Here is a 144,179-nt window from a genome sequence, read left to right on the forward strand (position 1 = left end):
TGCTCCTTCGTCTTGAGGAAATCGGGTCAATATGAAGATAATTTGATGTTGAAGACGACATTGCTCATCCATGTTGAAGAGATCTAGTCGTTTTCAGGTCAATTGTTTGCTGAAGATGATGTTGTTCCTTCTTGTTGAGGAAAATGGGTTAATCTAGAGATAATTTAGAGTCAACACAGTTCCTTCGCGTTGAGGAAGTCTAATTATCTGAGGATGAACTGCTCCTTCGTGTTGAGGAGATCAGGTTAATCTGGAGATAATTTGATGTTGAAGACGACATTGTTCATCCATGTTGAAGAGATCTGGTCATTTTCAGGTAAATTTTTTGATGGAGATGACGTTGTTCCTTCTTTTTGAGGAAATCGGGTCAATCTTGAGATAATTTGGAGACAACACGGTTCCTTCGTATTGAGGAAGTATGATTGTCTGAGGATGACACTGCTCCTTTGTGTTGAGTAGATCGGGTCAAAACTAACTATAACTGATTATCTTAAAAAAATCAAATACCATGCATGTCACATGCAATATGTCCTAAATATGATCTAATGTGAATGTAATGTATGAATGTTTAATGTAAGTTGGTGCATAAGGTTTCTAATCGTGAAATTTAGTTGGCTTCCAATGGTCTACACTTGATTAAAATCATCAAGGTTTTCAATTGCCCTTGTCTGGGATTCTAAATATGACCGTATTACCAACCCCCTTGATTGACGAAAGGTTAAATTTTCTTTGAAATTGACTGAGTAAGGTTATATCTGGTACAAACTCTAATTTAGGATCTCTTTTGATCTTTCTTGGGAAGGTGAACCCAAAATAAGATGGCTCTTTTGACTGATATCTTTTACTTGCTTAAACTGCTCTTATGATGCTCCGATTGAATAGAGTTATTCTGCTCATACAGGTTTCCTGGTGGACACTTATTTTGAAATTCTCGTACCCTCGAACCCTTCTCCGAGTAAGGCATAATAATCCTTTTTTATATGATACCATTATTAATCAAAATTTTATATGTATGATGCTTATGAAAAGAAGGTAACAAAAATCATCCAATTGATTTCATTAATGAATGGTAAAAAGGTACAATTTTTGGATGAATATTTGTTTTTATGAAGGAAAGGCAAACATTACAAAAAGACAAAGTCTATGTGCACCTGATATCAAGTACATGAGTTCTTCTATCATTTTATCTCAAGTCTCTCCTAAAAGTTGACACGTGTTTAGAGGATTCAAATCGTACTAAGGATGTTTCAGTATGATAACCTCTCCCTTAATTGTCAAAGTCACGAGCCTAATCCAAAATATTCGAGAAGTATTTTATGGATTTTCAACTCGAATCCTCTTTTTGTTTCAAGATGCACATTTTTTTGGTTTTCATCTTGACCCCCTTTTTCTTTTTTATTTTTGTCTTTCTTTTACTTTTTCTTTTTTCGTTTTCTTTTTCTTTTTGTTTCATTTTCTTCTTTTTCTTTTCATTTTCTTCTCTTTAGTTGTAGTATCTCATGATTGAATTAGAATTTATGGGATTAGGCAACTCATCTCCATCTATTTCAGTCAAAATCAAGGCTCCTCCCGAAAATTCATTTTTTACAACAAAAGGGTCTTCTCAATTCGGCATTCATTTCCCTCAGAAGTCTTTTTTCATGGGTAAGATCTTTTTCATCACCAGATCTCCTTCATGAAATTCTCGGGGTCTAATATTCTTGTCGTGAGCTCGTATCATCCTCTTCTGATACATTTCTCCATGACAGATAACTCTCAATCTTTTCTCCTCGATTAAATTCAACGGATCAAATCTGTTCTGAACCCACTCAGCCTCTTCTAATTTCAGCTCCATCGTTACTCTTAGAGAAGGGATTTCCACTTCAACTGGTAAAACTGCATCCATCATCTCAGCAATATCTGATCACTTCCCTTTTTGTACAAAACATCTCCATCAAGAACATACCCCATAGTCAATCTTCTTAGGGTTCGTTTGTCATTTTCATTAGCTTCAGCAGGGTAAGTTCAATATTTTACATATTGAAGAATATCATAATACCAAGGGAAGCCATCCTCCTCATCCTCTTCCTCAATATTACAATAGTGTGTCGATATTTCTCTTATACTCATTCGGATGGGCATCATTTGAGCCTGGTCATTGACGTTGAACATTGTAGCCAGTGTGGATAAGGCATCTTCCATCTAGTTTTCTTCTCTCATGAGATAACTAAAAGTAATCTCCTCAAATCTTTTTATCAGATCCATGCCTAGATTCTTGTACTCTACCAATATGGAATCTCTAGTCATTCATTCTCCGTGAAGTTAGTAGCTAACTAAGGTCGAATCTCCAAACACTTCTAGGATTTTGATTTTGCGCTTGATTGCAGCTCGGATCCTTATGATACAAGCTTCATACTCGGCCATGTTGATTGTATATTCAAAAGTGAGGCGACTGTTGAAAGGATAATGTTCTCCTTCAGGTGAAACTAACACTACCCCAATTTCATGCCCTACAGTATTTAACGCACCATCGAAATTCATATTCTATATTTCTTATTTTAGAGCTTCCACTATTTCTACTGTATATATGGCCATCAAGTCCTCATTTGGAAATTCGAATTTTATTGGTTCATAGTCTTCCAATGCCCTATTTACCAAAAAATCTACAATGGCACGACATTTCACAGCTTTCTGGCTCACATATATCAGGTCAAATTCTGATAATAGCATTTTCCATCTTGCAATCCTCCCATTCAAGATTGATGATTCCATCATGTACTTCAAAGGGTCTAACTTGATATTAACCACGTGGTGTGGTATAATAAATATTGCCTCAGTTTTTTCATAGTCCAAACCAAGACACAACATAAGTTTTAGATGTGAGAATATCGGGTCTCACAGTTAGTGAATTTTTTACTTAAATAGTAAATGTCTCATTCTTTCTTTCTATGTTCATCATGATGTGCTAGAGCACATCCCATTGAATTTCTAAAAATGGTCAAGTACAGAATTAATGGTCTGTCAGGAACTGGCGGCACTAGGACAGAGCATTGGAGAGATAATGTTTGATTTTGTCAAAGCCTTCTTGGTAATTATTGTCCCAAGTTTTTGGATTCTGTTTCTTCAACAAATAGAAGATTGGATCACATTTCTCCGTTAGCTGAGAGATGAACCTGGCAATATAATTTAATCTCCCCAAGAATCCCTACACTTCTTTTTGTGTTTTAAGGGTGGTAATTCCAAGATTGCATTGACTTTATCGGGATCTATTACTATCCCTTTCTCACTGACTACGAATCTGAGCAACTTCCATGAAGTGGCCCCAAAAGTGCACTTGGTTAGATTAAGTTTCAACTGATATTTCCTTAATCTCAAAAATAACTTCTTCAGAACTTGAACATGTTCTTCTTCAGTTTGTGATTTGGCAATCATATCATCCAGATACACTTCTATCTCTTTATGCATCATATCATGGAATAAGGTAACCAGAGCTCATTGATACGTTGCCCCTCTATTCTTTAGCCCAAAAGGCATCACTTTATAGCAAAATGTGCCCCATATGGTCACAAACGTCATTTTTTCCATGTCATTCGGATTCATTTTAATTTGGTTGTATCATGAGAAGCCATCCATAAATGAGACGAGAACGTGCCCCGCAATATTATAACCAATGTATCAATGTGAGGGAGTGGGAAATTGTCTTCAGGACTTGCACGATTAAGGTCTCGGTAGTCAACACACATTCAGACATTTCCATATTTCTTTGGAACCGTCACAATATTTGCTACCCACTCGGAGTATTTGGATACCTGCAGGAATCCAGCATCAAACTATTTTTTCACCTCATCTTTTATTTTCAACAATATATATGGTCTCATCCTCCGAAGTTACTGTTGAATTGACTTGCATTCTTGCTATATTGGTAGCCTGTATACCACAATATCAATATCCAACCTGGCATGTCTTGATACGACCAAGTGAACACATCTTTGAATACGTGCAGGAGATGTATAAGATCCTGTCTTGCTTTTTCTGAGAGTTAGGTACCAATCTTGACCTCTTTCTTATCATCATATGTCCTCAAATTTACTATCTCATTCTTCTCCTGATGGGGCAAAATCTGCTTATTTTCCTGCTCAATCAATCTGACAATTTCAAGATTTAACTCGCATTCCACATTATCCTAATAACCCTAAGATTCCTCTAGACACATGTCATTTTCAAAATCAACCTTTGGTTCAGAAACGTCGTTATTTGTGCAGTTGATATCTGGAGACCTGTAAAGGGATATGAATAGGTTTGGGCTAGAGACAAGGATATTTATTTTTATCAAAGGATAGTGGCTACAATAAAGAATGAAATAAATGTTTTCCATGGAAAGAATGAAGGAAAATGCATCATTTCATTAAAATAAGGATTAATAATAGTACGCCCTTACAAAGGATCCCTATTACTTTCGGGCCAAAGTAACAAGGTTGTTATCATGCATTACTCTAATATTTGTTTGAAAAATATAGGGAGCTCCTCAACGGTATAATTATTTAGGACGTATCTCGGAGGGCATGGACTAATAGATACCAAAGAGCATTCCCCACTTGTGTCATCCGTCACAGCATTGATATCGATATCCTCTATATGGGTCTCAATTTCTTTAGCTTTTTCCTTAATCCCTAGAAGATCCAACGTATTCATCACAAAACCCCCAGATGTGAATGTCTGAGTGATGGTTGGTATGACGATAGGTTCCTAGACGATATCCTGACCATGTTCCCTGACCTTCCTTCTATCCCTGAGCTTTTGGGCATCTTTAAGCCTATCTTGATAGGTAGGTTTGTATCCTATCCCAAAGCAGTTTCTCTTGAGTATGAGGCATAATCCTTCAATGATTCCATGTAGTGTCTTCCCCAATCTTTTTCCAACTATAGCTCCTCAGGATAAAGTCTCCTTCAGTTGCATCTTAGTGTTCTTTGAGAGTTGGGGGATGGCAATTTCTTTTCTTCAGGACGAAGGTGGTGTTGACAAACTCTAGGGACTGGAAAGATGAATCGGGTGCGTCCTCATTTACCTCTACATATGGCATATCAGTGGTAATATAGGCTATGATTTTCTCTTCAGTTTTGATGGTTGTCAAAGTCTCTTCAGTGATAAATCTGAGTTTCTGGTGTAATGAAGAGGGAACCGCTCTGGCCATATGTATCCATGGTCTTCCAAGTAGGCAGTTATAACTTGGGTGAATGTCTATGACCATGAAATCTACCTCAAATGTTACAGGACCTACTCGAAGAGGGATTATGATCTTTCCCATGATGCTCCTCTCCGTGCCATCAAATGCTCGGACAATATTGCCACAAACTTTCATGTGTGAAGTATCTACAGGAAGTCGATTCAATGTTGTTCAGGGCATGACATTCAAGGGTAATCCATTGTCTATTAAGACTCCAGATACTATAACCCCCTTACAGTGAACAGTTATATGCAGTGTCTTGCATCTACCATTGCCATCCTTGGGTATCTCATCATCATAAAAATAAATAAAATTGTATGCATTGATATTGCACACCAATCTATCTAAGTGTTCACTAGTATTGCCTTGGTTATGAAGGTTTTATTCAATACATTCATCAACGTATTTGGGTGTACCTATCAATGCAGAAGAAGAGATAGTATCAAAATACTTGCAGGGGTTCTATGGAGTTGTTCCACAACATTATACTCACTGTGCTTCAAGAATTTTAAAAACTCTTGAGCCTCCTCGATCTTGACAGGTTCATTCATCTTATCTTCATCCTCAATGATTACAATATCTCTAGGCTTTTCTGTTTGGCCAGGAGCATAACACCTACCTTTTTAGTGAAACCTCCAACCTCATCAACTTCACATTCCTTGTACTCAGGAGTGGTGATTTGACATGTGTAACTCCATGTAACACTTCTGTTGTCTTTATAGGCAAATGGTATTGGTGTATTTATCACTACTTTCTGTACCGCCTTCCCCTTGTTCACCTCGTATCTTGGCTTGGATATAACCAGAATCGACTTTTTCATATTTGCATTAATCTTTTCTGAATTGTCCTCGAAGGCATAAACATCTCTTTAATTCTTTGTTGGTTTTTCTTCAAAGAATTACAGTTCCTTCTCGTCCATTAATTTCTGGATTATATTATTGAATTCGTGGCAATCTTGGATCTAATGTCCACCTCATGGTGGTATTCGTAGTAGTTTTACAATTTTTGACCAACTGATCATTTCACTGGACTCAAGAGTCCTCTCGCAATCATTTATTCATGCACCCATCTTAGTGGTGTTTTTACTTCTTCAAATTTTTTTTTGACCCTTCGACCTTCGTCGATAGCATTAACTCCCTGATTTTGATGATTTGGGAGTGGGTTCGCAGTAACTTATGGTGCTTCTGAGTCATTAAAGGACACGACCTTTCTCTTGATCAAGTGTTTGACCACCATTTTGAAGGCAATGCATTTTTCGATTGTGTGTCTCCGGATATTGGCATGATATTCACAGGTTTCGTTCTCGTTATACAACTTAGGAAAAGGTGGTTCAAGCGGATCCACATACCTCAGTGACACCATATGTGATTTGAATAATCCTTGGAAAAATTCATTTTATGTCATCGGGATAGATGTAAAAGTCATTCTTTTGTATTGTTCTTGTAGTACCCCAAATATTAGGTCAATAACTAAATTAAAAAGAATTAAAAATTGGAGATTTATTTAAATATTGGTAAAAGATGAGAAAATGATTTGGAATAGTGTTTTGAACTAAATTGTAGCCATAGATGAATTAAGAGGTCATTTTGGTCCTTTAAGGGGAAAATGATTTTTTATTCATTTTCTAGAAAGTGTTAAAGAAAGGGGAAAAGGGAAAATAGGTTACCAAAAAGGGTTATCCTCTTCTTCTTCTTCCATTCCCGTGGAAAAACTCTCCTCCAGGCTAAAAGTGAGTTTTCAATTTACTGGTTTATTCCTTCGTTTTGGTGTAGCTTTTGAAGCATTAAGTATAATAAAAGTTTAAGGAATGATTAAATGGGATCAAAACTAAGTTATGGATGAGATATTAGAGATTTAAGAGAATGGGTTTTAAGTTATATGTTAAAATAGGAGTGTTTATGGATGTTTAGTGGTAGATTTGACTTGTCAAAGTATTAGATGAGATAAAGAACATATTAGAAAAAGGGGTTTGATTCTTAGAATTGAATGTTCTTGAATGATTTTAGATGTTCTAAGAGGCTAAATGAAGGAATGTTAGTATGGATAATTAAGAAAGAGTTTAATAGCATTTTATGGGGTAAATATAATGAGAATTAACCACATTGGGATGAAAATCGAGCTGAAAACTACAAATTTTGGACGAGAGTATCGGTATTGCAAAGAACAGTACCGATACTATAGGCTAAAATGAGATAAATTAGAAGAGTGGTACCGATACTGATTCAATCAGTATCGATACCGAAGAGACAGTATCGATACCATGATAAGGGGTATTGATACCAAGAAACATCGAATCTAATTTTGGTATCGATATTGGTAGGGGGTATCGGTACCATAGAAGGGTAGTATCGATACCATGGTAAGGGTATCGATACCAGGCAACATTGAACCTATTTTTGGTATCGATAACCGAAGGGGATATCAGTACCATAGTATAGAAGTATCGGTACTAGGGTAGTAGTATCGATACTATGGAGCCAGAAATGTCAAAATAGGCTGATATTAGTATAGAAAGTTAATGATATGTTCTTTTGAGTATTTTTTAAGTATAATGGATAGGAAATATTCTAACATTGGGTATGGTATATATTTTTATGGATATTTGAGTAGATCGGAGCCAAGCTCCCGAAACAAGCAAAACTAAGGGCAAAGGCAATGTACCAGAGTAATCAGCCTTACCTTTTGGATACATAACAAGGATAGTCAGGTGAGTGCATTTAATTATGTACGTATATACTATAATAGTCATAATGGTATGATTCATTGATGTATGTATGGTGATTACCAAATGGCACTAAGTGTGCTAAAACGATAAGGAAATCATACTAAGTGTATGAATTTCCAGATAGGGCACTTCGTGTGCTAAAATGATAAGGATATCATACTAAGTGTATGAATTTCCAGATAGGGCACTTCGTGTGCTAAAACGATAAGGAAATCATACTAAGTGTATGAATTTCCAGATAGGGTACTTCGTGTGCTAAAACGATAAGGAAATCATACTAAGTGTATGAATTTCCAGATAGGGCACTTCGTGTGCTAAAACGATAAGGAAATCATACTAAGTGTATGAATTTCTAGATAGGGCACTTCGTGTGCTAAAATGATAAGGAAATCATACTAAGTGTATGAATTTCCAGATAGCCATTTCGTGTGCTAAAAAGATAAGGAACTCATACTAAGTGTATGAATTTCCAGATATGGCACTTCGTGCGCTAAAATGATAAGGAAAACATACTAAGTGTATGAATTTCCAGATAGGACACTTTGTGTGCTAAAATGATAAGGAAATTCATAATAAGTGTATGAATATCCGGATAGGGCACTTCGTGTGCTAAAACGATAAAGAAATCATACTAAGTGTATGAATTTCCATATAGGGCGTTTTGTATGCTAAAATGTTAAGAAATCATACCAAGTGTATGAATTCCATATAGGGCGTTTCGTACGCTAAAATATTATGAAATCATACCAAGTGTATGAATTTCCTTATAGGGCATTTTCTACGCTAAAACGTTAGGAAATCATACTAAGCGTATGAATTTCTGTAGGGGTACTATGGTGCAAACTGAGAAATTCATACTAAGTGTATGAATTTCCGTATGGGAAATATATGTGAAATTGTCAGAAGTTCATAATGAAAAGGTGAATTGTCATAATTGTAGTGGATGGGTAATCCATTTAAATTAGAGAAAAATTGTGGTAGTATTGTACTGACATTATGGGTATAAATTATAGAATGTATAATGATTAAAAGGGTTACTTGATATTATGAATGATTATTATAGTAGAAATTGTTCTAAAATAAAAGATTAATAGGCCTAACTGTGCATATGACAGAAAGGTGTCATTTATGTCAGTTAGATGAAAGACTAAGTGTCTTTGAGTCCTAACTGTGCAATTGGCATAAAGGTGTCAATTATGCCAGTTAGATGAACGGTTAAACACTGTTGAGTAAGAGAATAAAGGAAATTTTAATGTATTGTGATATCAATGGATGTTATAAAGGAAAACGTAAACATAACATAAAAGGCATGAAATAATGCCATAAATGAAATGTATAATAGTGTATAAAAGGCATGAAATGATGTCATAATGGAAATGGTATAATGGTTTATTATAAGCATAAAATGATGCTATCAATGAAAATAAAGGTTTAGGACTAAATAGATAAATGGAAAAGAAAAATATAGAGGAAGATGGGTATGCTAGGCATACTAAAATACTTAAGATAATTGTGAATGAAATACATTTAAATGAGGAGGATCATAGAATCCTTAAGGAATATATGGTTTAGTACAAATTAAATAAAAAGGACATACTTATGTATACACAAAGGTTACTCTATAATATTATGGCTTGCTAAGTAAATACTTAACGTGTGTTGTTTCCACGCGTAGGTAAAACCAAAGATGAATTAAGTAAGGAGTGTAGCAGTAGCAACGGGTATCATCAGTTAAGGTTGACTCTCATCAGTAACGGTAGGACAATCTTATTCAATTTAAGAACTTACATGGCATGTAATTAAACTATGATAAACATTTTGTAATGTAATTAAGTGAATATTTTAGTATGTTGCTTTTAAAAATATCCTATTTTGTGGTTAATCAAATTGAAACAAATTTTTTTACGGGTTTTCAAATAACAAACATTATTTTAAAGTTATGTGACATCTATATCTCGTATACGTAAGGGTATACGGGAGATGGGTGTTACAGTTCTAGCGCTTGGTTGTTCCTTGAGGTGCAGGATTTCCAGCTTTCGATTTATTTATTGAGAAGTTCACATTGTTTACCTCTCATTCCTTCTTTTTCACGAAGGGCTTCTTCATTGAGTTTTGGCCACCAACAATTTGGTTTTCTTCAATGTCCTCTCGATCATTTCCCTACACATAACTATATCAGAGAAACTTTTTGTAGCTACGCCTTTTTTATGATCAATATAAGGGGATTTTAGCGTGTCAAAGAACATGGTTATTAACTCTCTTTCGACTAATGGGGAGTGGGCTTGGGCAACAATATCCTTCCAGCGTTACGCATATTGACAGAAGCTCTCGTTGTTCCTCATCTCTATGTTTTGGAGAGTAACCCTATCAGACATCATGTCGATGACATATTGATATTGCTCTTTAAAGGCATTTGCTAAATCTTTCCAATATCCTATTTTAGCTTGGGTTAGCTGGTTGTACCACCTTATGGCAGATCCTGTCAGCTGAAAGCAATGTATCAGGAGTATGTCATCTCTAACGAAGTCAGTGATCCTTCTACATAACATTGTTAAGTGTGTAATGAGACATGTATTTCCTTCATACTTCTCAAACTCAGGCACCTTAAACTTAGGTGATAAAACCAAGTCAGGTACCAAACTTAGCTTTATCGCATCTATCCCATCTTGGGGGCCTTGTCTCCCCATCTCTTTGAAGAAGTCTTTGCACCAATCTTTCAGATGCTCAGGCACTTCATTCTTCATTTTCTCGATTTCATCAAAATTTGGTACAATGTACTTGTTCGGATTTTTCTGATGGTTTATGACAGCTATTTGTGCTTTAGCAGCAAATGTACCGGTGGGATACCTAGCGAACTTTTCAGGTGAGATGACCAATCTAGGACCCGACTATAATGGTGCATATTCAGAAGTCTCGGCTACTGTAGTTTCTTGCTCTTTCCCTACCATGCCGCTCAACCCAGAGAATTTAGCCACGATGTCATTTACCATATTGAATTGTGATTGCATTATGCAATCAATAGCGGATCTCTATGAATGCTCCATCTTGGTCTTCCATTCATGTTGCATCTTTAATAGCCTCTCTTGAAGTTCCTTTTGCATTTTCTCGAGTTTATTATCATTTTTGTTGTCTTACTTCTGGTATTATGTGGATGTGTGGCTTTGGACTGGTTTTTATTAGTTTACAGGGTATCTTTCTTCAAAATAAATGTTCATAAATTAATATCCTTATTATTATAGTTGTTTTCTATGCACATGAGATGTTTTGGAAATTAATATGCAAATGCAAAAATGCAATGATGAAAAATGCAGAATGCAAATGCAAAAGGTACCGATTTCCAAAAGTAACCATTCTTAGAAAAAGTTCCATTCTTCCAAAAGAGTTTTCATCATTACAAGAGAAATCAATCTACAAATACGGTTTGGCCCTTTTATTTAGCTCCATGATCTCAGTCACGATCCCATCAACTTTCTCCATTTACTCAGAGGATAAACTAATACTAAGTAGAATGACCTCAGCCCTGCTGGCTAGCTCTTGTGTGTAGTGGGCCACCTCGCTCATTTGTGTTACTACTTCGCCTATCATACGCTCATGTTCCTCATCCAACATCTGGTGGTGTTCATATATATCCTTCCATCCAGTATTGATACGAGTGATTTTTCTTTCAAGGTTGGTGATGTGTATTCGATTGCGCTGAAGCTCACTCTCTAGTCCTCTGACTTGCTCTCATAAAGATTTATTCTCCTCACGAGAAAGCCTTAAGTTCATCGACCCGAGTGGTACTTGTACTTGAAGTAAGGACTATTCGAGATGTGTGACATGATCTTTGATCTCACTATTCATAGCTCGAGACTGATTCAACTCTTCTTTAAAACAGGTCTATAAATTTTCCATTTCCTTGGTTAATTGTTCCACTCGCCTATTCTTTGTTCAGAATCTTTACATCCAATACCCAATTTCGACCTGCTTTCTTTCGAGAATTTGATTCCACCATTTCCTCACAGCCCATCTTTCATCTTTCTTTTGCTCTCTTGCTTCCTCTAGTTCTTGAATCCTCTAGTCTTTGGCCTTGAGTTCTTCCAGTATACTATTCATTTAAGTTTCCAAACCATGGACTCGATGCTTTTCTGCTTCCAACTACTTCAAGCTAGTTTCATTCTCAACTTTCCATTTCTCAGCTGTATGACTTTCAATCTTAAGCTACTTAGTTGCTTCTCTTTTCTCAGCTTCATATTTGTCCCATAATTTCTTCTCAGTTTCAATCCTTTTAAGTTGGTGTTTGTTCTCAGCCTCCAGAATTTGAACACGTTGCTTCTTGATTACCAACTCTCTAGCCCATTGTTGTGATGTCTTGCCAGATCCAGACACTTTCTTTGCCTTTTGTAGGTTACGATAATCCCTTCTCAGGTTAGCCAGCTCAAGATCAACTTTCTCTTTACTTTTTTCTCAATAATTCACATTGTTTGGAGTGGAAACCCATATCGATATCTAACATGAAGTTCTCTTGTTTGACCTCTTCCACTACCTTGTCCTATTTTTTCTTTTCAGCTTCAAATTCAGTAGTGAGAATCTCTACTTGTGAGGGAACCACCTTGATATGCTCTTCCCAAGGGATAACTTCTCCTTGATATAGAAAAAGGACATTTTCATTCTTTCTTGCAAATCTCCAATCCTCATAGTCTGGTGTGTACATAACATCCCCGACTACAGCTCTTGTTCGAAAGGTTCTTTTCCATTGAAGAGATAAATCACGTTCTCTCTTCTTGTAATCGTCTCCATGTTATGTAATTTCATATTTACTCGAGCCGCTCGTAACTGGGACAAATTGGCGCATTCTATACTGTCTGAGAATAATTAACGGGGCATAGCTGACTCCTCCCCATAATCCCAGCAACGGGACATAGTTGAGATCTCCACATCTAAATAAAATATTGGTATATCCTAGCAAGGAACACACCAAGCGATGTCTCGATCCTGTAGATTACTGAAATCTAATATCCATCTTCTCTTTGGCAACCCCTCTGGCCACTCCTTGCTAAGAAATTCTTTCAAAGGCGAGTACATGGTGGAGAAGCGGTTATAAGACACTTTCTCTTCCTTCTAGAAATGACTATGAATCCAGACAGTGAGTAGTTGAGCGCAGCCTATAAATCAACCCCCTTCCAATCTATGACAATTATTTAAGGATCAGAAGGTCTCTGCCAAGACAACGGTGTCGGATTTATACCTCTCTCTAATCTATCAAAGAAATATGTAACATAAGCCTCCACGTGGAACAAGGTCTTTGGGAATATCACTAGACCATATATAGCCAGAGTAAAGTTGTATAATCTTTTATCTTTATTTATGTGCTAGAGTATCAACTTCTTGAGACAATGCCACGGAAAACATTCGCTTTCTCCCTTTCGTTGGATGTGCTCTACTATCTAATTTTCACCTCTACTAGTAATCTTCACAAGTTTACTTTTGAAGGATTGGACTTTCGGAGGTCTGGAATAAATTATATCCACCTGGAGGCTCTCAAAGTTGAATGAGTTGTATACTCTTCTATTGTTGGTATCAAATATTGTCTATTGAATGTGAAGCAACTGTAAATAGGATTCCAGAATCGGACTAGAGCTTTAAGCAACAGTTCATTTATCTTTACATAGAGGAGGTGGGCTATGTCACATATTTCTTCTGGAATTTTTCCTTAGTAGTTTCTCTCTATCTCTCCCAAATCTCTATCAGCTATTGTAGATCGTTATGCTTGAAATTGACATTGATATGTGTGGACATCTGCAATACATAATCTCCAAGCAAACTTTCTCCTTTTACTTTTTATGTTTCTTCAGGCCAAACTCGGACAGCTGGATTAGGTTCTTCATTGTTATGAAAACTCTTTTCCATGTTAATGATCGCTCTTCTACTCTGATGATTACTTGGTTAATCAACACATTTATTTTATTTATGATGATCATGCAATGTCAAACAATAAACAATCAAACATAGAAAATGTGTCAGTATAAAAGAATTCAAATATCAAGCAAATATTATTGACAGATAATTGCATCATCCTCCCACATGCTTTTCTACCCTTATTAGGTTAAATCCTACCCAAAACACGTTTTCTGCCCCCATGCTTTGTTCGAAAGTAAAACCTAACCACATGCTTTTCTAGTTCACATGCTTTATTTGGAAAATAAAATAATACGAGTAAAGAAAGAAAGTTTAGTGTCGTTTATCCTTTGTGTACACTTATTCGGATACCTAACAACTGACAGAGTTTTGGCTTGAATTTTATTGGGGTGGGTTACTAAAGCTCGTTATATGTGGTATTGGGTTCTAAGAAAAAGGTACTCGAATTGTCCATGTTGGTGCCCCTATAGGATGCCAAACCCTCAATCCTGGCCCATTACAAGCTCGTGCGGATCGAGTTCAATTCAAGAGGATACATTCCCTTATGTCCATGCGGAGAAACAATTTATCTCGAGTACACATAAGGTTTATGAACACCAAAGGTTACTTGCTAAAACCCATACGAAGAAACAAATTATCTCACGTAGGCTAAGCTTTCACCTCAACTTAAAAGGGACAAAGCTCGTAAGTGAGCTTATGGTATGTAAATGCACGTGTTGTGTGTGAGGAGAAACTCACAAACCTTTAAAACATGACCAAAAAACAACTCTTTCACAAGTTCCAAAAATTTGTTCAAATCTGAAAGCCAATAAAGTCAAAATCAATTAGTTGAAAGTAGAATAATGCATGATATGTTAAAACTAAAAATAAACAAAATGATCGTAAACTAAATACAATTTAAGTTTGTAATCCCCAAGAATAAAAACAATGTATAATCGTTTATGGCCTGACTCTCTAGGTCCTCAGTGGAGTCGCCAAGCTGTCATAACAACTCTCTCAAGGACACGTTAGGCTTTAAAAAATTAATTTGGGGAAGGCGATGAAATATAATTTTGAAAACAATTTGATTTTGGAGTCGCCACCAGCCTTTAAGTTAGGTAGGTTGGAAACCTTAAACATCATTTTAATGAGTTTAGAAAAATCATTAAAAGACGAAAAATGGTATGTGTTTTACCAAAAATTCATTTTTAAGAGTTCAAGAGTCGATTACGTGTGGGGAAGGGCGAGCACCCCCACAACGCCCAAATTTTGGTACCTAAACGATTATATGATGTTTAAATATTGGGAATTACAAACTCGAAAATATATTTAAATTACGATCCTTTTATTTATTTGAATTTATTAAAAGATGTCAATTTTCAAAAAAAACTAAAACAATGATGCTTTTGCCAATAAGGAAATAAAAATTTGACAACAAATGATAAATGTTGTGGGTACAAAAAATTAAATAGCCCAAAAATATTTTATAGAATAAGGCTACTTATTTAATCAAAAAAATTATAATTACTTTTACAAGAGAAAAATACATCATTTTGTACGAACAATCCTTGAAAATGCACTTCTTTTATAGTTAGGAGACTTTTTCATGGATTCCCTTCACAAAATGGTGTTCCTTTAATTTTATGGATGATATAGTTTAAAAAAGTATAATATTATATTAAATTATAGAAATGTTCAGATAAAGAATGCCCTTTTGTGTGAATAATCCTCGGGAATGCACTTTCTTCTTAGTTAGGAGACTTTACCATAGATTCCCCTCACAAAAAGACATTACTTCACATTTTCCACATATCAAAGATAAAATAAAATGAAATGAAATAAAAATAAAAATAAAATGAGGTGAAAAATAATCAAATATAAAACAAAAGAAGACTATCAAATATATAAAGAAAAACTTTTGTGTGAAAAATCTTCAAAAAGACACTTTCCCTTAAAGTTGGGAGATGTTTTCGTAGATTTCCCTCACAATAAAATTTCTTATTTACATATATAGAGGAAAATGATGATTTATATAGAAGTAATGTATAAAAATGCTCATAAATAAGGGATCAACATACAAGCTTTCTAAACCAACCACCAAGATTAAAAATACCATCCAAATAAGAGGGTAAATAAATAAGGCACTAAAATAAAATGAAGTATAAGTTAAGATGCCTAAATGCAAATACTGAAAATTAAGTGCTAGAAATGAAATGACTGAAATAAAATGTAGGAAAATTAAAGGGTAAAAAAATAAAGTACTAGAATTTAAAATGCTAGAAAATAAATAAAAATATATAAAAACAGAGATAAATTGCATAAATTTGAAAGTTAAAGGGTTGTTTTTAACCGTTTAACCCAAACCATAAATAATGCAAATCGTTCCCCGGGTTAGGTCACGCAAGGCCGTTGAATATTCGAATGTTAGAAAGTTAGTGGGTTAGTTTGTGCAATAAAAGAAGAGTTAGTAAATTAATAATAACAATAAAAATAAAAATTAGTATGTTAGTTTGAACAAATAAAATAAAAGGTTAGAATGTTAGTTCGAACGATAAAATAAAATAAATGTTAGAATGCTAGTAGGTTAGTGACTAAAAGAAAAGAAAAGAAAGTAAAAGGCATAAATCAATATAAATAAAACATGAAATATAACATGTTAGTGACCAAATTGGAAATAACAAAAATAAAGTGCCTAAAAAAAATAAAATAAAACGCATAGATTCAGTGACCAGAATGTAAAAACGTGACAATATTAGGGGGACTAAAACATGATTAGATGCGAAGATTTGGTGGTTGTTTTGTAAAAACATGGCAAAGGTTAGACGACTTCAACGTGATTTTACCATTTTTAGGCTTATATATACTATCTTTTTGGTAATTTTGGGTAAACATCCAACCCTAGCCCACTCAAAAATATTATCTTCTCCTCTTTTCTCTCTCACACTCTTGCCGGCCGAAACTCCAAGGCCCCAAAATATTCACCGACCACCGTAGATCGGTGGTCAAACCCTTACCGACAAAACCCCTCTTCTTCTACCTAAGCCCTAAACCAAAGCCTAAAAAAACCCAATAAACAATCCACCCCTCTTAAACCATACGACCGAGAACCCAAATCCCTCCATACGCCGCCGTAGATCGGCGACTCTTCGATTCTCGGCCACACCAACGGTGGCCGACCACACCCAAAACCAACTCAACTTTCTCCCCTTCCCAACTCCAAATAAGCCTAAAGACCAAAGAAAAGACCCTCTATGTGACTTAAAACACCTAAAGGCGGCGGCTTTGCCCTACTAAACGGAGGTAAAAGTTATTTCTTTGATTCTTTTTTTTATTATTTCATTTCGAAAAGTTGAGTAAAGAGGTGTAAAAAAGAAAATACCTTGCTGCTGTTGTGGATTTTTTTGAATCTGATATTTTTTTTGATGTTCTATTGATATATTCGAATGCTTCAAGGTGGTCTTTACACTGTTTTGATGGGTTTTTTATAACTCATTTGTTTACACGAAAATAGAAAGGAAGATAACTCTTTTCCTTACTTTTTGTGGCATGGCCGAGAGAGGAAAGAAGAGATTTGGGCAATCGGGTGCATGCATGAGGCTCGATTAGGTGATCGACGCGAATCTCATCGGGCGGTGACATCAGGCGACAGATGCACGTGGATTGGACTCGACAGATCCGACAGCTGGGATCTTCTAGAGGCGGCGGCTAACTCTAGGGTTTAGAAACCTAACTTTTTTTTCTTTTATCACGTGGGCCTCTGCCCATTGGGCCTTGAGTTTATTTTTGGGTCACTTATAGCCCGGGCAAATTATAGGGTCTACAAATGTCATATTCAAAAAATCTACAAAAGCATCTATCATAACAATCAAGCTCAAAGATACGGTAGAAAATTTTCAACTAATAAAAATCATGTGAAGGATCAACTCTTAATTACATAATGTATAATTAAACATACTTTCATGGGTCATTGATTTAGGAAATAAATGTTGTTTTTTCTTTTACAATGGGTTGATCAACTAATTGTGGTTGACATGAAGTCTTAAAAATTAAATTTTCATTTATGAATTAATAAGAACATTTCATTGCGTTGTGCAATATTAAATCTTACACATATTTTATCACCTAGTAACTTCTCATCCTAATCTCATACTATCACTTTACCTTGACCCTTTTATTTCATTGACTTGTGAATACTTTCTTAAAATAATTACGATAATAAAATATTATATTAATATGAATTAAATAAAATAATAATATTTTGATTAATTATATTTTAAAGTAAAAAGTTGAGAAAAATACTCTAACTTATATTTTTGTTGTTAAATACTTTACATAAAATGAAAATTTAAATTTTGATGATCAGAAATAAATCATATTAACCAGTTTATTTTTCTTCAATTAAACACTATAAAATAAAGGATTTTTTCCATTAAATGTTTTATGATAAGCAAACATACGCTAATATTTATAATAAAATACTGAGATTCCGGCCAAATCCATTGCTTAACATTGTAGGGGATAATTTTTTTTTTGGATAAATTTTATATTCAGTATTTAAACTATTAGTTTTGATTTATGTTAGTTTTTAAATTTTTAATTTTTTTAAAATTATACTTAAAATTTAATTTTTATTTTATTTTAGTACTCATTTAAAATTTAAAGTTAAATTTTTAAAATAATTAAAATTTTAAATATTAAAAAAAATTAAAACTGATAATTTATATATGCGTGTTAAATTTGTAACCCTTTGATTTTTTGGTGTGTCTGGGCCAAACACCAACACATTTAAAACCCTATTAATGTCTCTTTTTCTCTTATCCTCAAATCTTGAAACTCTCAAAAAGAACCCCGCATCGACAAATTCTCTTACGTAAACCAATAAGCAAATTACACGTAAATTTTAATTTAGTTATTAGAGTAACCTAAAAAAATTAAATAAATACTACAATCTTGTTTGATTGTAAACCAATCAATCCTTGGTTCTGTTATATATTCTCCTTTTCCACTCCCAGAAATCCTGTGTTCTTTTTCATCCGATCTATCTTGGTAAATTCACTTCAATCTATCTCTCCAAAATTTTAATCTATTTTGAAACACGTATTTGCCAATAACATGTTTTATTTTATTTTTTATTTACCATTTTCGATGAATTTTCTAGTCCATATTTTTTGTTTTATCCATATATGATATATTTATCCTGATGTACTTTCTTTTCTATAAGAAACGTGCTGTGTTTGACTATGTTAAAAGTTCTCTGTTTTTGTTTTGCGTGTTATTTCTGATTTAGGGTTTTAGCGCTACTCTTTTGAGGTTGGATTTGTAGTTTTGTTTGGTTATTTTATCTCAGTGAATCGGTTTGTTTTATAAAATATAGGAGGGGTTGTTGTTGATTTTTTTTAATGGCTCGATTGATTCTTCCGTGCAAAAGATCGTGTTTGGCAAGAACCAGCCTTTTGGGTTTGATCTCTTCTGCTCCTGTGATTATCCACTACTCATTTATCTTTTATGAATCTCTCTTTTTTTGGCTTTTATCGGTTTTGAGTTGTTTGTCATTGAAAGTCCGGTTTTGAATTCACTGAAAAGATTACATTGTATGATTCTGAAATGACACTGGATTGTTAGGAAAGACTTTTTTATTTTATGTTGTGGGATTCATTGACATATCAATTATCATTCACCCATATAAATTGTAGGGTTTTTTTTTCTCTTTTTGCTTACCAGAATTCAGTTTATTTTCTTGAATACGTATAAATGAATATCACTTGTACACAGTGCATAGTTTGAGTTTTGAAGGGTGATTAAGAAATGTCAAGTTTAGTAGGATGGAGTGTTTTGAGTGTTCATCTGTTGTTCGCTTTACTGCTTCAGGTTAAAAGGAGTGTTTGTTCAGTGAAGAATATCTCTTGGTGTAGGCATTTCTCTGCTCTAGAGGTTTGTGCATTTTGTTAGTTCTAATATAATGTTCTGGGTCCTTTTTTTGGAATAATGACTTTGTTTCAATCTTGCTATTACTCATTTATGGATTAAATTTTGTTGTTGTATGCATTTTTTAGGTGACCCCTAGAAGGAAGTACTTGTTTCCACATTCTTCACCTTATGTAAGTTGCCATGCTTTGCACCTAACTATTTTTTCTCTATTCCATTGACACATTCTTACATGTAGGGCTGTAAACTAACCGTGTTGAGCTCGAGTATTGCTGAGCTTGACTTGACTCGAAAAGTTTAAAACTGAGCTTGATTCGAACTTGAAATAAACAAATTGAAGCTCGGCTCAACTTAAATGCTTGTGAGCTTAAAATTTTTAAGCTTTGACTCGAAATCAAAAAATGAAGCTCGACTCGAGCTCGAAAAAACTTGAAAACATTCTTAGGCTTAGCTAGATTGAAGCTCAAGCATGAACATGAACCTTAAATCAGTGAAAGTTTTATTTTGTATCTTCTAAAACCAACAACATATAAATGTTAATATTATTAATAATTTAATTTAAAAATTAAAAGTTCAATATATTATTTTTTCGAGTCGGGTATCAAGTAACTCGCTTTGGCTCGTTAGGAACTCGAATCGAGCTCGAGTCAAGTCCATTCTGTTTGAGTATTGATCCAGCTTTGATCGAATTAATCTCGAGTAGCTCACGATCTGTCTTGTCTCATTTACAATCCTAAATACAGTAATACATGAATTCAGTTATCTTAGGCCTGCAGTTAACGTGGTATAGTCAGAAATTTTCATGGATGTTGCTGTCATCAAATATGACATTGTCTACTATGGTTACTTTTTTTTTCTTGGCTAAATAGTTTCAGAGGGAAAGGGAATCCAGCAGGAGGCTGCTTTGTTCAGTTGCAACAGAATCTTCACCCAAGCAAGTTAAAGAATCTGAAATGGATGCTCCTAAAGAAATCTTTCTGAAGGACTACAAGTCTCCTGCCTACTACTTTGATACGGTATATATTACAACTAATTATATTAAACTATGCTTTATCTTGGATTTTGAACTTTTTTATATGGATTTATGAAAAATTGCTTTCAGGTGGATTTGAAATTTTCATTGGGTGAAGAGAAAACTATTGTCACTTCCAAAATAACTGTTTTCCCCAGTGTTGAAGGTATTTGAACTGTTATTATTTTTTTAATACTTGAAAATTGTCATTATTAGATCATATCTTTGTTTTTGGCACTATTGATAAGAAATATGGTTCTCCTTGAGAATGCTGTGCCTGACTAAGTTTTATGTTGAAAAACACTTTTTATGATTATTCTCTATATTATACTAATCTATTTCGAATAACAGGTTCTTCTTCTCCATTGGTTCTGGATGGGGAAGATCTAAAACTTATTTCAATTAAGGTTGATGGCAAGGAGGGGGATTATCATTTAGACTCACGACATTTGACACTTCCATCACCACCACAAGGCAAATTTACTTTGCAAATTGATACTGAGATACAACCTCAGAAGAACACATCATTGGAGGTGAGGCATTATTATTATTTTGGTTGATATGTACGGTAATTTTACCCTATTAACCATGCTATACAATTTTCTCACTCAAGGGGCTTTACAAATCATCTGGAAATTTCTGTACACAATGTGAAGCAGAGGGTTTCAGAAAAATTACATTTTATCAGGTGAGATGTTGAAACATGTTTTGAATTTTATTATTTTCATTTTGTTGCATGAATCCATTTCACTCCCGATTGGCATGTTTACTTTGTGAACAGGACCGTCCTGATATAATGGCGAAATACACATGCCGTATTGAAGCTGATAAGTCATTGTATCCAGTATTATTATCCAATGGAAATCTCATAGAGCAAGGAGACCTTGAGGCAAGCTTCACATTTTATGGTAGTCTCCTTTGTTTAATGGGACTGTTGTTCATTGTTATTTTTCTGGATACATTGCAGGGTGGCAAGCATTATGCTGTATGGGAGGATCCCTTTAAGAAGCCATGTTATTTGTTTGCTTTGGTAGCTGGCCAATTAGAGAGCAGAGATGACATATTTGTTACTTGCTCTGGCCGAAAAGTGTCACTAAGGATATGGACCCCAGCACAAGATGTACCCAAGACTGCACATGCCATGTATTCTTTGAAAGCAGCTATGAAATGGGATGAAGATGTCATTCATTATATCCTTATGTTGCTTTTACGGTATCAAGATTAATTTATCTCTTTATTTAAAATCTTATTCTCTTATAGGTTTTTGGTCTTGAGTATGACCTCGATCTCTTCAATATTGTTGCTGTTCCTGATTTCATGTAAGATTCATTCTTGTTCTTTGCTTCTTTTTGTAGCTATATGCTCATATCTATCAATACTGATATGCTTTGTTCTTTTTTTATGTAGGGGAGCCATGGAAAACAAGAGTCTGAATGTATGTCTTCTAGCTTATCTGGTCAAAATTTGCAAAATATTTATGTTATTTTTATTCAAATATGTTTCTATTGCACGTTGTAGATTTTCAATTCAAAGGTTGTTTTGGCTTCTCCGGAAACTGCTTCAGATGCTGATTATGCTGCAATTTTGGGTGTTATTGGTCACGAGGTTCGTTGTGGATATAAAGTTTGAAAATGCCTTTTTACACATTTTATATATGGATCTGATTGTGACATGTCATAACGATATTATTCCTTGCTTTCATGCAGTATTTTCACAATTGGACTGGCAACAGGTTGGTTAGTTTCCCATTTTGGCTCGTTCTTTGTTGAAGCATTGCATCCTCTGATATTTTTGCTCCTGTTTTATGATTGACTTGTGGAGTTTTGATTTGTCATATACGTGCTATTGGTCATAAGAATGATGTGTAGATCTGTATATATCAATGATGTTTAAGCAGACTAGACCGCCAGTTGAACTGGGAACGGGTAGGTCAAGTGGTTCAATATTTATATAAAACCTCAAAAATATAAAGAACCAGTGAGAAACAGATAAAAACTGGAAATTGTTTAAACTTCAAAAAAAAAATCAAGAATGTTTTACAACTTTTCATCATTATTTTCTCTCTTCTAGCAAATCAGAACGAAAAAAAGATTTGTAGAAATAGTAACATCCAAATAGTAGAATAACAATTTGAGGAAATAGTAACAAAACCAAACGGTGACAGAACAAAATTGAGGAAATAATTTGTGAGTGCTCAAAAACAGAAGGAAATGATCCAAGAAAGGGAAAAGGAAAGTGACTCGTGGGTGTATTGTTGGTTTGAATGAACTTACATGTATAGGAAAAGTAGTACTAGTCTTCGAATTTAGAAGTTGGGAAAGAAAATGAAAGAAAACAAAGAACATTGAAAGAGTTATGATGGAAGACTGAAACTTTTCTATGTTTTTGAACTGAAAAGCTTGGTAAAGATGAAAAAATGTAACATAAGTTGAAATGTGGCAGAGTGACATGCCGAGACTGGTTTCAGCTTAGCTTGAAAGAGGGTCTCACATTTTTCCGTGATCAGGTATGACTCTTCAGTTGCCGAGGGTGATAATGTAGGCTCATTGCGACATAATTTGGTTTATGATTGTCAGTAATCATGGGTTGTTGGTAGGAATTTTCATCTGACATGGGAAGCCGTACAGTGAAGAGAATTACCAACGTTTCAAAACTTAGGAATTATCAATTCCCACAGGTTGTTAATGTTTCTTGCCTGACTAGATTGTGGCCTCACATCCAGTTATATGAGCAATAATGTTGCAACTACTGTGAAAACCTACATATATGTACTTCAATATGTGACCTACTTGAGTGCTGATTTTCCTTGACTGCCAATTGTTCAGGATGCTGGCCCCATGGCTCATCCAGTTAGGCCGCATTCTTATATTAAGGTATCAAAGTGTCTCCCTTGTTTATTGGCCTTCTCTTTTAAGTTTTCACATTCTTGTTAGCTCTCATAAGTTTTTGCTTCTAATTTATGTTAACTTTTGTTTCCTTGTTCCTTTGACAGATGGACAACTTCTACTCAGGCAAGCTCTTGTTATATTTAGTAGAATTTTTAATGTGTGCATGGATCCGTTTCCTCTTTACATTTAAATTTGATTTACTTTCTTAATGTTAATGTCTGTTTCTGTTGCTTGATCTCTACTGTGTATAAATTTGTTCTGGGGTTATCAACAACTACAGTGACGGTGAGGCCTAGCAACTTGCATCTGCATCTCTTTTCCTTTTTGTTTTACTGTTTTTATTTGACAAGGCATCTAATTTTTCCTAGTTTTTTTCTTGGTTCTTTTGTTTTTTTTTCACAGGTTTATGAAAAGGTTTGAATATCTTAACCAGATTCTCTCTTGTTTACAACTGTGTTTGCGGGCATGAGCTATATTGATGCATCAATGAATTTTCCTTATGATTCAACTTGCTAGGGAGCCGAAGTTGTCAGGATGTACAAAACACTCCTAGGAACTCAAGGGTTCCGAAAGGTAAACTTTTAAGCATGTTTATGAGTCTGAATTTTAAGTGTGTAAACATGTAAAGTTTCTTGTCGTGGACATATTTGTTGATGTGATTTGTTCATGTTCAGGGCATGGATCTTTACTTTAAAAGACATGATGGACAAGCAGTAACGTGTGAAGACTTTTTTGCCGCCATGCGAGATGCAAATGGTGCAGATTTTGCCAACTTCTTGCTCTGGTAAGAATCAGTCATCTCTCTCTCTCTCTAAAAGATACTGTGTCTGTTTGGTAGTTTTGATGGTTATGCTTTTGAAACACTCAGGTATTCACAAGCTGGGACTCCTGTAGTAAAATTTTCTTCATCCTACAATGCTGAGGCTCGTACTTTTTCTTTGAAGTTTAGGTATACAAACTTGGATTTTGTTGCAACTATGAGTATTGATTTTGGCCCAAAGAATTTGCTACTGACGTTTATGCTTGTTGTGGAATTTTCACAGCCAGGAGGTTCCCCCAACGCCTGGGCAACCTGTTAAAGAACCCATGTTCATTCCTCTGGATGTCGGTCTACTGGACTCAAGTGGAAAGGACATGCCTTTATCCTCTGTGTATCATGATGGGACATTGCAGTCTGTTGCAGGCGACAATCAGCCGGTCTTTAATACCGTTCTTCGTATAACTAAGGTCATTTGAAATTATCTCCTTCTCTCCATCTGTTGTTGTAAATGAGACGAGTCGAGGCTGAGCTAGACTGAACTTGAAAAGTTCAAAGTAGAACCCAAAATTGTCAAGCTCGAATCGAACCCAACATAAAAAATTGAAGCTCAACACGAGCTCGAAAAATCTGGAAACATTCTCAGACTTAGCTCTGTTCAAGCTCAAACCCGAACCTAAGTGCATGAAAACCTTGTTAATATTGTTAATAATTTAATTTAAAAAATTAAAATTTTAACATATTTTTTTTCAAGTTGCTCAAAAGCTTTTTAAGTTGGGTATCAAGTAGCTAACTATGGCTTGTAAAGAACTCAAGTCGAGTTCGAGCTCGAGCTGAGTCCATTGAAATCGAATATTTACCGAGCTTTGACCGATTCAAACTCAAATAGCTTGTGATCTGTCTCGTCTCGTTTACATCCCTATCCCCACCTTATATTGCTAAGAACCAGTGATCTTTTAGCTGTCTAAACTTCTTTTGGAAAGCAGAAGAATATGAGACTAGAATCAAACGATTTCTAAGTTGCCATATTGACACATAGGCGGTTACCGATTAGTAGCATGTCTGTTGCATATCTTTATTTATTTATGTTTCTGTTTTATGTTCTTTTGCTGTTGCTTAGCAGAAAGAAGAAGAATTTGTGTTTTGTGATATATTTGAACGGCCAATTCCATCACTACTGCGAGGTTATAGTGCACCTGTCCGTCTTGAATCTGATCTCTCTGACAGTGACTTATTTTTCCTTCTTGCACATGATTCGGACGAGTTCAATCGGTTTGTCTTTCTCGAACCATGTGTGCTTTAATCTAACAATGGAGGAACATATTAGATTTGTTCATTTGATATTCTTTTTTATTTAGCTGGGAAGCTGGACAGTTGTTGGCAAGGAAGCTCATGCTCAGCTTAGTTTCTGATTTTCAAAAAAACAAGTCGCTGACGCTGAATCCCAAATTTGTGCAAGGTCTCAAAAGCATACTTTGCGACAAAGGATTGGATAAGGTATGATGACAGTTCCCTTGCAAGAAAATATGAGATCATTATGTTATATTGGCCTTTCGTGTTTGAATGGAGATTGGATGTCTTGCAGTATGTAGAAACCAATGTACAGCTTATCTTTAACTGCCTTTTGTTATCAGGAATTCATTGCTAAAGCAATAACTCTCCCTGGTGAAGGGGAGATTATGGATATGATGGAAGTTGCTGATCCCGATGCTGTTCATGCCGTTCGAACCTTTATTAGGAAGGAACTTGCCTCACAATTGAAACCAGAGTTTCTAAGCACAGTATGCCATATGCATTCGACTTATACAAACAAATACTTATTACTTTTAGACTAGTGCTTGATTTGCAGTTGCACATGGACTTGATTTTCTTACCCTTTTGACACTTTTAACAGTTTCAGAACAATAGAAGCTCGGAAGAGTATACATTTAACCATCCTAATATGGCTCGACGTGCTCTCAAGAATACTGCTATTGGTTTGTATTCGATTTAATGTATATTAGCATAATTTTTGTCGAAATCCTTCAGTTGTTTTACATTTTTGTACTCGCAGCGTATCTTATATCTCTTGAAGATCCAGAGATAACAGAGCTTGCACTTCGTGAGTATAATACCGCAACAAATATGACAGACCAATTTGCAGCTTTGGCAGCCATTGCCCAGAATCCTGGTAAAACTCGAGACGATGTTTTGGCAGACTTCTATAGCAAGTGGCAGCATGATTACCTCGTAAATTTCCTACTCGACTTCCCTTTGTCCAGTGGAATGTAGTTTGAACTTTTCTCACGTTGGATAATTTCATTTTTAGCCTTTTGTAGGTTGTAAACAAATGGTTTGCCCTTCAAGCAATGTCTGACATTCCTGGCAATGTTGAGAATGTTCGCAATCTCTTGAATCATCCAGCATTGACCTGCGTAATCAAAACAAGGTGATTGATAACATAAACATAGAAGATGACTTTTCTCTTCAACTTAAATTCAAGCACTTCAATGAATGTGGTTTTTGTTCTTAATATTAGGTATACTCGCTCATTGGAGGATTTCGTGGATCTCCTGTGAATTTCCATGCCAAGGATGGGTCTGGTTACAAGTTTTTGGGTGAAATAGTTTTACAACTGGACAAAATAAATCCTCAGGTTCGTTAACATTCCGACTCTTGCCTCCTTTTGTGCTTTACGTTGAAAAACGAAAGATTATATTTCGTGGCGGCATACATGGTTTCTTCTGCTGTTTCTTTGGTAACACCATTTACCGTCCGTTCTGTTGTAGGTGGCCTCAGGCACGGTGTCAGCCTTCTCAAGATGGAAGCGTTTCGATGAAAACAGGCAAAAGCTAGCGAAGGTAAGTGAGCTCATAGCTGTCATGTCCATATAATTGTGTATACAGTTGCAAGCGAAGTTGTGATTGACCGTGAAAATTCGTTCTCTAAGGTGATAGTGGAAATGCAGGGGTGAAGGATATTAAAATTGATTTATATACATGGTTGCTGTGGTGTGGGATTATAATGCTGAAAATCGTGAATGGTAATTGTTTTTGCAGCAACAACTGGAGATGATCATGTCTGCCAATGGATTATCAGAGAACGTATTCGAGATTGCCTCTAAGAGCTTAGCTTAGCTTAGCTGTTTCAAATGGATCAAATAACTCTTGCCGTTGAGTTATAGACAAACAAAATAAATTAATAAAGTGGTTTTAATGCTCTTAATTATTGGTATAGTCACCGAGTGCTATGCCAGGAGTTGTTTTCTTATTCAGTGTGTTCGGAACAGATGAAATAGGAACTGCCATATGTATTTTATATTGAATAATGTTGGACTTGGATTAAAGTGTTACTTGCTTTTGTTGCATCAACTTTGAATTCTAACCTAATCTTTATCTGATTAAAATTGATTTTATCCAACAAGATTTGATCATTAGGAAGATGAATGTGCTCAATTCAAACCTCCAACTATTCAAAATGGAATTAGTTTGGAAAAGTAATTTGAGATGTCTCAATTTATCTGCCCGAATTTGACATTAGAATAAATTTTGTGGTAAAATACACTAGATATCAATAAACTTTAAGCGCCGATTCATTTATACCACCAAAATTTTTATTTTGACAAATTTATCATTAACGTTTATTTTTATGTTCAATTATGTTATTATGTCATTATTGATTTAATGGTAGATGCTTGTCTTGACGTTGTTGCCTCACAAAATAAAATGGTTTTGGTGCGGTTATTTTAGTGCTCAAAACAATCAAAATGATGTCGTGGAAATAGAACTTAAAGCTTAACCATTAATCTAACTTAATTTTTCGTTTAATTTTTTTAAAATTTCTAAAAATTTAAAATTTCAATTAAAATTAATTCTAAAATTTTAAATAACCTAATGAATAAACCAAAAAAATTTAATTATATTTTTCTTTACTCCCATCTTCATCTGCATACCCAAACAGAAAGTTGGAAGATAAGTCTAAAAGGGTAAGGGAGGAAAAAGACAGAGTGGACCTCTCAAAGAGAGTTGTAAGTGCAAGAACAATGACTCGACCTACTTGGCACACGATACCATCCAGTCACTATCCTTGCTACCGCTAGCCATTTGATAATCATCCAGTGGTTGATATAATTTGGTTTAATGATGCCTAAAAGGAAGTCTCACCTCAACAATATTTCGTAGACAGAACAATCGAGATGATAACAATAACGCCCTAAATTCTGGGTTAGGAATTTCGAGAATTGAGAGGGCCCTAGGTAAACCCATTAGCCTTATACGGAGACTTGGACTAAGTGAGCTTTGATGTGGGCTTGGTTTGGGCCCATTGAATGATAAAAAGGGGTATTTTTAAGTGATCAAGTTAGGAGGATCAAAGGGAATTTACCCACAAACTTTCCCAAAGGTTGAATCCTTTTAATGATGTCAGCTGGGGGGAAGGGGGGAGGGGATCTTGATATCTCATTTTTCCCAACCATTTTGTCATCTTCACCTATGCAAACTCCCTTGTTCCCTAGCATCTCTAATGCAAGGTGAGAGCTTTATTCCATTCTAGACCTTACTCAACAACCTTAGCATCTCTCTTCTTCCAGATCTCATTCAAGCTCCCTTTTGTAGGTTTTGGTCGTTGTGGCCATGGAGAAGAGTTTAGTTGGGGTTTTTAAGAAACCTTAGCTATTCAGTTCATTTCTGATGGATTTTAGGCCTATGAGGTCTTCTTAACTTCATTCTTAACCTTGAAATCAAGCTAGTAACTCAAGTGTTTGATTCTTGTCTAGTGAAAGAAGTTGGAAAAAGCTCCAAGAATAAAGGGAAGGAAAAGTTGACTCTTGGTCGAGCTTTGAGCATTTCCAGCAGCTTAATAGTCCATGTAACACACTTGTAACTCAACTCTACCATATGTATATCATTAGGTGTGTTTGGTAGCTTGCATGAGATATGAAACATAAAAGAACATTCATGATAGATTTCACTATTTATTGTTTGTCAGCATGTTTATGGGGAACTATTATGACCCCTCTTAACATACATAAAACTTTAATAATGTTTGGGAACGTTCATAGGGCTTTTAGGTGGAATGAGGAATCATTTTGTGCCCAAATAGGGTATTTCTAGGTTTGAGTATCAGTATTGGAAGAACAATAAAGATACCGTTCGTCAGATAGCCTAAAAACAAAGAGATTTTAGACTAGTAGTATCAATACGTGTTCATCGGGTATCGATACTGTATGTAGAGTATCGATACACAGGGGTGAAGTATCGATACCATGTATAGATCACAGATTCCAATAGTCATTTTTGATATCGATACTCATGGGAGTATCGATACTAAGGGAAGAGTATCGATGCCCTCAATAGGGGTATCGATATTGAGATATTTTTCAAAACATTGAAGCTAATTTTTGTACTGATACTTCAAATATTAATGATACCCTAGTTCAAAAGTATCGATACTCAGGGGACAATATTGATATCGAAGGAATCAATATCAGTACCAGCGTACAATTTTGGATAAAGAATCCAAATGGTTAAGGGGTTAGACTTGAGGGGTCCAATAACACCAAAATGTCATCAAATAAAACTACAAGTGAGAACAATAATAAAGTAGTACAACTAGGAACAATAACAACTAGGATAACATAAAACCATCCTTTTTTTGTGAGTTATCTAATCCAACTTACAAAATTTGTTTTGAACATAATTTGTTATCCTCTTTTCTAACCTATTATCAGTCAACAATTCATATCTTATAGTACCCAATTCGAAATCAGTATTCGTTTGTTTTAAACAAAACTAGAATAATATATGAATCCAACAATTTAAAAATTATCTTCTAATAATTTCTATAGAATTTATGGTGATTTTTCAAAGTTACTGTCAAGATCATAGAATCTAGACATATTTCATTATTTTGCATCTTTAGCTTATTCACTAATTCTATTAACTTCTAAATACAAAATGAACATATATGCATGGATCAAAAAATCACATAACATTCAGGAGTCACTTCTTACCATAGTAAGTCCGTCACTGACTCATCGTAAGCCAATGTTTCCACATAAATACAAACTAAATATGCAGTCACCTGATATACTTAGCTTTCAAACCTTTCTTGCAATTCAAATTTCAATTTCACTCTTGAACTTTTTCCTTAGCTTTAAGCTTGCTTTGATTTCCATTTCGAATCACAATCTATACGAATATCATTTACAAAACATATATATTTCAAAGAAAATGTCAGTATCATACTAACATAGACGCACATTAGCATAAAAATTTATAAAAATTCTTTCGATACTTATTTGATACTAATTTCACCTCATACGATCAATGTCATCCTTAACATTTCATAATTCAACTTTAATCCCCTCAATATTCAATTCAAAAAATAATTCACATAACCATTTCCAATTTCATAATTTGATCATGAAAATGAATTCTTTTAGAATTCATCCTAAGATTTCCATATAATTCAAAATGGCCCCTTGCCATTTTAACTTCAAATTCAAGCTTCTAATAACATATTCAAGCATTCCAACAATTTATTTAAACACTACACATCAATTTCTAATCAATTTTCATTTCAAATCCATAATTTCTACACTTTACAATTTGGTCCTCTAACCTTTAAAAACTTCCAAATTGGTCCAAACAACATTATAAAGCTTGTAGAATCATCCATTCATTATTTCCAACCCTTGTATATTTTTTCCGTAATTTTTTCTCTATTTTCCCCTTTATGGTTGAATATGAAGAGTCCATTTTTGTATGATCTCCAACTTGATTCAAGCATGAATTCAACTTTTAAACATCATTTCCAAGAAATTACAATCATTCCCATATCAAATTCAATTCAACTTTCACTCGAGATTGGGTTGTGTAGCAGGGTGGAAGTTGGGGCCGGTGGTGCTGTTTTATCACATATCCAGTTTGCGGATGATCTACTTATTTTTTTCCGAAGCAAAAGAGTCGTCAATTTTAAATTTTAATCGTGCTCTAAAATTTTTTGAAGTGGCAGCCGAGTTGAAATTAAATCTGAAAAAGACTCAGCTTTTTGGGATAAACGTGGAAGAGAGCAATGTGAAGTGTTGGGCAGATAAGATCTATTGTGGTTGGGCAAATAAGATCTATTGTGGTTGGGCAAATCTTCCTTCGACCTATTTGGGACTTCCGCTAGGACAGAAGAAAAACTCAAAGTCTATTTGGCAGCCTGTTTTGGATAAAGTTAGGAATCGCCTTCAAAGTTGGAAAGGTAATATTCTCTCTTTTGGAGGTAGATTAACTTTAATCAAATTTGTTTTGGTGATTTTATCGGTGTACTGCATGTCCAATTTTCCTATTCCTATTTCCATTGCTAAATCTATTAACAAATGCATCTCTAACTTTTTGTGGAATACTAAGTCGGAGTGGAGTATTCACTGGATAAAGTGGGAAAACGTCTGTGGGCCAAAGTCGCATGGGGGATTGGGTATTTTCGATGTTAAAACTAGGAACCATGCACTGGTGAATAAATGGATTTGGAGATTTAGTGAGGAAGTTGACAACTTATGGAGGAAAATTATCGTAGTAAAGTATAATTACGATAATGCTTCGATTATTCCAAAAGCATTATCCAATAGAAACTTGTCTTGGGTGTGGCGTGGCATTGTCAATCCGGTTATTTCTTATGAAGTGGACCTTCTTTCTGACTTAAAGTGTGCCATTGGTAATGGTTCAAAGATTGAATTTTGGACGGATCGATGGACTGATATGAATTCACTTAAAGATTTATTTCCAAGAATTTTTGCTATTGCAACTAGAAAATTTGGCAAGATCAATGATTTTGGGAGGTGGGATCATGGTGTATGGGAATGGTTGATTGAGCTGAGAAGATCCCTCTTTGATTGGGAAAAGCCTATATAGTATGACTTTTTAGTTGTTTTGCGTAAAGCTGTGAGTGCTTTTTCGGGAAAGGATAGGTTGAAGTGGAGTGGTGCGCTTGATGGCATGTATTCACCGAAAGATTACTGTTTTAAGCTGGCTTTTTGTGGAAAGTCGAAAGACCCTATATGGAGATTGGTTTGGTTTAAATTCGCCCTACCTAAAGTTGCAACTTTTGTGTGGAAAGCGGTTCATCAAAGAATTCCAGTAATTATAGAGGTGCAAAAAAGATGAGTTAGGAGTTTAGAACAACCCGACTGTGTATTTTGTAAATGCGAACCGGAATCTATTAATCATGCATTATGTCATTGTGTAGTTGTCTGGCAAGTATGGCAACGATGGTGTAGGGTGTGGAAAGTGAACTTGGTGATCCCAAAGAATGTAAAACAATTTCTACAGGTTTGGTTCGCGTAAAGAATTAGGAAATGTTCTCGGTCATTATGGCATCTTGGATTCTTTGGCCTGATTTGGGTTATATGGTTATGTAGAAATAAATCTCAGTTTAACGGTGTCTCGTTCTCAGTGGATCAGATTTTTACTAAAGTTTTATTTCAGGTAGGGGTTTGGGCGAATATTTTTTGGCCTACCTTGATTCCTTATGTGCAAGATTTTGTTCGTAGCCCAAAGTTTATTGCCCTTGTTTGAAGGTTTCTGTTGTTTCGTTGTGCGTTGCTTTCTTTATATTTTTCTTAGTATAGAATATCTGTTGTTATTATTTTGTTTCGCCTGCTCTACCGTTGTAGTGTGGTTGCTGGATTTTTTCTTTGGATCAGGTTATAGAAATTAGTTATGGTACACACTTTGGTTTGTAACGTCCTATTTTATCAGATTATATTCAGGTTCCACCTCAAGGTACACTATTTTTCCTCCGACTAGGTATAGGGAGGTTTTTTAATGAGGTCCTTGGGGTGGTTTACTTTGTAATCTCTTAATACAAGGTACCCTTCTTCAAAAAAAAAATTAATTCAACTTCAACTTTATACAAAAACCCTAACATGGCCAAATTATGCAAACACCATTTTTAATGGTTTTCAATCAACTTTCAAGTATGGAAATGATTCAACAACATCAACTACATTATAATTCAACCTTTGAACATCAAAACCTAACATCCCCTTCATCAATCCAATTCAAGAACTTAGGGTTTCAAGCATAGAAAACAAGAACAAATAGTATAAAATGATAGAGAATTTCATGTAGAATAATTTTTGTTTTTCATGCTTTTATTCAAAATCCTAATAAATTTGCTTGAAAATTAAAAAGAAACATTTTCCCCCTTACCTATGGAGGTCACGAAAATGGTGGAGAAGATGAACCAAATTCTTGATTTTTCTATTCTTTAATTATAAGCCATTTGTCATCTTCAAGGCTAAAATGAATGAAAAATGCATTTTAATGTCAAATGACCATTTTACCCGTATGATCATTTGTTTCTCATCTTTCCACATGTCAGGATAACTCATCCAATGGTAAAAAATGAACCAACTTATTAGTAGATACCAACTTTGCCTTGAAGTTTCCTGAAATTACAATTTTACCATTTTTTCATCCAACAATCCTAATTTAACATGGAAAATAAACTTAAATCCAATGGTATATGTTAAATCCTACTAATTTAAGACATGGAAATGACATTATTAACCTTACTTTATCATCCTTCAAAATATATTGAATATTTGATTCGATCCGAATATCCTAATTTTCCTCGAACTTTATCGATTTATAGACATTAGTACAAGCTTCGGGTAAAAAATCTACGTAAAACGAAAATGTCATTCTTGGGGGTAAACTATTCATTTATGGGATAAAATTTCTTTTTGAGAAAATTATCATTTTGGTCCCTAAACTTTTCCCAAGTTTACACTTTGGACACTAGACTTTCAATTTATTCATTTTGTCACTAGCCAAATTTTGGAGTATTACAATTCTCCCCTTAAGAAAATTCATCCTTGAATATTTAACACGTACCTGATTCAAAAGATGAGGATATTGCTTTTTCATGTCGTATTCTCTTTCCCAAGTAGCTTTATCAACTTTATGACTTCGTAAAGAATTTTTAACAAGTGGAATTGTCTTATAATTCCTTATTTCTTTGACTTCGTGTGCTAAAATCTTTACCGATTCTTCCTTTTATGTCAAATCCGATTAAATATCAATCTCCTCCGGTGTAATAACATGTGAAGGATTTGATTGATACCTTCGAAGCATTAACACATAAAATGCATTATGAATCTTATCCATTTCTAGAGGTAGCGCTAACTGATAAGCTACTAGACTAACTCTTATCACGATCTCATATGGTCCAATAAATCTAGGACTTAGTTTCCCTTTTCATCCAAATCGCAAGACCTTTTTCCAAGGTGATACTTTAACAAATGTTTTTATCATCGACCTGATATTCAAGCTCTTTTCTTTTTAAGTATGAATAAGATTTATGATCGACTGCAATCTTAATATTATCTTGTATAATCTTCACTTTGTCTTCAACTTCCTTGATTAGATCAGGAATTACGCTATCCTGATCTTTAAGCTCGTACCAATTCAGAGAAGTACGACATTTTCTTCCATATAAGGCTTCATAAAGAGCCATCTTGATACTCGCTTGATAACTATTGTTATAAGCAAACTCTGCTAAAGACAAATATTTTCCCATGATCCTTTGAATTCAATTACACATGCCTTAGCATATCTTCCAGAATCTGAATAGTTCACTCTGATTGCCCATCGTCTGAGGATGAAAGTAGTGTTGAAATTAAGTTGAATACCTAAGGCCTTATGCAAAGATTTTCAAAATCTCGAAGTGAACCTTGGATCTCTATCTAACACTATCAAGACAGGCACTCCATATAGTCAAACAATCTTTTTAATGTAAAACTAAGCATACTTATTCATAAAAATAATTAGTTTAAATGAATGGTACATTCTTTAGAGTTTCCATTCAACAATAGCTTGTACTTCCTTAAGATCCACTTTAATCCTTTCAACTACAACTACATGGTCAATAAAAGTAACTTCAAACAACCATAATTCACACTTTGACAGTTTAGCACATAACTTTTTTTCGAAGAGTTTGAAGAGCAATGTAAAGATGTGCATCATGTTCTTCCTTTTTCACTTAGTTTGTCAATACCCTTTCTTTCGACCAAAATAGCTATCGTATCCCTCATCTTGTACATTTGTTTCTTCAATTCTTCAATTTTATTCTGCTTAATATTGATGCTAGCTCTTTCTGGTGTGTTTGGCACTTGACCTTTAAATAAATTACTTTTCATCTTTCTTGGAACTTCTCTGGAATACCGCCTCATAATTGTGTCTTGGTCTATTTGATAGCGAAACTCCTTTCAATTTATGGAAAATTTTCAATTAGATAGCCAACTGTGGATCGATACCTTCATCCCACGAAGATGTAAATGTAAATGCAAATACAAAAGAAAAAGGTATTAATTCCAAAAGTGGTCACTATAGAAAAACTTTCATTAGAACACAAGATTTCAATATACCAAATAGTCAGTTTTAACAAATAAGAATAAATTTGACTACCCGGTTGAGAAACCTTTGTATTTTATGAAAACCTTCTAATTTGGTCAAACACTCATGAATTAACGATTTTTATGTTGCGGTGACGTGATATAAGGAAAAGCAAAAATAAAGCAAAAATAAACAAGTTAGTATAAGTAAAAAAACTCATAAAATAAAAATAGGTAAAATCTACCCCATATACTATCTACCTAAACATGTTTTAAATAGATCATACCCTTGAATTCTATTCGAGTAAGTATGAGAGTTAATAAAGTATTTGATATGAAGATTTTCGGCAATAAATGCAATCTAAATGCCTATAATACCGATACTATAACCTAAGTGTCGGTACAACCTGCATTAAATACAAAAATATAGTCGTTGGGGAATGGTAATATCGATATCCCATCAGGTGATATCGATACTACAGGCATAAGTAGTTTATGTACTCCAAGGAGTATCAATACCATTTTTGTTTATTGGAGAGTTTTCAAAAACATAAGAAAAATACTGACTCTCTAGTGGGAAGTAGTAGTACTATTATTATAAGTAGTATCAATATTACTTGATAATTTTAAGCACTTAGCATAGATACTGATCGATACTATATGAACAATATCGATGTTGTTCTTATATTATCGATACTACCATGTTTAAAAATCATTTTTGACTCGATTCAAGTTCAAAATCTTTAGAAAAATTTGTTCTAAAAATATTTCCAGTATATGACAATTCTCTCAAGTATATAAAGAGAGACAAAGTTTTCGAGTTTATAAAAAGTTAATATATTTGAAAATTATTGCATATAATCTTAAAAATTATTAAATTTATTAAACACTTTTGGTAGTTCAAACTATCAAAGCACGTTAAACAAGATACATGAAGAATTCATGGAATATAATCTAAGAAAATCTATTGCACAAATTTGATTTCAAGATTTCAAACTATCACAATCTCAAACGGGATGATTTTTCCTTCGACATATACATGAATTATTACGATACTAGCTCTTGTGAGAATTTGGTACAACTTTTTTTAGATTTAATTCAGTCACTTACCTCTATGAAAAATCAATTGAAGATTATCGTATTAAAATTCATGGGTAGTCATTTGTCAGGGCTGAGAAGATATCACTTATTAAAATAATAAAAACGATATATCTGATCGTTCCAGATTTAAAACATATATAAATATATTTGATGGAATTAACGGTCGAAATGATAAGATCGCATTAGAATGTCATATTCAAAAAATCTACAAAAGCATCTATCATAACGATCAAGCTCAAAGATACGGTCGAAAATTTTCAAATAATAAAAATCATGTGAAGGATCAACTCTTAATCACATAATGTCTAATTAAACATACTATTGATTTAGGAAATAAGTGTTGTTTTTTTCCTTTACAATGGCTTGATCAACTAATTGTGGTTGACATGAAGTTTTAAAAATCAAATTTTCATTTATGAATTGATAAGAACATTTCATTGTCGTTGTGCAATATTAAATCTTACACATATTTTATCACTTAGTAACTCTATCCTAATCTCATACTATCACTTTACCTTGACCCTTTTATTTCATTGACTCGTGAATACTTTCTTAAAATAATACGATAATAAAATATTGTATTAATATTAATTAAACGAAATAATATTATTTTGATTATTTATATTTTGAAATAAAAAGTTGAGAAAATACTCTAACTTATATTTTTGTTGTTAAATGCTTTACATAAAATGAAAATTAAATTTTGATGATCAGAAAAATAAATCATATTAACTAGTTTATTTTTCTTTAATTAAACACTATAAAATAAAGGATTTTTTCATTAAATGTTTTATGATAAACAAACATACGCTAATATTTATAATAAAATGATGAGATTGCGGCCAAATCCATTGCTTAACATTGTGGGGGATAACTTTTGATTTTGGGTAAATTATACCTTTAGTATTTAAACTATTAATTTTAATTTATGTTAGTTTTTAAATTTTTAATTTTTTTAAAATTATATCTAAAATTTAGTTTTTATTTTATTTTATTTTAATACCTTTTAAAAATTTAAAGTTAATTTTTAAAATAATTAAAAGTTTAGATATTAAAAAATAAAAACCGATAATTTATGTATCGTGTTAAATTTTAAACCATTGATTTTTTTTGTTGTGTTTGGGCCAAACACCACACATTTAAAACCTATTAATGTCTCTCTTATCCTCAATCTTGAAACTCTAAAAAGAACCCACAGCGACAAATTCTATTACGTAAACCAATAAGAAAATTACACGTAAATTTTAATTAGTTATTTGAGTGACCAAAACAAATTAAATAAATACTACAATCTTGTTTGATTGTAAACCAATCAATCCTTGGTTCTGTTATATATTCTCCTTTTCCACTCCCAGAAATCCTGTGTTCTTTTTCATCCGATCTATCTTGGTAAATTCACTTCAATCTATCTCTCCAAAATTTTAATCTATTTTGAAGCACGTATTTGCCAATACATGTTTATTTTATTTTTATTTACCATTTCCATGAATTTTCAGGTCCATATTTTTGTTTTATCCATATATGAATATTTATCCTGATGTACTTTCTTTTCTATAAGAACCTGCTGTGTGACTATGTTAAAAGTTCTCTGTTTTTGTTTTGCGTGTTATTTCTTTAAAATTATATCTAAAATTTAATTTTTATTTTATTTTATTTTAATACCTTTTAAAAATTTAAAGTTAATTTTTAAAATAATTAAAAGTTTAGATATTAAAAAAATAAAAACCGATAATTTATGTATCGTGTTAAATTTTTAAACCATTGATTTTTTTTGTTGTGTTTGGGCCAAACACCAACACATTTAAAACCCTATTAATGTCTCTCTTATCCTCAAATCTTGAAACTCTAAAAAAGAACCCCACAGCGACAAATTCTATTACGTAAACCAATAAGAAAATTACACGTAAATTTTAATTTAGTTATTTGAGTGACCAAAACAAATTAAATAAATACTACAATCTTGTTTGATTGTAAACCAATCAATCCTTGGTTCTGTTATATATTCTCCTTTTCCACTCCCAGAAATCCTGTGTTCTTTTTCATCCGATCTATCTTGGTAAATTCACTTCAATCTATCTCTCCAAAATTTTAATCTATTTTGAAGCACGTATTTGCCAATAACATGTTTTATTTTATTTTTTATTTACCATTTCCATGAATTTTCAGGTCCATATTTTTTGTTTTATCCATATATGATATATTTATCCTGATGTACTTTCTTTTCTATAAGAACCCTGCTGTGTGTGACTATGTTAAAAGTTCTCTGTTTTTGTTTTGCGTGTTATTTCTGATTTAGGGTTTTAGCGCCACTCTTTTGAGGTTGGATTTGTAGTTTTGTTTGGCTATTTTATCTCAGTGAATTGGTTTGTTTTATAAAATATAGGAGGGGTTGTTGATTTTTTTTAATGGCTCGATTGATTCTTCCGTGCAAAAGTTCGTGTTTGGCAAGAACCAGCCTTTTGGGTTTGATCTCTTCTGCTCCTGTGATTATCCACTACTCATTTATCTTTTATGAATCTCTCTTTTTTTTTTTTGGCTTTTATCGGTTTTGAGTTGTTTGTCATTGGAAGTCCGGTTTTGAATTCACTGAAAAGATTACATTGTATGATTCTGAAATGACACTGGATTGTTAGGAAAGACTTTTTTATTTTATGTTGTGGGATTCATTGACATATCAATTATAATTCACCCATATAAATTGTACGTTTTTGTTCTCTTTTCGCTTACCAGAATTCAGTTTATTTTCTTGAATACGTATAAATGAATATCACTTGTACACATAGTTTGAGTTTTGAAGGGTGATTAAGAAATGCCAAGTTTAGTAGGATGGAGTGTTTTGAGTGTTCATCTGTTGTTTGCTTTACTGCTTCAGGTTAAAAGGAGTGTTTGTTCGGTGAAGAATATCTCTTGGTATAGGCATTTCTCTGCTCTAGAGGTTAGTGCATTTTGTTAGTTCTAATATAATGTTCTGGGTCCTTTTTTTTGGAATAATGACTTTGTTTTAATCTTGCTATTACTCATTTATGGATTAATTTTTGTTGTTGTATCTTGTATGCATTTTTTAGGCGACCCCTAGAAGGAAGTACTTGTTTCCACATTCTTTACCTTATGTAAGTTGCCATGCTTTGCACCTAACTATTTTTTCTCTATTCCATCGACACATTCGTACACGTAGGGCTGTAAACTAACTGAGTTGAGCTCGAGTAATGCTGAGCTTGACTTGACTCGAAAAGTTTAAAACTGAGCTTGATTTGAACTTGAAATAAACAAATTGAAGTTCAGCTCAACTTAAATGCTTGCGAGCTTAAAATTTTCAAGCTTCGACTCAAATCGAAAAATGAAGCTCAACTCGAGTTCGAAAAAACTTGAAAACATTCTTAGGCTTAGCTAGATTGAAGATCAAGCATGAACTTGAACCTTAAATCAGTGAAAGTTTTATACTGTATCTTCTAAAACCATCAACATATAAATGTTAATATTATTAATAATTTAATTTAAAAATTAAAAGTTCAATATATTATTTTTTCGAGTCGAGTATCAAGTAGCTCGCTTTGGCTTGTTAAGAACTCGAATTGAGCTCTAGTCAAGTCCATTCTGTTTGATGGGGATATGCGAAAAAAGCATGTTTGATAGTATTCCAGTCGGTGGAGGAGAAGGATGCAGCGGTGGAAGTTAAGTGGGAGGCCCTATCCTTTTGGTTTGAATGGTTGGAGCCTGTGATGGAGGAGAAGTGTGTTCCATTACCTTATTGTGCAGTATCCATGATCGGTGTTCCATTAAATTGTTGGTCAGTTTCATTCTTTACCAGTTTGGCGTCGAGATGGGGCAAAAGTGAAGATTCAGGAGCAAACGGCACAAAGAGTAGATTGCAGGGTGGCTAAGATGTTGTTAAGGGTTGAGAGTCCTGTTTGACATTCCTCCCCAAGTAACCATTAATACTTATGGAAGGTCTTTTATTATTAAGATTAAGGTGGAAAGTAGCGATGACTTCTTTCCTCAGCTTGATGATGGGGATGAGGAAGACGGTTCTGGAGGAGGAACAGTGGATCCTTGGGAGGAGTCCTCGTCGGAAGGAAGCAAAGGGGATGATCGAGGAGGTCTGCAAGGGCAGTTGAATATCCAGCCGATGTCAGAATCTCTGAATAGGGCTGTGGAGTGGGTTCGAGGTACTTCACAGGGGAGTGGTTCACTTAACAATGGAAATTTGAAAAATAAGGTTGAAGGCAATGAGAGTTTTAATGTTGACATTGGGAGTGAGGGGACAGAACTAGGGGAAGGTTACAGTAATCAGAAAATGTCAGGGGTTTTTTCTAAAGGGAGAAAAAGAGTGTCTAGCTTAGCAGAAGACACCTCGGGGCAAGATAAAGTTGTCCAAGATGATGGGCTGATTTCCATCAAGGGTGGGTTACAGGTGTTTGGGCCTGAGCAGGAAAGTCCAATATCAAATACAAATGGGACTAAGACTGCAGTTTCTAAAAAGGACACACAGGAAGAATTTGGTATACAGATTGGGTATGTTTCTTTGACTCAACGACGTCCTTCTGGGAGAAGTGCGTCGGTTAGTAAAGCAGATAGAGGTTTTTATAACAAGGTTTATGCTAGGAGGTGGGATGTTAAAAGTTGTGGTGGTAAGGATGCTGATTATGATTCTGAAAATGAGAAACAGGGGGTGGCAGAAGCATTGGAATGTTGGAATGTCTCGAAATTGTTGGGGGTCAAATTTAAAGGAGAAAAAGATTTTGTGTCCAAAGTTGCTTCTATGGTGAAAGATAGAGATGATTAAGAGGAGGTGGTAGGATTATGGGATTATGGTAATAAGTGAAGTAAGATGGTAGAGTGGTCTATTATGTGTTGGAATGTTGGGGGTTTGGGTAGGAAGGTCAAAGCCCGAGCTATTAGGAGATTTGTGGAGGAGAAAATACCTATATTTTTATTTCTTCAAGAATCAAAACTGGAAAAGGTCAGTTCTTTGTTAGTAAGGAAAATAGGAGGCAAAATTCTTACTGGTTCGGTGGTTGTGCCTACTGTAGGTTCTGCTGGTGGTGGCTTAATAACTCTGTGGAATCAGAAGGTTTTTGTGGTTAAGGAAGAGATTATCCATAGTAGATTTGTGGCAATAAAGGGATGGATGGATGGTGGACCAGATATTTGCTGTTTTATAAATGTTTATGGTCCAAGTGTGGAGGCTGATAAGGAGATGTTTTTTAGGGAACTAACTTCCTTTCTGGATTAGGTGGAATGTCCAGTTTGCTTAGGTGGAGACTTTAATGCCATTTTGACTCAGGAAGAGAAACGGGGAGGTGTTGTGAATTCTGTATCAATGAGTCTTTTTCGAGATTTTGTTTCTAGAGCAAATTTGATTGATTTGCCTTTAGTCGAAGGACAGTTTACGTGGTGTAATAATAGGGAAACGACCACTTTTGAGAGGTTGGATCAGTTTTTGGTTGATCAGAAATATTTTTCTTATTTTCCGAAGATGAGTCAAATTTTGCAACCAAGGTCCGTTTCTGATAATAATATTATTGTGTTGGAGAATAAGGAATGTAATTGGGGTCCAAAGCCGTTTCGTTTGTTTAATTATATGTTGGAGGAGGAAGGTTTTAGTGAGATGGTGAAGAAGGAGCTGCTCAAATTCGGTACAAAGGAGGAGGCATTGTCCATTTCCAAAATTCTTAACCGGGTGAAGGACGAGGCAAAGAAATGGTCTAATAAGGGTTATCTTCAGCTACCAGGACAAATCAGATTGCTGGAGAGAAAGCTATTCAGGAAATGGAAATGGATTTGCAACAAGGGATTTCCAGGGGGTCAATGAAAGCTATTGTGGAAGCAAAGAGAGAATTATGGGAGCTACAAAAGAAGGAAGAATCGATTTGGCTGCAAAAGTCTAGGTTGAAATGGAGTTTGGAGGGTGATAAGAATACTAGGTATTTTCATCACAGTGCAGCAATTAGAGGGAGGATAAATTGCATTAAATTCCTCAAAGTTGATAATGAAGTCATAGAAGATCCAAGATTAATTAAAGTCGAAGTGGTGAAGTTCTTCAAGGGGCTGTTTAGTTAAAAAAATACACTGGGGGTAGAGGAATTAAATCTGGAATTTCTTAAACTTTCAGAAGGTCAGTGTTCATCATTGGAGAAGCCATTTACTGAAGAGGAAGTTTGGGAAGTGATTGTTCATGCGGATAGTAATAAAGCTCCGGGTTCGGATGGATTGAATTTAGGGTTTTTTAAGAAGTTCTGGAATTTCTTGAAGGAAGATGTGATGCTGTTTTGTAAGGACTTTTTTGAGGGAAAGGAGTGGGAGTCGAAGGTGAATTATTCCTTCATTTCCCTTATTCCTAAGAGAGCAAATCCGGAGGGGTTGGAAGATTTTAGGCCAATTAGCCTAGTGGGGGGATTATATAAAGTTCTTTCTAAGGTTTTAGCGAGAAGATTGAGTTTGTGTATTAATGATATTATTAGTCCGTCTCAATTCGTTTTCATTCCGGGGTAGAAACATATTGGACTGTTCGTTTATTGCAAATGAAAGTATCGACTATTGGAGAAAGAAAGGGTTGAAGGGAGTTGTCTTCAAGGTGGATTTTAAGAGAGCATACGATTCGGTTGATTGGTCAATTTTGTTGCAAGTAATGAGCAAAATGGGGTTTGGTGACAAGTGGAGGTCTTGAATGTTTCAATGTATGTCAACAACCACGATTTCGATTTTGGTTAATGGGTCACCTACGGAGAAATTTAAAATAGCTAGGGGACTAAGACATGGATGTTCGCTTTCGCCTTTGCTGTTCAATTTGGCTGCGGAGTTGTTGCATTTGTTGTTGACTAAAGCAGTAGAAATGGGACTGTTTTCGGGTTTTGATTTAGGAGTTCAAGACAGGGCATTCAAGTTATCACATCTACAATTCACGGATGATCTTATAATCTTCAGTAAGGATTCCACCCGTGATTTAAGGAATGTTAGGAGAGTGCTACTAATTTATGAGCTTTTGGTGGGGTTGAAGTTAAATTTAGTTAAAAGTATGATTTATGGTATTAATGTTGAGGATGGAGAGTTGGCTACTTGGGCAAATGATATTGGCTGCTCGGTGGGTTATCTTCCATCAGATTATTTAGGCTTACCTTTGGGGCACAGGAGGAACTCGGCTTCTATGTGGGAGCCAATAGTGGCGAGATTTAATGCGAAATTGAGTGGGTGGATGGCTAATTCCTTGTCGTTAGCAGGAAGGGTGGTGTTGGTTAAATCGGTACTCTGCTCTCTCCCCGTCTATTTTCTGTCCATTTTCAGAATTCTAGCTTCTGTGTTACTAAAACTTAATTCTATCATGGCTGCATTTCTGTGGGGGGGTTCGGCAGATAAGAAAAAAATCCATTGGGTTAACTGGAAGTTGGTTACTAAATCAAAAAAATTGGGGGGTTTAGGGATCCCAAACTTATCACTGTTGAACAGAGCTTTGCTAGGGAAATGGGTATGGAAGTTTGCATCAGAAAAGAGGTCTTGGCGGAAGAGAGTGGTGTGTGGTTTTTATAATCTGGACTCAAATTCCATTATGATGGGGAATTCCTGGACAGGTCGTGCATCGTGGATTTGGAAAGGTGTGGTTAAAAACTTCTTCAACAATGATGGTTTTGGGGATTGTGTTAGACGAAATATGCGTTTGAAGACAGGGAATGGGGTTGTTGTGGAGTTTTGGAATGACGTTTGGTTGGGGGAAGTTCTTTTGAAAGTTCTGTTCCCTAGACTTTTTGTTCTTTCTAACAACAAAGAGGGCAAAGCGATGGAGTTTGGGGAGAATAATGACTCGGGGTGGGTGTGGGACATCCAATTGAGAAGAAATTTGGCTGAATGGGAATTTGAGCAATGGTTACAGTTGATTGCTGAATAATATCTCCTATTTACTGATGTAGATGATTGTTGGATTTGGTTAGGGAATGGAGAGGGCTGCTATACAGCGAAATCTTATATCAATACCTTCATTGATCAAGACGAATCTGGGCAGAATCAGCAAAATTGGGATAAGCATATTTGGGTAGGGATTGCACCTCCAAGGGTGGAAACTTTTGTTTGGCAAGTAGCACATCAGAGATTACCGGTTAAAGAGGAATTAGTGAAGAGAGGAGTGACAGAGATTATTAATCATCTATGTGTATTGTGTGGTAGTGAAGTGGAATCAGTTTCACATTTATTTCTTCATTGTAAGATAGTGTGGGGCATGTGGTCAACATTTTTGAACATGTGGAATGTGTCTTTGGTAATTCCAAAGCATATCACTGATTTTTTTCATTTTGTGGGATGATTTAATGCCTAATTCTTCGATCTGGAAGTTCATTCCAAGGGCAGTGATGTGGTCAGTGTGGAAATGTAGAAATGAAATTATCTTTCAGAATGGAAAGCTGGATTGGTCAGACTGTCTTTCATCATTCGATTTAGAGTAGCTTCCTGGTTTGTTGCAAGGTTCGAAGATGTGGTTATTCCTTTAGATTCACTAGTAGGTGATCTAAAACTTGCCGATTCGAGGGAAAAGAAACGACAGGACTGCTCTCAATCTTCTTGCTGGGTTCCTCCCCCGGATGGGTTCTTAAAGCTAAATGTTGATGGAGCGATGGTTTCGGGTTGGGATAAAGGTGGTATTGGAGGTTTGGTTCGGGATACTAAAGGTGTGTTACTTCAGTGGTTCTCTGAACCAGTAGGGGGAGGTCCTCCTATCATGGCAGAGTTGTTGGTGGATCAAGAATCCGGGCTTATGCCCCCCTTTGTTTTTATCCTTGGTGAACGATATAGTTGAGCTGTTGGCAAGAAAGGATATTATTATAAAGCATATTTTGAGAGCGGCAAACTGGGAAGCTGATAAACTAGCTAAAGAGGATAGGGTGATTCTTGGTTTATATTGGTTATGTTGTTTTGAAGGAAATGTTATATTCTGTGTTGTAAGGTTTTGGAGTTAAGTCTTATGTTCTTCATTTGGAGGTTTTGGAGTCTGTTAGGCTCTACCTATGTATTATTGTTTTTATGAATAAAATTTTCTAGGCACTCTTTTCCTTCTTCCTTAATCCTTCATGTTACTCACATAACATGGAGGATTAGAAGGGGTTTTTTAATGAGGCCACTATTCTATAAAAAAAAAGTCCATTCTGTTTGAGTATTGATCGAGCTTTGATCGAATTAATCTCGAGTAGCTCACGATCTGTCTTGTCTCATTTACAATCCTAAATACAATAATACATGCATTCAGTTATCTTTTGCTTTCATGGATGTTGCTGTCATCAAATATGACATTGTCTTATATGGTTACTTTTTGTTTTCTTGGCTAAATAGTTTCAGAGGGAAAGGGAATCCAGCAGGAGGCTGCTTTGTTCAGTTGCAACAGAATCTTCACCCAAGCAAGTTAAAGAATCTGAAATGGATGCTCCTAAAGAAATCTTTCTGAAGGACTACAAGTCTCCTGCCTACTACTTTGATACGGTATATATTACAACTAATTATATTAAACTATGCTTTAGCTTGGATTTTGAACTTTTTTATATGGATTTATGAAAAATTGCTTTCAGGTGGATTTGAAATTTTCATTGGGTGAAGAGAAAACAATTGTCGCTTCCAAAATAACTGTTTTCCCCAGTGTTGAAGGTATTTGAACTGTTATTCTTTTTTTAATACTTGAAAATTGTCATTATTAGACCATATCTTTGTTTTTTGGCACTATTGAGAAGAAATATTGTTCTCCTTGAGAATGCAGTGCTCTACTAAGTTTTATGTTGAAAAATACTTTTTGTGATTATTCTCTATATTATACTAATCTATTTTGAAGATCAGGTTCTTCTTCTCCATTGGTTCTGGATGGGGAAGATCTAAAACTAATTTCAATCAAGGTTGATGGAAAGGAACTGAAGGTATATTGTTTATTGTACATTTCTCAAAGTAGGCTTGGTACCGTACTTCCTGAAGTGAGATTGAAGATATGATGTTTTAATTTACTTTCTTTTAACCATTGAAAGGAGGGGGATTATCATTTAGACTCACGACATTTGACACTTCCATCACCACCACAAGGCAAATTTACTTTGCAAATTGATACTGAGATACAACCTCAGAAGAACACATCATTGGAGGTGAGGCATTATTATTATTTTGGTTGATATGTACGGTAATTTTACCCTAATAACCATGCTATACAATTTTCTCACTCAAGGGGCTTTACAAATCATCTGGAAATTTCTGTACACAATGTGAAGCAGAGGGTTTCAGAAAAATTACATTTTATCAGGTGAGATGTTGAAACATGTTTTGAATTTTATTATTTTCATTTTGTTGCATGAATCCATTTCACTCCCGATTGGCATGTTTACTTTGTGAACAGGACCGTCCTGATATAATGGCAAAATACACATGCCGTATTGAAGCTGATAAGTCATTGTATCCAGTATTATTATCCAATGGAAATCTCATAGAGCAAGGAGACCTTGAGGCAAGCTTCACGTCTTATGGTAGTCTCCTTTGTTTAATGGGACTGTTGTTCATTGTTATTTTTCTGGATACATTGCAGGGTGGCAAGCATTATGCTGTATGGGAGGATCCCTTTAAGAAGCCATGTTATTTGTTTGCCTTGGTAGCTGGCCAATTAGAGAGCAGAGATGACATATTTGTTACTCGCTCTGGCCGAAAAGTGTCACTAAGGATATGGACCCCAGCACAAGATGTACCCAAGACTGCACATGCCATGCATTCTTTGAAAGCAGCTATGAAATGGGATGAAGATGTCAGTCATTATGTCCTTATGTTGCTTTTACGGTATCAAGATTAATTTATCTCTTTATTTAAAATCTTATTCTCTTATAGGTTTTTGGTCTTGAGTATGACCTCGATCTCTTCAATATTGTTGCTGTTCCTGATTTCAACATGTAAGATTCATTCTTGTTCTTTGCTTCTTTTGTAGCTATATGCTCATATCTATCAATACCGATATGCTTTGTTCTTTTTTTATGTAGGGGAGCCATGGAAAACAAGAGTCTGAATGTATGTCTTCTAGTTTATCTGGTCAAAATTTGCAAAATATTTCTGTTATTTTTATCCAAATATGTTTCTATTGCACGTTGTAGATTTTCAATTCAAAGCTTGTTTTGGCTTCTCCGGAAACTGCTTCAGATGCTGATTATGCTGCAATTTTGGGTGTTATTGGTCATGAGGTTCGTTGTGGATATAAAGTTTGAAAATGCCTTTTTACACATTTTATATATGGATCTGATTGTGACATGTCATAACGATATTATTCCTTGCTTTCATGCAGTATTTTCACAATTGGACTGGCAACAGGTTGGTTAGTTTCCCATTTTGGCTCATTCTTTGTTATAGCATTGCATCCTTTGATATTTTTGCTCCTGTTTTATGATTGACTTGTGGAGTTTTGATTTGTCATATACGTGCTATTGGTCATAAGAATGATGTGTAGATCTGTATATATCAATGATGTTTAAGCAGACTAGTCCGCCAGTTGAACTGGGAACGGGTAGGTCAAGTGGTTCAATATCTTATATAAAACCACAAAAATATAAAGAACCAGTTAGAAACAGATAAAAACTGGAAATTGGTTAAACTTCAAAAAAAAAAAAAAATCAAGAATGTTTTACAACTTTTCATCATTATTTTCTCTCTTCTAGCAAATCAGAACGAAAAAAAGATTTGAGGAAATAGTAACATCCAAATAGTAGAATAACAATTTGAGGAAATAGTAACAAAACCAAACGGTGACAGAACAAAATTGAGGAAATAATTTGTGAGTGCTCAAAAACAGAAGGAAATGATCCAAGAAAGGGAAAAGGAAAGTGACTCGTGGGTGTATTGTTGGTTTGAATGAACTTACATGTATAGGAAAAGTAGTACTAGTCTTCGAATTTAGAAGTTGGGAAAGAAAATGAAAGAAATCAAAGAACATTGAAAGAGTTATGATGGAAGACTGAAACTTTTCTATGTTTTTGAACTGAAAAGCTTGGTAAAGATGAAAAAATGTAACATAAGTTGAAATGTTGCAGAGTGACTTGCCGAGACTGGTTTCAGCTTAGCTTGAAAGAGGGTCTCACAGTTTTCCGTGATCAGGTACGACTCTTCAGTTGCCGTGGGTGCTAATGTAGGCTCATTGCGACATAATTTGGTTTATGATTGTCAGTAATCATGGGTTGTTGGTAGGAATTTTCATCTGACATGGGAAGCCGTACAGTGAAGAGAATTGCCGACGTTTCAAAACTTCGGAATTATCAATTCCCACAGGTTGTTAATGTTTCTTGCCCGACTAGATTGTGGCCTCACATCCAGTTATATGAGCAATGTGAAAACCTACAAATATGTACTTCAATATGTGACCTACTTGAGTGCTGACTTTCCTTGACTGCCAATTGTTCAGGATGCTGGCCCCATGGCTCATCCAGTTAGGCCGCATTCTTATATTAAGGTATCAAAGTGTCTCCCTTGTTTATTGGCCTTCTCTTTTAAGTTTTCACATTCTTGTTAGCTCATAAGTTTTTGCTTCTAATTTATGTTAACTTTTGTTTCCTTGTTCCCTTTGACAGATGGACAACTTCTACACAGGCAAGTTCTTGTTATATTTATTAGAATGTTTAATGGGTGCATGGATCCGTTTCCTCTTTACATTTAAATTTGATTTACTTTCTTAATGTTAATGTCTGTTTCTGATGCATGATCCCTACTGTGTATGAAAATGTCCTGGGGTATTCAACAACTACAGTGACGGTGAGGCCTAGCAACTTGCATTTGCATCTCTTTTCCTTTTTGTTTTACTGTTTTTATTTGACAAAGCATCTAATTTTTCCTAGTTTTTTTTCTTGGTTCTTTTGTTTTTTTTCCACAGGTTTATGAAAAGGTTTGAATATCTTAACCAGATTCTCTCTTGTTTACAACTGTGTTTGCGGGCATGAGCTATATATTGATGCATCAATGAATTTTCCTTATGATTCAACTTGCTAGGGAGCCGAAGTTGTCAGGATGTACAAAACACTCCTAGGAACTCAAGGGTTCCGAAAGGTAAACTTTTAAGCATGTTTATGAGTCTGAATTTTAAGTGTGTAAACATGTAAAGTTGCTTGTCGTGGACATATTTGTTGATGTGATTTGTTCATGTTCAGGGCATGGATCTTTACTTTAAAAGACATGATGGACAAGCAGTAACGTGTGAAGACTTTTTTGCCGCCATGCGAGATGCAAATGGTGCAAATTTTGCCAACTTTTTGCTCTGGTAAGAATCAGTCATCTCTTTCTCTCTCTCTAAAAGATACTGTGTCTGTTTGGTAGTTTTGATGGTTGTGCTTTTGAAACACTCAGGTATTCACAAGCTGGGACTCCTGTAGTAAAAGTTTCTTCATCCTACAATGCTGAGGCTCGTACTTTTTCTTTGAAGTTTAGGTATACAAACTTGGATTTTGTTGCAACTATGAGTATTGATTTTGGCCCAAAGATTTTGCTACTGACGTTTATGCTTTTTTGTGGCATTTTCACAGTCAGGAGGTTCCCCCAACGCCTGGGCAACCTGTTAAAGAACCCATGTTCATTCCTCTGGATGTCGGTCTATTGGACTCAAGTGGAAAGGACATGCCTTTATCCTCTGTGTATCATGATGGGACATTGCAGTCTGTTGCAGGCGACAATCAGCCGGTCTTTAATACCGTTCTTCGTATAACTAAGGTCATTTGAAATTATCTCCTTCTCTCCATCTGTTGTTATAAATGAGACGAGTCGAGGCTGAGCTAGACTGAACTTGAAAAGTTCAAAGTAGAACCCAAAATTGTCAAGCTCGAATCGAACCCAACATAAAAAATTGAAGCTCGATACGAGCTCGAAAAATCTGGAAACATTCTCAGACTTAGCTCTGTTCAAGCTCAAACCCGAACCTAAGTGCATGAAAACCTTGTTAATATTGTTAATAATTTAATTTAAAAAATTAAAATTTTAACATATTATTTTTTTTCAAGTTGCTCAAGAGCTTTTTAAGTTGGGTATCAAGTAGCTAACTATGGCTTGTAAAGAACTCAAGTCGAGTTCGAGCTGAGTCCATTGAAATCGAATATTTACCGAGCTTTGACCGATTCAAACTCAAATTAGCTTGTGATCTGTCTCGTTTACATCCCTATCCCCACCTTTTATTGCTAAGAACCAGTGATCTTTTGGCTGTCTAAACTTCTTTTGGAAAGCAGAAGAATATGAGACTAGAATCAAACGATTTCTAAGTTGCCATATTGACACATAGGCAGTTACCGATTAGTAACATTGTCTGTTGCATATCTTTATTTATTTATGTTTCTGGTTTTTTGTTCTTTTGCTGTTGCTTAGCAGAAAGAAGAAGAATTTGTGTTTTGTGATATATTTGAACGGCCAATTCCATCACTACTGCGAGGTTATAGTGCACCTGTCCGTCTTGAATCTGATCTCTCTGACAGTGACTTGTTTTTCCTTCTTGCACATGATTCGGACGAGTTCAATCGGTTTGTCTTTCTCGAACCATGTATGCTTTAATCTAACAATGGAGGAACATATTAGATTTGTTCGTTTGATGGTCTTTTTTATTTAGCTGGGAAGCTGGACAGTTGTTGGCAAGGAAGCTCATGCTCAGCTTAGTCTCTGATTTTCAAAAAAACAAGTCGCTGACGCTGAATCCCAAATTTGTGCAAGGTCTCAAAAGCATACTTTGCGACACAGGATTGGATAAGGTATGATGACAGTTCCTTGCAAGAAAATATGAGATCATACTGTTTATATTGGCCTTTCGTGTTTGAATGGAGATTGGATGTCGTGCAGTATGTAGAAACCAATGTACAGCTTATCTTTAACTGCCTTTTGTTATCAGGAATTCATTGCTAAAGCAATAACTCTCCCTGGTGAAGGGGAGATTATGGATATGATGGAAGTTGCTGACCCCGATGCTGTTCATGCCGTTAGAACCTTTATTAGGAAGGAACTTGCCTCACAATTGAAACCAGAGTTTCTAAGCACAGTATGCCATATGCATTCGACTTATACAAACAAATACTTATTACTTTTAGACTAGTGCTTGATTTGCAGTTGCACATGGACTTGATTTTCTTACCCTTTTGACACTTTTAACAGTTTCAGAACAATAGAAGCTCGGAAGAGTATACTTTAACCATCCTAATATGGCTCGACTGCTCTCAAGAATACTGCTATTGGTTTGTATTCGATTTAATGTATATTAGCATAATTTTTGTCGAAATCCTTCAGTTGTTTTACATTTTTGTACTTGCAGCGTATCTTGCATCTCTTGAAGATCCAGAGATAACAGAGCTTGTACTTCGTGAGTATACCGCACAATATGACAGACCAATTTGCAGCTTTGGCAGCCATTGCCCAGAATCCTGGTAAAACTCGAGACGATGTTTTGGCAGACTTCTATAGCAAGTGGCAGCATTACCTCGTAAATTTCCTACTTGACTTCCCTTTGCCTACTGGAATGTAGTTTGAACTTTTCTCACATTGGATAATTTTATTTTTACCCTTTTGTAGGTTGTAAACAATGGTTGCCCTTCAAGCAATGTCTGACATTCCTGGCAATGTAGAGAATGTTCGCAATCTCTTGAATCATCCAGCATTCGACCTGCGTAATCCAAACAAGGTGGTTGATAACATAAACATAGAAGATAACTTTTTCTCTTCAACTTAAATTCAAGCACTTCAATGAATGTGGTTTTTTGTTTTTAATATTAGGTATACTCGCTCATTGGAGGATTTCGTGGATCTCCTGTGAATTTCCATGCCAAGGATGGGTCTGGTTACAAGTTTTTGGGTTGAAATAGTTTTACACACTGACAAAATAAATCCTCAGGTTCGTTAACATTCGACTCTTGCCTCCTTTTGTGCTTACGTTGAAAAAGGAAGTATACATTTAACCATCCTAATATGGCTCGACGTGCTCTCAAGAATACTGCTATTGGTTTGTATTCGATTTAATGTATATTAGCATAATTTTTGTCGAAATCCTTCAGTTGTTTTACATTTTTGTACTTGCAGCGTATCTTGCATCTCTTGAAGATCCAGAGATAACAGAGCTTGTACTTCGTGAGTATAATACCGCAACAAATATGACAGACCAATTTGCAGCTTTGGCAGCCATTGCCCAGAATCCTGGTAAAACTCGAGACGATGTTTTGGCAGACTTCTATAGCAAGTGGCAGCATGATTACCTCGTAAATTTCCTACTTGACTTCCCTTTGCCTACTGGAATGTAGTTTGAACTTTTCTCACATTGGATAATTTTATTTTTACCCTTTTGTAGGTTGTAAACAAATGGTTTGCCCTTCAAGCAATGTCTGACATTCCTGGCAATGTAGAGAATGTTCGCAATCTCTTGAATCATCCAGCATTCGACCTGCGTAATCCAAACAAGGTGGTTGATAACATAAACATAGAAGATAACTTTTTCTCTTCAACTTAAATTCAAGCACTTCAATGAATGTGGTTTTTGTTTTTAATATTAGGTATACTCGCTCATTGGAGGATTTCGTGGATCTCCTGTGAATTTCCATGCCAAGGATGGGTCTGGTTACAAGTTTTTGGGTGAAATAGTTTTACAACTGGACAAAATAAATCCTCAGGTTCGTTAACATTCGACTCTTGCCTCCTTTTGTGCTTTACGTTGAAAAACGAAAGACTCAATTTCGTGGTGGCATACATGGTTTCTTCTGCTGTTTGGTAACACCATTTACCGTCCGTTCTGTTGTAGGTGGCCTCGCGCATGGTGTCAGCCTTTCTCAAGATGGAAGCGTTTCGATGAAAACAGGCAAAAGCTAGCGAAGGTAAGTGAGCTCATAGCTGTCATGTCCATATAATTGTGTATACAGTTGCATGCGAAGTTGTGATCAACCGTGAAAATTCGTTCTGTTAGGTGATAATGGAAATGCAGGGGGTGAAGGATATTAAAATTGATTTATATACATGGTTGTGGTGGTGTGGGATTATAATGCTGAAAATCGTGAATGGTAATTGTTTTTGCAGCAACAATTGGAGATGATCATGTCTGCCAATGGATTATCAGAGAACGTATTCGAGATTGCCTCTAAGAGCTTAGCTTAGCTTATCTGTTTCAAATGGATCAAATAACTCTTGCCGTTGAGCTATAGACAAACAAAATAAATTAATAAAGTGGTTTTAATGCTCTTAATTATTGGTATAGTCACCGAGTGCTATGCCAGGAGTTGTTTTCTTATTCAGTGTGTTCGGAACAGATGAAATAGGAACTTCCATATGTATTTTATATTGAATAATGTTGGACTTGGATTAAAGTGTTACTTGCTTTTGTTGCATCAACTTTGAATTCTAACCTAATCTTTATCTGATTAAAATTGATTTTATACAACAAGATTTTATCATTAGGAAGATGAATGTACTCAATTCAAACCTCCAACTATTCAAAATGGAAATAGTTTGGAAAAGTAATTTGAGATGTCTCAAAATTTATCTGCCCGAATTTGACATTAGAATAAATTGTGGTAAAATACATTGGAAACCAATAAACTTTATGCGCCGATTCATTTATACCACCAAAAATTTCATTTTGGCAAATTTATAATTAGCATTTATTTTTATGTTCAACTATGTCATTAATGAATTAATGGTAGACGAGCGTATTGACATTGTTGCCTCACAAAACGAAATTGTTTTGGTGCGGTTATTTTAATGCTAAAAAAGCTTAAAAAGACGTCGTGAAAATAGAACTTAAAGCTCAAAATGAAATTGTTTTGGTGCGATATTAACCATTAACCTAACTTAATTTTTTGTTTAATTTTTATAAAATTTCTAAAAATTTAAAATTTCAATTAAAATTAATTCTAAAATTTTAAATAACCTAAGGACTAAACCAAAATTTTTTAATTATATTTCTTTATTCCCATCATCTTCATCTGCAGATCCAAACAGAAAGTTGGCAGACAAGACTAGAAGGGTGAGGGAGGAAAAAGACAGAGAGTGGACCTATCAAAGAGAGTTGTAAGTGCAAGAACAATGACTCGACCTAGTTGGCACACAACACCATCCAATCACTATCCTTGCTACTGCTAGCCATTTGATAATCATCCAGTGGTTGATATATTTTGGTTTAATGATGCCTAAAAGGAAGTCTCAGTTCAACAATTCTTCGTAGACAGAACAACTAAGATGATAACAGTAACGCCCTAAATTCTGGTTTAGGAGTTTCGGGACCTGAGAGGGCCTTGGGTAAACCCATTAGCCTTGTACGGAGACTTGGAATAAGTGAGCTTTGATGTGGGCTTGGTTTGGGCCCATTGAATGGTAAAAAGGGGTATTTTTAAGTGATCAAGTTAGGAGGATCAAGGGGGCAATTTACCCACAAACTTTCCCAAAGTCTGAATCCTTTTAATGATGTCAGCCGGGGGGAAGGGGGGAGGGGATCTTGATATCTCATTTTTCCCAACCATTTTGTCATATTCACCTATTCAAACTCTCTTGTTCCTTATCATCTCTAATGCAAGGTGAGGGCTTTATTCCATTCTAGACCTTACCTAACAACCTTAGCATCTATTTTCTTCGCATCTCATTCAAGCTCCCTTTTGTAGGTTTTGTTCGTGGTGGCCATGGAGAAGAGTTTAGTTAGGGGGTTTTAAGAAACCTTAGCTATTCAGTTCGTTTCTGATGGATTGCATCCCTAAGAGGTGTTCTTAACTCATTTTTAACCTTGAAATCAAGCTAGTAACTCAAGTGTTTGATTATTGTCTAGTGAAAGAAGTTGGAGAAAGCTCCAAGAACAAACAGAAGGAAAAGTTGACTCTTGGCTGAGCTTTGAGCATTTCCAGTAGCTTAATAGTCCATGTAACACACTTGTTACTCAACTCTACCATATGTATACCACTAGGTGTGTTTGGTAGCTTGCATGAGATATGAAACATAAAAGCACATTCATGATAGATTTTACTATTTTCTATTTGTCAGCATGTTTATGGGGACCTATTATGACCCCTCTTAACATACATAAAACTTTAATAATGTTTGGGAACGTCCATAGGGCTTTTGGGCGGAATGAGGAATGATTTCGTGCCCAAATAGGGGATTTCTAGGTTTGAGTATCAGTATTAGAAGAACAATATTGATATTGTTCGTCAGATAGCCTAAAAAAAGAGAGCTTTTAGACTAATAATAGCAATACGTGTTCATCGGGTATCGATATTGTAGGTAGAGTATCGATACTCAGGGATGAAGTATCGATACCAAGTATAGATCAGAGATTCAAATATCCATTTTTGATATCGATACTCATTGGAGTATTAATACCCTCAATAGGGGTATCGATATTGAGATATTTTTCAAAACATCGAATCTAATTTTGGTGATACTTAGGATATTATCAATACCCTAGTTCAGAAGTATTGATACTCGGTCTAGGGGTATCGATATTGAGATATTTTTCAAAACATCGAATCTAATTTTGGTATTGATACTTAGGATATTATCAATACCCTAGTTCAGAAGTATTGATACTCGGTCCAAGAGTATCAATACTACCCTTCCTTCCCAGTTTACAACAACAATTTTAGTATCGATACCAAAGGGTGGGTATGGATACTCAGGGGTCAGTATTGATATCGAAGGAATCAGTATCAGTACCAGCGTATAATTTTGGTTAAAGAATCCAAATGGTTAAGGGGTTAGACTCGAGGGGCCCAATAACACCAAAATGGCATCAAATAAAACTACAAGTGAGAACAATAATAAAGTAGTACAACTAGAAACAATAAAAACTAGGATAACATAAAACTATCCTTTTTGGCACACATGAAACAACTAGGACACCTGAGTTACTTTAATAGAGGATGATAGTCTTGTTGTAGAAAAGTTTGGATATATCTGAGTCAGTACTAAGACACTTTAGTTGCCAGCTGGGGGCACAAATGCCCCATGACTATATGGAGTATGTTGGTTGAGTGCACATTTCCAATCCAGGTACGAATCTTACCCCACATACCCAAGGGTATCTTAGGTAGGCTAGAAGGGTGTGCACTCCGAGATGCAGAACCCTCAGCCACATCATGATGCCTACCTCAACATTCTATGTCAGTATCCTTATGTATCCATACCTATGCTACTAGCATGCTCATGTAGTGAATGCATGTAGTACAATACAACTATTTGTGTGGCACTGAGCTCGTAAGCTCAACGTTCAGAATGTTTTTCCGTGCGTAGGTTCTTAGTAGATCGTTCGTGGAGCATTATCGCCATCAAATATTCCAGATCAGCCGAGGCTTTAGAGTACATCTTGATTTTTATTTTAGAGGGCATGTACTATTTGTAGACCTTTTTATTCAGTCATAAATCTATTTTGTTTTAAACCTTATGATTTTATTAGGATGTATTTTTGGAGTCCTCGTATTTGTGAACTCGAATATTATTATGCTTTTATTTTGTAACTTCATTGAATGGTTTTATATGATGATTTTCAAATGTTTTTAAAGAAAATGTTTGGGTTAGCCACTTTAGTGGTTCCATGTGACACATTAATCCTTTGATCATCGGGTCGGACTGGATTACGACATTATAATAACCACTAAAGAAAAGAAATTATTGGGTGAGTTTTAGCAATGAATAAAATGAAACTAATATTTTAATGTCATCGAAGCTTCGAATGCATCAGATTGAGAAATATAAAGCCAAATGCAAGAATGAAACTTGAGGTGAATGAGTACCTGGAACAACATCTAACATGAAGGACATGGGAAATTGTAACAGCTGAAGGCTAGAAAGTGTAAGATCCTTAACCCGTAGATGTACTCAATTACGAGTTAAAAATGTCACACTAACTTGTAAAAACTTACTAAACAAAAATCGAGTAAAAGTTTAAACCTTTTTGAAACTTAATCATAATTTTCCTTTTCTCATATAATTTATTAATTATTTAATATAAAATTTAATATTATGACCTTAAAATTAGATTCTATTTCAGATAGTAAGTTGGCAGTTTAATAATATATAATGTTTTTTATTTAATACAGCCTGACTTATGAAATAAGTCGATCAGAGCAAAAAATATATATTTAATGTACATGCCAACTAGATAAGCCAAAAGAGGTAAATACCATATGATACTGGAATAGGTGCGATTCGCAAAAAGTGATGCTCGCTATGCTCCTTACTCCACTGACTGATCTTTTCCTTTTCCTACACATGAAATATTTATATGCTAAGTAACAACTTAGTGAGGCATTATTTATAAAAATAAAATAAAATCATATCGATACTTATGAAGAAATAAATAAATATTTCTTACAGAAAATGCCTTATAAAAATATAAGAACATATAACAGATCGAATAATTCTTTCTTTCATCAGAAACCTAAAAATATCATTTTAGAACACCCATATCCATATTCACAAATAAATAAAAACATTCAACAATCAGTTATTCCTGCATATTTCATATCATTTAACAAATAGCCCAATATACACAACTAATAATACTTCCCTTAATAAAATATTTCATGAAAAAAGGATAAATGTTGGAAAATATTAAAACTCCCCCTTTTTCATTAAGAAATTGAATTTTTCAAACCTATACTTCTCCCCCTTTTTTTATATAAAAAATAATTCCAATTTAATAGTTCAAAACAACAATGGAGAGTAAGCAATAATTTTAGCATAGAATCATTTGAAAAATCAAAACTCCCCCAATAAAAGCATTCCAAGAAAACTTTTGACACAAAAGTTTAACACTTAAAAAAATATTGAATTTCAATGAGATAGGAAAGAAAACACATTATTAGTACATGAAATTCAATAAATCCAAGTCAAACATACCTTATGCAATATCAACAAATAAGACTTTATAACTCCTAAGCATAAAGTATTCTCAAGTGTTATGCATTTAACATAGACATCAATTGTTAGAGATATCATAGGTAATGAAGAACACATGCACAAACATTTAAAACAAATTAAGGTGAAAAAAATAAATAAAAATTTAAACACAATTTGACAAAAAACAAACATTATGATGAACTTGAATTTTATAAAAATCAATTTAAAAATGAATGTTCATCATAACATATTTTCAACATACATGAGATAGAAAATAACAAGTTATCATCCATGTTCAATACTCATGCATGCATAAAAAAATAAATAGACAACCAATTTACAAAATCATTTACCTTTATCACCATTGCTCCAACACACATACAAGAGACATTTTTTGGATTTTGGTACCCAAATTGCTTTGGGTCTTAGAATGTTAGTGCCAGTGTCTTTAGTTCCTAAAGGAACCCATACTTGTCTAATTTTAAAAGAATTTCTTTTATTTATAGGACAAATATGTACATTGTGACCATGAAAATGGCAATGTGAGCATTTTGCCATTTTTAACATAGATGAATTGTTTTTAGAAATGCTTTCTTTTTCTTTAGTTAAGCATTCAAGCTTAACTTTCAATTCAAGTTTTTATTTTTCTTTTTCTAAATTTTCAATTTTTTTTTAAAGATCAAAATCATTTTTAAATTTTGGTTTTCAAAATCCATCTTAGCTTTCAAGAGAAAATCATTTTCAGCTTTGAATTTTGAAATCAATTTCTTATATTTAGAATTTATGGTCTCAAATTCCAAATATAATTCATCATAGGAAACTTGTAACTCATTAAAAGAATAAGAATTTCATTCATTAGAGTTAGAAGTTACCATTGAATCTTCTTCGATGACCATGAGGCATAGGTTGGTTACTTTATCTTCATCATTGGAGACATCTTCATCACTCCAAAACACCATAAATGCCTTGTTCTTACTTGATCCATTCTTCTTTAGGAGGGGATAATCATACTTGACATGCCTCATTATTTGACAGTCGAAGCACATCGGGGGACACTTATTTTTGCTTGATTCATGCTTCACTTCCTTAGAAGTCATGAATATCTTAAATCTCTTTTAAAGAGCTTGTCCATCTCTTATTCTTCATCTTCATATTCATGTTCATCTTCATCCACCTCTTCACTTGAGTCTTTATTACTCTTATTAGTGGATTTGAAGGCAATGCCTACCTCCTTCTTCTTCTTCTTGTTTTTCTTTTCTTCATATTCCTATTCTAAGTATTCTTCATTCTTTACCATCAACTCATGAGTGATAAGAGAGCTAATTAGTTTATCAAGAGTGAGAGACTTTATGTTCTTAGTTTCAATGATCGTCGTCTTATTCGCTTAACAAGACTTTGGAAGAGAATAAATCACCTTCCTCACAAGCTTCTCATTAGGGATAACTTCTCTAAATCCCTTGAGATCATTGACAATCACAGAAAATCTATCCCTCATAGCTTTGATGTCTTCATTCGGGTTTATCTTGAAATTTTCATAGCTATTATTGAGGAGACTAATTTTGGTTTCCCTCACTTTATTGGTTCCTTCATGAGTGACTTGGAGCTTGTCCCATATCTCTTTGACATTTGAACAAGGAGGAGACTCTTCCATATTCATTTTGGCCTAATTGATCGGTTGTAAATGTATATGTTAAGGAAAGCAAATATGTGCAAGTATACATAATCGATTCAAGTAATATAGGGTAAGTGAGTATCGTCTCCACAGGGATTGGATTGAAAATATATTTTCACCACAACTAGAACTAGTGTCACAAACTAATTCCTACTAAGTGTCAGCTTAAGAACTAATATTAATAAAACGAAGAAGTGATTTAATGATTGCATAAAAGTTTGGTGGAGGGAAAATAAGTAGAATAAAGTAAGACAAGTGTTGGTTTAAATATAATGCATACAACCTCACATATTCAAACGTGTCACAGAGTACTTATGCTAAACTTTTGTCTTGATAACAATTATTCTAAGTCTAGAATGAATTACTATGACCTACTAAAGCTTCCCGACAGGATTACTAGGTATTCTTAGACGGTTGCTATGGCAATACTCCTCAGTGTTAACTACAACCCTTGGTTTGTCAAACTGTTATTGTAGCAATACATCTCAGCGTGAACTATAGGCGTTGTTTATCCTACTCTAGTGTCTACCCCTTTTAGTCGTTTGAAACTCGCTCCTTATCTATAAGGAAAACAAGTTAGAACTTCACCATCCTGGATTCATTCTATTGCTCACGAGGATCTATCTTAATTCTCCTGAATCTAAGAATCACTATCTAGACAAAAGTCTATCTCTCGATGCTCTTACATTGCCAAGACATGTTTTACCAAAACCCAGACGATCTCTCGATGCTCTTACAACGTAAGGTAAAATATTTAAACGATGAGTAAAACAGTCATAAGCAAAACATAATTCATCATTCATAAAACATAAAAATATTGTTCAGGCAAAACAAAGTTTAACACCAAGTAAGAAAGTCATGATGCTATCAAAGATCATCCAAGATTCAACGTTTAATACAACCCCAAATAGATAAAGAGTTAAACAAAGGAAGAACGACTCCCAAAACCGGGAGCTCTGTCGCGATAATTCTGATCAACACCACGCCTGCCTTAGTGATCAGCCTCTTTCGAGACCTGATCACCGCTCTGCTAAAGTCTGGTTATGGAGGACACCAAGGAAGGTTGGTTGGTTGATGGTGGGAAAGCACTGTAGTTGCTCGCTCACGCCTTGGATAAAGATCTTCTTTCTTCTTCTTTGCCTCCTCTCTTTGGCGGCTACGGATGGTTATTTATAAGGAAAGATCTCATAGGGCTTTGCATGCTTTTGGAGTTTCCTTAAATAACTATTATTTAATGCCTAGACTTAAAAAAGAAAGGAGGCTGTCAGAATAATTAAGGCTTGCTTGTACGTGAAGTAGGTCATCTAGCTGGCGTGTGACATAGGGTTTCATCACATTTACTTCAGACTTCTTCAGATAAACCTTGCCTTGGCGAGATAAATCTGCTCCTCACGTTCTCATCTGTTCCGTTGGCCTTTCGAAATTTATGTTGTCATAACTAAAATGTTCTTCCTCTGTAAGTTTCCTGCACAAACACAATCCAAACAACCCTTTCTCCTCAGTAGAATCAGTCAAACCAAATAAATCTTGCATAAGCAAAACTTATCCACCACAAGCTAATATAACCTATATGCAACTAAATGCAACTAAAATACTGTGCATACTTTGTTTAGACGAGAAATAACTTAAGTGAAAAGACTGAAAATTGAGTCTTTTTACGGAGTTATCACACCCCCAAACTTAAGCTATTGCTTATCCTCAAGCAATGTAGAATAGCTAGAAGAAAATCAAAATTGTCATGGCAAAGCAGTGTTAAGAAAATCATATGGTTTGAGATTTCAGCCCTCAGCAAAAATGTTTGGCCTCAACATGTTCGACAGTCATATCAGTCAAGTCCCTTCCCTAGTCAGGATTCTTTACTATTGTGTGTGCATGATTGTAACTGGTCTATGCATAAAGGTAATTAGAATACTTAAAGTAAGCACTTCTGGTTTTTCAAGGCATCAAGTTATTTGTCAGGCTTAGTTTATACTTCTAGTTATTTATCAACTTTTATTTTTTTATTTTTTTTAAAGGGGAGTCAGCTCATCACACCTACCATTCCACACTCTAGGTGAAAGGGAGCATACCTTCCACCCCCAAGCTAGTCAGGCAGAGTCATCCTGTGACTACTTTCATTCACTCATATGCTTGGCTACACTTAATTTCTTATGGAGTTTTTTTGTTTATGCCTTTGCACAGAGAAGTGTCCCTATTTATTTTTTATTTTTCAAGTTTTTAAACACTAGAGAGTTTTCACTTTACCCTTAAAATATTTTTGAAGTCTCGAAAAACTGAAAGTTCTTTACCAAAAATTTTATAGATTACCTGAAGCAAGGACAACCTACAATCGTGTTTGTAAATTTCAAAGAATCAGGCCTCAGGTTGGTTTTCTTCTTTAGACAGTCTTAACAATCATTCTGGCCTAGGAAATCAAATTATGCATTCATCATTGGGCATCCCTAATTCATTCCTAACAATAATCTTAACCTGCTTATGTCATGACAACAAATATTTTCAACCAATTATCATCAACTGCTTTTTAACAAAGTATGACAGAATATGGTACAATACCTCCCCCAAACTTGAGGGATGCATTATCCTCAATGCATGAAAACTAAAACTACATGATGCTATATGCAGATGTGAAAATATAAAAACTAAAACTAAAATGGAAACTTACTGTGGTGGGGTGGCTTGACTGGACGCCCTCGTTCGACTTCATTTGGGAGGAGAGGGACTCTCAGATCTCAAGTCTACTACTACTATCGTCGAGGGAGACGACTGAAGTGTACGTCCTACCGTTCTCTATAGCGGTTTTTACTGGTCGAGGCTCGTGCTAGAGTTGACTAGTCGGTACTAGGAGTCGGTTGTGCTGGAACTGGTGTTGGGCTAGGAGCTTGACGAACCGGGGACGGAATGGGATCTTGCTAGGGTTGCTTCGGTGCTGGAGTGAAATCTTCACAGGAGAAGAAGTTGGGTGGGGTATCTTGACTGCTATCGGAGGTGCAAAATGAGGAGGAGCTGAGAAACTCTTTTGTGTCTCCTTGGCCTTCTTCTGGTATGGGTGGGACATGGGTTGCTAGTGGTGGCACATGAGTGGGCATCTTGGGTCTTGGGGGAACTTCTGGAGGGACTTGCGATGTCGAGACATGGAATGTGTTGCCGCCCGCATTGTATTGAGGATGACACTGGGGAAGTTCGACAGTCTGGTGCTAGTGTTCGAGAGCAATTCCTTGAAGAAAGCGTTGAGTTACGCGTACCTAGCCTTGACATACTCGAAGTAGATCTCCATGTGATCCTCTAGGCACCCGATCATTTCAAGTGTTTCGCGAGTGTGCGTGACCACAACAACCATTCTAGCCATGACATTCAATTTTGCTCCCCGCTCAAACCCTTCATGTGGGGCGTTATAATCGAAACTCATTAACTCGGGTACCTTATTCTTGGTGATACCCTTCTTTGATTTAATGAAGTCCTCAAAAGGCTCCTCAGGGACATTCTTTTTCCTGCACAGTGTGATTATCAGGTTGGGAAATAGTAGATTGCCCCGGTTCCTCTTGGCACACTCATGGATTTGTTCGAAGATGAGCTCTCCAACGTTGATCTTTCTCTCGTATATGATTGAGTGCAAGAGCATAAATATTTTCACGAGGAAAGTGGTGTTGTGAGAAGTTGGCATCAGCTTGCCTTTGAGAAAATGGTTCCACAACTTCACGTTTGGTTTTAAGGCTCGGTGGTCTACTCTTTTCTCGTTGGGGCATTCCTTTCAAACTTGGCCCACTCGAAGCATAAATCTTCCAGCACTTCGATGTACGTTTCTTGATCTGCCTCAGCCACGAATCGCTTGTGCTACTCCTGCACTTTCCCCAACTTAAAGTATCTATTGAGTGATGAAGGAGAAAATCAAAGGAGCTTCCCTTGGACGTACACTGTGTGGTTAGACGGGTTTTCGAGATGGACGTAGAACTCCCTTACCATCGTCGGTGCTACGACTTTGGGATGACGAGAAAAATTTTCTCAGTTGTGTTTCTTTATCACGTCCATCACCTTGGTCCAAACGGCTCTTCATCCTCAACTAGGAAAACAAACCCATTCTCCAAATACACTTGACGTTTTTAGAGGATTTTGAAGCGTGCTTCCGCTTCGCTGTTGGAAACGTTCAAAACTCTGCGTTGAGGCTGGGGCTTTCCTTGATCTTACCATTGTACTTGGTTGGTGTAGTGAAATCAGTGGTGGTGATGGGGAGGAATTTTTTGAGAGAAAGAAAGTTTTTCTTGTTTGGTAGAGAGGAAATGAGGCACGATGAAGAAGAAAAAGTTGGGCATTTTTTTCTTTGAAAAGTAATGGGCGGTTTCAGGGTAGTTTTGTCCTTACACGAAGGGAAAATATTTTGCATTTAATGAGAAATATATGATTGGATATAAAGTGGGGGAAAATATCTCTTTTCCTCTTTATTCTGTCGCCAAAACCATGCACCATAGGGTTTATTTTTCTTTTCATGCATGCTACAACTCCCCATGTTGCCACGTGTGATTTGTATGCCTAAAAAAAGAAATAAAAGTAAATGAATAATGAAAGTAGAAAATAACTTAATTTATTTATGTACATAATTCAAATTTTCGTTGCCTAGGCAACGAATTTTGTTCAAGTAAATAAAGCAAACTATTGGGCATCATGTGCCAACGATGCTGATTTGTCGCGTATGACTGGGGGTCCTTTACTCCTTGAGTGTATGGCCGTTCAACTTGAAGATGGAACCATAGTTTAGGTTCTGGATTTCAATTGCTCCATTGTCATGGACTTGGTGTACGATGAATGGTCCTGACCATCGTGATTTTAACTTGCCTGGGAATAATTTAAGACCAGAATTATAGAGCAGCACTTGTTGTCCAGAATAAAATTGCCTTGGCAATATTTTTTTGTTATGCCATCATTTTATTTTTTCTTTGTATAGGTAGGCATTCTCGTATGCGTGTGTTCTGAATTCATTCATCTCGTTCAGTTCCAAGAGTCTTCTTTCTCACCAAGCTGAGCATCCATGTTTAACTTTTTGATGGCCCAATAGGCTTTATGTTCAAGTTCAACAATTCATGACATTCTTTTCCATAGACCAGTTTGAATGGTGACATTTCCAACGGTGTCTTGAATGCTGTGCGATAAGCCTATAGTGCTTCATCTAGCTTCGACGACCAGTCCTTTCGACTTGGATTGACCATTTTTTCAAGGATTTTTTTAATTTTCTTGTTAGACACTTCAGATTATCCATTCGTATTCTTAGACAAGTGTTAGTTTAAATATAATGCAAACAACCTTACAAATTCAGACGTATCACATAGCACTTATGCTAAACTTTTGTCTTGACAACAATTATTCTACGTCTAGAATGAATTACTATGACCGCTAAAGCTGCCCGACAGGATTACTAGATATTCTTAGACGGTTGCTATTGCAATACTCCTCAGCGTTAACTACAACCCTTGGTTTATCAAACTGTTGTTGTAGCAATACTCTCAGCGTGAACTATAGGCGTTGTCTATCCTACTCTAGCGTCTACCCCTTTTAGTCATTTGAAACTCACTCCTTATCTCTAAGAAAAACAAGTTAGAACTTCACTATCCCGGATTCATTCCATTGCTCACGTGGATTTATCTTAATTCTCTCGAATCTAAGAATCACTATCTAGATAAAAGGCTATATCTCGATGCTCTTACATTGCCCAGACATGTTTTACCAAAACCCTAGGTGATCTCTCGATGCTCTTACAACGTAAGGTAAAATATTTAAACGATGAGCAAAACATCATAAGAAAACATAATTCATCATTCGTAAAACATAAAAATATTGTTCAGGTAAAACAAAGTTTAACACCAGTAAGAAAGTCATGGTGCTATCAAAGATCATCCAAGATTCAACATTTAATACAACCCTAAATAGATAAAGAGTTAAGAACAAAGGAAGAACGACTCCCAAAATCGGGGGCTTCGTCGCGACAATTCTGATCAGCACCATGCCTGCCTTGGTGATCAACCTCTCTCGAGACCTGATCACCGCTCTGCTAAAGTCTGGTTATGGAGGACACCAAGGAAGGTTGGTTGGTTGATGGTGGGAAAGCACTGCAGTTGCTCGCTCACACCTTGGATAAAGTTCTTCTCACTTCTTCCTTGCCTCATCTCTTTGGCGGCTACGACTAGTTATTTATAAGGAAAGATCTCCTAAGGCTTTGCATGCTTTTGGAGTTTCCTTAAATAACCGTCATTAAATTCTCAGACTTAAAAAAGAAAGGCGACTGGCGACTGTCAGAATAATTAAAGCTTGCTTGTATGTTAAAGTATGTCATCTAGCTGGCGTGTGACATAGGGATTTCGTCACACCTGTTCAGACTTCTTTAAATAAACCTTGCATCGGTGAGATAAATCTGCTCCTCATGTTCTAATCTGTTCCGTTCGCCTTTTCAAATTTAAAATGTCACAACTGAAATGTTTTTCCTCTATAAGTTTCCTGCACAAACATAATCCAAACAACCCTTTGTCCTCAGCAGCATCAGTAAGACCAAATAAATCTTGCCTAAGCAAAACTTATCCACCACAAGCTAATATAACCTATATGCAACTAAAATACTATGCATACTTTGTTTAGAAGAGCAATAACTTAAGTGAAAAGACTGAAAATTGAGTCTTTTTACGGTGTTATAACTAATGCACAAAATAGAATGTACATAGCCTTTGCATTGAGTTGGAACTTCTTTTTATCTCCATTACTTGAGTTCCAAGCTTTTAGATCGCTGGTTTGAATGAAGAACACCATCCTATTCTTCCAATAGGCATAATTTTCTCCATTGAAATAAGGTGGCTTGTTAACCGATTGAGAGTCTTCAATGTAGTAGGAGCCGGAGGTTGAAGCCATCTTCTTGGTTATGTCAGGAATTGGCAAAACTTTTTCAAGGATCATCTCAATGTTGTTAAACCTTTTAATGAGTCAATCTTTGATATCAATCGTTAGGACGATGAAGCTCAAATTGATCAACTGAATAGTTTGCCAAGAGGGGGTGAATTGTTTTTTGAGTTTAGGGAGTAAGGAGTATAAAGATAAACCAATTTGCATAAGGATTTATAGTGGTTTGACTTCTCAACCAAGTCCACATCCACTACCTAAGCTCATCACTTAGGATTTTCTAACAAATCCACTAATTTGTTCTTTCTTTATAACCTTTACAACTCCCTAGCTTTTCAAAGGCTAAGCTAAAACCAATCACCTTTACAAAGGTTAAAAGAAGTAAACAAGAAAACCTCACAAACAGAGATTAAGCTTACAAGAGAAACACTTAAAAGATTTGCAATGAGCTCAAACACATATGTACAAGAGAAAAGGAAAAATAAAGAGTGAAATATATTTTCTCTTTATCTTTATTTCTTGGATATGTGTTGACCTACTTCTTCAAGTGTCCTTAATTATTTTTATATGTTGGATTGAGTTTGTGATGTTTCTAGCCGTTGGGGATGTTTTGGAGCTGTTGGGGAATAATTTTCTGTAAAATAAAACTGCCCCGAACAGGGAGTATCGATAATCCTTTAATGAGTATTGGTATTACCTTTGTAATATTTAAATAAACTAGTTGTTGAAGTCAGTTGGGCTTGACCAATATCGATACTATGTTTCATGGTATTGATACCAGTATGAAAAGTAATATCGGTACCCCTTGAGTATCGATACATATTTTGAATTCTGGAATTTGAGCAATTCGGAAAACAACTGGTAGTATCGATACTACCTAGAGAGTATCAATACTTCTCTTAACTTTGGTATCGGTACCACATGAACAGTATCGGTACTATTCATTTAGTATCGGAAATGCAAGAACAATATCGATACTATGTACCCAGAAAAGTGTTTTGTGCTCAAATTCTAGTTTAATAGACTTTGAATTTTTTTTCAAAACTTTGAACAAATTCAATCAAGTCCAAATACATTTTTCCTTAATTTTTATATCAAAATATTATAAAACATGGTTTAACAACTTATAACTTGGTCTTTGAAAGGTCAACTATCTCCATTTTTTCCCTCCCTTTCCTTCGTCACCCTTCTGGACTTGTCTTCCAACTTTCAGTTTGGGTATGCCAATGAAGATGAAGAGGAGCTCTATGCTCTACTTCCATGGGTCTAATGTTAAAATCCCTCTAAGCACTACATTTCAATATTTAAAATAATGTCGTTTTGGAGTTTTTGAGCACCAAATTAATCTCACCAAAACAACGTTGTTCTTGAGAGTCAACCATGTCAACAACGTCATGACACACGTCTGCCATGTCATCATACCGTTAAATCATTAATAGTTGAGTGGCATAATTGAACTTAAATGTAACACCCATAACATGTATACGTCTCGAATTACGAGTTAAAGATGTTACATGAACTTTACAATCATTCATAGAACATAAATGCTTAAAATTTTGTTTCATTATAAAATATTCCATTATTAACTTTTAAATTATTTCACTGATTGTGTAAAATAATAAAGTAATATCTAATCTTTGAAAATGAATCCGATTTTAGGCATCAATTAGACACTTTAGTGTTATTTCATAAATTATATAAAACTGCCTAAACACTGCATCATTTTAAAACTATTTAAAATATAATTATATATATAAACTATTCATTCATAAATACAGATATAACTAGTTTAGTCAAAATAAAATGGTCCTAGTTTACTATTACAGACCATTTAATTCAAATCCCAATAAGCAAACTAGTAACATGAATATATACATGCAACTATAAGTTAATAGTAACATCAAAGATGTCTTACTGATACTGATGATATAGATGATCTCCAAAAAGATGCTTGAGTGGCTTATCAATGCACGTCCTTATCTCTATCAGAACCACTACATGAAAATCATCATGCGCTAAGTATTATTTAATGAGGAAGTAATAAGCTAAGGAGATAAAACATAAAAATTATCATAAATACATTAAACATTAAAAGTAAATTTAAATAAATAATTAAACTTTCAAACTAAGCTATTCAAGCCAATTCCTTCATCGTAACCTGAAAATCAACCTTATTTCATGATTTCATAATAATCATGACAAAATATTATCAGATAAAGTATCCATTTCATATTTCCTGCTAACTTGATTTTTTTCGTAACCTTCTTATTTCATTTTCAAAGCCCAATGCATATTTAAGAGAATATAAGGTACGTGAGTAGAACATAATGTGCGCTCTAGGCACTTCACGTTGTTAGTCATAATAATCATCGTAAGATGCACTATAAGTGCAAATCATAACATATATACACCAATAGTGCTATTCATAATGTACATGAATGTGCCATAACTTAACTTGAATTTACTCAACTCAATGGCATGCCAAATGTACATACGACTCTCAATGCAACATACAATGGGCTTATAAATCATAATATAATTATTTATTAATCAACGTCTTAAAATCATAAACATTTAAAATTCATCATCATAAAAATCATACTTGGGCAGTTCATACCCTAACCCATTCATAAAACTTGATGAAAATATATTATGGAAATAATCCACAATTAAAATTATAAATCATAGTTTAAAATAATATGAAGTTAACTTATCTCAAGTCGTGTTCAATCAGAATAATTAAATAAATAATCTGCACTCGCCTTAGCCTCACTACCGAACCTTTATATAGAAATCATACTCACATGCTTTTTTTTTCTTTCCTTTCAGGTAATTTGGATCGTTAGATTTTTTGTAATCTGACAACGTCGTAAAAATAACATAAAATATTCAACTATATGTTAGTATCGTACTAACATAATTCAAACTTAATAATATAAAAGTCTATACAAATAAAGTCGATACATAATCAATATAAAACTAAATCATATTTCCATCATAATTCAACTTCTCAAAAATACTCATTCGATTTCATAATTATTTATTTTCGTCATTCACCCTTCAACTTTTTCCAATTTCACCATCAAACCACTAATTATGAATTCTTTTAAGAATTCATATAAACTTTTCCATTTAATTCATAATAGCCCTTCACCATTATGATCATTTCACCTTAATTACCAAAATTTCCAGCACCTTAATAATATGCTCAATTCAACGCCTTAACATTCAAAAGCTTGAAATTTTATCCTAAACTTTCTTAGACTTTTTGAATTCAACCATCCACCTTAATAAACTTACAATTTGATCCCATTTTAATATTTAAACTCAAAATTCAGCATACTACTAAAATTTCTAGTATTATAATTTCATGTTCAAAATAAAACTAACACATTTTCAAACTTACAAAAAAGTCCTTAAACTTTTAGGACTTTTCGAATTCCACCATTAAAATTTACCAAATTTGCAATTTGGTTCCAATCAACTTCCTAACTTTTAAAATTCCATAATATAATCATTATAAATCAACATTGAGCACCTTAACTTGCACATTTACACATTGAAGTCCCATAATCCTCATAACTTAAAAAGTAACCCTTTTCCATTTCAAGCTTCCAAATTGATCTCCAAATCACATAGAACACTTTTAATATCAATTCTAGACCATAGACAAATTTTCAATATTTTCCCCTAATTTTCTCCCCTGGCTAATCTAACTATGAACATAGCTTAAACCTTTCATTCAATTTCAAGGATGAATTCAACTTCCTTGGATCAATTTCATGCTATTATAATAATCAAAACATCAAATTGAATCAAAATCAACCAATTTCAATAAAACCTAGATGTCGCCGAATATTATGTAAGCATGTACAAATAATTTTAATCATCATACATGCTTTAGGAATAATCTCCAAGATTAAAAACATACTAATCTTCCATTAAATATTCAAAATCCATAAACCCTTCATAAACCCTAATCAACAATCTCAATATCCAAGCATGTTTAGCATGATTTTCTCATACCAAATGATATAGAATTTGATGTAGATCAATTCTCTATTTCAGAACTTAGTCTAAAAATCAATTATATAAGCATAAAAATCAAAACAAAAATCTTAACTTGGTAGCTATGAGACTCACATCTTGGAGAAGAAGAATAACTGAAAATTGTCTTGAAATTTTTTTTAATCTACTAACACACTTGGCTTTAATCTAATTTAATTGAATTTTAAATTCAATTCATGTGAAATACAAAAATTTCCATTAATGAATCTGGGTAATTACCAATTTCCATTGCAATATATTCCATCAAAATATTCCATAGTCAAAGATGACCTAATTTGACTTTAACTTTCTACTTTCTAATTTAATTGAATTTTAAATTCAATTCATGTGAAATACAAAAATTTCCATTAATGAATCTGGGTAATTACCAATTTCCATTGCAATATATTCCATCAAAATATTCCATAGTCAAAGATGACCTAATTTGACTTTAACTTTCTACTTTGGCCATGAAAATTTTGAAAAATGCATTTTAGTCACTAAATTTCTAACGTTTAACCAAAACTGATAAATTAACTTCAATTCATTGATTCATGCTAAATTTCACTGATATAAAATATGAAAATAATATTTTCAACCCTTATCTAGCATTCTTTAATTTTTCATAAAATTTTAATTCAATCCGATTATCCGATTTCTATATCGAACTTTATCGCTTTATAGCTGTTAATATAAATATCGTATCGAAAATCCGATTCCCACAAAAATTCTTGTTTTAGACCAAAATGTTCATATTTAGAGGCTAAAATATATATAACTTTTCAAAATTAATTTTTTATCCCTAAACTTTTACAAAGTTTGTACTTTAGTCACCAAACTTTCAAAACTTATATTTTAGTCACTAACAAAAATTTGGGGTATTACAATAAAAGTAAACTTTAGTACTAAAATTGACCAAGTTAAAAGTTTGGTGGTATAAACGAGTCAATGGTTAAAGTTTAGTGGTATTTGGTGTTGTTTACCCTAAATTTTTATATGAAGAATTGAACTGAAATTTTATAAATTATACATGATCATAATGAACAAGGAACTATGAATTGAACAAAACATATAAAAATGATAACTAATTTAATTAATTAATTTATTTGCATGCGTTTAATATCAAAACCAAGTTGCACTGTTGATAATAAACCATTCAACACTGTACAATTACGGGCGTAAATGAATAAAATGTTGGATGCATTATTCGTGAATCATTCATATAACTGTATCACCCTAATCTGATCCGACCTAAAAACTCAGTGGATTAAGGTGTCACACGGAATCACATAATTCGCTAACCATTTTTTTAAAAATGTTTTACTCATTCATACATTAAAAATGAAATAGAAATACCAATTAAAATATGTTTACAAAATACAGGAGAGCTCCCAACATTAGTCTCCAAATATATATAATTTTTAAAATAGAGTTACAAATCAAAACAACAATATGGTCTATGACAGTACATGCCCACTATAATACTCGAGACGTACTCTGATACTTGATCAAGTATGGATCTCTCTGCACACGGAAATGCATTTCATGCGCTGAGCTCACAAGCTTAGTGCCACGCAAATAACCCAACAATACTACATGCAATCAACATATGAGCATGCAACATACAGATTTATGAATCATGCGTACATATATCACACAACCAAGTAAGCACCCATATTTGTTTACTAAGGGTACCTAAGATAAGAATTGGGTCTCGTAGCATTAACATAGCACAATACCCTAGACTAGGTCCGGGCAACAAAGCATTAACACCTAGCCAAGCTAGTCTACTCCTCTCGAGTACTTAGGATGTATCTGGGTCACTTAGCATCGGTACGAAGTCCAACCATAATTTTAAGTGCCTAAGCACTATTTGGATGTATCTGGATAATCCTCATTCTATCGCACTAACATTATTCAAGTAACCCAGGTGTCCTCATCGTTTCCCGAGTGTAAAATGGAGGCATATGTCTTATGGAATCTTATCTGATTAAGATCTTATGTTTTTACACGCATATTAAGATTTTCACTTGTATTTTTATTGAAAAGTTTCCCCTCTAGATAAAACCTCAACTTTTTCGCTCTTCATTGAACCAACCATATTGTCCAAACAGTCACGATGGTACCAATATTCTTCATTGGGTATCAAATAGTCCCATCACGTGGTAACAATACTCCCTTGAGTATTGGTACCAATGTTTCCTTCGATTTTTTTGAAAAAATACCTTGGTATTTATACCCCTATTGGGAGTATCGATAATCTACTCTAGGTATTGATATTGCCTTAAGTACCAATACCAAAATTGCATATTGGAATCCAATTAAGTCCATGAGTATCTATAATAAACCCTTGACTATTCATTCCCAATGAGCAGTATCGATACTTTCCTCATAAACCCCTTGAATTTTTTCATCTCACGACGAGCAATATTGACAGTATTCTTACAGTACTAATACCCTCAACCCAAAAACTCTATTTCCTCTCATGCAAAACACCCTAAATCAATTCTAAGGTGCTCCCAAGACCCCCAACTAGTGTTTATATCTTATTAGAGGTATAAGGGTCTCGAAAGGTCATTACTTTATGTATGTTTAATAATAAATACTCATTTTATTCCATAAATCATAAATGGACCCAAACTCATACATTCATCCAAGGACCAAAACTACATATGTTGATCTACAAGCAGTAAGGAGAGGTTAGAAATGTGTTATCTTGCAGTTAAAAGTTGATGAATCAAATCAAGGCTCACCCAAGCACCTCTTTCCCTTACTTTGGAGCCTTCACCCGCTTCTCTCACTAACACAAAAAATGGAATGAGTTATTAACTCATATAAAGAATTTAGAGGAGGTAGAAATGAGATTTTAAACATAAATAATGAGTTTGGATCAACTTAAGGTTCTAAAACCCAAAAGCCCCACTAAACCTCATCAATGGCTTCCAACGTCAAACTCTAAGGTTGAGAGCTTGATTTGAAGCCTAAAAAAGATGCTTTTAAAATTTACCTTTAGAATTCTATACTAAGGATGGACACTAACAAAGTCATCACCTTTGATGGATGTAAATGGAGAAGAGAAGTGAGAAAGGCGAACAGAAAGAAGACAAGGAAGATGGTGAAGAAAAAGAGATGTTATGGGTGGGTGAGTTTATTCTCATTAAAGATTTTCAGCCTTTGAAAGTAGGGAGTTAAATTGATGTTTTGGTCCTTTTTAGTTTGACCCTAAATCAATAATACCCCTTTTTAAGCTATAAAAAGCTCTTACCAAGCCCAAATCACTTCATACTTGGGTAAAGACCTCTAACATGCCTAATGGGTCGACTTAGCTCTCTCTGGTTAGTCCGAATCTACTAACCAGAAAATTGGGGTGTTACAATAACATTTGTTTATATTTGATTGTTAAACTAAATAAATGTGTATAATTTTTTTATGTTCATTTAATAAACGAACGAACACAAAAGGTTTGTTAAGTTCATTTATGTTCACAAACAAACTCGTTTATTGACTCATTCATTTATTTTCATGAACAAGATCATTTAATGGCTTGTTTATAATTTCATTTACTTTTTATTTTTTACATTTTAAAGATTGGGAAACATAGGGATTAAATTGAACACATGGCAAAATTAATGTTTGAACTAATAAGCTTAAGGAGTTTTAGTACTAGTGGTGTAATTTTACCATTTTTAGCTTGCAACTGAACATGTTACTATGTTCGCTAACTCCAAACGAACATATTAATAAACACTAAATAAAGAACACAAACACCTTCAAAAATAAATAAACGAACATGAACACAATATTAAATATTTAAACAAACACGAACCAAATATAAACACCTTTGCAAATAAAAAAGGAACATGAACATAATCCTGTTCATTCAAGCTCGATTTATTTACACCCCAGTCTACAATATAATACATTAATCTAATTTATTTATTTTTAGTATTAACGTAAATTAGGAAAATAATGCAAAAAAAAAAAGAAAAAGGAAATTGAGTAACCTAGATTATATTAAGAGAAATAGAGTAAAATTTATAACGTTTTTCACGCTTATCATTATATATTGAAATTGTTTTCTAAATCATTCTATTATGCAAGTAAACAAAACTGAAGGGAACAAAATCACCTACATGTGTCACTTTGGTAAGAGAATAATCAAGAAACGATAAAATTATAAATATGTATTAACACAAATATGTATTAACACAAATATGTATTAACAAAAATATAATTAGATTGATTAAGTAGTGCATATTGTCACGGACATTAAGCTCATAACCAAGACCAATGTGAGCAATGCAACCCAGGACTACCTCACCAGCATCTTGGGCCAGCACAGACCTATCTAGACAAGCCCATCCCATGGAGATGAAGAGAATTACACGTTTATAACATGTAAATAATTTGGTTAATGCTTGATTCCTTTGATTTCTTTCCATAACCTTTGTAATCTTTTTTCAAAGGCATGATTTGATTATATTGATATGATTTTCTTATATTAGGGGATTGTATAGATAAAATTCGATTTGTACGATCGATGTAATTTAATCTTAACCATTCATTATAAATAAATAAAGGATTCCCCTCCACATTTGTAATCACTTCTATTTTTAGAAATACACAGAGCATTCTCTTAATTATCTTGTCTTGTTCTTTGTGGTAGCCATTCAGTTCAAAGTTCTTTTGCTTTTGTATGAATCTAAGCTCTTTCACTTGGGTTTTTTTCAGTCTCACACAGTCACAATCACTCAGAAGCATATACAATAATATGTTTGATGTTTCAAGGTTCCTACAATATGGCAAGTACTATCAATGCTAGTTTTAGAAGAGATGACACCACTAAACCAATTCGAGGTCCTAACTTCTAACGAGGGGGTTGAGATCCATGGTACTACGAGGAAGAAGTAAGCGAGCTCGAGGGATGTTGTTGCATCTATTGAGGGGAGGGTCACCATACTTGAAGATTTGTACAATAAAATTAAGGAGACATAGGAAAAGGTAGAGCCATGCCTAGAAAAGATAGAGTCCTTAAAGGAGGGACTCAAGGATGATACTCAAGGACTTATCAACTAGATAAATGAGATCTTGAATGATCGAATCTATGGTCTTGAAAACATGTTCTTTACTATAAGGGTTGGGATGATGAGGGAGATGAAGGAGCTCAAGAGTAAGCTACTTGTCTACAAGGATACCATTATGAATGAGGTGTGAGTAGATGCGCCAGTACCAATACCTAGGATCAAGGTTCCAAAGCAGAAGGAGTTCAAAGGGATTTGAACTACCCATGAAGTGGAGAACTTTATCTGGGTGGTATCAATGATGATACCACTAATGTAAATATTGTTTCGAATTATTTGACTCATTTTACTCTCTTATGATACCGACATAAATTCTATGAGGAGAAAGAAAACCTAATTCTAATCGAAACACGAGGGAGTTTCTAGATAAGATCAAGGAGAAATTCTATCCAAAAAATGCTTAGATCGACGCTTAATCAAAGTTACGATAATCAAAGTATGATCGTTTCGTCCAAGATTATATCAAGAATTTCACTGATCTTAAGCTGCAGAATTCGAACTTGGGAGAAAGGTAAGGCTACTTTGCCTTTGTGGATGGATTACAACGATGAGTTAAGTTGAAGATCCATCAAAGAAGTGTCACTAAAATTTTCAAGGAGTTAGTCAAAGTTGAGTCCATTACAGAGTTTGAAGTGAAGATAATCGACTCTTCCAAAAGAAAGATAAAACCCAAGGGTAATAGCGGCGGAGAGAATGGCATGGGTGAATCTAAGAATCCATTAGGGAAAATGGGAACTCGAATGATAGACCCAAGAGGATCTACAAGCCATGAGAGAAGAATATTGAGTCTTTTAAGTGCTATAATTGTAGGGGAGAGCACTTGGCGATGAACTTTCCCAATAGTGATAAGGTTGCATCCATCAAGGAGAAATATGGTATAGAGAAGGATAATCAAAATATTAGCTCCATTATTAGTTCTAAGGAGGTCAAGAATGATCGTGTGAAGAAGGGGTGGATGTTTGTAGACATCACCATGGTTGGCCATAAGATGAGTGCACTAGTTGACATGACTGCCTCAGAATTGTTCATGTGTGAGTAGGCCACCAAAAGGTTTAACCTTCATGTGAAGAAGTAAATTGGTTTCATAAAGATCGTCAGTTCCAAAGAGGCTCCAATTATGGGAGTTGCAAGAGGAGTCGAGCTCAATATTGAGGGTTGAACTAGTAAAGAAACTTTCAAGGTAATTCCACTCAATGACTTTGATTTTGTTTTGGGGCTTAGTTTCTTGATAGGATTGATGTATTCCTCATGCCTTTTGCAATTTTTTTTTTTGCATAATTTAACCAAAGTACCAATGCATCGTTTCGATGAATCGAGAAAAGGGTGAAGGGACAAGATTTTGTCCACGGTTCACTTTACAAAGGGGTTGATAGTGTTCGTAGCACTTGCACTCTTGCATACCTTAACTGTTGCAACGGTTCTTCGGGTGTCCCCATGCTCCCGTTCTGACCTGTTATCATGATTGAGTCGGTACCGTCATTTCAAGTGAGGTATATCAGACACCTTGATTGTGCCCATTTTATTGGATCATCATCTTACTAGAGATGTGTAGGATTCATGAGTCGTTTAATATCGAGGAAGGATGAGCACCCTCGATTCGCCCTTTCGGTACCACACGAATATCGAGTCATCTTAATTAAAAATATTAAAGTTTAAATAAAAATTTAAAGTTCAATCAAAATCATTTTCCTTTGATGATTATTTAGTAATTAAATGAGGTCCTAAAGGGAATAAAATCAATGTTAAAAAAGTAAGTAAGAAAAAATAAAAAATAAAATTACTGCAAAACAAAAAATGTTAATGTATCAATATAAATAAAAATAAATAAATAAAATAAAAAAAGGATCAAATTGCATTAAACATAAAATTTGGTGGACAAATTATAATAGGTGGCCAAAATGAATTATGCTTCAAACCTTCAGGGATTGCAAATTTTTTTTTAAGAAAAATGATATTTTCACTCTGGTCGTTGCTATATAAATGCCACCAAAACTCATTTCTTCCTCATTTGTAACAAACCTCAAGATCTCTCCCCTATCCCTCTCTCAATTCTCTCGCCCCATAACCCTTCTCCACAAACCGGTCACCGCTGCCTCATCGTATCGCCTATGCTTCGACCACTATGCACGGTGGTCTCACAACCCTAAACTACCCCAAATAAGCTCCTCACAATCCTGAAACCGAATCCAACTTCTAATCAACAAAAGGATACCCCCAATGACATAGATTTACACAAATGATCTTGACTTTTTTACCCTTTCACCGGTGACATTTTGTTTTCGGCGTCTGTCACTTTTCAACAATGCTTCTGCACTCCTGTACGAAATACTCGACCAGGCTATGTAGCCCTCTTTTCTTACATTTTCTTTGTGATTTTTAGTTCTTTTAAGTTTCAAAAACTGACGCCTCCTTCTTCTTTTTTGCATCCTTTATATCGAGGTTCGAATGGAGCTTTTTCCCTCAACTCGTCAGGATAAGCTCCCAGAACTCGCGGGATTTGATGAGGGTTGTTTACTCTTTCGATTTGCATGTCTCCGGGAACTTGTTTCCTTTTTTGATTTGTGTTACCATTTTTGAATTGATTGTACTTGATCTGTGTTTAATGCTTATTTGGTTGCTATTTTTGGCATTTTTGATCGATTCATGGGGTTTCCTTCTAGAGACGAGTGGGAAAGATTAATTCTTTCCATTTTTGGGTAGTGCGTGAGCCTCACGCGCCATGGGATGCTCGATTGGTTACCTTTGATGTTCTCCATATAAGATCTAAGTTGTTGGATTAATTGGCCCAATCCAATGGTTGTGTATCAGCTGTGCACATTGATATAAAACTTAGGGTTTAATAATCCTAATCTTTCTTGATCTCGACAATTGGTTTACAGTTGATCTCATGGCTCTTGAAGTGTGCGGTGCTCAGAAGCATTTAGAACCCTAACTAAATCAGGTATTCTCTGTTGGGCTCTAGCTGGATTTACTTGTTAGGTCAGGCAAGTTTATTCATCGGACCTCATAGCTTTGCTGGACTTGGGTTTCTAGACTTCCCTTGGACCGAACTTTGGACCTAAAATAAAATAAAAATAAAATAGAATTAAATAAAAAAATAAAAAATTAAATGAATAAAAAAGAAAAGAAAAATATAAAATATAAAATATATATTTTTATAAATTACATATTTTCGAAAATTATATAATATATATTATATTTTAAAAAACTAAATTTTCAAAAATTATACATTATATATGTTTTCAAAAATTATATATATTTATATATATTTTTAAAAACTATATTATATGTTTTCAACAACATATATTATATATAGATATATATTTTCAAAACTACATATATATTTTCAACACTACTCCCAGGACGAAAATGGGTTCCTACAACTGCACCTCTTTGTTCTTTGTCATGTAACAACAATAGGGTAAAAATAAAAAGACATGAGTTTTTATTCAATTTTCAAGATAAATGGATCTTAGATGCAAGGTTACTCCTTTAATGTTGAGTCGTTCAACCTTTCTTCGGGGATCAGGTTGAATTTCTACAAATGACCAGTTCCTGAGTTGTAGTGTTGATTAAAGTGCGATGGTTTTAGCTTGGAACTGGTTCCTCATTCCTAGACTACAACTGATCTTAAAATCTCGATCAAAAGATAGTTCTTTGTCGTTAACACGATGACCAATTTGTTTTTGAGTTGAATGGAATCAAACTCAAAGGTTTTTGTTGACTTGAACTCTGTTGGAGTCTAGATTGGGAGGTAGTTCTTCATTGCTACCATACAATCAATGTGCTTTCAAACTAAACATAGTCAAACTTGAAAGCTCTAATCCTTGGTTCTCCTCTCGACCAAAAGACCTCGATTAAAAGACCTCGATTTTATGCTTGATCGAAAAATATTTTCTCACTGTGACCATATAGTCGGTGAACTCTCTAGCTGAATGGAATCGAACTCGAAAGTCTTGGTCTTCTTCTTGACGTAAAGACCTTGGTTTGATGTTTGAATAAAGGGTAATTCCTTATTGTACTCTTCAAGCTAAGTGGAATCAAACTTGAGATCTTTTATTTGACAGATAACTCTCATCGCCTTAAGCTATGTCGAAATTAGTTTAGGCCATCTTATAGACTTGAAGACCTTTTGGGTTTTGACTGAGAAGTAGTTTGATAGGGAAGCGGTGGCGGATTGATGAACGTTGCTCTTGTTGAAGAATCAAACCTAGAAAGCTCTAGACTCGATGAAGAACAAAGGTGATGAATATGGGAAGGTTGCGGCAGTCGCTAGGATTGTTTAGGGTTTCTTTTATGTGCTGGAATCAAGACAACACAATTAGAATAAAATAAACAAAAGATAAATAAATGAAAGATGAAATAAGATAATAAAGAAATCAAAAGATCTCCCTTATGAAGGTGAACGGTAAAGATGATTGATGGTGCGGATGGATTTGTGGAAAAATAGATGGATAAGTGTCCTATCGAGCCCTCCTAGTCACAATGAAAAGGCAAACACGATAAATGGCTCTAACCAACCCTCCTAGTCGTGATGAAAAGGCAAATTGGAGTGTGAAGATTAATCTCCCTCACAAGAACTTGAAAGAACTCCAGGAGAAGAAGCTTCGAAGGCACAAGGCAATCAGCACTTGCAAAAACAAACTCTTGTTGTATTATTGATCAAAGAAATCTGATTTACAAAGTAGAATGAAGCATCCTTTATATAGGGGCTGAGTTCTAAAGTTCCTAAATAACTAATGAATAAAATAATAATAAACTAAACATGTCTTAACTCTAATTCCTAATAAAATAATAATAACTAAAGATAATATTTTAACCCAACCTTATTCCTAATAAATAATAAATCTTATCCTAAAAGATAATGCATCATCATATATTAAGTTATATTACAAATAATCAATAAAAATATTGAAAATTCGTAATATTTACAAAATCCCGTATTAATCCCGTATAGGATTTTCTGCATGCACCATCTTCAGTAAAATGGCCATATCTTGAGTTCCCGATATCGGATTGATACGATTAAAGAACCGTTGGAAAGATAAGAGACATACAGTTGTATCTCAGAATATGTTGACAAAATAAGATCAGGATCCCATTCAAAAAGTCGTCTCAAGTCTGCTACTGTTCTGATCTTCTTTTCCAAAGCTTGGACGAGTGGATCATTTGGAAGAGTTATTACTTCTTCCTTTGATGTGAGCCTTGTGATGCATGTATCATCCTCCCTTTCTTCAAAAAGATTTGACCTTGAATCTGAAACATTAAAGGGAGCAAAATTAGAATAGTTTAATAATTCATTCACATTATGCTTACCGAATAGATATGCTTTGAATCTTCGAGACTTTGTTCTTCTAATAGGTTCGAGTAGAAACATTAGTCCAAAGAAGCATGTATTATGGACTCTGGTGCATGTATCATAGTTCCTCGTTTCCATGGTACAATCACTATGCCTTCGAGCTTAGTGAAATCAAACTCATAAGTTTTTGCTCGACAATAAGCTCTTCTCACGTTAAGCTATGTTGAAATTTGACTGGGAAATGGTTCTTTATTACCAATTCATAGTCAACCTAGATATTCTTCTTGGACTAAAAACCTCAGTTTGAATTTTGATCGGAAGGTATTTCCTTACTGCTACCATACGATCGATGTGCGATCGAGCTGAATGGAGTCAAACTCGGAAGCTTTTACTTGACAAATAGCTCTTCTCACTTTAAGCTAGCTATGTTAAATTTTGACTGGGAAACAGTTCCTTGTTACCAAATCACATCCAAAATAGGTCTTCTTCTTAGCTTGAAGACCTTAATTTGAATTTTGATCGGAAGATAGTTCCTCGCTGCTACCATGCTGTCAATACGCCCTCGAGCTGAGTGAAATCAAACTCGAAAGATTTTACTTAAATAATAGCTCTTCTTACCTTAAGCTATGTCAAAATTTGACTGGGAAGTGGTTCATTGTTTCTAAATCGCAACCAACCTAGGTATTCTTCTTGGTTTAAAGGCCTTATTTTGAATTTTGACCAAAAGGTAGTTCGTAGCTGCTACTATGCGATCAATGCACCATCGAACTGAATAGAATCGAACTCAAAATATTTTTCTCAACAAATAGCTCTTCTCACCTTAAGGTGTGTCAAATTTTGACAGGGAAGTGGTTCCTCCAAGTGAAGGACGGTTCCCTTTCGTGGGTCTAATCTGAAAAAGATGACTTTTCTTTGCAGTTTAAGTCAATCTTGGTTCTTTGGGTGAATCCCATTCACGAGAGAGCAAAGTAAGATCACCATAAAGTAGTTCCTTGTTGCAACCATGTAGTCGATGTGTTCTCGAGTTGAGTGGAATCGAACTTGAAAGCTTAGGTTGACAGCTAGGTCTTCTAAATTTAAACTATGCTATAAATTATTCCTCTAAGTGAAGGATACTTTGAATGGCTCCCGTTCAAGGGTCTAAGCTAGTCTCGAATGGTGAAGATGAAGTATTGATTGAAAACTGAGCTGAAATTAACTCCTCATTGTTGAGTTAAGCTAAACCGTGATTAATTTGGGGCCTTCTTTTAGAATTGAAGACCCATGTCTAAAAACAGCCCCTCGTCGTTGAATTGGACTATGTTGTGGATAACTCTTTCATCGTGAGTTAAGTCGTTCTTGGGTGCTTCGAGTGAAATATCTTTCGTCGTTAAGCTGACTCAAAAAATCTGCAAAATTATGTATGCATAGAATGATGAATGTGATGCTCTTAAGTATATCTAAGATGTGTGCAAAAATGTATTATTTCTCGTTTTATCTCTTGAACATATTCTCATTCTTTGTATGTCTATCTTATCCTTGGAATCGATCATACCCCATTACTGACGGGTACATGGAAAATATCTTACTTTTGCTCATTTTTTGGCTCAATCCAGTGATCTTGCACTCCTGATTGTATGGATGAATTTTAATCTTGAGATTCTTAAGCACTCTTTTAGCCATGGTTTACTCGAGGGAGTAAGACTATTTTGCATTTTGGTTAATGATAAACTACTGGAACTGGTTGAATCATCATTGTAGTTAACACATCAATATTAAATGAAAGGTATCTTTGCGTGGCTCAGAAACTTGAGTGAAAACCTCTACAACCAATAATAACTCCTCTAATGTCCTCAGTGCTTCTTGTGGGTTATCGAACTCCTGTACTCGCAGAGTACTTTGAATTTCTTGTGTGGGAATCTTGGCAGCAAGGCTTATCTCTACTTTAACCATCTTTGACTTAGAAGATCATCTTTCTTTCTTTTACTCTCATTTAGGAAGCCCTTACTATCAGGGCTTGTATTCCTATTGTTTCTATTTGATATAACATCCAACAATAAACTAATGATTGTTATTCGGAAGGGATCGTGTAATGAACAAACTTTTCTCGCCATCATACGCAAGATTCTTTCTAGTTAACTCATTAATGTAGGTCTCTTGCATCTTCCCGGGCGACCATCTTCATAGTAAAGAGACACACTATAATAGATGAAGTAACCATCTGTACTGCCCACACTCTTTTTTGAAATGATTAGTTAGAATATTTATCTTTTGTCCCTTTGATCCAATATCATATCTGGCCATGGATTGTAATGATAGCTTATTCTTCACAACCTCAGGCTCTGCTTTGATAGAAACCATATCGAGAGGCACGGATGGTGGAAGGGAAAGAGATTGGAATCCTGAAGATGCCCCACACCGTTTAAAGTTTTTCAACCAATTTTTTAAGAAAATATGTCTTGTCGAGAGATGTCTCTTCTTTTTTAAAATGGTTTGGTGTAAACATAATGTTAGAGCAATTGAAGTAAAGTATTAGTTCACTGAATATCAAATAAACGAATCACACAAATTGATTTAAAAAATTATACCCCTTTGACAACTGTCAAGATCCATGGGTGATTTGGGAAGGCAATGTGATTTGGTTTTGATTTTTATGATTTTTAAATAGCACGTAAACAAAATCGCGTAATTGATGTACTCGATTGCAAGGCCCTTTAGAGAGCATTTCTATTTTAGTGTTTCGGGAATCTTCAATTTTTCAAGTTTTGTAAACTCCTTAAACAGAGGTAGCACAGAAATATCAATCTAAAAATAAAACCCATGAGTGCTTTTTTGTAGCAACTATAACATATGTTTCTTGACTTTCTTAGTCCATCATTCATCAAAACTCACTATCAATCCACATTTACTTTAGGCCTTACCGCCTTTCTTTAAATTATACTTTGTCAAATTTGATGTACTAGCTTTAGATTTTGCTGGGAGATTCTTCTTGACACATAGAGACTAGTGTCATGACTGAATGTACTCATATTCATAAAGTTAGGGGAATTAACATGACCCATTACATTAGTGGAATACCCTTAATTAAAGGATTCAAGTGTCAAAAATTCTTCGACTTGACAAACTCGAACGAAACTCACTTAATAAAGCTCAGACATTACCTCCATAGTTGTTTCATACATTACCTCCGAAGATTAAAAACCTACTACTTTCAGAGGAGTGCCCCCAACATAGATAAAATTATTATTAATTAATATCATATTAATTATTGAGTTTTTGAATTCAAGATTTTCTAATCTCTTTAGGAAGAATCTATTATAGTTTGAGTGTCAGAGAAAGTCAATAAGTTTCATCCTTAGAGCTCAATTTCCAAGCAACTGATCGAAGCCAAATTTGTTTATTCCACCATTTCATTTGTGAAAATTGTATATCGTCACGGAACGTCCTTAACATCTATGCAAGCTAATCAGTCTTGCATTATCATGCATAAAAAAGGTTATACTCTCGATTCCAACATGTCCATTTCATTATATTTGATATTCAATGGATTTTTAAAAAATGCTTCATTACTCAGAAATGTCATTAAGAACTTTAGGCATATGGAAGACAAATTCAAATAAGATATTATTTCCTAGGCAATGCAACTCCATGGTAAAGGTGATAATCTCCTCTTATCTCGTCTTGGGATGCCCCATTTCTTGGTTGTTGCATTAACTCTATAGGATTTATTCCCTCATTTGACAATTTTCATATGATTTTTTAACTGTCTTATTTTCTCCTCCATCTTGTGAGATTTGTCCTCATTATCAAAGTTTGGAATGTGATGGCCTTTCATATTTATTGTTGAAGCTTGTGCTTCCATGGCAGAAGAGTCTCCCAAGTATCCTTGAAAGCTTTTGGGCGTAATTACCATATTTGATGGTGGAGCGACACCACTAATTATTCTGATCCCTTTTTCATAGGGATGTTTATAAAGTTAAAGTCTGACAGTCTGTCTACAATCTGATCAAATAGACTACTTTGGTTCTTTATGAATGTCCTTGTGGTTTCACTTATTCTATTTTTCATATCATTTTGGCGCAATTTTGGTCTACCTCCTCTACTGTAGCTTCCATTTGCTTTCAATTTGAGTCGAGTATTCTGTGTTCGAGATGGGTCTAGTGTTCTTTCCTATTCGATGGATAAAAATGATACATGTTAGTAAGCTTGTTAAACTAAAGTGAAAGAATGCAAAAATGTATGATGATTGCATGAAGATTTTGAGGCATCGATCCAAAAAATGTCTGTCATGATAAAATGTCCTTCATTGAGACAAAAGTGTTTTACAATGAGACCAAAAACATTTTGAGGTACAATTGCTAGATTCTTCAAACACTAGACATCTTCTAGTAGGTCAATAAGCCTTGTTTCATTACCCTAGCTTCTCTTGTCAAATCGTACGGGAATGAGTGGTCTTGTAGACTTGCCCCAGGATCTCCTGGATGATTGTTTTATTTTCGTTAGGTTGGTTCCCTACTGAAGTCCTCTATCTGGAGTTTTTCATTTTTTTGAGAACCAACGTTCAATGCTTTCTTTGATCTCGTAATCTTCTGACTTGATATACTCCTGCAATCTTAGCTATGTTTGAAATGAATTTGACATCCTCTTATGTTTTCCCCACATGCTTCACAGCTCCTAGTCATCATTCTGCTTGATTGATGTGAATCGAGTTGACATGGCCATTTCGTGGTCATGTTTTTTCTTTATGGTCTTCTTAGATCGCAATCATGCCTCTGTGTTTTTAGTCTCTTATAACATAACCCTTTTGTCTATTAATGAAAGCTATTCGGAGTTTGAAGGACACTTCACGGACCAACACCTCTATGTAATGATGCAGATGAAATAAAAAAGCAAAAAAGTGAAATAAAAGAGACATACTTAGTAAGGTTAAAAACATAATTACAATCATTCCTACCAGCAAGATATCTACTCCACATGCTTTTTGTAAGAAATAAAATCCTAACCGCCTATATCTCTAGTTCGCATTCTTAAACAATAAAAAAAGGAAAGAAATAAAGTAACAATATTCTAGGGTTTGCATGCGATTTAGGGGTAGACTCTATTTCTTGCTGTGAAATGGTTTGGGTTCTAAAAAAGGGACTAGAGTTCTCCTTGCTGGGGCCCCTTTGGGCTTGCCAGTCCCTCGATAATAAGCATGTCACAAGCTTATGTTGATCGAGTTAAAACTTGAGGGGATACATTCCTCTATGCCCATGCGAAGAATAAATTATTACGAAAACATAGAGTATGGATCCCGGAGGCTAATTGGTAAGCCCATGCGAGGAATAAATTCCTATGAAGGCATCACTTTCAACCCCACGTAAATGTTGGAGCTAGGATATAGAGTTTGAAATGACTTTTTTTGAAAAACCTGAGAACACTGAAAGCACACGTCAGTATAACTATTTATTTGAAAAAAGTAACCAAAGATAAATAAAAAAGGATAAAAAATAAATTAATAATTAAATCTTACAAATTTTACTAAAAAGAGAACTGGGTAATTGATTTTGGCTTGACTCTCAAAGTCCCCACCAGAGTTGTCAAGTTGTCGTAACGATCCTTTTGGTGGCATCGTGTTCGCATTCTGACTTGGAATAGTGATGGAGTCCCCATCAATTGTTTCGAATGAGGTAGATCAGACACCTTGATTTTGCCATTTTTACCGGATCTGCATCTTACCAGAGATGTGTAGGATTCATGAGTCATTTACGATCGAGGAAGGATGAGTACCCTCAATTCGCCCTTTCGGTACCACAAAATTATCATGTCATCTTAGTTATGAAAATTAAAGTTTAAATAAAAATTTAAATTTTGATCCAAATCATTTACCTTTGACAATTATTTGGGAATTAAATAAAGGGAATAAAATCAATGTTAAAAAAGGTAAGTAAGAAAAAAAAAATACAGGAAAATAAAAAAGTTAGCGTATCAATATAAATAAAATTAAATAAATGAAATTAAAAAAATCAAATTGCATTAAACATAAATTTTGGTAGCCAAATTACAACAAATGATCAATATGAATTACATTTCAAACCTATAGAAATTACAGAAATAATTTAAGAAAATGATATTTGCCCTATGGTCCTTTTTATATAAATGCCTCAAAAACTCACTTCTTCCTCATTTTTAACAAATTCTCAAGAACTCTCCCCTTTCATATCTTAAATTCTCTGGCCCTATAACCCTTCTTCACAAACCGACTACTGCTGCGTCATCATATCACCGTCGCTCCTGGACCACCCTAAACTACCCTAAAATAAGCTCTACACAGCCCTAAACCTAAATCTAACCTCCAATCACCAAAAAAACCCCGATGGCATAGATTTACGCAAAGGCTCTCGACCTTTTTACCATTCACCAGAAATGTTTCATTCTCGACGTCTGTTCGCTTTCCAATAATGCTTCTACTCTCCTCCGCGACGTACTTGACCAAGCTATGTGGCCCTCTTTTTTCATTTTTTGTATTTTTTGTGTTTCTTTATGTTTAAAAAACTAACCTCCTTGTTTTTACAGCCTTTATATCTAGGTTCAAAAGGAGCTTTTTCCCTCAAATCGTTGGGCTAAGATCCCAGAACTCATGGGATTTGATGAAGTTTGTTTCCCCTTTTCGATTTGCATGTCTCCAGGAACTTATTTCCTCTTTGGATATGTGTTACCATTTTGAATTGATTGTGCTTGATCTGTCTTGAATGATTATTTGTTTTATCCTTTTAGGAGATTTGGTCGATTCATGGGGCTTCTTTCTGGAGACGAGTGGGAAAGATTGATTCATTCAATTTTTGGGTGGCGCATGAGCCACACGTGTCGTGGGATGCTCGATTGGGTTGCCTTTGATGTTCTTCTCATAAGATCTATGCCATTGGGTTAATTGGTGTAATCCAATGGTTGTGGATTAGTTATGCTCATTTACATAAAGCTTAGGGTTTCATAACCCTAATCTATCTCAATCTCGACTGCTGGTTTACCATTTGATCTGTTGGCTCTCTAACTGTGTGGCGCTTAGAAACATTTAGAAACCTTAACTAAACCAAGTCTTCTTTGTTGGGCTCTAGTTGGATTTACTTGCTGGGTCAGGCAAGTTTATTCATCGGGCCTCACACCTTTGCTGGACTTGAGTTTTTGGACTTCCCTTGGATCGAACTTTGGACCTAAAATTAAAGAAAAATAAAATATAATTAAATATAAACAAACACAAAATAAAATGAATAAAAATAAAATAAAAAATAAAAAATATTATATATTTGAAAAACTATACATTTTCAAAAGTTATATAATATATATTATATTTTCAAAAACTGAGTTTTCAAAATTTATAAATTCTATATTTTTTCAAAAATTATGTATATTTATATATATTTTCAAAAACTGTATAATATGTTTTGAAAGTCTATATTATATATATATTTAAATATATATATATATATTTAAATATATATTTAAATATATACAAATACTAAAAGGCGACTCTCAAATGAAAATGCGTGTGTACACTAACATAACTTGATAATTAATATTATAACTGACAACTTGAAAGGATAAATTAAAATCCCTCGTGCTTAGGAAATGTGTTGAATTGTGAATAAATACTTTGGCATAACTGTAGAGGGACACTTCTCTTTACTATAACATTGTCTAGAAGCCCCCTTTAATAAATGACAGTTATATCACATGAGTGAATGAAAGTAGTCTCATGATGACTCTGCTCAATAAACTAGAGAATGAGGTGTTTGGTCCACTTCATTTTCAAGTCTAAGAAAGTAGTTGTAATAGGCTGACTCCCCTCGTAGCAGTGAGATTTGTTTTGAATTTTAAGGAAATGGGAGTAAACTTGTGGTTAAAGGCGGAAGAAATGCTAAAACATAATAGAGAACTTGCCTAGAATATATTTCTAATTTCGTTAAATATAGATTGGATACAATCATGCAAAAGATATTGCTCTAGAGAAAAGCTCCTAATTTCTTAACTTGTTTAGCATGTTGAAGCCAATTATTTACGAGGGCTAAATTTTATACGTTACAACTGCCTTGGACTGAATTTTCCATAACATTTCTTTTGTTGATTACTATCCATTGCTTGAGGACAAACAATAGCTTAATTTTGGGGGCGCGATAACCTCGTAAAAGGCTATAATTCGTGTCTTTTTACTTTGGTTATTGATTGTCTGAAAGCCCATTTCATTGCATATAGTTGCGTTTAGGTCCATGTAGTTACTTTTGGCGGTAATGTCTTGTTATTATATTTTATTTCTAAATCTAGTGCTGCTTTAAGGAAAAGATCGTGTTTTGTTGATTATGTACAGGTACATGAGCTGATAGGGAAGTGGGGAGCTACTGAGATGAAAGGAAGTTAAAAAATTCTATAGCATTTCTAGACAACACCTGGGCGTAGAAAAGGACAAAAAGATTGAAGATATTTTGTTGCTAAGCTGTCCAGCAACGCATGAATACTCTGCCTAGCTGTCCTTGTGAGGGCCACATGCCATCATACCCTACCCCTTACGTGAAAGGAATGATATCATAAGGTACAAATGGAATTTTGGGCACACAACCCTAAAAGTTAACTTGGTATAAATAACTAAAATACCCTAAATATAAAGAACTTTTTTGGAGGGTAAGATAAGCTAGAGAAGAAAGACGACATCATAAAGTTTTATTTTTTACTTTTATTTTCTTTTCGTGTTGTGATCCATAGCCGAGATTGAAGGGATAACAACAAGGCCTTCCAGAGAAGCCAAGTTGCTAAGGTGGTTCAAGGCAGAGGGTCAAGCTCACGGTAACTCATGTGTGTGGGGATTTCTCTTCTCCCTTTGTGTTTTTCATTTTTATTTTCTTGTGGGTTGTATGTAATGGAACGAATGATGATGATGTATGATCTTAACCCCAGCATTAACTAATTATTTTGTTCGTGTTTTCTTTGTATTTTTATCTTTGTTTTGAATGGATGGTTGATGTTTTCCACGTTAAAATTGCCTGCTTTGCTCATTATTTGAATGTTAGGACTATAAGAGCTTTTGAGAGTTAGACTTTTCTAAGTTTGGAGCTTAGCATGAAGAGAGTTAGGCTAGACCAACTTGAACAATGGAGCTAAGATGGGAAGCAAGGCTTTAACCTGTGTTAGAGTTAAGGAGAAGGTTTCAACAACTAAAAAAAGGTAAGACTTAGTTGATATGAGCTCGTTGTAGTATATGTTGAGAGGTATTATTGTAGCATTTTCCTTATCAGTTTGTTACTACATGTTACCTAGGGACACTCTAGTAATCCTTGTCGAGTAGCAAAACCATGGAAAGTGTAAATCATTCTAGAGACAAAGTGCAAGATTCTTTTGCAAGCTCAATCATTTATCCTCATTGTAGCTCATTTGTGAGAGGTTGTCAAGTATATCTTATTTCATACTTCAGAGTTAAGTGTTACTTTGTTTGAGCATTTTAACTATTTTGTCATGTCATCTTATTTCATACTCCATATTTTTTAGTTTTCCATAGTATTCTTTTTCAATTGTTCATTACATCGTATATCTATACTTAGTTAGCTATAATTAAATTCAAAAGCTAATTCTAAGCCCCAAAATCCCTATGGAGATGATACTCAGTATTATATTACTTTTATTGTGTATACTTACACATATTTGCGTGCCATAGCATATTATATTCACAAATACAAAAAGTTTTTGGTGTTGTTGTAGTGGATCGAACCGGGTCACCCGCGTGATAGGAGGGAATACTCACCACTATACTACAATGAACAAGTAATATAAGAGTGAGTGAGTATACACAATCAAAAAAGTAATATAGTAGTGAGTGAGTATCGTCTCTATAGAGATTAGAAGACTTTGAGTTAGCTTTTGCACTTAATTATAACTAAGTAATATACGATGGTATGAATAATTGGGAAAAATACTGTAGAAACTAGAAAATATGGAGTATGAAATGATGTGGCAATGTATTGAAGTGTGAGAAAAGATAGTGTGACAAAATAGTAAAAATGCTAAGCAAAGTAACACTAACTCTGGAGTATAAAATAAGATATACTTGACAACATCTCACAAATGAGAAACAATGGGGATAAATGGACGAGCTTGCAAATGAATCCTATACTTTGTCTCTAGAATGATTTACACTTTCCATGGGTTTGCTGCTCGACGGGGTTTGCTAGAGTGTTCCTAGGCTATCTTTAGTAAGGAACCTGGTAAGGAAAGATCTACGACAATACCTCTTAGCGTAAACTGCAATAAGCTCTTATCGACCAAGTCTTACCCATTTTAGTCGTTGAAATATTCTCCTTATCTCTAAAGTAGATTAGAGCCTTGCTTCCCAGCTTAGCTCCATTCACGTTTGTCTACCCTAAATCTCTTGATGCTAAACTCCAAACTTAGAAAATGTCTAACTCTTGAAAGCTCTTACAGTCCTAAGTATTAAAACAATTGTACAATAAAAAAATAAAGCAATTTTAACATGGAAAATATTAACATCCATTCCAAACAAAGCAAAAAATCCAAAGCAAACCCATGCCAAATAAGTTAGTTCATAGCGGGTTAAGATCATACATCATCATCATTCATTCTATTATATACAACTTACAAGAAAATATAAATGAAAAGTAGAAAGGGAAAAGACAAATCCCTAAACACGTGAAATGTCATGAGATTGACCCTTTACTTTGAACCGCCTTAGTACTTGGCTTCTCTCGAAGGCTTATCTATAATTCCCTTGATATCGGCTATGGAGGACACCATGATAGGATAAGAAAAGAAAAATGGAAACTTTGTGCCACCACATTTCTTCTCTAGCTTAGGTCACCTTCCAAAACAAGCTCTCTCCAATTAGGGTATCTTTAGCTATTTATAACAAGGAATTTGTTTATGGTTGTGTGCCCAAAATTCCATTTTTACTGGATAGCCTGGCATGTGGTTCTCACAAGGACAACATAGCAGAGCATTCACGTGTGGCTGGACAGCTTGGCAGCAAAATAGCTTCTATCTTTTTGTCCTTTTCTATGCCCAGGTGCTGTCAAAAAATGTTGCAGTATTTGTTTGACCTCCCTTTAACTCAACAACTCTCCAATTCCCTATCACCTCAAGTAACTGTACATCAGTAGCAAACACTACATCCCTTAATGCAATACCAGATTTAGAAATAAAAAGCTCCAGCAAAACATTACCACCAAATGCAACTACATGGACTAAATACAACTATATGCAAATAGTTGGGCTTTCAGAAAACCAAAAAAACTAAGTAAAAAGGCACAAATTATAACCTTTTTATAGGGTTATCACACCCCCAAACTTAAGTTATTACTTGTCCTCAAGCAATGATAATAATAAACAAAAAATGCTATAGCAAAGTTTAGTCCAAGGCAGTAAGGTATAATATTCAGCCCTCAGAAACAATTAGCTTCAACATGCTAGACAAGTTAAGAAATCAAGAACTTTTCCCTAGAACAAGATCTTTTTTATGTGTGTGCGCAATTGTATCCAATCTATGATTAATGAAGTTACAAAAATTATAGGCAAGCTCTTTATTTTGCTTTAGCATTTCTTCAACCTTTAAGCACAAGTTTACTCTCATTTCCTTAAAATTCAATTTTTCCTCACACTTCTATGAGGGGAGTTAGCCTATCACAACTACTTTCTTAAGATGGAAATAAAGTGGAACAAACACCTCATTCTATATCCTATTGAGTAGAGTCATCCTGTGACTACTTTCATTAACTCATATTCTATAGATGTAATTTATTAAAGGAGGTTTCTAGGAAATGTTGTAGCAAAGAGGAGTGTTCCTCTACAGTTATGCCGAAGCATTTATCCATAGTTCAACACATTTTCTAAGAACAAAGGGATTTAATTTAGCCTTTTGAAACACTCAGTTATCATTTAAGATCATTAATCATCAAGTTATGCTAAGGAATGCAAGAGTTCTTTGACAAATAATTTCTAAGTTCCTTAAGCATAGAAAATATATAATCATGTATCGATTAGAGAAAAAACAATCAAGTTCTAGAGTTGGTTCTATCAAACTCAACAGTTATATGCACTAAATCCATAATAGCCTTAAAAATTATCAGCATCGCATATCATCAAATTATTCCAAAAACTACCTTAAAAACCTAACAAATGACATAGAATTTTTTTTAATGACCATCAATACAATTTCCTAAATATGACACTATCTCCCCAAACCTGAAGAATGCAGTGTCCTCAATGCATGAGAACTTAATTAAACTAGACAAAATAGGATGCAAATGCTAATGCAAATAGATGTACCTCATTTTGGTGGTGTTGGTGTTTTGCTCCTCGTTTGTCTGGTGCGTTTTCTCTTTGGAGTTGGAATGGCTTCTTTGTGTTATTGGATAGTGCATGGCGGTTTAATCTCGGACGCCTTTGTCAATGGAGTCCACACAAAACCTACTGATCTCTTCAACTGGCCTTGTGTCATGGGTTGGTCAGTTTGCTATGGAGTTTTAGGTGAAGCAGGGATATCCTCAGTGGGTTTAGTTTCTACATCATCAGATTGTTGAGGCTCATCTTGTGCTCCTACCTATGGTCATCCCCTGAATGATCTTCCCCTCGTTTGACACCGGTGAGGGTTGAGCGGTAATAGGTTCAGCTAGAATACACACCGTGGGTGTAGTCTAATTAGCTAGAGCATTCTCATCTTGTTGGGGCCCTTTATAGGATATTGTACCTTCATTTGATATTGCTAATATTTCTTCAGGGAAAAAAGGGGAAGTCAACGGATGTCATGGGAATCATCTTCTTGAAGTAAGAGGATATAATATCATCTCTCTTTTTCACATAGTTGAAGAAGGTTTGAAGATTGCCAGATAGGATCTCTACATGCTCCTTGGTCTTCCTAGATGATTCCACTATATCAACCATTCTTGATGTAACAATTATTTTTGCCCATTCTCAAGTTTCTCCTTGGTGCCAACCTCATTAAATCCCATCAGCTCTGGAATCTTATCCTTAGTTAGCTCCCTTTTTACCACCAAATTTCATGAATCTAGGGTTTTGATTTCAACTTTTTATATCATATAGCCCTAAGTCGCCACATGTCCTCAAGTTAAAAAGAAATCATAAAATATAATGACAAAAAGAGAGACATGTAAGATAGAGGATTTATTTATAAACATAACTTGGAATAAAATGTTTAAGCAAAATAAAAAAAGTATAGGTGAGTGCAAACTCTCAAGCATCATGGAGGATGAGGGAGGGTTTCTCTCGAAGAATTGGGGCTTCTGTGTAAGCTTTCAAGCGTTGGCCATGTGCCTTATAAATGGTGCCATCATCAAGGTTATTGAAGTCTACAGCTCCATGAGGGTAAACATGATGCACTTGGAAAGGCTCGGACCATCTTGACTTGAACTTCCCTAGAAATAACTTGAACCTTGAATTGTAAAGGAGGACTTGTTAGCCTTCATATAAATGCCATGGCAAAAGATATATGTCGTGCCACTTCTTTGTTTTCTTCTTGTAAAGATGAGCATTCTCGTAGGCCTGAGGTTAGAATTCCTCAATCTCTTTTAGTTCCAACAATCGTTTTCTTTACCAACGAGCTGAGCATCAAAGTTGAGTTTTTTTATTACCTAATAGGCTTTATGCTCTAGCTCCACAAGAAGATGACACGCCTTTCCATAAACAAGCTTGAAAGGTGATGTCCCAAGAAGTGTCTTAAACGTTGTACGATATACCCATAATACTTAATCTAACTTGGGAGACTAGTCCTTTCTTTTGAGGTTTACCACCTTTTCAAGAATCTGCTTGATCTCTCAATTGGAGACTTTATCCTACCCATTTGTCCAGGGTGATATGCTATAACGATCTTATGCTTTACCCCATATCACTTTAATGTCTTAACAATTAACTTATTATTGAAATGGGTGCCTTTGTGACTTATAATGGCTCTAGGTTCTCTAAACCTCATGAAGATCTTCTTATGGAGGAATTGGAGAATAGTCTTGGAGTCATTCCTTGGAGTAGCCACAACTTCGACCCATTTGGATATATAGTCCACTGCTAAGTGAATGTAGAGATCGCCAATGGAAGATTGAAAGGTCCCATGAAATCTATTCCCTATACATCAAAGAGTTCTACTTCTAAAATATTTTGCAACAACATTTCTTGTCTTTGAGAAATGTTTCCAGTACGTTGGCATCAATCACAAGCCGTATAAAACTCTTGCGTATCCTTGAAAAGTGTAGGCTAATAGAATCCAAATTGTTGGACCTTTGCAGCAGTCCTAATTCAACCAAATTGGCCTCCTCACGGGATACTATGGAAATAGAATAAGATCTCCTTCTTGGAATACCCCAAATTTTGGTTAGTGACTAAAATATAAGTTTTGAAAGTTTTATGACTAAAGTATAAACTTTAAAAAGTAAGGTACCAAAAATGTAATCTTAAAAAGTTATATATTTTAGCCCATAAATGAATAGTTTCACCTAAAACAAGAATTTTTGTTGTAATTATATTTTCTGTACGGGATTTGTGTTACAAACTATATAGCAATAAATTTTGGTATATGAATCGGATAATTGGATCTAACTGGAATTTTATGAAAACTTGAATGATGCTAGATGAGGGTTGGAAATATTACTTCCATATTTTAGAACATAGATATTTAGAAAAGATTAGTTTAATTTTTTAGATTTAGCCGAACAATGGAAATTTAGTTACTAAAATGCAATTTTTGAAATTGCATGGCCAAAATAGAAAGTCAAAGTCAAAATTGGTTCATCTTTGACTAAGGAAAACTTTAATGGAAGATATTACAATGACATATGGTAATTATCATAATTCATTAAAGGTAAAATTATAAACAAGAATTAAATGAATTTTAAATTCATTTATATCTTAAGCCATGTGTATTATGATAATTAAGTGTAGAAAAATCAAGAATTTGGCTATTTTCTTCAAGCTTAGCCGTGACCTCCATAGTAGGTAAGGAAGAAATTTTCATTTTCATTTTTAATTAAATGATTGATTTTTGGACTAAGTTGTGAAATAGAGAATTGAACTACATCGAATTCTCTGTCATTTGTTATAAAAATCACAAGGTGAACATGTTTTGAAATGTTATTTAGAGGTTAAATTCATGTTTTAATCAAAGTAAGAATCATTAATGTGGAAACCCTAACCATTCGACCTTAATGAAGAAATTAGGGAAATTGTGAAAAACTTCCCTAGGCTTGGAAATGATATGTGAAAGGTTCTACAAGTTTTAGAAAGCTATTTGGACCAATTTGTAATTTTGTGAAAATTGAGGGCCCTATTTAGAAATTATAAAAAGTTAAGTGTATGATGTGCAATGGTTTAGTAAATGATGGATTAAGGTAGAATTTAATGTTAGATGTGTTGAATTTAATGTTATAATGTGAAATTTAACCGTTTTGGAAACATGGTAAAGTTTGAGGATCGAATGGAAAATATGGGGAAGTTAATGAAATAAGTAAAAATGATGTAATTGTGAAGGTATTAGGCTGGAATTAAATGCTGGAATTTTTAATTATGTAAATTGAAGCTTGAATATAAATGGAATAGCAAGGGACTATTTATAGTAAAAATGGAAAAGATGAGATGAATTCTAAAAGAATTCATAATTAGTGATCAAAAATGCAAAATTTAAAATGTTATCTGAAGCTTGGTAAAATTTGGTAAAAAGTGACTTGAATGGTCAATTTAAAGTGTTAAGTTCAACATTGACGCTGTAACGTGAAGTTAGTGTCGGATGAGCATAAAACGCTTTTTAGGAATTTATTTTCTATTGTGTGCATGTGTTAGTAAGATTCTAACCCATGGTTGGAAATGTCTCTATACTTGTGACTTAAACAATCGATTGTTATTCCACTTAACTAGTAAAATCTCCCTATACTTGTGACTTAAACAAAAAGTTTAGAAAAAGCACCATAAGTTCTATAGAGATTGCTAGAGGGTATTTTTATACCTTTGGACTTGTATAACAGTCTAGTGTTATTTAGAAAACATTGATAATGATTTTTAGAAATATATAATAAGATATGAATTTTTAACCGATGATAGGTCAGAAAATAGGACGACAAATTATGCTCAAAAACAACTTTTGTAAGTTAGCTTTGAAAATTTACCATAAATTGTATGAGTTGAACTAGAAAAAGTTTCTTATATGGTTAGATTTGTATTTGATTTTAGTTTCTATTGGTATAAGCGAAATATTTTTTAAGTGTATATATCAATACATAATAATACTTCTTTGAAGGTAGTGCAAACTGCCAGGATATGAAATTGTGATAAATTTCGTGATAGAAGCAAGTTGAAAGCAAATAATCAAGCTTAAATCTTAGTGAGACTTATATTTTGACTTGTATATAAAGTATTAATGTAAGTGTAGTTATTTTTTTAATTATTTTGATCAAGGAAGACTTGGAGTGCATCTTATGATGATGATTGGCACCGTGTAGTTCCTAGTGCACATGTTATGTTTGACTCGTGTATCTTGCATTCTCTTACATATACATTGGGTTATGAAAGTAAAAATCAATAGTAAATCTGAAAGTTAAGATAAATATCTGAAAGGAAAGATTATGAAGTAAAAATGAAAGTTTTGAATTATGTACGAATGAAAAAGAATATGAAATAGTTATTATAGCAATGTTGTTTTACATGATTTTGATAAAATTATGAGATGATGATTTTCAGGTTTTTGGAAGAGGAAATCAGCTTGAATATCTCGGTCTGAAAGTTTCAACTATTTTTCTTTAAATTAAAATTCTTTTTATGTCTTAAAGTATTTTATGGCATTTTATGTTTTATTTTAACTTAGCTAAATTACTGCCTCACTAAGTTTTACTTGGTGCGTGATGATTTTCATGCGTAAGTTCGAATAAAGAAAAGGATGTGAAGTGAGGAGTTTTTCAAGCATCTTTTGGAAATTATACCTACTAGCAATACCAGTAAGACATCCTATCTTTGACTTATTAGTGGCATGTACATTATATTTGTTGGGTTGCTTTATCAAATTTATTTTAAAAAGATACGTAATAGTAATTTGGGATTATTTTAATTTTGACAATTTTTAGTTATAATCGTATTTATGATTGAATAATATAAATGTTAGCTTTCAAATGGTTTTTAAATCAACCAATATTTAGGTAGTTTTATGTAGTTATGAAACAACACCGAACAACCTAAATGTTGTGTAAAATTAGATTTGTTTTGAATGATAAATTATTATTTTATGAATATACATGCTTAATGAAACAAATTTAAAATTAGTAAATTGATGTTTTACAATGAATCAAAATTTTAAGCAATTATGTTTCACGAATATCTGAAATGTTAATGTAACATCTGTAACTCGTAATTCCAGACATGTACAGGTTATAGGTGTTACAATTCTACTCTTCTTTGGGGAAACTCCTTTGAATTACCTGATCAACACATTGCCTGAATAAAAAAAGTTCGTCCCATTGGTAGAATCACACATCACCTTTTGCCATGACTGTTTAAATCAGGAGGCAAAACACCACTAACAAGAAAGTTAACTATTTCAGCATACCATTGAATTGTTGTGGCAAATAAGATTTTCTTGTCAGGGAATTCCTCCTTGATTTCTATATTTTCATTGCATGCAACGTTGTTTTTCTAGCCTAGAGATATGGCCAACAACCTCATTTTCAGTTCATTTCCTATCCTTTACTTCTAAGTCAAATTCTTGCAAAAGAAGTATCCATCTAATAAGTTTAAGTTTGGCATCCTTCTTTTAGTAGCTGGATGATCGGTATGATCTATAACTTTAGTGCTTATCAAGTACGACCTAAAGTAATCAAAAGCAAATACTACAATAATCAATTATTTCTTAGTGGTTGTGTAGTTAATTTGTGCTTCATTTAAGGTGAGGCCAATATAATAAATAATATGAAAGGTCTTACCTCTCATTTGCCCTAGCACTGCAACAATGACATAGTTGCTTGCGTCACTCATTAGCTCGAATGAAGCAGTCCAATATGGTGGAACAACTATAGGTGCTGAGATGAGTCTCCTATTCATCTCATTGAATGAGTTGTAACAATCATTGTAAAAAGTGAAAGGTTGATTTTGCTGTAGCAAAATGCATAGAGGCTTGGAAATTTTGGAGAAGTCCTTTATAAATCTCTTATAGAACCCTGCATGTCTTAAGAAGCTTCTTATGCATTTCACTGTGGTAGGAGAAGGTAGTTTCTTGATCACTTTAATTTTTGCCTTATTCACCTCCATACCTTTGTGTGAGGTTTTGTGGCCTCGAACAATGCCCTTGGTCACCATGAAATGACACTTGTCCCAGTTCAACACTAGGTAAACTTCTTTGTATCTCTTCAACACCTTTTCTAAAATGCCAAGACATTGTTCGAAATCATCGCCCGAGATGGAGAAGTCATCCATAAAGATCTCCAAAAAAGTCTTCCACCATGTTCGAGAAAATGACTAGAAAGCATCTTTGGAAAGTTTCTGGAGCATTGGAAAGTCCAAATGGTATCCTTCTAAAAGTATAAATACCATATGGGCAAGTGAAGGTTTCCCTGAGTATCCATTGATGAAGTAATAAAAGTATTTGATTGTCAATAGATCCAATATTTGGTCGATGAAAGGGAGGAAAAATGGTCCTTCTTGGTTGCCTTGTTGAGTTTTTTTGTAATCCATGCATATCCTCTACCTTGTGATGGTTCGTGTGGGTGGGATTTCATTGTCCTCATTGCTCACAACGATCATGAATCCTATCTTGGGCACACATTGCATTAGAATGACCCATGAACTGTTGGATATTTGGTATCTGACCCTTCTCACAGTTGATTAAAATTTGATCGGTGGCTAGGAATTGTCACCCCAAAATTATGGGTGCATTGGAAGCATCCTCGCAATCAAGGATGAGAAAACCAGTTGGTACCACAAACTTGTCCACCTTCATCACAATATCTTCAACTCTCCCTTTGGGTTGGATGTAAGATCGATCGGCTAGCTGCAAAATATGTTGGTTGATATTGCATATCCTATTCGAAGCTTTAGAAATATTGACTTGGTCATTAAGTTCACACTCGATCCAAGATCACATAAGGCTCTCCCCATGTAGTTATCACCTATTGAACATGGAATGATAAACCTACCATGATCTTTTCTCTTGGGTGGCAGCTTGCTCAGCCTAGAACAACACTCTTTTACTGTAGCAATTGTTTTATACTTCTCAATCTTCCTCTTCTTAGTAACAATATCCTTGAGTAAATTTGCATAAGTACTCATCTGATCAATGGCCTCCAAGAATGGGACATTGATTTACAACTGGTCAAAGATGTTCACGAACTTCTTGAATTGAAGGTTGTCATTATGCTTCTTCAACCTTTGCGCGAAGGGTGGTGGGGATGTAACTTCTTCTACTGGTGGGGGTACAACTTTTTTTGTAGCATTTTTCTCTCTTTCATCAGTAGGTTTATTTTTGGATATTTTAGTCTCTTCCTTCTCCAAAGGTTCTTTTTATTGTAACTCTAATTATTCTTGTATAATGTTGGGGCTGGGATCGTATACCTTCTTTCCCCCCAAACTTATCTCCTTGATTAAGATGGGTGTCATTCCTCAACTTGAGCGCACTACATTACTCCTTTTTATGAGTCTTAGTCACTTCAGTATCACTAGGGAAACTATCTTGTGGGCGTGCATATAATGTTGTAGGAATATGGCCCACTTTATTCTCTAAGGCTCTTAAAGACGAGACATGGCTTTGCAACAATGCTCCTTGACTTTTAATAGTTATGGAGTGAACCTACAATAAGACCTTCATAGTTGCCACGAAATCATTAAGAGTAGCTTTCAAAGGGTTAATATTTGATGAAGATGTTGAACCCTTGTTGGCATTTTTCCATGGCATAATAGAATAAAAACATAGGAGTTCAATAAAATTTTATTATCGAGTTGAGCTACTAGCATTTGTGGCTCCCTAATTTCTCTATAAAAAATTAGGATGTTGATGCCCTCCTGGGTTGTAGGTGTTCGAGTAAGGGTTGTTGTGGTTTTTGTTCATATTGAAGTTCCCCACATAATTGGCAGATTCATAATTTTCAGGGCATTCACTCACATGATGATTTCCACGAGATAATACATATGAAGAACTAGCCACCAATACTTCTTTCACCTCACTAGAACTTTGGAGATTTTTCTACATGTTCGTGATAACAGAGAGTTGGGCGGACACTGATTCCTTAACATCCAACTCAAATGTTCCCGAAACCTTTCTCCATGTTTCTAGCCTTGAAGAAAGAAGTTGATAACCATTGTTTGACTATCCTATCAAGGATGCAAAAGCTTCTTCAGGTGACTTTTCTAGGAAAGTTTTGTTTGTTGAAGCATCTAACATCACATATGTGGGAACGTTCACACCATTATAGAACATCATAACTTGTGTCCAATATTAAAATCCATGGTTGGTGCACTTGCAAAGCGATTCTTATATTGGTTTCAACACTCATGCATTGACTCATCATCAGCTTGTCGAAAAGATGCTGTCATTCCTTAATTGAGTGTTCATGTTGGCCAGATTATACTGCAATAAAAAGATTTTACAAATGTCATGCCAAGATTTTATCGAACTGGATGGAACTCTACTAATCCAAGCCCTTTCTCGGTCATGTAATGTATAAGGAAATAGATTGAGCTTCAACACATCCTCATGTACACCCTGCTACCAAAAGGAATCAAAAACCTCAAAGAATGCAAAAATATGTTACCTTGCATCTTAATGAGGAATGCCACCAAATTGTCCTATAGAGTTAAATATGTTGAACATGATTTGTTTAAGCTTAAAGTAAGCTGCCTGAATCTCTGGAGCTACAATCCTAGTGTTGAGATCATCCAACATAGGATCTAATTGATCTCCAATCACTCTCAATCAATCTATCACTCCATCATTAAAAGTTACTGTAGGATTTTCATCTGCAGGATCCTCAACTTGTTGACCTCCTCATTTTGGAACTCCGTACATGACTCTTTTTCTTTGAACAAAAAGGTGTTCAATTTCATGTACCAAAAAATACAATGGTTCCTCAATTTTTTTTGGGTCATGCAATAACAAAACTCCAACAAAAGGTAAAAAAATAACAAGTTAGTCTATACAAAAAGAAAGATAAAATAGTGCAATCACTAAATTTAAAAGACCAATTGCCAATTCCCGACAACAATGACAAAAACTTGTTGCATGTGTGAATGTACCATGCTATGGCACGCAAATATATGCAAGTATACACAATCAAACAAGTAATATAGTAGTGAGTGAGTATCGTCTCCACAAGGATTGGAGGGACTTTGAGTTAGCTTTGGCACTTAATTATAACTAAATATAGATATATAATGGTATAAACAATTGAGAAAGGATTCTATGGCAAAGTAGAAAATATGTAGTACAAAATGTTGTGGCAAGGTATTGAAGTGTGAGACAAAATGTTGTGACAAAATTGTAAAAGTGCTAATACAAAGTAACATTGAACTCTGGAGTATGAAATAAGATATACTTGACAACCTCTCACAAACAAGCTACAATGGGGATAAATGGCTGGGCTTGCAAATTAATCTTATACTTTTTCTCTAGAATGATTTACAGTTTCCATGGTTTTGCTGCTCGATAGGGTTTGCTATAGTTTTACTAGGCTATCTTTAGTAAGGAATCTAATAAGGAAAATGCTACTACCTGTCAGCATAAATTACAACGACTAAGGGTTAACTCTTTTAGTCATTGAAACCTTCTCCTTATCTCTAAGATAGGTTAGAGCATTGCTTATCAACTTAGCTCCATTGTTCATGTTGGTATAGCTTAACTTTCTCGATCATAAATCCAAACCTAAAAAATGGCTAACCCTCGAAAGATCTTAAAATAATAAGTATTCAAACAATTGCACAATGAGCAAAGCAAGCAATTTTAACATGAAAAAATCAACCATCCATTCAAAACAAAGATAAAAATCCAAATAAAACTCACACCAAATAAGTTAGTTCATGGCAGGGTTCAGATCGTCCATCATCATCATTTGTTCCATTACATATAACCCATAAGAAAACATAAATGAAAAGTAAAAAAGGAGAAGAGAAATCCCCAAACACGTGAGCAGCTGTGAGCTTGACCCTTAGCCTTGAACCGCCTTAGAAACTTATCTTTTGTCAAAGGCCTAGCTGATATCCCGTAAATCTCAGTTGTGGAAGACACCACGAATAGAAAGGAAAAGGAAAAAAATAGAAACTTTGTGCTGCCACCATTATTGTTTAGCTTATTTCACCCTCTAAATCTCTCTTCGTTTAGGGTATCTTTAGTTATTTTTACCAATGGGATTTTTAGGGTTGAATTCCAAAATTTCCATTTACATCATATTATATTGTTTATTTCATGTGAGGGGTAGGGTAGGTTGGCATGTGGTCCTCACAAGGATAATTGGGGAGAGTATTCACGTGTGGCTAGACAGCTTGGTAGGAAAATATCTTTAATTTTTTTATCCTTTTTTATGCCCAAGGAGTTTTCTAGAAGTCGATACCTAATATATGAGAGTTAGAATAGATCTACGTGAACAAGGGAACTAATTCAAGATGGTGAGATTCTAACCCACCTTAGAGAAAATGAGAGGGATTCATTCAACTAAGAAGGGTAAATGCTTGTGTAGATAGACTAGCGACACAGTTTACGCTGAGGAGTATTACCACAACAATAACTTAACAAACCAAGGGCTATAGTTTACGTTGAGTAGTATTGCCGTAGCAATAGTTTGTCAGGTTTCATGTTAGAGATGCTCGTAGGAACACTTTAGTAAATCCTATCGAGCAACATAAGCATAGCTTACTAGATCATCCTAGCCATAGAGTAATTTCTTTCCGTAGCAAATCAAACCCAAGTGCTCCGTTAGAAGTCTGATTATGTGAGGTTGTTAGTCTATTTACAGAGTTTTGACAACATTAGCCTTAACAACTTTTATTTGTTTACCTTTGCATATTTTTCTTGCCTCGACAAACCTTTTCTGCTCACTTCACATTAATAATTTTCTTGCCTCGTCATATTTTTTCCATCTGTCCATACCATTTGCCACTCCATATTTTCCTTGTTTATGTCATTAGACTTAGATACTTAAGATTAGTTAGTGACACCTATTCCTAGATATAGCAATCTTTTAAAAGCGCTCCAATCCATGTGGAGACGATACTCACTCACTACTATGTTACTTGCATCGATTGTGTATACTTGTATAGATTTGCATTCCATATGTGCACTAATCATGGATTCCCCGACTGGACTCAAGTTGTGATGTTCTAAAATGGAGTCAACACACCCACTAGCATGATGTTTGATTCCTCAAAGAATGGTATTCTACTTGACAAATCACTCGAGAAATCATTTGACATCCTTGATAAGATAGCCAACAACGATTATCAATTCCCGTCTACAAGGCTTGGAATCGGAAGGAAAGTGTCTGGGGCATTTGAACTTGGTGCCAAGGATTCAGTGTTTTCCCAACTTTCTTCCATAACAAATATGTTAAAAAAATTGTAGCATTCCAGCGAGGTAAAGGAAGTCAAGGTAACCAACTCATCATGCAATTTTTGTCACAGTAACCATCATGAAAGTAAATGTCTAGAAAATTAGGAGTCTATCAATTTCGTGGGTAATTTCGATAGAAGCAACAACAACCCCTACTCTAATACCTATAACCCTGGATGACATCAGCATCCAAATTTTTCTTGGGGTAATAAAGGGACTAACAACAACCATATAGGGAACCTTGTAGGCCACAACAAAATATTTTGAAACCTATAATTTTTCAGCATCAACAAATGCCCTGACAAAATATTAACAAGGGTTCAACATCTTCCTCAAAATCTAATTCCTTTGAAGCTTCACTGCAAGATTTTATGGCTTCAAAAAAAGATTTCATGGCTTCAACAAAGGCCTTAATGCATGAACACTTGTCAATAATCAAGAACCAGGGCACTCTGTTGCAAAGCCAAACAACTTTATTACAAAGTCATAGATCATATTTGAGATCATCAGAGAACCAAGTGGGCTAAATTTGACATTACATTCTTGCCAACAAGGAAGCCTCCCTAGTAATACTGAGGTCACTAAGCCTCATGGATAAGAGCAATGCAGTGCGCTCACAGAGGATTGACACCCAAATTAATCTGGAAGATAAGTTTAGGGGTAGAAGAAGAAATTTCTCACCACGACATTACATATGAAGAATCTGAAAGTCAAGTTAAAACTATTGAACAAGATGAGTTGCCTAAGGAGAAGGAAAATGACGAGGGTTCAACAAGTTATCATATTAATGGAGGAAAATTAATTTCCACGACAAAAGTTTCACCCCCACCTGCAACAGATGAAATCAGGACCCCTCCACACCTTCCTCAAGGTTGAAGAAGTATAATGAAGAAATCTTTTTCCACTACCATTCAGCTTCATATGAAGAGCACTTTGAAGGAGAGAGGACTATTGCAACGGTCCTATAATTTAGATGTGAAAGTCACGAAACACCAGGGAAATATATTTTGATAGTGGAACTATTATATGTGAGGAGCATTTTGGTCTATATTGGTGCTTCGATCGAACGTGGAAAAACTTCCATATCAATTCAGGATGTTTGGAATTTTCATCCCTTCCATCCTCTTTATTTATTTATTTTGTCATTGCAATTTTTTTTTTGTTTGTGTTTGTTTTTCTTTGCTTTATTTCTTTATTTTATTTTAATATTATTTTTTTAGAAGAACATGCTTAAAAGGGTAAAACCCCTATTGATGTTGCACGCACTTAGAAAGAAGACTCAAATGGTGTTGGCACAAACAATGACATTACCGATGATGTCAACCCATCTATACAATTTCCACGGTGAATTGTGATACCTTTGACCAAGCATCGCCTGAAGAGGACAACCAATCACGTTTAAACTTCTCCACCTGAGGAATCTGTGCAAAACAACCCCACGACCATCAAAATAGATGTTAGTCAAAGTACCTTGCATTGTATTTCATCTTTAGTTTAGTCTTCATGCAATATCAAAAATGTTTCCCTCAATTTTTGGGGAGGTATTGTTCATACTTAGTCATTTGCATTGATAATGTTCAGTAGAATTTTTTATGGCATTAGTTATGATTAAGCTAGTTATTTGGAATAAGTTGATGTTGGCCGATGATGATTTTTTTTTGCCTTGGCCAGAATAATTATACATGATTGTTGAAGAGGTTAGAACCAACCTTAGGACTTGATTATTTGTGATTCTTTTAACATGACTATATGTTTTCTATGCTTAAGGTACTTAGAAAAAACTTAGGATATAACTTTTTGTGTCGTGGCATCAAATGATTGAAAAGATAAAGTTGAACTCCTTAGCGTGTTGATTTTTGTTGAGTTGAAAATAAATGCCTCGATATAACTATAGAGGGTTACTCCGCTATGCATCGGCATTGCATGGAAACCCCCTTAAGTAAATTACAGCATTAGCACATGAGTGAATGAAACCAATCATGATATGACTCTACCTGACTAACTCAGGGTGAAATGTATGCTCTCTTTCACCAATAACGTGGGAGAGTAGGTGTGATGAGCTGACTTCCCTTGAAGCATTGTAAAAAACTAAAGTTATATGTTGAATAAACAGGAGTAAAGTTGTGCTTAATGAATAATTTTATACCTTGGCAATCCAAAAGAACTCTCTTAGGATTTTTCTAAATTTGTTAAGCATAGACTAGATACAATCACGCTCACACACTAACAATGAGTCTTGGCCTAGGGAAAGGTACTTGACTTCTCGTTCAGTCTAGCATGTTGTGGCCAAACTTGTTGCTGAGGGCTGAAATTTTAAACCACTTGATTGTCCTGATTTAAACTTTGCCATAGAATTTCATTTTTCTAATGCTCATTATTCATTGCTTGAGAACAAGCAAAAAATTAATTTTGGGGGTGTGATAACTTCATAAAAATACTATATTTTACGTCTTCTTACTTAAGTTATTGGTTTTCTAAAATCCATTGACATAGCATTTTAACTACATATAGTTTCATTTTGGGCATATTCGCATGTGGTGGATATGTTTTGCATAGGCAAAGTTTATTTGATAATACTGATGCTGTTGTGGAGAAGGGTTGTTTGTGATGATGCAAGAAATGACTGAGGAAGAATTTATTTGCCGAGACAAATTAATTTGATAAGGCCAGTGGAATAGAAAAAGACAACATTGAGGAACAAATTTTCTTGACAAGGCAAGTTTTAACTCGCCAGTCTGACGCAAAATAAGACAAAATTGCTGACATCACATGGCTAGCTATGGAATGTACCTCACGTGAACCCCTGCCCCTGCTAAGAATTTGGGACTAGTTCCAACTGTCAATTTATTCACACAGTGGATATGAAACCAAGGGTATTTTGAGAATTTCCAAAAGCACTAAACCCTAGAAATTCCTACTAAAAATATCTCATTATACCTCTCCATAAAAAAAAAGGAAGAGAAGAAAAAAGGGGAGAGGGAGAATATACCCTAGAAGAAAGGCTTGGAGAAAGGCATCTGCAACATCTCTTTTCCACTTCCCCTATAGTTTGTCCTTAGTGTCTTCCATATCCAGGCTTTGTCGAAGAAACAGTCAGGCACTCAAGAGAGGCTGGTGTGCTAGAGCAGACTTGGAGGTGGTCTGATGTCACAGTAGATCTCTGTTATGGGAGTTTTTCTTCCCTTGTTCTTCACTTTCTATTTTTCTAAGGGCTTGTACTTAATGAATATTTTAGGATAATGTCAGCCACACCATAAACTGTTTTATTTGGCGTTGGAAATGCTTGGATGGTATTTTATTTTACTGTTAATGGATGATTAAGTATGTTTTTGTTAAGTGTTGTTTTGTTCACTATTTTAATTTTTTGTCTTGATACTGTAAGAGCATTTGAGAGATTGCTGGTGCCACGATAAAACATTCATAGTCTTTGTAAGAGCTTTTGAGAGATTACGATTTTTCTAGGAGTTTATACCTAATATCGAGAGAGTTAGGTTAGATTTATGTGAACAAGGGAACTAATCCAAAATGGTGAGGTTCTAATCTGCCTTATAGATAAGGAGAGGGATTCATTCGACTAAGAAGGGTAAATGCTTCAATAGATAGGCTAGTTCTATAGTTTACACTGTGGAGTATTATCGCAGTAATAATTTAACAAACCAAGGGTTATAGTTTACACTTTGTATTGCCGTAGCAATAGTTTGTCAGGTTCCTTGTTAGAGATGCTCTTAGGAACACTTTAGTAAATCATGTCAGGCAACATAAGCATAGCATACTAGATAGTATTATCCATAGAATAATTTCTTTATGTAGCAAATCAAACCCAAGTGCTCCATTATAAGTCTGATTGTATGAGGTTGCCATTATATTTACAGAGTTTTCACAACTTTAGGCTTAGCAACTTTTATTTGTTTACCTTTGCATATTTTTCTAGCCTCGACAAAACTTTTATGCTCACTTCACTTAATAATTTTTCTTACCTCGACCATCTTTTTTTCGTTTGTTCATACCATTTTCCACTGCATATTTTCCTTGTTTATATCATTAGATTTAGATACTTAGGATTAGTTAGTGACACATATTCTTGTTGTAGCAATCTTTTAAAAGTCCACCAATCCCTGTGGAGATGATACTCACTCACTACTATATTACTTGCATCGATTGTGTATACTAACATAGATTTGTGTGCCACGATATACATATTTCACGCAACCACACGGCTTCCTCTATATCTTCAAGCAATTCTACAAAACCAGTGTACCAATTTACATCATAAAACACTAAAATCAACCGAAATTTCATCAAATCACTACCATGATGCAAATGATAAAAATATAAAAGTGATCCTAATATGATCCTAATGATACTAAAGTTCAACCTCAACCTCGATAAAAAATACTAAATAATAACTCTTTTAGAGAGTTATGACACCCCAAACCTGAGTGTTTGCTTGTCCTTAAGCAACAACGTGCACGACTAATAAAACTAACAACAATGTCATAGGAAAATATATCATGAAACCAATCAACAATTTTCTTCAATTTCATTTTTCGGCCCTCAGAGTATTACTGCAGCAGTTCATATATCATATATGATTTTAACTCAAGGAATGCAATTACAACTAAGCAAATTCAGAATTCATAAAGTGTAGTAGTGTGCAGGATAGGTGAATCCAATCAATAGCTAGTTAAGTTGGGAAAATTGTGCGTACTTATTTAAAGATTTTCAATGCTACAACAATCTATCTTAATCTAAGTTGGAACATTCCAAGTTATTTATAAGGGCCTGTACTTAATGAATATTTTTGGGATGATGCTAACCACACCATAAACTTTTTTTATTTTGTGTTGTTTTACTATAATGGATGATTAAGTATGTTTTTGTTAAGTGTTGTTTTGTTCACGGTTTTAATTTTTTGCTTAGACACTGTAAGAGCTTTCGAGAGATTTCCTGGAGCCACGACAAAACACTCCTACTCTTTGTAAGAGCTTTTGAGAGATTGCCATTTTTCTAGAAGTCGATACCTAATATCGAGAGAGATGGTGAGATTCTAACCTGCCTTAGGGATAAGGAGAGGGATTCATTCAACTAAGAAGGGTAAATGCTTGTGTAGATAGGCTAGCACTACAGTTTACGCTGAGGAGTATTACCACAACAACAGTTTAACAAACCAAGAGAAATAGTTTACGTTGAGTAGTATTACCGTAACAATAGTTTGTCAGGTTTCGTTTTAGAGATACTCGTAGGAACACTTTATTAAATCCTGTCGGGCAACATAAGCATATCATACTAGATCATCCTCGCCATAGAATAATTTATTTCCGTAGAAAATCAAACCCAAGTGCTCCGTTAGAAGTCTGATTGTGTGAGGTTTTCATTCTATTTACGGAGTTTTAAGAACTTTAGCCTTAGCAACTTTTATTTATTTACCTTTGCATATTTTTCTTGCCTCGACAAAACTTTTCTGCTCACTTCACTTTAAAATTTTTCTTGCCTTGCCATGTTTTTCCATATGTTCATACCATTTGCCACTTCATATTTTCCTTCTTTATGTCATTAGACTTAGATACTTAAGATTGGTTAGTTACACCTATTCCTAGATGTAGCAATCTTTTAAAAGCCCTACAATCCATGTGGAGACGATACTCACTCACTACTATGTTACTTGCATCGATTGTGTATACATGTATAGATTTGCATGCCATAACACACATATTTACACGCGATCAAGTTTTTGGCGCCGTTGTTTGGGATTGGAAATTGGTTTTTTAAAAGTTTTGTTATAGCATTATCCTTTTTTTATTATTTTTTATTTATGGATTTATTCGTTATTTTTATTTACCCTTTTCAGATTTTGTGCGGTTGCATGACTTGTAGAAGTCCCAAGAAACCATTATCTCATTTTCAACCTCATATAAAAAAAATTATGTCAAAGAATATGTGTTGAAGGAACTCAAATAACTATATATGAATTTCAAAATGATGTGGAGGAACCTAAAGAATTAAATGTCACAATAATTAAAAATGCAAAGACTTTTACAAGACCACAAACTATTAAGGATCACTTAGATCCCACCTTGGACAACCTAAGACCTGCTATTGTAACTCCCAAGATTCAAGTATCTCACTTCGAGCTCAAACCGGTTATGTTTAACATGTTAGACATGATTGGATAATTTAGTGGTGCTCCTCATGAGGATGTAAGCATGTTAGAGTATTTTTTGAGGTTTGTGACTCCTTTCGACAATAAGGTGTGCATGAAGATGTGATGAAATTGAAGTTATTTCCATATTATTTGAAGGATCACGCCTAGTCATGGCTTAATGGACTACCTTCCGGCTCTATAAGGTCATGGGTAGACTTATGCAAATAATTTTTTCTAGGGCATAATCCACCCAATATGAACTACCATCATAGGAATGACATAAATAATTTTTCCAAGGTGATGAAGAGTCTATGTATGAGTGTTGGGACTGATACAAAAGTTTTCTTCATAAGTGCACCAATCATGGATTCCTCGACTGGACTTAGTTGTGATGTTCTACAATGGAGTCAACGCACCCACTAGCATGATGTTTGATGCCTTAACGAATGGTATTTTGCTTGACAAATCCCCTGAGAAATTATTTGACAACCTTGTTAAGATAGCCAATAACGATTATCAATTCCCATCTACAAGGCTAGGAACCCGAAGGAAAATGTCTGGGACATTTGAACTTGCTGCCAAGGATTTAGTGTTTTCCCAACTTTTTCCATAAAAAATATGTTAAAAATTTGTAGCATTCCAACGAGGTAAAGAAAGTTAAGGTAAACAACTCATCATGCAATTTTTGTCACAGTAACCATCATGAAAGTAAATGCCCAAAAAATTAGGAGTCTATCAATTTCGTGGGATATTTTAATAGAAGCAACAACAACCCCTACTCTAATACCTATAACCTTGGATGGCATCAGCATCTAAATTTTTCTTGGGGTAATCAAGGGACTAACAACAGCCATGTAGGGAACCTTAGCAGGCTACAAAAAAATATTTTGAAACCTACAAATTTTCAACATCAACAGATGCCCTGAAAAAATATTAACAAGGGTTCAACATCTTCCTCAAAATCTAATTCCTTTGAAGCTTCACTGCAAGATTTTATGGATTCGACAAAATATTTCAAGGCTTCAACAAAGGCCTTAATGCATGAACACTCGTCAACAATCAAGAACTAGGGAACTCTGTTGCAATGCAAACAACTTTATTACAAAGTCATAGATCATATTCGAGAGCATCGGAGAACCAAGTAGGCCAAAATTCCATGACATTACATTCTCGCCAGCGAGGAAGCCTCCCTAGTGATACTGAGGTCACTAAGCCTCTTGGAAAAGATCAATACAATGCTCTCACTGAGGATTGACACCCAAATTATTCTGGAAGATAAGTTTGGGGGGAAGAAGAAGAAATTTCTTACCACGACAATACATATGAAGAATCTGAAAGTCAAGCTAAACCTGTTGAACAAGATGAGTTACCTAAGAAGGAGGAAAATGACAAGGGTTCAACAAGTTATCATATTAATGGAGGAAAATTAATTTCCACGACAAAAGTTTCACCCCACCTACAGCAGAAGAAGTCAAGCCCCTCCACTCCTCCCTCAAGGTTGAAGAAGCATAATGAAGAAACCTTATTCAACTACCATTCAACATCATATGAAGAGCACTTTGAAGGAGAGAGGACTACTGCAAAGGTCCTACAATTTAGATGTAAAAGACACAAAACGCCAGGGAAATATATTTTGAAGGTGGAACTGTTATATGTGAGGTGCATTTTGGTATATATTGGTGCTTCGATCGAACGTGAAAAAACTACCATATCAATTCAGGATGTTTGGAATTTGCATCCCTTCCACTCTTTTTATTTATTTATTTTGTCATTGCAAATTTTTTTATGTTTTTTTTCTTTGCTTTATTTCTTTATTTAGTTTTAATATTAGTTTTTTAGAAGAACATGCTTAAAAGGGTAAAACCCCTATGGATGTTGCACGCACTTAGAAAGAAGACTTAATTGATGTTGGCACAAACAATGACATTACTGATGATGTCCACCCATCTGTATAGTTGCCACGGTGAATTACAACACCTATGACCAAGCATCGCCTGAAGAGGACAATCAATCACGTTTGAACTTCTCAACCTGAGGAATCTGTGCAAAACAACCCCACCACCATCAAAATAGATGTTAGTCAAAATACCTTGCACTGTATTTCATTTTTAGTTTAGTGTTCATGCATTACCGACAATGTTCCCCTCAAGTTTTGGGGAGGTATTGTTCATACTTAGTCATTTGCATTGATAATGTTCAATAGAATTTTTTATGGCATTAGTTATAATTAAACTAGCTATTTGGAATATGTTGATGTTGTCTGATGATGATTTTTTTTGCATTGGCCAGAATAATTATACATGATTGTTAAGGAGGGTAGAACTAACCTTAGGACTTGATTATTTGGGATTCTTTTAACGCGACTATATGTTTTCTATGCTTAAGGTACTTAGAAAAAACTTAGGATATAACTTTTGCGCGTCATGGCATCAAATGATTGAAAAAATTAAGTTAAACTCCTTAGCGTGTTGATTTTTGTTGAATTGCAAATAAATGCCTAGATATAACTGTAGAGGGACACTCCTCTATGCATCGACATTACCTAGAAACCCCCTTAAATAAATTATAGCATTGACACATGAGTGTATGAAACCAATCACGATATGGCTCTATCTGACTAACTTGAGGGTGAAAGGGTTGCTCTCTTTAACCTAGAGTATTGAAGAGTAGGTGTGATGAGCTGACTCTGCTTGAAGCATTGTAAAAAACTAAAGTTACATGTTGAATAAACAGGAGTGAAGTTGTGCTTAATGAATAATTTTATACATTGGCAATCGAAAAGAACTCTCCTAGGATTTTTCTAAATTTGTTAAGCATAGACTAGATACAATCACGCACACACACTAACAAAGAGTCTTAACCTAGGGAAAGGTAACTGACTTCTCGTTCAGTCTAGCATGTTGAGGCCAAACTTGTTCTGAGGGCTGAAACTTTAAACTACATGATTGTCTTGATTTAAACTTTGCCATAGAATTTCATTTTTCTAATGCTCATTATTCATTGCTTGAGGACAAGCAATAACTTAAGTTTGGGGTGTGATAACTCCATAAAAGACTATATTTTAGGTCTTTTTACTTAAGTTATTGGTTTTCTAAATGCCATTGACATAGCATTTTAATTGCATATAGTTTCATTTAGGACATATTTGCATGTTGTGGATATGTTTTCTGAGGAAAAGTTTATTTGATAAAACTGATGTTGCTGTGGAGAAAGGTTGTTTGTTGGTTGTGATGATGCAAGATATGACTGAGGAAGATTTTATTTTCTGAGACAAATTAATTTGATAAGGTCAGTGGAACAGAAAAAGACAACATTGAGGAACAAATTTTCTTGACATGGCAAGTTTTAGCTCGCCAGTCTGACACAATATAAGTCAAAATTACTGACGTCACATGACTAGCTGTAGAATGTACCTCACGTGAACCACTGCCCCTGCTAAGAATTTGGGACCACTTCTATCTGTCAATTTATTCACACAGTGGATATGAAACCAAGGGTATTTTGAGAATTTCCAAAAGCACTAAACCCTAGAAATTTCTACTAAAAATATCTCATTATACCTCTCCATAAAAAAAGGAAGAGAAGAAAAAAGGGGAGAGGGAGAATATACCCTAGAAGAAAGGCTTGGAGAAAGGCAGCTGCAATATCTCTTTTCCACTTCCCCTATAGTTTGTCCTTAGTGTCTTCCATATCCAGACTTTGTCGAAGCAGCGGCCAGGCACTCGAGAGAGGCTGGTGTGCTAGAGCAGACTTGGAGGTGGTCTGATGTCACGGTAGATCTCTGTTATGGGAGTTTTTCTTACCTTGTTCTTCACTTTCTATTTTTCTAAGGGCTTGTACTTAATGAATATTTTAGGATGATGTTAGCCAGACCATAAACTATTTTATTTGGCGTTGGAAATGCTTGGATGATATTTTATTTTACTGTTAATGGATGATTAAGTATGTTTTTGTTAAGTGTTATTTTGTTCACTATTTTAATTTTTTGCCTTGACACTTAAGAGTTTTTGAGAGATTGCCTGGTGCACGACAAAACATTCATAGTCTTTGTAAGAGCTATTGAGAGATTTCCATTTTTGTAGGAGTTTATACCTAATATCGAGAGAGTTAGGTTAGATCTACATGAACAAGGGAACTAATCCAAAATGGTGAGGTTGTAATCCACCTTATAGCTAAGGAGAGGGATTCATTCGACTAAGAAGGGTAAAGGCTAGAGTAGATAGGCTAGCACTACAGTTTACGCTGTGGAGTATTACCACAACAACAATTTAACAAACCAAGGGTTGTAGTTTACGCTTTGTATTATCGTAGCAATAGTTTGTCAGGTTCCTTGTTAGAGATGCTCTTAGGAACATTTTAGTAAATCATGTCAGGCAACATAAGCATATCATACTAGATAATCTTATCCATAGAATAATTTCTTTCTATAGAAAATCCAACCCAAGTGCTCCGCTATAATTCTTATTGTGTGAGGTTACCATTCTATTTATAGAGTTTTGACAACTTTAGGCTTAGCAACTTTTATTTGTTTACCTTTGGATATTTTTCTAGCCTCGACAAAACATTTATGCTCACTTCACTTTACAATTTTTCTTGCCTCGGCCTTTTTTTCCATTTGTTCATACCATTTGCCATTGCATATTTTTCCCGTTTATATCATTAGATTTAGATACTTAGGATTAGTTTGCGACACATATTCCTAGTTGTGTCAATCTTTTAAAAGCCCACCAATCTCTATGGAGATGATACTCACTCACTACTATATTACTTGCATCGATTGTGTATACTAACATAGATTTGTGTGCCCCAACATACACAATTACAAGCGACCACACAAAATTAAAAGCGACCACACAAAATTACAAGCGACCACACAACTTCCTCTATATCTTCAAGCAATTCTACAAAACCATTGTACCAATTTATATCATAAAACAATAAAATCTACCCAAATTTTATCAAATCACTACCATGATACAAATGATAAAAATATAAAAGTGATCCTAAAGATATTAAAGTTCAAGCTCAACCTAGGTAAAAAACTTCTAGATAATAACTCTTTTAGAGAGTTATGACACCCCCATACTTGAGTGTTTGCTTGTCCTTAAGCGACAACATGCACGACTAGTAAAACTAACAACATTACCATAGAAAAATATATCATGAAACCAATCAACAAAATTCTTCAATTTCATTTTCCAGCCCTCAGAGTACTACTGTAGCAGTTCATATATCATATATGATCTTAACTCAAGGAATGCAAATTCAACTAAGCAAATTCAGAATTCATAAAGTGTAGTAGTGTGCATGCTATGTGAATCCAATCAATACCTAGTTAAACTGGAAAAATTGTGCGTACGTATTTAAAGATTTTCAATGCTACAACAATCTATCTTAATCTATGTTGGAAAATTCCAAGTTATTCTCTAAGACTATGTTGGAGCTATTGCCAGCTTCTCTAACTTATTCCATAATTTTTTTTATTTTTTCTTTTTATTTTCTTTTCCATAATAAGATATGATATTTAAAGTTTAAAAAATTCTAACATCTTTAAGCATTGAGAACATGCACCTATAGTGTAAAAAAATTCTATGAACTCTAATTCTACTAAGTCTCCATAACATTCCTTTACCATTTCACAATACAATATCATTGGTCATCATCAAAATTTTCTAATGGAAAATAAACTTCATTGATTTCCTAATATTAATTTTGCAAAATCTTAAATCCATTTCCTATATGTTGTAACAAAATGCTAAACTCATGCAATTAATGCTAAACAATATGCATTCATAATCGCAAAAAAGAAACTCTACATAAGAAACAAACTAAACACACAAGATAATCTAGACAACACACCCCTAAACCTAATGTATATTATCCTCAATGCATGCAAAAAGAAAATAATAAAAAGTGAATAAAAAAGAAATAAGAGAAGGGAAGCAATATTCTAGACTGTTGTGAAGCAAAAACAATATGTGTTGGTTGATGGTGTGATGATCAATGTCGAAGTATGACCTAAAAAGAAATGAAATTGAAACTAATAAAATAAATAAAGTTAAATAAAATTTAAAAAATAGAAACAAGTCGACCTTAAGTTCCTAGAACCAAATTGAAGCAATGTGTTTGGGTATATTACCACCATAGTGTTTACTCATGTGCCCATTACAGATACTCCAACATTCATCCAAGTGTTATTGATTTGTTCCCTTGATAATGCGATAGCATAGCATTCAACATTGTCATCACATAAAATAATGAATGTTGATAGAGTTACCTAGTGAAGGTAAGTTTGCTGAATATATTGTCTACCCCTTCTATGCTACAATGAATTATTGCTTAGATTGGGATTGATTTTCAAGAACTTGAAAAGTTTCGAGTTCGTAGTGGTAGGAAAAAGAGTAAATTTGTTTACTAGTGTGATTTTAACATTAACAGCTATGAAGTTATTGCTACAAAGATGTCATGTCTCCTTATTGAAAAATGTGGACATTTAGACTTTCATAGTTGAGATGGAAAATGTTTCAACTACTCGAGAATATTTTCAATGGATCCAAAAAAGTTATCCAGATTACCTCAAGATTGAAAATAAAGAATTTTAAAATAGAGGTATTCTATTCAACTTAATCTCAAGTGATATGATAGCGATAAACCCTGTGGGTCATGGTGCAAGTGTGAGTCGGACATGTAGTAAATATTTGTTAAGGAGTCAAGGGGCTATGTTCCTGATGAATCTGATGGAATTATCATTTGACGAGTTTAAGATCATATTAGGCATATGTTGGTTGTCTTCGCATTATGGTTGGGTTAAAAGTCACAAGAAGCGATTATTTCAGAAAGATGCAGAGGATTTGGAAATTATAGTGATTGGTGAAAAAGAAAAATCACCTCCCAATGTGATACCAACAATGATTGCAAAGAAAATGATGCCAGAATGATGTACAACTTTTCTAGAAAATTTGATAGATATTCAAGTATCTAAAGTAGCATTGTATGATATTTCCATAGTTCAAGAATTTTTAGATGTCTTTTCAGATGAATAACCTGAGTTACCTCCAGATCGAGAGGTGGAATTTAAGATTGATCGTTATCAGGGTATTGAGCTTGTTCATAAGGTTTTGTATCGAATGGCTTCGACCAACTTAAGAGAACTAAAGGCTCAGTTACAAGAGTTTATTGAACAAGGTTTTGTCAGACCGAGTGTTTCACCTTAGGGAGTACATATGCTACTGACGATTAGAAAGATGAATCTATGTGGTTTATGCATAGATTATCAATAGTTGAATAAAGTGACAATAAAAGTATGTGTCGAAATGATTTTTTTAAAATAGGGGGAGCGAGATTTTGAAAACCACGTCATTTTTTAATTATTCCTCTTTATGATTGATTTTTAACTAAAAACAATGCGATTTTGGCAAACCTTTCGTTTCGAAAATTTTGGATTTTATTTACGAGTAAGAAAATGGTTCGAAGAGTCGCCACCAATCTTTGATTAGGGTGTGATTGGACACCCAAAAACGTTTTGCCATTTTAAATAAAAAATTAAGTTTAATTAAAATAACAAATTTAGGTCCGCGTTACCAAAATTCGAGTTCGGGAGTCGGTTACGCGTGGGGAAGGATTAGCACCCCCACAGTGCCCTAAATCGATACCTAGTCGATTAATTAACGTCTTTGCAATGAAATTTACAAGTTCTATTTTAATTTGATTTATGATCCCCAACAAAACCATAACACACATATTCCACCATATTCAGATGCACCAAAGTTTAATTAAGTTAAAATTACCCAACCTTTTGAAAGATAAAGAATGTTCGATTATTTAAAAATATCGAGACGAGATCTTAAATAAGTTATAACAACCTTTTCTCGATAAATTTAAATAGTCGAACATTTCTTTTTCTTTCATTCCCAAATTTTAAAGTGATAACTCAATTTCTTATGTGTCACTGATGGGATACACTTTTAGTTTAAAATCGTCAAAAGCGGACCTCGAATCAGTTAAGACAACCCACTTAGAACGATTTTAAACTAAAAGAGTATTACCCTTAGTCAAATTATGTAATAATGTCGAGTTATGCTCATGAGGATACCATACGAAAACTAATTAAAAAATGCCATACACTCAAACAAACTTCCAAGTCTGTAAAAAATATTCACATGCATTTACGATATTTTTTTAAAAGGAATTATTTATTCTTAACGCTTTAAACCTATTATATTCACAATAATACCTTACAAGGGTTTCTATCAATTAATTACTAGAAAAATGCTTACTTCACTAAAATGTTGCCTAATCAAAATGTGCTCATAAGATACATTGATACATACTATAACATGCATATTCATTAAAAATAAACTATATAAAGTTAAGTCTAATGTTTAAAATTTAAAATCATATTAAAAGCTGTCATAAAAGACCAAGACAGTAGAAAGTTACAAACAGGAAATTAAACAAGCATACTAGAGGATGGAATCGTCAAATAATTTAAATTACAAGCCACAATAAAAAATAAAACATAACTTATCAACACAGGACTGAAATGTAACATGCGTAACATACAGAGTCAAAATTAAAAAAAAGAAAAACTACGATTTGAGGACTAAAATAAAATATATGTAAACTTCGGGAACCAAATTAAGAGAACAAAAGATGCTGACTCCAGGACCAAGATGAAAGTTTGTCAAATTACACATCCAATGTCAAATTTGTGCGAAAATAAACAAAACCTGTATCTGGACTAAAATGAAATGCACTAAAAATTAAGATACAAAATTAAAAATATAACAAAGCTCAGTTCAGGGACCAAAATGAGATAAAACAAAACCAGGATGGCCTCTCACATGATTAACCCTAGTCTCCCTGGACACGCTTCATCTCCCAGACTCAAAACGATGTCGTTTTGGCATCATGCGAAACGACGTCGTTTGGCTTCACGAATATATGGGATTTTTTAGATGAAACTTTAACCTAATTCATTATTATCTTTCAGCCTTAAACCAAATGGAGACCCCCCCGGTCATTTCTCTCAACTCTTCCCAACCCTATTCGAAACCCTCAGCTGCCGCAACCCCAACTGTGGTAGCCACCACGACTGTCACCTCCCAAGCTACCCCGATAACGAGCCTCTCATCCACTAAACCATAACCCCAAGGCCTAGATTCTGACCAAACCCTTAAGATCTACTTAAAACCCATCAAATCCCTAAATCATGGCTTAAAATCGACATGCATGACTAGAAAATAATGAAAAATAAAGGGTTCACCTTCTCACGGGTCGTGGGTTCCTAGCAAAGGCAACAAAAACTCCTGGATTCAAGAGGTAAGTTCTCCTCTTCGTTTTTTTTGGACTGATGGTTTATTCTTTTTTTTGGACTGTTTTTTTGGTTGGGTAATAACTACTGATCTTTTTCCTTTGGTTGTTGGTTCGTTTTTATATTTTCTCACTGATAATGGCCCTCCCCTTTTTCCTTTCTCATTATTTTTTAGTCAAAATCCTCGTTTTTGCTTCCTCGTGTTCTGTTTATTTGGTGGGCAGAATACCGGCTCGGACATGGTGAGCACGGGCAAAGGTGGCGGTAACCTCAGTTTTGATGGATGGCCGACAGGCGTGGCTTCGTGCTGTACCGAGGAATGCATGGTGGGTGCTGTCTTGGTACTCTGTGATCGTTGAGAGCCATTGGATCTCATCAGATCCAACGATGTAGGCTTCAACAGCTCTAGGCATAGAGTGGTCCTTCGATCTGGACCATTGGATGACAAATAGATCCAATGGTCCATGGCGTGCGCGTTGGGAACCTCTCAAGGGAAAACCCTAATGGGTTTAGGGCCTCTTCAAATGGGCTTGAACATCCAAGCCTGATTATTCTAATTTTTGGGCCACTTTGGTCCAGCTGGTTGTAATTTGGACTGTAACAAAACAAATAAAGTAGTAGTTAGTATTATTTATTTATATTTATATATATTAGTATTATATTATTTATATGTACTCATAATAATATATATATTCATATATATTACTACTATATAACACGTAACACTATATAAGCCAACTAATCAGCTTATAACTTAAATAAAATCTAAAAAAGAAAATAATTAAAAATATGCATATGAACTCAAAAGAACACCCGACAAAATGAGCATCTACAGCTGCCCCTCTTTGCTCATTGTCGTGTGACGAGAACAGGGCAAAGATCAATAGATGGTTAAACTTTGTTCGGTTATGGAAAACTCAAAAGATTAATCTGTTTCACTGCAACTTCAGGATAAATGTAACTTGAAAAGAATCATTTAAACACAGGTTCATTCTCTATCACTTCAAGGAGTAGAACTTGAACAATCTTCTGTTTACGGGTTCGCCCCCTCTTTCTTTAGGGAGTAGGAACTCGAACGATCTTCTGCTTACGGGTTCGCTCCCTCTTTCTTTAGGGAGTAGGCACTCGAATAATCATCAACGAACGTGCCTGCTCCCTATTTGTTCAGAGAGTATAAGACTCGAACAATCTTCAACGAACGTGCTTGCTCCCTATTTCTTCAGAGAGTATAAGACTCGAATAATCTTCATCAACCGCGTCTGCTCCCTATTTCTTCAGAGAGTTTAAGACTCGATCAATCTTCATCAACCTCGTCTGCTCCCTATTTCTTCAGAGAGTATAAGACTTGAAAAATCTTCATCAATCGCGTCTGCTCCCTATTTCTTCAGAGAGTTTAAGACTCGATCAATCTTCATCAACCGCGTCTGCTCCCTATTTCTTTAGAGAGTATAAGACTTGACCAATCTTTAACGAACGTGCCTGCTCCCTATTTCTTCAGAGCGTATAAGACTCGAACAATCTTCAACGAACGTGCCTGCTCCCTATTTCTTCAGAGAGTATAAGACTCGAACAATCTTCAACAATCATGTCTGCTCCCTATTTCTTCAGAGAATATAAGAATCAGACAATCTTCAACAAACGTGCCTGCTCCCTATTTCTTCAGAGAGTATAAGACTCGAACAATCTTCAACAATCGTGTCTGCTCCCTATTTCTTCAGAGAGTATAAGACTCAAACAATCTTGATGCTTCAATCTCTTCAATCTTCAATTATCATTGGGGAACCTGTAAATATTTAAATCATCATTAAATGACATGGCCCTATTCATGCCTACGATGTATGCAATTATGCAATTCAATGCATTTTCTTCTTTGAAGGAATATTATCTCCTTTGATTCGAATGGAACTCGGATTCGTTTCGGGTATAGAGCATTTGACCAGTTCACCCCAGTTGACACTCTTAATACCAAATCTTTCAGCTCGAAAGGACTTTGACTTTTTATCTTGAAGCCTGCCGGTACCCCTGACCAATCTTCTTGATTAATGACAACATCTTTGGGTCATTTAGTAATGGCTGGGATTTTCTATGAATTCCAAAGTTTTAACTTTCCTTAATCATACAAACACACCTATTAAAACCAATGTTAGCTTCAGAATACCTGCATTTTCCAAAACCTTTTGCATAATAATACAAAAAGATCTCATGTTCTACAAGTTAAGCTGTGTGTTTTAACCTTTTCAAAATTAGATATTTGTAAAAGGGGAATTGAAAAGGACAAATGTCTCTTTATTTATATAAATGCAGAGAATTTTTAGGCAACTACATGGCAAACTTTTAATTGGAAAAAAGAAAAAAGGATAGGCGTCTTCAAATATCAATAACATAAATGCTTTTGAACTGGCATGTCGTCAGAATGACTCGAGTGTAGCTTCTGTCAAAAGGATATCCAAAATTGTGATGACACCTAAGAGTGCGAAGCTCTTTCTGAATCCCAAAATCTCTCATTACTGGATGCCGTAAACCAGTATTGAATCTCATGTGCATTCAACTTCTCCCCTGGTTGTTTCTATTGAGACTCATTAATCTTCAGTCTCAATCTTGATCATCAACTGTAATTGTTGTTACCCATGTCAGGAGCTCTTTCTTCTTCCAAAATCAATTCAGAACCTCCACCATGCCCGAATTTGAACAAAACTCAAGTTTCCCTTTGTGGGTTTTCAACTCGAGACCACCTCTGGTTTCAAGACGCCATTTTCGAGTTTTCATCTTGAACTCTCCATTTTATTCGTTTTTTTAATTTTTTTATCCTTTTTTTCAAGCAAAATACTTCTTAACTGCGTCAGAATTCACTGGATAGGGTAATTCTGACCCATCCATCTCCGTTAAGACCAAAGCTCCCCCAGAGAAGGCTTTCTTGACAACATAGGGTCCCTCCCACTTGGGCGTCCATTTCCCTCGGAAATCCTTTTGAATGGGCAATATCCTCCTGAGCACCAGATCTCCTTCGTGGTTTTCTCGAGGGCGAACTTTCTTATCATGTGCTCGTATCATCCGCTTCTGGTACATCTGACCGTGACAAATAGCTTTCAATCTCTTTTCTTCAATCAGATTCAATTGGTCATATCTGGCCTGTACCCATTCTGCCTCATTTAGCTTCACCTCCGATAAAACCCGGAACGAGGAAATTTCCACTTCAATAGGGAGGACAGCTTTCATCCCATAAACTAGAGAAAACAGAGTTGCCCCAGTTGACGTCCGTACAGAAGTCCGATAGGTAAACAGAGCAAATGGCAACTTCTCATGCCAATCTTTATAAGTTTCAGTCATCTTCTCTATAAGCCTCTTAATGTTCTTATTAGCCGCCTCCACTGCCCCATTCATCTTTGGGCGATAAACCGTGGAATTATGATGCTTTATTTTGAATTGCTCACATACAGATTTCATCATCTTGTTGTTCAAGTTCAATGAATTGTCAGAGATAATCCTCTCTGGTAAGCCATATCTACAGATGATTTCCTTCTTCAAAAACTTACATACCGTTGACTGGGTAACACTCGCATAGGAATCTGCTTCTACCCACTTGGTGAAGTAATCTATTGCTACCAAAATGAAGCGATGGCCATTTGACGCTTTCGGCAAAATTTGCCCAATAATATCCATGCCCCACATAGAAAGCGACCATGGAGCTGTCATCACATGCAACAGATGAGGAGGGTGTGCATTCTATCCCCATAAATTTGACATTTGTGACACTTTCGGGCATAATCGATGCAATCAGTTTCCATAGTTGACCAATAATACCCAAATCTCATAATCTGTCTGGCCATTACATGCCCATTAGCATGGGTGCCACATATTCCTTCATGCACTTCTTCAAGAATCATTTCATCTTCTTTAGTGTCCACACACCTTAATAAGACCTGGTCTATGCTTTTCTTATATAGGGTCTCACCATTAAGCACATACCCCGCTGTCATTCTTCTAATGGTCCTTTTATCATTCTCAGTTGCCTGTTCGGGGTAACTTTGATATCGTATGTATTGGAAGATATCATAGTACCAAGGTCTTCCATCATATTCTTCTTCAATTTAAAACAGTGGGCTGGATACTCATAAGCCTTCATCTCAATAGGCATCATATTGGAATGCTCGTTCATCTTAAAGGCCGCTGCCAAAGTAGCCAAGGCGTCCGCCATTTGATTTTCTTCTCTGGGGAGGTAATTGAAAGTCACTTCTTCAAATTCTTCAATAAGTCCCAAAACTAATTTACGGTATTCCACCAGTTTGGGATCTTTCATTTCCCATTCTCCTCTGAGCTGGTAAATTACTAAAGCTGAATCCCCATATACCTTCAACATTTTTTCTTTGAGTTCAATAGCTGCTCTAAGACCCATAACACAAGCCTCATATTAGCCATATTGTTTGTACAATCAAAATTGAGTCGACTCGTAAAAGGATAATGCTCTTTATTTGGTGAGACTAAAATTGCCCCAATCCCATGCCCCAAAGCGTTTGAAGCACCATCAAAGTTCATCTTCCAGTATTTACCAGTGAGCGCAACTGTTTCTTCCTCCGAGATAGCCATTAAATCCTCATCTGGAAAATTGAAGTTCAATAGTTCATATTCTTCTGAAGCCCTACTTGCAATGAATTATGCTATGACGCTCCCTTTAACTGACTTCTGGCTTACATACTGGATATCAAATTCGGACAACAGGATTTGCCAACGAGCTAATCTCCTAGACAATGCAGGCACACCTATTGGATACTTCAAGGGGTCCAGTTTGGATATGAGCCAAGTAGTATGATACAACATATATTGTCTATGTCTTCTGGTAGCCCACACTAAAGCGCAACACAACTTTTCAATTGGTGAGTATCTGGCCTCACACTCAGTGAACTTCTTACTGAGATAATAGATAGCCCTCTCCCTCTTCTCAATTTGATCATGTTTCCCCAACACACATCCCATTGAATTTTCGTAAACTGACAAGTAAAGAATTAAAGGCTTTCTGGGATGGGTGGCACTAGGATCAGAGTATTCGAAAGATATCTCTTTACCGCCTCAAAAGCCTCTTGACAATCCTCACTCCATTCTCCTGAAACATTCTTACGAAGAAGACAGAATATGGGATCACATTTTTCGGTCAACTGCGAGATAAACCGAGCGATATAATTTAATCTACCCAAAAATCCTCGAACCTCTTTCTGTGTTCTTGGGGGTGGCAAATCCTGAATGGCTCTTACTTTATCTGGATCTATTTCAATTCCTTTTCGGCTCACTACGAATCCTAACAGTTTTCCCGACGTCACCCAAAAAGTACACTTACTTGGGTTAAGTTTTAGTTGGCACTTCTTTAATCTTTGAAAGAGCTTCCTCAAATTCTCGATATGTTCCTCCTCCGTCTTGGCCTTGAAAATCATATCATCAACATAGACTTCAATTTATTTATGCATCATGTCATGAAATAACGTCACCATGGCCCTCTGATAGGTTGTCCTGCATTCTTCAATCCGAACGACATGACTTTATAACAGAACGTCCCCCACATAGTGACAAACGTTATTTTCTACATATCTTCAGGGTTTATTTTAATTTTATTGTAGCCAGAGAAACCATCCATAAATGAGAATAAGGAATTTCCGACAGTATTGTACACCAACGTGTCTATGTGCGGGAAAGGAAAGTTATCTTTCGGACTAGCTCTATTAAGATCTTTATAGTCGACACACATTCAAACTTTCCCGTCCTTCTTTGGTATTGGAACAATATTTGCTACCCACTCAGGATATTTGGCCACTGTAAGAAACCCGACATCAAATTGTTTCTTCACTTCTTCTTTAATTTTGAGCAGCATCTCAGGTCTCATTCTTCTCAGCTTCTATTGTACAAGCTTACAATCAGGCTTTATTGGCAGTTTATGAACCACCAATTCTGTATCCAGACCTGGCATATCTTCATACGACCAAGCAAATACATCCTTGAATTCTTGAAGTAGTTCTATCAAACTCTGTCTCCCCTCAACAGATAGAGTGGTACCAATCTTTACTTCTCTCTTATTCTCATCTGTCCCTAAATTCAAAATCTCTGTAAGCTCCTCGTGAGGTAGAATCTGCTTATCTTCCTGTTCCACCAACTTTAGGAATTCTGAAGGTAGCTCACATCCCTCATCATCATCACAACCTTCGACTTCCCCTTGACATATGGGCATCTTGAAATCAATCTCCGGGTCAGAGTCATTAGCATTCGTATCATTGATATCTGAGCTCCTGAAAGGATAACGAAAGAGAAGATATATATATATACATATATGCATACGGGAGAATCTTTTCCTATATGAATAAATATAAAGAAATAATATATACGTATACAACCAAGAATGATATGTATGAAAAATGTTTACCATTTGGCAATCAAAACACATCTTTTATTGAAAGCAAGTAAAAACACACAACTTAACCCTTTACATCAAATCACCTACTGTCCCAGGGTATGAACAATAGGGAAGAGTTCTAGTGAATTACTCTGCAAAAGATTTGTAAACTACAGGCAGTTCCTCCGTAGTCCAGTTGTTCAACACAAAGCCTGGTGGCGCAGGGTAAATGCCCGTAGCTCTCATTTCTTTGAACTCCTCATCGGTTATGACATTAATGCCAAAGTCCTCCAAGGCATTCTCAACTATCACTTTACTGCTTCCCGAAGTCCCTTGAAACATATATCCTCCTGATACGAAAAATGCTGCTTAATGGCGGGAATGTCATGGGCTCTCAGCTTGGGTCATCACCAGTCAATCTTGCCTTCCTCAATTCCTGACTCTTCTTGATGCTTCTCAGTTTTTCTTTTAAAGTTGGCTGATACCCTAAACCAAACCTATCTCTTTTAGTTATAGGGTAGATTGGACTCATTAGTCCTTGTAATCGACGTCCAAAGTCCAAGCCCTTTGCCAGTTCTCGCTCCTCTTCCAAGAGTCAGCTCAAGCCCCATTTTAGTGCAATTTGACAATCTAGGCTTCGGCATCTTCTTTCCTTCTGCCACGAATGTGGCATTGACATACTCTAACGATCTGAAAGAACATTCAATAGCTTGTTCTTCCACTTCAACGTACGGGGCTGTAGTTGAAACCGAAGCGATAATGTCTTCTTCAGCATGAATGCATATGAGCCTCCCATCAATTGCAAATTTTATCCTCTGGTGCAAAGTTGACGGAACCGCACCGGCCTGATGAATCCAGGGCCTTCCCAACAAGCAGTTGTATGTAGGCATGATGTCCATCACTAGAAACTCCACTTCATATATCGCCGGACCAATAGTCAGAGGAATATCAATCTTGCCTAGAACTTATCTTTTTGTTCCATCAAAAGCTTGAACCACACTTTGACAGTTTCTCATCAGGGTACTATCCACTGGCAATTTTTTCAGGGTCACCAAGGGCATCACATTTAGCGCCGAACCATTATCTATCAGTACTCTGGATAAAACATGCCCTTTACACCTAACTGTAATGTGCAGAGCCTTATGATTGCTAATCATCCCTATAGGGATCTCGTCCTCAGAAAAAGATAAAAAGTTATCGGCTTGTATGTTGGCAACTAGTCGATCCAGTGTTTCCGTGGGTATCTATTTCAAGACAAAGGTTTGGTTCAAAACTTTTAACCAGGCGTTGCGATGAGCCTCTGAACTCAGAAGAAGTGATAGGACGGAAATACGGACAGACAGCTTGATCAGTTGTTCAACGATACTGTATTCACTATGTTTAAAAATTTTAAAAAATTCCACCGCTTCATTCTCTGTCACCGGCTCATTGACGACGAGCTCATCTTCTTTTATCTACACATCAATACTTTTTCCTTTCTCGATATCAATCTTCTTCTCAGGCTCTTTGTCATAACATCTACCGCTCCTGGTCATGTGTCCTACTTCGTCTACTTCTTCTTGTTGCTTTGCCACCTCTACTATTTGACAAGTGTATCTCCAAGGCACCTGTTTATTATCTTTGTATGGGAATGGAGATGGAGGTATAATAATCACCTTTGGAGCTACCTTCTCACCCACTCGATTCTTGGGAGTAATGACGAGGGGGCAACTAGCACTGTAGACCCCTTTGTATGAATCCTCAGAGGCGTAAACTTCTCCGTCTTGTTTCTCAGCCACTTCTTTGAAGAACTCAATTTCTTTACTATCCATCATCTCTTGCACCAGCTCTAAGAAATCAGTACACTGTTGTATATTGTGTCCTGTGCAATTATGGTAATGGCACATCTCTTTATTGCTGAATTGTTCACATGGCAGATTGGTCTTTAATAGTCCTACTTTGACCATTTGGCACCATACCCAAGACATGGGTGACATCACCTCACTAACATTCTTTATAGTCATTATTCCTTTCCCATCAGCGACTGCGTTAATCCCGGTTCCTGCATGGTTTGGCAATGGATTCTGGGCTATGTTTGGTTGCTCGCTATCACCAAAATTGATGACATTTCTTCTTCTCAGAGCTTGGACGACCTTTTTGAATGCGGAATAATTTTCAATGGAATATCCAGAAACCCCCGCATGGTATTCACACTTAGCACTAGCATCATACCATTTGGGATAAGGGGGTTGTATAGGGTCCACATGATAAGGTGAGACTACATGTCGATCGTATAATTCGTGGAATAACTCCTTATAAGTCATAGGAATTGGATCAAATTGAGGCCTCTCTCTCCTCGGATCCCTTGCCCCTTGTCTATTGTCAATTTGGGGTGGTGCTACCATTCCCTGAGGTCAGGATAGTGTGATGTTATGGGAATCGTACTGCCTTACGTTGCTGACTTCGTTTTCCTTCTTCCTCATCGACGGTTTCTTACTGGACTCTCCTCCCTCGAGCTTCCCACTTTTAATCGCCATTTCAATCATTTCTCCCGCCGTAACTATATCAGCAAAACTTCGAGAAGGATTACCAATAAAGTGTGAGAAGAAGGGAGCCTTCAAGGTATTAACAAAAAGTAGGTGCGTTTCTTCCTCTACCAATGGTGGGTGGACTTGCACTGATACCTCTCCACCTCTGAGCATATTGCCTAAAACTTTCATTATGCTTCTTTTCCATTTCTTGCAACACCATTCTGTTAGGCCTTACATCCTTCACATGTTTATACTGGTCAAGAAAGGATTTGGCCAGGTCTTTCCATGTCTTGACATCAACTCTTCTTAGTTGATTATACCATCGCAATGCTAAGCCCGTCAAGCTTTCCTGGAAACAGTGGATCAATAGCTTGTCGTCCTCTATGTACCCGGTCATTTTCCTGCAAAACATTATGATATGGGAAGAAGGGCATTGGGTACCGTCATATTTCTCGAAGTCAGGAGTCTTGAATTTGGGAGGCAACATAAAATCAGGGACTAAACTCAGTTCCTTAGTGTCGAGTCCGTACAAGCTGGTGTCTTCTTTCATAGCTTGGACTTCACTTACTAGCTGCTTATACTGCTCCTGCAACAACTTGTTCCTTCTTCTTTACTTCCTCATCAAGGTCCAGGACCTGGTGATATGGACTTTCTTCGGGATGCGAACAAGATCCAGGTTGTGGATTAACAACAATGCTTACGGGATCTATGTGTACTTTAGTAGGGACATATATTCCTTGGATATTCAGAGACTGCGTTGGGGTAAACCCTGGAGGATAAAGCGGTTCTTCAGTTATTTGCTCATGGGCCCTTCCATGTTCTGGATTTCTCCCTCCCAGCATACTTGCCAACTTAGACAACATATCCTCTTGAGTCTTAAGCATATCTTCATGCATTTTTCTTAGATCATCTTGCAACTGCAGTTGAGTTTTTTCAATTTGAGCGATATTATCATCCATGGCCTTCCTTGTGTTATAGTGATTCTTGGAATTTCCCAGTATTTCTCTGTTACACAGTTCCTTTTGTTAATGTTTGTATCTTATTTAATGAATATGAAGTATATGATTATGAATGAATAAAGTGCGATGTAAGAAAAATAAAGATGCATTGCGAAAAATAATAAAATGATGCATATTCAAAATGCAGGGTGTTGATCCTGGAGCGATTCCTTTGAACAACTCTTTATATTAGAAACGAAGTTCGATTACAAGGTTAAAACATATCACAGATAAATCTGCTCTGTTTCCTCTATCTGTTGCACATGGGCTAGAAATTCCAAGATCTTCTCGTTTTCTTCCGCCTTAGGATCCAGCTCTCCACCTATAGCAGCAGCTTCTTGAGATAGATCGACCAAATACTGTGCGATCCCCCGAGCATGCCCTAGGTAACAAGCGATAAGGTCTTCTCCTCGCTTGGCTCTCACATGGGCTCACTCCCATCGAAAATGCCACTAAGCATCCCCCTCATAAGGAACTATTGATAACTCACTTGATTGACTCCGGAACTCCTGAACCATAGATTCGAGCTCACTTACTCTTCTTTTTAGACTTTCGACTTCTCCACGACTCGAGCTACTTCCCAACTCTGGTATCACCGCACCGCAGCCTCCAAACTCAAGATCTTCCCCTTCAGCTTCTCGCTATGAGCTTGAACTTCTTGTAATTGCTTCTCTAAACAACTTTTTTCTTTCGACAAAATCTTTACCTGGTGTCTGCTTTGCTTTAGCTCTTCCTGACTCTCACCGGCTTTTTTCTTCAAGCTTGCCACTTCATGTCTCCACTCAACAGATGACTTGCTTGAACTGGAAGTTGTCTGATCTTTCACCATTCGCTGGTAAGTTGATTGAAGATCGTCAAAATCTAACCGAAGTTGCTTCTCTGCTTTTTCAGCTCGGTCCGCTTTACTTTTTTGAATATCGATCTCCAACCCTTTCTGAAACACCTCATATTCTAGATTTTACAGAGTAGTCCTCCATTGTCTCCTTTCCGCCTCAAAATCACGCTTAGTTAACTCTAATGGAGATGGCACTATCCTCAAATGCTTTGCCATAGATTGAATGTTTTCAGGATTCACCACTTCTCGTACTCCTGTGATAGTTCGAGACCATAGGTGAACAGATTTACACGACGAGTTTGCTTCCAGGCTTCATCTACCCCTTTGACTCTGCTCTTGTATTGATCTCCCTTGAACGCGAAATCTGATCCTGACAAGTCCCTTATACTTGGAATGAATTGCCTTGACCCATATTGTCTGGAAACTAGTAGAGGTGCATATCCAACAGAGCCCCATATACCTGGCAATGGGACCCAATCCCGCTCTCCACACCTGTAAATATATCTAATGTGACATTCCAAGAAGCTCTCCATAAAACATCACCGTCTCTGATATCTTTGAAGATAACCATCCACTTTTCTTCGGTAAAACCCCAGGCCAATCTTTTGAAAGAAAATCCTTCAAAGGTGAAAACCCATCTAGAAACAATCGACCGGGTGCCCTCTCGACGTGCTTGAAATGGCTAAGGATCCACACTAGCAGTAGGGGTGCACACCTATAAAGCGTCCTTCCCCTTCTCGCCTGCAAGAACTCAAAGAGCGAAACGTCTCCGCTAGGATAGCGGGAACAAGATTCACTTGCTTGTCTAATCTTTCAAACAGGTCGACAACTGATATGTCTACGTATCCTAGCACCTTTGGGAAGATAACGAACCCATAAATCCCTAAGAAAACATGTCAAGCTTCTTCCTCTTGTCAGGGCGGTAATTAATTACTTCTTTTAGAGCAATCCAGGAGATGCACTCACTGTCTCTTCTCTTCTTAATGCCCTTAATAACCCAATCCTCACTCATTCCGGTCATCAATTGTAATTTCTTCTTGAATGAAGGAGTAACTGGTGACTTGGTATAGATTCTATCCATTTGGGACCTTGGATGACGGATCAAAGCTCGATACTCTTCTATTGTTGGCGTCAGATCCACTCTACCAAACGTAAAGCAGCTATAAGCGGGATTCCAGAATTATGCCAGGGCCCTAAACAGATTTCTATCAATTGGAACATCCATGAGACAAGATAAATCGCCATATAACTGATAAAACATCTCTTTATCGACCGTTTCCCATCTTCCCCATAACTCTTTGAGCTCATTCAAGTCATTCTGACGTACAATGATGTGAGTGTAGCCAAACAACTCCGATATGTACCCAGGCATCAAACTGTCTCCGTTGGCCAATTGGGATTTCTCGACCATCTCAAAACCTCTGCATTATCTTCAACCTCTTTGTGAACCTTTCATTCCATATTCTGGCCTTCTAATGGACATCGATCCCAAATCAACGCCATGAAATGGATAGTGCAGTGCAAAGCAAAAGGAATAAAACAAAGACAAAAGAAAATCATTTAGTAGGGATAATAATTTGTTAAAGAATCCTACCCTCACATGCTAGCTACCCAATCATTCTTTATCGTTTCCTACCCAACATGATATCTACCCCAATGCTTTATCTGAACATTAAAATCCTAACCGCATGATATCTAATTCAACCTAACCACATGATCTCTAGTTCGCATGCATTTATTCACAAAACGAAAATAAATGACCCAAAAAGCTTTTCCTTGTGTACACTCATCACGGGATTCTTAAGGTCCGGGTTAGGATCGACCTAAGTTCAGGCTCTATATTCACTATATGCCGGGTTTGGTTCTAAAGTAATTGGTTCTTGAATTGTCATTGTTGGTGCCCCCTTGGGCTGCCGAACCCTCAATCCTGGCCCATCACAGGCTTTAGGGGATCGAGTTTAATTCGAGGGAACACACCTCCTTATGTCCATGCGGAGGTGAATACCATCACGAGGACCATAAGGCATGAGCTCCAGGAGTGATCCACTATCCCATGCGGAGGTGAAAACCCCACGAGGGAGTAGTCTCTCACTCATACTTAAATAGGATGGAGCGGGGTTTTAGCTCATGTTATGAAAATGAAAATGCAACTGTGCAGTGTGTGAGGAAAAGCAAAAATAAAACAACACATAATCACAAAACATTCCAAAATCAATCCTCTTTAAACACATAAATAATTGAAACCAACAACAAACAGATCAGTACAACTATTTATTCGTTAGACAAAATACGAACAGAAAGATACTAAAACCAGACACGGGGATCAAAAACCAAATTAAAATGAATTTATAACTTTCATTTGCAAAGAAAATTAATTAATCGACTATAGGCCTGACTCTCTAAAAAAGTATCCCCAACGGAGTCGCCAAGCTGTCGAAACGATTTTTTTTAAAATAGGGGGAGCCAGATTTTGAAAACCACATCATTTTTTAATTATTTCTCTTTATGATTGATTTTTAACTAAAAACAATGCGATTTTGGCAAACCTTTCGTTTCGAAAATTTGGGATTTTATTTACGAGTAAGAAAACGGTTCGAAGAGTCGCCACCAATCTTTGATTAGGGTGTGATTAGACACCCAAAAACATTTTTTCATTTTAAATAAAAAATTAAGTTTAATTAAAATAACAAATTTAGGTCCGTGTTACCAAAATTCGAGTTCAGATCGGTTACGCGTGGGGAAGGTTTAACACCCCCATAGCGCCCTAAATCGGTACCTAGTCGATTAATTAACGTCTTTGCAATGAAATTTACAAGTTCTATTTTAATTTGATTTATGATCCCCAACAAAACCATAACACACATATTCCACCATATTCAGATGCACCAAAGTTTAATTAAGTTAAAATCACCCAACCTTTAGAAAGATAAAGAATGTTCGATTATTTAAAATTATCGAGACGAGATCTTAAATCAGTTATAACAACCTTTTCTCGATAAATTTAAATAGCCGAACATTTCTTTTCTTTCATTCCCAAATTTTAAAGTGATAACTCAATTTCTTATGTGTCACTGATGGGGTACACTTTTAATTTAAAATCGTCAAAAGCGGACCTCGAATCAGTTAAGACAACCCACTTAGAACGATTTTAAACTAAAAGAGTATTACCCTTAGTCAAATTATGTAATAATGTCGAGTTATGCTCATGAGGATACCATACGAAAACTAATTAAAATATGCCATACACTCAAACAAACTTCTAAGTCTGTAAAAAATATTCACATGCATTTACGATATTTTTTTAAAAGGACTTATTTATTCTTAACACTTTAAACCTATTATATTCACATTAATACCTTACAAGGGTTTCTATCAATTAATTACTAGAAAAATGCTTACTTCACTAAAATGTTGCCTAAATCAAAATGTGCTCATAAGATACATTGATACATACTATAACATGCATATTCATTAAAAATAAACTATGTAAAGTTAAGTCTAATGTTTAAAATTTAAACTCATATTAAAAGCTGTCATAAAAGACCAAGACACTAAAAAGTTACAAACATGAAATTAAACAAGCATACTAGAGGATGGAATCGTCAAATAATCAAAATTACAAGCCACAATCGAAACTAAAACATAACTTATCAACACAAGACTGAAATATAACATGCGTAACATACAAAGTCAAAATAAAAAAAAGAAAAACTACGATTTGAGGACTAAAATAAAATACACGTAAACTTCGGGAACTAAATTAAGAGAACAAAAGATGTTGACTCAAGGACCAAGATGAATGTTTGTCAAATTACACATCCAATGTCAAATTTGCGCGAAAATAAACAAAACCTGTATTTGGACTAAAATGAAATGCACTAAAAATTAAGATACAAAATTAAAAATACAATAAAGCTCAGTTCAGGGACCAAAATGAGACAAAACAAAACCAGGATGGCCTCTCACACGATTAACCCTACTCTCCCTGGATACGCTTCATCTCTAGACTCAAAACAATGCCGTTTTGGCATCATGCGGAACAACGTCGTTTGGCTTCACGAATATATGGGATTTTTGAGATGAAACTTTAACCTAATTCATTCTTATATTTCAGCCTTAAACCAAATAGAGACCCCCCAACCGTTTCTCTCAACTCTTCCCAAACCCATTTAAAACCCTCAACCGCCGCAACCCCAACTATGGCAGCCACCACGGCTGCCATCTCCCAAACTACCCCGATAACGAGCCTCTCATCAACTAAACCATAACCCCAAGGCCTAGATTCTGACCAAACCCTCAAGATCTACTTAAAACCCATCAAATCCCTAAATTCATGGCATAAAATCGACATGCATGACTAGAAAATAATGAAAAATAAAGGGTTCACCTTCTCACGGGTCGTGGGTTTCTAGCAAAGGCAACAAAAAACTCCTGGATTCAAGAGGTAAGTTCTCCTCTTCATTTTTTTTGAACTGATGGTTTATTCTTTTTTTTTGGACTGTATTTTTGGTTGGGTAATAACTACTGATCTTTTTCCTTTGGTTGTTGGTTCATTTTTATATTTTCTCACTAATAATGGACCTCCCCTTTTTCCTTTCCCGTTATTTTTTAGTCAAAATCCTCGTTTTTGCTTCCTCGTGTTCTGTTTATTTGGTGGGCAGGATACCAGCTCGGACATGGTGAGCACGGGCAAAGGTGGCGGTGACCTCGGTTTTGGTGGAAGGCACAGGCGTGACTTCGTGATGTCCCAAGGAATACATGGTGGGTGCTGTCTTGGTACTCTGTGATCATTGAGAGCCATTGGATCTCATCAAATCCAACGGTGTAGGCTTCAGCGGCGCTGGGCATAGGGAAAAACCCTAGTGGTTCTTCGATCTGGACCATTGGATGACAAACAGATCCAATGGTCCATAGTGTGCGGCACTGGGAACCTCTCAAGGGAAAACCCTAACGGGTTTAGGGCCTCCTCAAATGGGCTTGAACATCCAAGCCTGATTATTCTGATTTTTGGGCCACTTTGGTCCAGATGGTTGTAATTTGGACTGTAACAAAACAAATAAAGCAGTAGTTAGTATTTATTTATTTATATTTATATATATTAGTATTATATTATTTATATGTACTCATAATAATATATATATTCATATATATTACTACTATAGAACACGTAACACTATATAAGCCAACTAATCAGCTTATAACTTAAATAAAATCTGAAAAAGAAAATAATTAAAAATATGCATATGAACTCAAAAGAACACCCCGAACAAAATGAGCATCTACAGTATATATCTACTTTTGAGGATTGGTGATCTGTATGATCAATTGGAAGGTGTAATAGTGTTCTCTATGATTGATTTTTGGTCTGGGTACCATCAATTGAAGATTAAAGAGGAGGATATTTCAAAGACAACTTTTCAGACTCGGTATGGACACTACGAATTTGTAGTAATGCCATTCAGTTTAACTAACGCTCCTGCAACGTTTAGGATTTAATGAACCGAGTATTCCAACCTTACTTTGATTAGTTTGTGGTGGTATTGATTGATGATATTTTAGTGTATTCAAAGTCAAGGAAGGAGCATGAAGCTCATATTCGTATTGTTCTTCAGAATCTTCAAGACAAAAGTAGTACGACAAGTTGTCAAAATGTGAATTCTAGTTGACATAACTTGCTTTTCTTGGCCATATTGTTTTGTAATGGAATAAGGGTAGACCCCAAGAAAATTCATACTATAGTGAATTGGAAACCCCCAACGAACATCTCATAAATTTGGAGTTTCTTGGGACTTACTGGTCACTATCGAAGATTCGTTAAGAACTTTTTTGTAACACCCCTAACCCGTATCCGACCCGAATATGAATCCGAGGCATCACATTTGACTTTTAAAACACTTTGAGTCTTTAAAAAAATCCAGTTTAAATTGGATAATGAAAACAAAACTTAATAAATCATAGTTAAAAATACATATCAGAGTATCTAAACTTTGCATTTATAGTACATGCCAACAAAATTTGCCATATACAATCACATAAAATTTAAAATCTCTCTGATTTGATAATCTTCAAAGGTATGATGTCCTGCCCCTCGCTTACATGTATTACTCCTTACATAACTTTGAACCTACATGTGAAAACACTCACACGCTAAGTCGGTGACTTAGTGAGGCATTATAAGTACTATTAAACAATAAAAAATTTGTATATATTCATAAACAAAATATCACCAGTTTAATAACTTATAACCTCTCTTATTACTCATTGAAGAGTTTATACTTATTGCATTCTTGGTTATATCTTCAAGTCATACTTATATAAACTTTTAATTTCATAAAAACTTCCTAGGACTGATACATTTTTCATTTCATATCCATTTGTTTAATTTGACCAAGATATAATACTGAGAATTCCAGGTATTTGAGTACACTAAGGTTGTGCACTAATGCTATAACTACGGCTTGTAATTTGCACTGAAGTGCCACATAATTGTCCGAAGGACCACATAATTGTTCCAGAGGACCACATAATTATCCCAGAGGACCACATAAAACCTCGACTCTTAGCATGTCAATTATACCTCTAATCCTCATACGTATACTTTGGGCTATTAATCACATAATTATGTTCAATCATTATTCGAAGTGTTTCTTATTCACATAGTTACTCTAGTTACTCTCACATATAGTATTTTCACATTCACTTGTTCAAAGTTCACTTTTTCACTTATCATTTATGTTCCGTAGAACATATCCACTTAATACATATTCATATAATTTTTCACATACATCTTTATCACATAACGTTATCAAATGGTATTATTTATTCACATTCAAACATTTATTAATGGTATCTTGTTTCACAGAGCATTACTCATTAGTTCCATTTAATCACATATATAATATACTCATAGTGATTTACATAATTATTTCATATTACATACCATTATTCAATGTATTCATTTACTGGTATAAAACATGATCATATAGAAAATCTTTACATATAATCATATCATTTTTCAATTTATTCAAAACATTTTATGTTGGCTTATCACAAGCCTTCCTTCAAACATCAATAATTTATGTAAAGAGCACTCACCTTTGCCTCAATGAAGTCCTAAGCGAAATCCTTAACACTTTTGCATCGGTACTTACAATATCGAGCTGACTGGAAGTTGCTTACGTTAGCCACAACACAAAACAAATCGAAAATCAATATCCTTCTTCGAATCACTTATATCCAATTAGAATAACTTGTGATACAAGAAACACTCAATTTCCATTTCATGCCTAGAAGTATCAGTACTAACACTACAGTACTGATACTTCCCTTCAGGGTATCAGTACCTCCATAAGGTACTGATACTATTCTGGCATTCCGTAATTGCATCTTGAAAATGGTATCGATACCATTCCCATGGTATCGATACCACCAGCTCAGTATCGTTACATCTTTCAAATGGTATCAATACTACCTTTTTCAAATCACAGATTTAACCCTTTAAATATTGGTATTGTTCTAACGGTACCGATACTCGATACCCAGAATGGCCATTTTCACTTAAAAAATCCACCCAAAATCTTCCTAAACCTCTTATATCATCTCTCATTAAGCCTTTAAACTCACCCTTATATATCCAAACCAACTTGACCTCATTTATAACTCTTAATTATCCAAAATATTGTCTAAAAACTTGAATCTCAAAATCATACCAATATTTCAAACATGTTATTGATCACTTCTAATCCTCCTAACTCTTTAGTTTTCTTAAAGACAAGTCAAATTTATCACTAAAACTCCATAAACTACACCAGAAAGCCCATTTTACAAATCCATTTCTAATTCACTCCTCTTGTTGTTTTAATCATATCCAAGCTTTCCTTAAGCTTATATAACACCCAAACATTCAATACCAAACCAAAAATTGAAGGAACCAATAAAAATCATAGAACTTACCTTTGTAATGGCTTCCACAGGCAAGTAGAAAGAATAGGTAAATGTTTCCAGACTTTTCCCCTTCTATTACACGTGTTAAATCCTTAAAAGAGAGAGAGGAGAAAAAATATTTTAGGTAAAAAGACCATATTGCCCTTCTATTAATCCAAATTTAATATAAAGTCCTAACCATACATTTCCACAATAAATCCTTGAATTCTCAAATTGTTGTAATTAAACCACTAAATTTTGAGTTCTTATATTTTGATCACTGACCCAGTGATTGGGATATTACAAATCTCCCCCTTAAGAAAATTCATCCTTGAATTTTCATTACACAAAGAGGTGGGTATATTGCTTCCTCGTATCTTCTTCACATTCCCATACAGCTTTTTCCATTCTTCCACTTTATGGTTTCTCCAAAGAACCTTAACTAAGGGAAACATCTTGTTTCTAAATTGCTTGTTCTCATACACTAGAATTTGCACCGGTTCTTCTTCACATGTCAGGTCATATTGAACTTCTATCACATCTGAAGTTACGATGCGTGCAGGATCTGATCGATATCTCTGAAGCATAGACACATGGAAGAAATTAAGAATCTTTTCCATCTCTGTTGGCAACACTAACTGATATGCCACTGTCCAATTCTCTTCAGAACATCATAAAGTCCAACGAACCTAAGACTGAGTTTTCCTTTACGTCCAAAGCGAAGTAGTTTCTTCTAAGGTGATACTTTTAAAGAACACTTTATCACCTACATGAAATTCAATTTCATTTCTCTTCAAATCCGTACAAGATTTTTGTCTATAATCACCTATCTTAAAAGACGATCATGTATTCAACACTTTCCAAAATAGATCTTATCTTTAGCTTTGTCCTATCAATTATCATATTCACTTTTCATGTTATAGGGATAAACATTTCCTCATTCTTCATAGAACTTAATCCATTTCCTCTTATTTTCACTCATTCGATTTCACAAATACTCTTGACTTTTAAAATCAACATAATATAATGTCATTCCTCACATAATTATGGGTGTTATCACAATTTATATATATAAATATTACTAATTCAAGATCAAAATTTGGTTGTTTTCTTACTTAATTCTCTAATTACTTTGCAATAAAATAGAACCTTTTCATCTTGTACGAAAACATATTCCTTTTCAGATTCTAATCATACCAACCTTTAAACTTATGTCAATATTCTTTGCATCACCTTAACCTTTTCCTGAGACTTAACAATCCAAATAAGTATTATGTCTATCCTTAACAACTTGGTCACAGAAATATAATTATTGATTATATTCTTATCCTATTAGCTGAGTCTAGATGGCAAAGGAATACAACTTTAGCAAATCCACACTTATGCTTATCAATATAGCATACAAATTTTCTCCTATTCTTTTAAACTCAATCACACATGCCTTAACATAACCTTTAAAATCTGAATAACCTGATCGGACCAACCCTTTCACTATAGATGGAAAATAGTGTTAAATAAAAATCGAGTTCTGAAAGCCTTACTCAAATAATTCCAAACCTTGATATAAACTTTAGATCCCATCAGATACAATTAAAATTGACACTCCATATAGTCTAACTATCTCTTTAATATATAGTTCCATATACTTATCCATTGAAAATCATTTGGAACAGGGATGAAAAGCACAATCTTTGTTAAATACTACACAATTCGATATTCAAAGGTAACCTAGTTACGGAATACATCGTAACATTTTCTCAATTATACTGAGAACTGAAAATTGTATACTTCCATAACAAACTTGTAATCTATACCTTACAATAACCCTTATCAACTTGATTCTTTAGACTCATTCACTTAAATTCCTTAGTTTTTATTCCTTTATAAATCAAAATATTCTTGCAATATATATCATCTTTTTTTTCTTCATGTTCCATAACTCTTCTCATATCGGTATGAGAAGCATCATCATACCTTCAAAACTTTAATATTAAACAATATTTGCATGGAACCTTATTCTTTATCATTTCTTATTCGAAATTTTTCTCCTCTTGATTCATCAAGGACTAGATCCACATACTTACTTAACCATTTAAAATACTTTTTCCTCTTCAACTTGTATAATTTCTAACTAATTTTCAAATCCAGGTTACTACAATTACACTTCGATCAAACTTGTTATTCTAATTCTTGATTTCATATAAATTAAAAATTATAACTCCTTATTCAATTTTCAAAATAAATTTCTCTTACTTCCAACGAAGTCCACTTGTTTATTTTCTTTACTAGTTGAGAATCATTTCCAACTATACTTTGCTACACTGCACTTATTTGTCCGACTTATTTTTCTCAACTATCAATTTCCAATTGATAAGGCATACCTTGCATTTCCTTTTATCTTACTAATCCAAATAATTATTGTCTCATTACTAGTAACATGCTTAGTAAGGAGGGGTCTTAGAAAGTTTCTCGATGAATCTTTTTAATAATCAGCTAAGTTCAAGATTTTGAATTCAAAATAACTTTTTTTAACTTCACTCAATCATATCTCCTACATCAATTATACATTCAACCCTTCACCATTAACTTATTTCAAAAAGTTTAATCCACGAATAAAAATTCTATTTCATATCCTTACTTATCTCAAGCAATCTATTCGAGCTTAACAACGACAATATCTAATCCACAATCAAAATTAATTAAAAATATTGATAACGACTTATATGGTAATTATCATCGCCCTTGTGGCTCTTAACATTTAACCATTACTCTATTTTACTATTCTTGTTTTTCCAATTGATTGAACTATAGACTCGTTTCAATTTACTCTTTATCCAGTAGTAGAACATTCTTTTTACCAACCTAAAGAAATTTAGCACATCACTAACTCTTTCTTTTCATAATAACCCTATTGCTTTCCTGATGACATGCTTATTCATGTAAATCTTTGGTCTTATCAACCCTATATCAATATCTTTATAATAGCTACTACCAAAAATCCCATATGGAACATATTTACCCTTTGTATCACACTTAATCCATTATACACATACTGAACCTCTTAACAGTGAAATTATTCCCTCCAACTTCTCCATTTCAAGACAATAGAGATCATCCAATGAAATTTTCTCGTTATTTAATAAAATCCACAGGTACATGACATTCATTAACTCGATCTTTAAACTCGGGTACTTCTAAACCTTTTTAACTTTATAACAACATTTATTCTAATAATAAGGTAAAGTAGATGATTGAAAACACTTCAAAATAGCATCCAACGTCCGAAAAATACTCTCTGAGACTTTTGCTATTCACTTTGTCGAGTTGCTATCTCTCTTATCAACTCTATTTCCCATTTCACTTCGGAGAACCTCTTAGTCTTACATCTATTAAACTATAATCATTTAACTATACTAGCTAGGACAATATACTCATTTCACTATCAAATCAGATATTTTTGTTATTTTGTTGGCATGTACAAACCAAGCAAATTTGACATTCGACCGGTTGGTCTATTTTAAAAACTTGACTCAACCTAGGCTCTGATACCATTAAATGTAACACCCCTAACTCGTATCCGACCCGAATACGAATCTGAGGCATCACATTTGACTTTTAAAACACTTTGACTCTTTAAAAATTTGATTTAAATTGGATAATGAAAACAAAAGTTAATAAATCATAGTTAAAATACATATCAGAGTATCTAAACTTTGCATTTATACTACATGCGAACAACATTTACCATATACAATCACATACAATTCAAAATCTATCTGATCTGATAATCTTCAAAGGTATGATGTTATGCCCCTCGCTTACATATATTACTCCTTGCATAACTTTGAACCTTCGCGTGAAAACACTCACACACTAAGTCGATGACTTAGTGAGGAATTATAAGTACCATTAAACAATAAAACATTTGTATAATTCATAAACAAAATATCACCAATATAATAACTTATAACCTCTCTTATTACTCACTGAAGAGTTTATACTTATTGCATTCTTGGTTATATCTTCAAGTCATACTTATATAGACTTTTAATTTCATAAAAACTACCTAGGACTGATATATTTTTCATTTCATATCTATTTGTTTAACTGCCCAACGTATAATACTGAGAATTCTAGGTATTTGAGTACATTGAGGTTGTGCACTAACGCTGTCACCACAACTCATAATTTGCACCAAAATGCCACATAATTGTCCTGAAGGACCACATAATTGTCCTGAAGGACCACATAATTGTCCCGAAGGACCACATAAAAATCCCGGAGGAGGACATAAAACACTCGACTCTTGGCATGCCAATTATACCTCTAATCCTCTTACATTTACTTTGGGCTATTAATCACATAATTATGTTCAATCATTATTTGAAGTGTTTCTTATTCACATAGTTACTCTCACATATAGTATTTTCACATTCACTTGTTCAAAGTTCACATTTTCACCTATTATTTATGTTTCATAGAACATATCCACTTAATACATATTCATATAATCTTTCACATACATATTTATCACATAGCGTTATCAAATGTTATTATTTATTCACATTCAAACATTTATTCATGGTATATTGTTTCACAAAGCATTACTCATTATTTCCATTTAATCACATATATAATATATTCATAGTGATTTACATAATTATTTCATATTACATACAATTATTCAATGTATTCATTTACTTGTATAAAACATGATCATATAGAAAATCTTTACATATAATCATATCATTTTTCAATTTATTCAAAACATTTTGTGTTGGCTCGTCACAAGCCTTCCTTCAAACATCAATACTTTACATAAAGAGCACTCACCTTTGCCTCACTGAAGTCCTAAGCGAAATCCTTAACACTTTTGGATCGATACTTATAATATCGAGCTGACCGGAAGTTGCTTACGTTCAACCAGAA

At 34.9% G+C, this 144,179-nt stretch overlaps 1 protein-coding gene and 1 pseudogene across 1 annotated transcript; both read left to right on the plus strand.

The window, feature by feature from the left end:
• Positions 1 to 19,124: 19,124 nt before the first annotated feature.
• LOC120163578 lies at positions 19,125 to 27,594 on the plus strand (annotated as a pseudogene).
• An 11,623-nt stretch (positions 27,595 to 39,217) lies between these two features.
• LOC120163577 (puromycin-sensitive aminopeptidase-like) lies at positions 39,218 to 54,159 on the plus strand. Its single transcript, XM_039173481.1, is given in 35 exon segments — positions 39,218 to 39,333; positions 39,723 to 39,785; positions 39,916 to 39,960; positions 46,160 to 46,306; positions 46,393 to 46,468; positions 46,655 to 46,731; positions 46,837 to 46,950; positions 47,031 to 47,105; positions 47,199 to 47,306; positions 47,385 to 47,597; positions 47,678 to 47,739; positions 47,827 to 47,854; positions 47,938 to 48,024; positions 48,126 to 48,151; positions 48,868 to 48,931; positions 49,022 to 49,102; positions 49,236 to 49,283; positions 49,402 to 49,420; positions 49,578 to 49,582; positions 49,701 to 49,712; positions 49,817 to 49,873; positions 49,975 to 50,084; positions 50,171 to 50,251; positions 50,347 to 50,530; positions 51,179 to 51,327; positions 51,414 to 51,552; positions 51,690 to 51,836; positions 51,950 to 51,975; positions 52,735 to 52,790; positions 52,868 to 53,043; positions 53,133 to 53,243; positions 53,335 to 53,451; positions 53,580 to 53,603; positions 53,605 to 53,652; positions 53,852 to 54,159. Coding segments are annotated over 35 exon segments (2,931 nt in total). The 5' UTR covers positions 39,218 to 39,255; the 3' UTR covers positions 53,930 to 54,159.
• Positions 54,160 to 144,179: the final 90,020 nt, after the last annotated feature.

Source organism: Hibiscus syriacus, unplaced genomic scaffold (assembly GCF_006381635.1).
Source record: "Hibiscus syriacus cultivar Baekdansim isolate YM2019G1 unplaced genomic scaffold, ASM638163v2 tig00111463_pilon, whole genome shotgun sequence".
NCBI classification, from domain to species: domain Eukaryota; kingdom Viridiplantae; phylum Streptophyta; class Magnoliopsida; order Malvales; family Malvaceae; genus Hibiscus; species Hibiscus syriacus.